The 140658-nt window shown below is 44.0% G+C and overlaps 9 protein-coding genes, 2 long non-coding RNA genes and 1 other non-coding gene across 19 annotated transcripts; 6 read left to right on the top strand and 6 right to left on the bottom strand.

Moving 5' to 3' along the window:
* Positions 1-27042: 27042 nt before the first annotated feature.
* On the bottom strand, positions 27043-30616 carry LOC147231793 (inositol monophosphatase 1-like). 2 transcript variants are annotated; one of them, XM_086150890.1, is made up of 9 exons: positions 30427-30616; positions 29592-29678; positions 29379-29515; positions 29180-29284; positions 28458-28503; positions 28266-28374; positions 28084-28192; positions 27403-27554; positions 27043-27236 (listed from the first exon to the last, which is right to left on the bottom strand). In XM_086150890.1, the coding sequence occupies exons 2-9, from the start codon at positions 29652-29654 to the stop codon at positions 27109-27111; spliced, it is 849 nt and encodes a 282-aa protein (XP_086007016.1). In that variant the 5' UTR covers positions 29655-29678; positions 30427-30616; the 3' UTR covers positions 27043-27108. The 2 variants fall into 2 exon arrangements, with proteins under 2 accessions (XP_086007016.1, XP_086007017.1); XM_086150891.1 differs by having other exon boundaries at positions 30435-30572.
* Positions 30617-36253: 5637 nt separating this feature from the next.
* Positions 36254-42529, bottom strand: LOC147231792 (inositol monophosphatase 1-like). Of its 3 annotated transcripts, none has more exons than XM_086150889.1 (9): positions 42409-42529; positions 41338-41437; positions 40412-40545; positions 39717-39821; positions 39423-39468; positions 39090-39198; positions 38852-38960; positions 38608-38759; positions 36254-36923 (listed from the first exon to the last, which is right to left on the bottom strand). In XM_086150889.1, exons 2-9 carry the CDS (start codon positions 41398-41400, stop codon positions 36802-36804), a joined length of 840 nt encoding a protein of 279 aa, XP_086007015.1. In that variant the 5' UTR covers positions 41401-41437; positions 42409-42529; the 3' UTR covers positions 36254-36801. The 3 variants fall into 3 exon arrangements, with proteins under 3 accessions (XP_086007015.1, XP_086007014.1, XP_086007013.1); XM_086150888.1 differs by lacking the exon at positions 42409-42529 and adding an exon at positions 41977-42017; XM_086150887.1 differs by lacking the exon at positions 42409-42529 and adding an exon at positions 41886-42001.
* LOC147231790 (ADP-ribosyl cyclase/cyclic ADP-ribose hydrolase 1-like) lies at positions 42138-52646 on the top strand. 2 transcript variants are annotated; one of them, XM_086150884.1, is made up of 12 exons: positions 42138-42321; positions 42443-42578; positions 47973-48110; positions 48394-48536; positions 48664-48787; positions 49849-49975; positions 50073-50208; positions 51188-51270; positions 51353-51426; positions 51508-51600; positions 51799-51885; positions 52001-52646. In XM_086150884.1, the coding sequence occupies exons 4-12, from the start codon at positions 48485-48487 to the stop codon at positions 52077-52079; spliced, it is 855 nt and encodes a 284-aa protein (XP_086007010.1). In that variant the 5' UTR covers positions 42138-42321; positions 42443-42578; positions 47973-48110; positions 48394-48484; the 3' UTR covers positions 52080-52646. The 2 variants fall into 2 exon arrangements, with proteins under 2 accessions (XP_086007010.1, XP_086007012.1); XM_086150886.1 differs by having other exon boundaries at positions 47954-48110.
* On the bottom strand, positions 45540-47170 carry LOC147231791 (uncharacterized). The gene is made up of 3 exons (XR_015106454.1): positions 46885-47170; positions 46707-46795; positions 45540-45973 (listed from the first exon to the last, which is right to left on the bottom strand). It is a non-coding gene; the product is annotated as an uncharacterized LOC147231791 (long non-coding RNA).
* A 3078-nt stretch (positions 52647-55724) lies between the features above and the next one.
* Positions 55725-62533, top strand: LOC147231789 (ADP-ribosyl cyclase/cyclic ADP-ribose hydrolase 1-like). The gene is made up of 8 exons (XM_086150316.1): positions 55725-56074; positions 57186-57312; positions 57410-57545; positions 58711-58784; positions 59508-59581; positions 60244-60330; positions 60415-60498; positions 61345-62533. The coding sequence occupies exons 1-8, from the start codon at positions 55896-55898 to the stop codon at positions 61397-61399; spliced, it is 816 nt and encodes a 271-aa protein (XP_086006442.1). The 5' UTR covers positions 55725-55895; the 3' UTR covers positions 61400-62533.
* A 1819-nt stretch (positions 62534-64352) lies between these two features.
* LOC147231788 (U6atac minor spliceosomal RNA) lies at positions 64353-64480 on the bottom strand. Its single transcript, XR_015106549.1, has one exon. It is a non-coding gene; the product is annotated as a U6atac minor spliceosomal RNA (small nuclear RNA).
* A 1442-nt stretch (positions 64481-65922) lies between these two features.
* LOC147231787 (TNFAIP3-interacting protein 3-like) lies at positions 65923-75557 on the top strand. 3 transcript variants are annotated; one of them, XM_086150882.1, is made up of 10 exons: positions 65923-66030; positions 72062-72189; positions 72346-72400; positions 72672-72746; positions 72826-72891; positions 73403-73483; positions 73582-73710; positions 73795-73872; positions 73955-74080; positions 74820-75557. In XM_086150882.1, the coding sequence occupies exons 1-10, from the start codon at positions 66028-66030 to the stop codon at positions 74904-74906; spliced, it is 828 nt and encodes a 275-aa protein (XP_086007008.1). In that variant the 5' UTR covers positions 65923-66027; the 3' UTR covers positions 74907-75557. The 3 variants fall into 3 exon arrangements, with proteins under 3 accessions (XP_086007008.1, XP_086007009.1, XP_086007007.1); XM_086150883.1 differs by having other exon boundaries at positions 72676-72746; positions 73582-73872; XM_086150881.1 differs by having other exon boundaries at positions 73582-73872.
* A 2217-nt stretch (positions 75558-77774) lies between these two features.
* On the bottom strand, positions 77775-103832 carry LOC147231786 (F-box/LRR-repeat protein 7). The gene is made up of 4 exons (XM_086150876.1): positions 103228-103832; positions 98232-98321; positions 80438-81055; positions 77775-79157 (listed from the first exon to the last, which is right to left on the bottom strand). The coding sequence occupies exons 1-4, from the start codon at positions 103262-103264 to the stop codon at positions 78421-78423; spliced, it is 1482 nt and encodes a 493-aa protein (XP_086007002.1). The 5' UTR covers positions 103265-103832; the 3' UTR covers positions 77775-78420.
* An 895-nt stretch (positions 103833-104727) lies between these two features.
* Positions 104728-109634, bottom strand: med1l (mediator complex subunit 1-like). Of its 2 annotated transcripts, XM_086150877.1 has the most exons (16): positions 109551-109634; positions 109224-109315; positions 108281-108356; positions 108136-108190; positions 107860-107986; positions 107747-107775; positions 107380-107454; positions 106899-106975; positions 106612-106674; positions 106437-106536; positions 106213-106337; positions 105986-106107; positions 105683-105872; positions 105477-105572; positions 105243-105342; positions 104728-105002 (listed from the first exon to the last, which is right to left on the bottom strand). In XM_086150877.1, the coding sequence occupies exons 2-16, from the start codon at positions 109302-109304 to the stop codon at positions 104849-104851; spliced, it is 1470 nt and encodes a 489-aa protein (XP_086007003.1). In that variant the 5' UTR covers positions 109305-109315; positions 109551-109634; the 3' UTR covers positions 104728-104848. The 2 variants fall into 2 exon arrangements, with proteins under 2 accessions (XP_086007003.1, XP_086007004.1); XM_086150878.1 differs by lacking the exons at positions 105243-105342; positions 105477-105572 and having other exon boundaries at positions 104854-105002.
* Positions 109635-109668: 34 nt separating this feature from the next.
* ralaa (RAS like proto-oncogene Aa) lies at positions 109669-116855 on the top strand. The gene is made up of 5 exons (XM_086150879.1): positions 109669-109817; positions 111821-112052; positions 112170-112378; positions 112614-112788; positions 113537-116855. The coding sequence occupies exons 2-5, from the start codon at positions 111939-111941 to the stop codon at positions 113657-113659; spliced, it is 621 nt and encodes a 206-aa protein (XP_086007005.1). The 5' UTR covers positions 109669-109817; positions 111821-111938; the 3' UTR covers positions 113660-116855.
* A 4661-nt stretch (positions 116856-121516) lies between these two features.
* On the top strand, positions 121517-122210 carry LOC147231783 (uncharacterized). Its single transcript, XR_015106453.1, has 3 exons — positions 121517-121561; positions 121743-121816; positions 121948-122210. It is a non-coding gene; the product is annotated as an uncharacterized LOC147231783 (long non-coding RNA).
* A 2368-nt stretch (positions 122211-124578) lies between these two features.
* cdk13 (cyclin dependent kinase 13) lies at positions 124579-133019 on the top strand. The gene is made up of 14 exons (XM_086150874.1): positions 124579-125883; positions 126605-127180; positions 127259-127417; positions 127513-127652; positions 127816-127986; positions 128067-128256; positions 128374-128430; positions 128646-128747; positions 128840-128917; positions 129271-129387; positions 129480-129611; positions 130281-130477; positions 130888-131379; positions 131530-133019. The coding sequence occupies exons 1-14, from the start codon at positions 124730-124732 to the stop codon at positions 132228-132230; spliced, it is 4266 nt and encodes a 1421-aa protein (XP_086007000.1). The 5' UTR covers positions 124579-124729; the 3' UTR covers positions 132231-133019.
* Positions 133020-140658: the final 7639 nt, after the last annotated feature.

The raw sequence follows: 140658 nt of genomic DNA, 5'->3' as shown, positions 1-140658 counted from the left end.
AGAGCGTGGAGGTTTCCAGAGTTCACTCTTTCCCTGCCTTGTAGGCAAAAATCAATTGTTTCGAACAAAAGAGAACGGAATTTGCCTGTAATCGTCCCACAGTGGGGAAATTTCAATTTGCACAGCAGAGAGTGGACAGTGCAGTCGAGGTAGAAAATAATGGTTTACAATATTATCACAGACAGTATAAACAAAAAGAATATAAAGACTGTTGTGCAAAAATGGAAAAATAAGCAGCAGACAACAACTGCTCACAGCAGTGTGGGTGTACAGGGGAAATGTATGTGTAAATGAATGAATGTTCCTTCACCATCCTATAGATTAGGTTTAATTTTTTTGGGCATCAGTTATCTCTGGTCCCTGGTTGGATTCCCACAGGAGGCCTTTCTGTTGTTAAATCTCTGTGTTCCGGATTTAGAAAAGAAAAACACATGCACATCCGCTGCCCAGTTAGAGATGGGTGGAGGTTCAGAAAAGGTTCGACTTAATAGAGTTTTGAAAAAATCCGCACATCAAAAACTACTCCAAAAAGAAGCCTCGGGACGAAAGGTTAACACATATCTCTGGTAAGCATCTGAGGGAGAGCCTATTTTTTTTGCTCAAAAACCTTGTGCACGCGAAAATAAGTGTCTTGTGTTATATGTTAAATAAATCATATTTTCTTTTTGGAGCATTTTTTGGAATGCGGATATTTTCAAAACTCTTCTGAGTCTCCATGCTCTCCCCATGTGTGCGTAGGGTTCCTCAGGGTTCTCCAGGTTGCTTCCACCGTCCAAAACCATGCAGGAGGTTCATTTGAGACCCTAAGTTGGCCCATGAATGAACGGTTGTATGTCTCTCTATCACACGTTTATGACAGAGCAAATGACTACAGTAGAACCTCGGTTTAAAAAATTTATTGTATTCCTTGATTCCGTTTGAGATCAGAAATGTTCGAGAACTGAATAATTTTTCCCCGTTTAAATCAGGAAGATGAATTATTTCTGTGTTTCTGGTGTTCTTTCTCTTCTTACCGGCTCTTTTACTCAGCGTTTCCTTCACTAAATCAGCAAAAGTCAAGCCTTCTGGCATATGAGACCCTCGCTAATGCTAATGCTATCTCCAGCAAGCTGTCTTTCATTCATCCAAACTAACAATAACTTTCATTCTTTAATGTAATCACCCTTTTAGCCACATCAGCCATCCTGAGCGCATCTTTGTCCTTCAGGATCGTACAGACGGTTGTCTTAGCCGTGTTGTAGTGCTTGGTGAGATCTGTAACACCAACACCGCCCTCACATTTAGTTATAATTTCATTCATCATTGACTGTATTTCTCAACTTCTTCCTAAACCACTAGACCTTTAACCTTTTTTTGGACCCATAATGAGGCTAACCTCAGGGTGGGCAAACTTTTTGGACGTCTAAAATATGACAGACGGGCCGGGTCACCACAAGATACGATGCATATGAAAACTAAAAACGCATTTGTAAACAGCACATATCAGACTTGGCTGACATTTGTCTGAACGTTGTCTGACATCTGTTTTGAAAATAAAAACCAGCTTGGTTTTGAAGGCTCTGACGTCTGCTTGCATTTCATGCACAAATCATTTTTCCCTTGTAGCTTCACATCCAGCTCATTCATGTGTGTCAGTATGTCCACAGTAAACGCTAAATCAAAAAACCAATCTGTCATTCAGCTCAGGAAAATTCTCAAGTGTTCTCAAGTAGCTCAAAACATGAAATAATCTCCTTTTTGAGCTCCCACATTCATTGATCCAATCATTCAATCATTCACATCAAGTATGAATTCTGTACTAATCTTGAGCGGGCCGGATTAAAAAGACCAACGGGCCAGATGCGGCCCGCGGGCTGTAGTTTGCCCCACCCCTGGGCTAAACTAATTAAAAAAATCACAAATAGCGTTACAACAGATCACAACCGCGATTGATGTAAACAGGGCATAGTAGCAGAGTTTGTTGGTTTGCGCATTGTTCCTCAGGGTTCTCTGGGTTCCTCCCACATTCCAAACACAAAGAAGAGTTTCACTGGAGCCCCTTGATCGCCAGGATATGTGAATGAGAGGGTGAACGGTTGTACATCTCAATATGTGTGCCAGCGATCGCCTGGTCCAGGATGAATCCGCCTCTCAGCAAACGTCAGCTGGAACGGCTGCAGCCGTGCAGGTGATGAATGAATGAATGAATGCAAGTCAAAAGCAGCAGGTCAGTCTGAGAGCACAGATGTCTGCAGAGCTTGCAGTCCTTTTCTCCCCCGAGCGCTGTCATACATCTGAAATCTGAATGAGCCATTTTGAGAATGACCACTAAAGTAAACACTTAATTACAATGTTTAGATGTTTACATTTGAAAGCTATTCAATGGGTCTCGTGTAACGTCAAGTTCTGTTCCGTCTTCCATCTGCTAGATTTGAGCAACTCTTTCTCACAGACAAATGTCGAAATGCTTGTCTTACATCCATCCTCTGAATCACCCATTGGATAACGTAGGGTCTCCAACGAACCTCCTGCACGTGTTTGGACTGTGGGAGGAACCCGAAGAATCCTGAGGAACCCCGCGTAGATACGGGAGAACATGGAGACACCACACAGAAAGGCCCCCTGTGGGAATCCAACCGGGAACCCTCTGGCTGGGGAGGCGGCCGCCAACGTGCAGCATACTTACCAAACAGTAAAAAGGAAAAAAAAAAAAGAAAAAGAGTGCTCTCACTGAGATTAAAAAAAACAAAATAGAAATAATTTCACACAAGGTCGTTATTTATGATAATTTTTTTGAAGTGAATTAGCTGCAGCCGCTGGTCAAGGTGCCTGTTTTTTACAACACAAAACTGTGTGTGTGTGTGTGTGTGTGTGTGTGTGTGTGTGTGTGGTGATGGTGAATATGAAAATGATGTTCCCTCAAGGGAGAGGAGACAGCAGGCTGACTTTGGCTTCCACGCTCCGTTTCCGTAGTTATGTCGAACCGTAGAGCTACTCACGCGCAAAAACTCGGCTGCCCGAGTCACTTTGGGCCTCGCCGGCTCAACTTAATATGATATAATATTAATTCAACATGAATATTAAAATCCACAATAAACCGCATCAACCAGGACGTCACTTTGGGCCTCGGCGGTGGAGTCAGAGTACGTCCTGCTCGACCGGCTCTCCTCCGCCGTCACCACCGGACGCGAATGCAGCGCCGTCAATCATCGCGACCGGCGCGGTGCAAACACCGGAGCGGGTGCAAAGGGCTTCACCGGAAAACGAGCACCCTCCTGAGGAGGATTGCCTGGGTAGATTTAAATAATTCACGGGCACAGATAGACCAGGTGAAGCGCAGAATAGTGTGTGTGCTCTGAGGTGAGAGGGAGGCGACTCTTCATGTTTCCCCAATTAAAGAAAAAGCATCTGTTTGCCGAAACCGCAGCCTCTCCAAGCTCAAGCTTGCAGCAATTACTTCCCTTCATCCAGACGGGCAGATGAAGGGCCATGGGACGTCTAAAGATCTGATCAGAAGTGGCCTGACGGAGACAAAACAGCATCTGGATGCTGTTTAATGTCACAGGTTTAATGGAAACTCACCAGGCGGTTGGGCAGAAGGCAGAAGGTCCCTGGTTGGATACCCGAAAGGGAGTTTTTCTGTGTGGAGTCTCCACGTTCCCCCCCACGTCTGCATGGGGTTCCTCTGGGTTCTCCGGGTTCCTCCCACAGTCCAAATACACGCAGGACGTTCGTAGGTGACTGAATTGTCAGAGTAAATGAGAGGTTGAATGGTCATGTGACTCCATCACCACCGCGGTTTGGATAAGGAATGAATGAATGAATGTTTAAAGACCGTGATGTTCATACTGTCACGTTATCTTCAATAAAATCATAATTACAATGGCTATATATGACAAAGACACACCAGGCGCCTTTTCTGATACCACCAGGTATGGATCGATGGCTTTGTGCGAAACGGACGTTTGCCGCGGATTTTACCTCCTGGATTGCCTCGTGAGGAGATTCAGTGGATTTCCAGGACAATGACACGGAGGACGAGCCCCGGATCCCCCATCCCATGGGATTTGTGGGCCGAGGTAGAGACGGAAAACCACCCCGAAAGCGCAAGGGGGCTTTTCTGTTTTTGTTAAAACTCCGAGCGGCGGCGGTTCCACGTTTGCAGTTAACACCCCAGAGATTGTAATTACCGAGGAACGGGCGTACTTAATCACGTCGAGGAGTTCACAGTGCACCCCGTGCTTCGTTTATTAAAAGTATTATGATTTTAAATAAAGACATCATTCACTGTCAGCTTCCACCCAGACACGCGCGGAGGTGCCGGGAAACGCCGAGGCCAGAGGAACGACTCGGGACAGAAAGTAAACACAAGAGTGTATTTCCTCCTCTATAATGCCCAGGTATTTGTACCTCAGCGCAGCACATTTAGAAAATATCTTATTTTTCACACCGCTGCATCCTGGTCGCCACTTTCTGTGGAGATTAAAATTTTACTCGTCGGCAAATAAAACACAAGGCACCGTTAAAAGATTTAACTTCTCAGGCTGCCCAACTGTCGTGTCTCAGATGCCCGGAGAAGCGTCTCCAAAGATATCATTTGCAAGAAAGCGGAAAGGCCCAAAATGCGTGTCAATATTTTATGAAAACCCCAAATCTATTTTAAAATAAAGAAGAAGAGCTCCGTGGTGACCCTCCGAATGCGTCCAGTCTTGCACTGACAAACTGCAGAAATTACAAGCCCGCGCGTAAAATCGCAGGTTATAAGAGCCGAGCAGCTGTTTCAGCATGAACATACGACCGCGTCTGCCTGCAAACACATTTCAGAACATTACAACATTCAACCCAAACCTGCGAGAGAGTTATTAAAAAAACACCCAGCTGCAGATGGCAGAGCCACAACAAGAGCGTGAAGAACTGAAATTATGCTGGAACACAATGCGATGCTAGCCGCCGCTCCTCTCCAGGTGTCTATCAAACACAAGCTGGAGTTCACGACCACGGGAAACATCACGTCAGAGGCTGGGCCGCGGCGGTCCGGGCCCCCTGCTTCCCTCACCTGCAGGCGGAGGAGTTTGCGCAGGTGTTCTGCTGCTTTTGCTGCACACCTGGTGGATTTAAAAACCCCCAGATCGTGCTCAGCACATAGTCTGGGTTTGTCTCCTCAGCACGCTCTGCCACATGATCACAGAAGATTCAGACTCCTTGAACTACATTGTCTATGACCTTCCAGTCCCCGACCCCCTAATGCTTATATACCCCTTCTACAGGAGGATGTCAGAAGATCTTGACCCCACTGCTATGTTGTCAACGTCCTGCCTGTTCCGACCTCCCTGTTACATTACTTTACAATACATTACAGTCATTTGGCAGACGCTTTTATCCAAAGCGTGGATAAAAGCCTTATCCACACCGCGGTAAGGTCAGCCACAACTGCGAGAAACCGTGGTGTGGTCCTAGACAACTAGACTACTGTCATTCTCAGCCAACGTTGCAGCGGTCCTGCAGATTCCTCCTCTACAACATCAGGAAGATTTGCAGATTCCTCACAGAGGATAAAGCGCAGATTCTCGTCCGGGCTCCAGTCATCTTTCGTTTGGACTTGCGCAACTCCCTCCTTGCCGGTGCCCCGGCGGTGACCATCAGGCCTCTGGAGCTTATTCAGAAAGCGGCAGCCCGCCTGGTGTTCAATCGTCCCAAATTCTCCCACACAACTCCCCTTCTTATGTCCCTACAGTGGCTCCCGGTAGCTGCCCGCATCAAGTTCAAGACCCATGTGCTCACCTACCAGGCGGTGAATGGGACAGCCCCGTCTTATCTCCAGGTTGTGGTCAAGCCACATGTCCTTACCCGTCCCCTCTGTTCTGCCACCTCCGGGCGACCGTCCACCCCGTCACCCAGAGCCCCCGGCTGCCGATCCAACCGGTCTCGGCTTGTTTTCGGTCTCGGCTCCTCAGTGGTGGAACGAACACCCGAAAAAGGTCCAAACAGCAAGGTCGCTGCCCATCTTTCGCCGTGAGCTGAAAATATACCTTTTCACCCAGCACTACCCTACTAATCTCACTTAGCCCCCCCCCCGAAAAAAAAGAGCGATGAAATGAATGTATGTATGTATATGATTCTAAGATGGCTATTTGGTTGAGTGGTCACTTTTGACTTCTGACTACCCGTACTTCGGATCTTCGGTGACTGAATTGCACTTCTTGTAAGTCGCTTTGGATGAAAGCGTCTGTCAAATGACCGTAATGCAATGTAATGTAATGGACAGAGGAGGCATGATGAAGTTTTAATTAGCAGGATGCTGAGGCTGGAGCTGCAAGGCAGGAGGTCTAGAGGAAGACCAGAGAGGATGTTTATGGATAGAGAACAGGAAGTTAGATGGTGTGAGAGAAGAGGGTTAGATGAGCGGCTGTGGAGATCTCAGCCCGAAGGAGAAGAAGAAGAGTCAGATTTCCATCTCTTCTCACATGAAGTCTTTTCTCACCAATTAATTTGACGGAGTGTTTTTTTCACCTCAAGAATTCCCTGGTGAGGAGGGTCGGGCGAGCGACGGGACATCTGCTTCTCCACCTCATTCTTCACATCCGTCCGCGATCGGTTTATTTAACTGCACCGACTTTCATTTTCAATTTCCTTCTCATAGTTTTCACGAGTTTGTTTTCGCTCCCCCGAAAGGGATCATTTTACTCCCCCGGCAAGAAACCTCTGAAAATATCCGATCCGGCGATGCTGTAGGAAAACATTGTGAATATTTTAAAGTACGCTGGGAGAAGCTGCTGTTGATACCTCGGCCTGTCTGGGGAAACTTTACTCTCTGACACAAAGTGTGAATCCAGGAGGAAACCTTTGGGCGAATAGCGGGTCGTGAGCCGAGGTTAACCCCGGTCAGCCTGAGCTGTTTTTTTTTTTTTTTCTAAGTGCTCCTGTAGGCGGAGGTCGATCGCGTCTGAGCAAAGCTAACCCAACACCGCCACCCGACTTTGCATCTCCGAGGCGCTAGGTGCTGGATTTCAGAATATCTCGGTGCATCCTCTCACCCGAGCCACCTGGCTAATGCGTCCGGACGTCTAACACCCTGCAACTAAAATAACCTCTGATGAACACGGCCCTCAACTCAACGTTTGCTAGTAGAAAAGCATCAATAGCTTGATGGTATGAGTAGTCGTTGCATCGTAGCGCCTACATAGCGAGGGATAAACGCAGGTGTCATTTATCAAATGAACCACAGCAGGCCAGATCGCCTAATAGGTCCGTAATTACTCTTATTAATTACCGCCGCGTGTTTACTTGCAATTTCACGTCAAACTAACGGCTGTGAAAATATACATATTTTTCATGTGGACGTTCACCTTCTATCATGTTTTTGCTCCAAGTACTTTACAATACCAAGCTTTCGCTTAAAAAATTGATTGTTTTCTTATTTTTGATGGCAGCTATTAATTTTTGTTGATGCACAAACTCCCTTTCCCTCTTTCTCTATCCAAAATATAAATATATATATATATAACATGTGGCGCACTATGACACCCCCTATGGAATGCAACTCACAGCAAAGTGAAGTAAATCTATGTTGCTCGTCTTTGGTCGTTCATAATATCCACCAGAATGCATGTGTGATTACATTTGATTAGTCAAGGAGGCTGCTGATTTATTCTCTCCAGTATGTACCAGATGTTTAATAATCATAATTATATCGCTTGCATGGGCGCGGTGATATAGCCGACAACCGTTGCAAGCATCTTCTACGTGGCCCGTGCATGATTCGCTTAAGGAATTAGTCTAATCGGGACACAGCTGAGTCAAACCTAGTCCAGATCGCCGGCGTGCAGGTACTTATGGATCTGTGTAATTCCCGGAGATTTCATAATCTGATTAAAAAACGTAAAAACTTCACGGGTGTCAAACGTGATGTGAGACGTTTCCCCCGGAAAAGGGCGAAATGAAGGCGAGCCCTTGGAATAAACGCACGCGGTCAGTTTGCGACTTGTAATTTTGGCGGGCGAGGAGCCGCACGCTACTGAAGCATGTATGATTAATGGAATACACATACACTTATCTTCATTTGTTCCGTTTAAAGCTGTGCACGTGTAAAACAAACAAGAGTGTTTTGCTTTCTGATTCTCTAAATGCTTCCTCAGACAAAAAAAAAAAAAAAAGTAATCAGAATAAATGCCAGACATTAGTTACGAGTGCCCCGGTCTTGGCGGGCATGACGGATGCTACAGCCCATTGGCTTCCTCATTTACATGATGAAGAAGAGAAAACACAAGCGGTGGAGGAAAAACGGCGAAGCGGCCCAGGTTACGGGGTTTGTACGTCTCCAAGAGACGGACGACATTTCCGTCAAATCGGTCTTTCAATAGAATCGTCCACGCTTTCTTCATATAAGGCGTTAACCAACAACAATAACCCGGCAGACACCGTAAATATTGCACAAACGGAGCGTGGGCGGCGAGGCTTTACCGCAAGGAACCCGCTGAAAGCGGTCTTCAGGTAACGCGGCGTATTTTTAAACATTTCTCCGGGTAAGCGATTTATTGACTTTCAGCCCTTCTTACTTTAATCACTTTAAAAATGAAGCTGATTAACATTTGTGGTAGGAGGCACATGGTGCGGCGTATCGCTCTCCCCGCGCAGCCTATTCTTTGATGTTGTTGTTTTGCTGTGTTGCACCGCCCCATCATTTGAATATCACACAGAGAGGGGGCTCCGGCTCGGCCACTCGCTGCGCCTTTGTTGCCGTGATTAAAGCAGGTGTCGCGCAGGGTTGTGTTTGTTAATGACAGTTTGCATTTAAATAGCTGTCACTCGCCTGTCAAGGGGAGGGGAGGAGGAGAAAATGTTTGTTTCCGGGGCCTCCGACGTACTCGGAATGCATCTCTTTTACATAAGCTTAACCCAGCTTTGCAAATGAGCGAGCAAAGTTTTTGCAAGAGTGTACCTGTGTAGACTCTCCACCGCCGCCGCCGCCGCCGCCGCCACCGCCGCCGCCGCCGCCGCTGCTGCTGCTAGCAAGTCAGGCCAAACTTTGAAGAGAGAGAGGAAGTGCAATGTAACCCAGTTGGAAGAGTTGAGATTTAAATATGCGATCACTGAATATATATTTATTAATGCATATTTCTTTTTCACGTTGCAGAGAGGCTGCAACAAGGGGGAAATACGGCGGAGAGGCCGCTCGGTGTTGTGATTCGCTACGGTTTGCATCCAGGTGGCACGTCCTTCGATAAGAGTATCTCAAAACCGAAAGATAGAATATGCCACTGCCCTTTCAATGATAACCCAAGAACGAACGATACAAACGACAATTACAGAAATGAGTGATGACCTTTCCCTGATCTGCCGCCGCTGATGTCGCGGCCTCCAGTTACAAAGAGGAAATGGATTAAATTTGAAAATGAGTGCGTGTTGGTCGAGGACAGAGAGCAACGGCCGTCACGTCCAACCCCTCGGCTTCAAATCAAATCATCTCCCCTCCCGCGTCCTCCTCCGCAGGGAGTCTCCGCGGTGCTAATTCAACTTCTGTAAGACACCGCAGGTGGAAGTGTGAGCGCAAGGGCAGCAAATACACCTCTGACAAATCCTTTTATTCATTCATTCATTATCTATCATGCCTATCTGGCGCTTGGGGTCGTGGGGGGCGGAGCCTATCACGGCTGTCGTTGGGAGAGATATAAGTAATGACGTGCTGTCAGTAGAGGCAGGGGAGGCCTGCCTCAAAAAATGCTATTTTTTTCCACGTAGCTTCACCATTTTTTTTCAAAATTGATAAAAATTCACATTTGCCGTTCAAATATGAGGCAGACGTGGGGTAATGACGTCAGTGCCACACCAGCCATCAACCTCACCGCACGTCACTGGATATAAGCAATATAGATTGTGAATAAATGAATGAACAGCAATGGAGGGAAGACATGCACACAATTATACATCTAATTTCAAAGCACAGTTTTAAAGAATAGAGCGATCCAAACAAAAACGGGCTAAAAATGTTGGCGAAGGCCGGATATGTTCTTTACCTGTTGCCGCTGCTTCATGCCGACCCCCGCGGCCCCAACGGACACCGTCTTACACCGAATATGACCTCGGAACGTCCGGCGTGAGAGGCCACGACATCGAAGGACGGTAGAAATGATGTGACAAGTACCGGGCGGACTTCGATGAAGGGGGTAAACCCTTCTTCACCTTTTGAGTTCTCCTTTGAATGTCTCATCTCTTGCGTTCAATCACAACATTTCATTACAGCAGCTATTACGCCTAAATCCTTCCATCCCAAAGCGCTACAGACTTTCCTCCAAAAGGTTTCCGAGCCCGGTACGGTCATCGCCGCTCCAATATCCTCCCGGGTTCAGGTAAGGTACCGGCTCCTGCTGCCTGCATTGATTAAAGGAGAATTACCAACCCCCATTATCTTGCCGCTTAATGGCAGAGAGACTATTTCCTGATCACTTAACATTTGTATAATGTCAATCACCGGCTCGATGAGCCCATCCAGTCGCGATCATGATAGAATGATTCAATTCATTTATGGGATGGTGATTATTGTACCGAGCCTGCGCTAATATCTGCCCACCGCGTGATCGGCCGTGGTCCTGAGCCGCTACCTCAGTGATCCGATCCTTCACAACGGACAACAAATTCATGCTACATTGGATGATTTAGTCTCCCACTGGAGGCCTTGTTGTGCAGAGTCTCCATGTTCTCCCCGTATCTGTGTGGGCTTCCTTCGGGTTCTCTGGGTTCCTCTCACAGTCCAAACATGTGCAGGAGGTTCGTTGGAGACCCTGAGTTGCCCAGAATGGGAGGGTGGATAGCTGTATGTCTCCATATGATGTGTGAATGAGAGGGTGAATAGTTAAAGGTCCTGATACAGTATGAGGTGCAATTGAAAGGGTGCAAACCAGGTGTGTCCGATATGTCGATCGCGATCTACCGGTCGATCGCAAAGGTAGTGCAAGTAGATCGCGTGGCATTAAAACGTAGACGTCACCCTATCCTCCTCACTATGAAATTTCGGGTCGGTCTGTCCAATCTGACCTTTTCTGACACAGGCGTCACTGCACATGTGTACATAACGGCGTGTACTAGCAAGCTGGCGAGTTAGCCTCCAATTTATGTCTTCTAAACTTATGGGTATAACAATGAGTTGGGGGAGCTGGACCAAGTAAAGATTAAAATGTATCAATTCCATATGGAATGGGAGGTGGACTTTTTTTTACTATGTCATTTTCAAAGTGCGTTTGCCTCATCCGCTAGTCTGCCATTGCCAAACCGAAAAAGGGAAATGTGGAGCGGCATTTGCAGACCGTTCACAAAAACGACAGCACCGATTTCCCTTCAAAAAGAGACCCAAGAAGGAGAAAGGTGAAGAAACTAAAACCCCAACTGTCAGGACAGCGGTCATTTTTCTCACAGCTAAATCTAACTATGCTGCTGAGTCCATTCAAGTCATCAGAATAACATATTTACCAAAAAAGTACTCTGTTGTAGTGTGCCATAAGGGACCATGCAGTTATGCAAGGTCCACAAACATTGATTGTGGTAAGTATACTCAGTAGACATACAAATAAATATGTATTCAGCATTTTTAGCGGAGGTAGATCATTTTCACATGGTCATTTGAAAAGTAGCTCAAAAGGCGAAAAAGTGTGGGCACCCCTGGTGTAGACAGTTATAGGCTCCTCTGGGTTCCTCCTGCAGTCCAAACACATGCATGAGTTTCATTGGAGACCCAACATTGTCCAATGGGTGATTCTGAGGATTAATGCATGATAAGCATTTACAACAAGAAAGTAAATTAAGCTATGTTTGTGAGAAGGTGTCACGGGTCGCAGGGGCGGACTCGGGCAGGGAACCACACCTCAGAGCAGAATCTGGGGTGAAAGCGCTTTATTATGTGGAATGGCAGGTAGGGTGTCGCGAGTAAGCCCCGAGACAGAGTTGCACAGGGCTGGGTCTCACCAGGACGGGTTGCAGGCAGGATGGGCCCCAGGCAGGGTGAAAGCAAGACGGGCCCCCAGGCAAGAAGGGTCACGGCAGGATCTCAGGAAGAGTCAGGGTCCAATGTTACACCGGCCGGCCGGGTCAGGTCGTAACAGGGTAAGGAAGGGTCAGGGTCCAATGTTACACCGGCCGGCCGGGTCCGGTCGTAACGGGGTAAGGAAGGGTCACAGAAGGGTCACGGCAGGGTCACGGCAGGGTCACGGCAGGGTCACGGCAGGGTCCGGTCAGGGTCTGTGGGAGCCACAATCCTCCAACGCCAGGCAGAGCTTGCCGCTGCCCTTTATAGGGATCTTGATTAGCGGCATCTGCTGCAGCTGGCGCCGATTACAAATTGGGATCAGGTGTGATACCCTGACAGAAGGTATTGCACTCATCTAGCAAAGGTACCAAACATGTGGTTGATTGGAGAGCAGGAGCTGCCCAGAGCTGTTTGGATCCATATCATGTGTGAATTGTTTGTCTCTAAATGAATGTGAATGAGAGGGTGAAAAGTTGTATGTCTTAATATGAGGTGCAAACAAGACACATACAGGAGGTTCATTGGAGACTCTAAATTGTCCAGGGTGAACCCCGCCTCTCGTCCAATCACAGCTGGGATTGGCTCCGCCCCTGAGTGCAGGATAACCAGCACGGATAATGAATGAGCGAATATGAACAAGCATTTTGGGATCTCCTCAAAGCTCCAAAGGCTGTACGGGTGTTCCTCGCAAAAAGAATCTCCCAAGAGCTTCACGAATCGGTGTGTGTGCCGGTCAGAGATGACACCGAGGCTCACAACGTCGAATCAAAGGTGGTATCGTCTCGGCTCTGTCACGTTTCCCCGGTCATGTTACGCCAAGGTACTGAATGTAATTAAAGCAAGAATGGCGCAGGAAATGTCTATTGAATGGTCAGTGCTGAATAGTCCTTCTAAGTGCTTTCCTCTCTACAACAACAGCCAATAGATGTTTCTAATTGTCCATCAAACACCCTCATTCATTCACCCGTTCACCAGCCCGTGTTCACATAATGAGTTGAAAAGCAGATGAAATTGAATTGCCTTCTGGAAATAATTAGACATAATGGCGCCGCGCCTGCCGGCTCACCTTTGTTTATGTGAGCCAAAGACTCAGAAACAAATAAAAAGCACGGGACGGCGACTTTGCAGAGGATCAAGGAACACGGAGCGGAATTAATAGAAAAACATTCCCGCATCATAACGGGCTGCAAAATGGATTTTGCTCCTCCGTAGAACTGATTAGCCTTTTCACGAGCCCACATTGCTAACGCGGCCTGTCGTGTACAGCTAAGTAATGACACAAGCATACAGCGAATTATTCAAAAAAAAATGTAGCAGGCTAAATGTAATTCTGCTTTTTTAGCGCCCAGGTTGCTCATTACACCCGACTATTGATCGGCCTCATCCTGCGAGAAGGGAGATTAGCGTCACCTTAATCAATAATCATCTCCTTAATTGGGTATTAGCAACAAGAAAACGCGCTCGCTTATCACATAAACAAGGCCAGAGCGTCGGAAAAATTCCAGAATTTCAACACAGCTAGTTTTGACTGTGGATAGGCCACGCCTTGCACCTATTTGAGATTTGGAAGCGCAGGATGGCGTGCCTTTTGGTTTTGAAATATCATAAACCCAGATTTAGAGCATTATTCTGCAAATCCGATGGAACGAGAGCTTGGATTGTCATTAATATGCAGATTTCCACGCGGCGATACCAGATCCGGAGCCACGCCGGATGGTAAGGTTGGTAAAAGCTCCATGTACGACCCGAGGGAAGCTCATAGTGAATTCTGTTAACAGAAGTTCTCCCTTTCCAAGGTCGAGCCCCTCAGACCGAGTGGGAAAATTACTGAATAGCCTTTGCATTCTTTTGACGCACGTGGCATTTACCTGGAATTGATCGGTCTCACCCAGCGGGAGCTCCGCGCCGCTCTGTTTGCAATCCCCACCCCTTCCCGCCATTCGGCCTGAGCACGTCCCAGGAAAGCGCGGCGCCGAGCGGCAGCGATTCCAACAGACGCCGGTTTGGAACCGGCGGGTCTTAATTCACAGATGGCCCGACTGAGAGGCTTTTTTTGGAGGGCGAACCGCCATCGGTGTGTTTCACGTCGACGTATTAACAGGAAACTGTCGGAGTCCATGAGCTTTAATCTGAGTCTCAAAAAACCAATTTGCGGCCAACAAGAGAATCGCCTCCAAATTGCATTCATGGACTTCAGGGAGCCGGAAAAGGCATTTTCACTGAAGCTAATGGACACCTGACGGAAGCTGAATGTAACATCGCTGGAGATCAATCCTTCCCACACTGAACACACACCGCCTCAACTGGAGTTTAGAGTCTAATGCAGGGGTCGGGAACCTTTTTGACTAGGAGAGCCATAAAAGACAAATATTTCTAAATATATTTAATTGAGAGCCATATAGTATTTTTGTTGTATAATAAACTAAATATGTCTTACTTTTAATGCGACTTCTGGTGCTGCATGGATTCGTTCGAAGTGCCGCTTCATATTTGACCGTTTCATCGATGCAATTTTATCATAGCTTATTAGACATACCGCAGATCCAAATGCAAATCCCTCCGTCCACGCAGCCTGGAATGCACGGTAATCATCTTCTTTTTTTTCTTTTCACCATCTTTTCTGTTACGAGGGTTGACACGGATAAACTAGTCGGCTATCTGTGAAAATTAATTTCTTCACCTTTACAATGACTCGGACGTGCTCGGAAACCAGTGGTTCCCGACCCCACCCACGGCTGACCGGTGAGCTTTATCTTCAAAACTAATTTCTGTTTACTTTAAAACGACACAGTATTGTGAAGAAATATCACAAGTATTTCAAAATCAGTTCCGAACTGATATTTTCTTTTTCAACTCAAAAATTGTCTGGGAGCCACATGCCGTCACCGGAAGAGCCATACATGGCTTGCGAGCCATATGTTCTCGACCGTTGATCTAAGGAAAAACGTGGGTATGATGGGTTGTCGGTTTTTCTATAACGGATGAATGAGCGAGTGCAGACACACACTCATTCACCCTCTCATTCCAGCATCTGGACAATATAGAGCCTCGAATGAACCCCTTGCCTGTGTTTGTGCTGCAGGAGGATCCTGGAGAACCCTGAATAATAATAACAAGAACAACAACAACAACAACAACAACAACAATAATAATAATAATAATAATGATAATAATAATAATAATAATAATATCCATTAATCTTCTGCCGCTTATCCTGCATTCAGGGTCGCGAGGGATGCCTATTTCCAGCTGTCATCGGCCTGGACTGGTCGCAAGTCAATCATAGGGCCATATGCAAAGGTAGACAACATTCACTCACTCCGATTTGGGGCAATTTTCCCAATTTTTTTTTCCAATCAAGCTGCTGCATGTTTTTGGACTGTGGGAGGAAACTGGAGAACCCGGAAGAAACCCGCACAGACACGGGGAGAACATGCAAACTCCAAACCGAAAGGTCTCCTCGTCGGAATCGCACCAGGATCCTTCGTGCTGTGAGGCTGAAGTGCAAACCCCCGCGCCACCTGTGTATATGTAATAATGATAATAATAATAACAATAATAATAATGACAATATTGCATTTCCACAATGTGTTTTAAATGTCCAAATGACGAATGTGAGTCACCACACAATCGTTAATGTCAATTCAAAGTAGCAAAGTTGGCCTGAATTCAAAGGAGCATAAAGACAACATGAATAAGAGAACCCATGAGCACAGCGCACGCGCCTGCACTCACACACACACACACACACGCACTCATACTCTCAAAGGACATGTTGATGCCGCATCTCCGACAACACACACACACACACACACACACCTTGTACCTTGGATCCTTGCATTACACCTTTTCAAATCTGAGTATTGAAGTTCATAGAATGCAGCGTGTCAGAAGCAACAGAACAAAGACAACGCTGTGTGTGTGTGTGTCTGTGTGTGTGTGTGTGTGTGTGTGCCTACATGCGTGCGCGCACCTGCAGATTTGCAGCTCCCCGGATCGTCGGTCGTGACTCTGGGTGTTCAAACGTTTGGAAACAGCGAGGTCTGCCATCCCGCTAGCAGGACCCTGCTAATGAAAGGCCTCCTGCTTTCCTCCAGCCTCCATGCAAATGTCTTGCAGTCCTCCCTCGTAACGTATCACAGCTTTCCCACTTTGAAGTGAAGACACACGAGGCTGTGAAACTGATTTTTGCTTATTTGCCTGCCTTTCCTTTGGTCTGGTCTGCTCTGTTCCGCTCGCCTGACCTCGGAATAATTCTGTAGTTTATCTCCAGGCTAAAGACTGGGTCGGGACGAGACCCTGCAGGGGACGGTAATAAGGAGTAGCGGTCCGTGCCGTGAGCTGGCACTGATGGCGAGGCGGCCGCCGTGCTCTCTTCCTTCTCCTGGTTCATCCCGCTCCCCGAGGGTCGCCGGTAAACACTGCGCATCAACCCAGAGGCCAATTAGTCTGCAGGATCGGCCTGGCGAGGGGCTCGCTCCGAGGGAGAGGGCGACTTAATTCAAAGAGCAGCCTCTGTGAGGGCTCGGCTATCCTAATCACTGGAAGAGCCCGCGTCCCGGGGGCACCATTCCAGCTTTCGGGAAATAAAAAGTTTTTTTTTTTGGTGTGCGTGTGTGTGGAAATTGTTGAAAAAAATAACAACAAAAATATGCGTTAAAGCCGTGTGCTGATATGGTGATGATGCATGAAAAATAACATCTAGTAGAATCCATAGTAATGGGTAATATAACAGTATGAGAACCCTGAAGGCGCCTCCACCCACACGTCCGGCTTCTGTCAACAAGACGGGATGTTCGCCGCGGATGATCCTGCCAGACACACTTAAAGCGCCAAATTAAACACAATTACACCACGACCGGAGATGTTGCGTTGTCAATATGCAAACAATATGCAACCGCTAACGGCACAGGAAACGGGGACGGAGGGGGAGCTTGAAGAAACGAATCAGTTTTTCTTTTCTTTCTTATCCATTTGTGCCACACTAGCGGACATTTATTTTCCTTTTTTTTTTATTTCTTTCTTTTATAAAACATCATGGGTGTTTCTACAACACAATGTATGAGTTTATAGAACAGTGCACCAGAGATCAGTTAACGAAAAACAAATACGCCGTATTTTTCTTCTTTCGCCTGCTCTCTTCAGGGGTCGCCTCAGCCAATTATCTGCCTCCATACAACCCTCTCCTCCCACACCAACCCAATTCCTGTCCTCCTCCCCTCCATCCATAAACTCCCTCTCTGGTCTTCCTCCAGATCTCCTGCTCGGAAGCTCCAACCTCAGCATCCTTCTACCCAGATCTTCACCACGCCTCCTCTGTCCATGTCCGAACTATCTCTGTGTGACTTTATCTCCAGAAAAATCTAACATGCGCCGTCCTTCTTATGGACTCCTCCCTGATCCTCTCATCCTCCCCACTCCCAAAGAAGAACCTCCACACCTTCATCTCTGCTGCTCGGCGCCTCCGAACCAGCAGCATCATGCTTCCGGGTTATTATTTCCCGCTTTGCTGATGCTCCGGTAGCTGAATTTGAGCGATAATCCCAGCAGCCTGGTCTTGCAGTTTTTGTCGGAAAAAAAAACAATGTTCTAGGTCTCTAGAACAGTGTTGAAAACTTTCAATAATTACCTGTTTAAGGTCAGCGGATGAGATGAATAAAACAGCTGTAAACTGTATATGTGTGTTGAAAAATGTTTGAATTGAGTTCGTTCACTTCGTAATTACAATTCAATGTTCCACCAACCTCTCGTGGGAAATCACTACGGCTGCCGATGAAGAGAGGATGAAGGGGCGGGCGTTGGAAAGAAAAGGGGTCCGGTCTGTCGGGCTCACAATTCATACCGGAGGAGCAGACGGAGGCATCATCAGACTGTCAGGACGGGAAAAAAACCTTCAAACCTGACATCTGTTCCTTGAACGCAAGGTAGAAAAAATACCGCCGGTGCACGGCGAGTAGAAGGAAAACAAACAAATCTAAATGATTCACTCATTATCAACGCCTCATCCTAGCCGCCATCGGGCGAGAGCAGGAGTTCACCTTGGATCGATCGCGGGGCCACAAACAGAGGCGACAACCGTTCGCCCTCTTATTCGCAAGTAGTTTATAGTCAAATGGGAGGCATGTATGTGACGGTGGACTGCAGTGAACCTCCTGCATGTGATTGGACAGCGGGAGGAACCCGGAGAACCCTGACGAATCCCATGCAGACTCCGCACGTTAAATTTGCGCATTTTGCATAAACGCCACTCTGTATCGCGGACGTTCTGCAGAGCTTCCTGGTCGCCGTGGAGATGAGACGCATCATTTGTTCTACACATCGGGACTCTTGCACAGATTTTGGAAAACTGAAATCCATGGGGTTGTTCTATATAACATCGTTGACCCTGAGCTTGAATGTAGCGTCAAGTACGACGCTTGTTTTCATCGGACCGAATCCACAGCGAGACCCCGGGGCCTTTCGCTCGGAAACGGCGCCACAACTCTCGGATCACAAATATAACACCCATTTTTCTCCTTTTTTTCGTTGTTGTTGTAATCCTCTGCGTCATCATGGTTGATTGTGGACTTTCTGTTCGACACAGACCATAAACCTCCACAGACGCCGGCGGCCTAACAAGACTTAAGCTCGTCTGCTCCAAGAAACTGAACCGGATGCGCCTCGTCCCTCCTCCTCCTCCCTCTCTCCTCGCCTCCGTCTCCCCGTCTGCCTCGGAAAATGAGAGGAGCTCCTCAAAAAGAAAAAAAAAAAATGTGACTGTGCGAGAGTAGCCGGCGTGTCCCGCAGGACGCCGAGCCAACACGCTCCGTCAGGCTATCACACAGAAGCACACTGCTTTTGTGACAAACTGGCAGACTAACATCTCTCGTTCCTGCAGCTCCTCCGCGCTCGCCTTCCCCCGGACTCGAAACCCGTCGGTGTGATCGCGCCGCGCAGCCCCCACGGCTTTTCCCGCCGTCCCACGTTCTCGTGCTAACCGCGCGCTGAAGGCCGGGATTTAATTCCCGCTCCCATTCCGGGGGAATAACAGCACAAACGCTAACCTTCTCCATCATTTCCCCAAGTCTGCAGCCGGGCGGACGTGTGCACAAGCTCTATTTTAACAGGTGAGCGGCTCGGTCATCCCGAAATCCTTGAGAGGGTGTATCTATTACGGCATTCATGAAAGGCAGGGTGCGAGGCGGCGGGCGTGCAGGGGCCGCTTCGTTGCACACACACACCGCGGCTGCTCCTCACACTCTAACTGGCAATTGTTAAATTCACACTTGTCTCGGTTCTTCTCCACAATTTAGAACCCTGTCAGGTATCTCCTCGTGGACGAGACTCCCCGGCACTCACTGATGTCTGGGAATGAAATAGCAAAGTAATTCTGCTGTCTGAGGTTTTTTTTTTTTTTTTTCTTTTCCTCCCTATTACACGGCAGCCTTAAAGATTCATGAGGGAGCTCGCATTCAAACAGGCCTAATATCCATCATGTTTTACACAAGTGACAACACTTTCTGGCACTAGGAGGTGAATCATGGCGCCCCGGTGACTTAGAAGTACGCAGATATGCAAATGTGTGCTTTGCAGTGGATTATTCAAATGCACGGATGGACGCCCGCCGCCTCCGGGGTCGCCCCGCCGCTCAGTCGTGGTCATTCCCCGTGCGTAATGATGCCTCTCCTCGCCGCCTCTCCAGTCCTGGTTTGCGGACGGGAGCGTCGACGCGAGTTGACATGGTGGTCGCCGGCGGGCTCGGAGGGACTCCGTCACCACGGGTGGCCTCCCGGTCGAGTTTCTGAAAGACGTCTGGACCGGTTTTAGGTAAGATGGATTTACAAATGGGTGCCATCAGTTAAAGTATGTCTGCAGAATCAGAAACAGCTATAAGGTCTCCGCCATGGAGAAGGATGTCTAAGGTTCTCGGTTCTTCAGGAACTTAAGGTTTCGCTCCATGGAGATGCTCTATCCTCCGAAGGGGTTCTTCGGTTCCAACGGGTCCATCCGTTGTAAGCATCAACAACCGCATTCTTCCACTGTGTGCTTTTTGTTGCAGTTGTTGTTACACATAATGTCCACTAGAGGGCGCAGTGGAGTTCACTTCCTGTCTGCGATTGCTCTGCCTTGTCATACCGGCACCACGTTGTCTTTTTCTTCTTTGCTGGTTGCACTTGAGCTACCCGTGGGATGCTGCTCCCCTAGGACGTCCGGTGGTATTGCTCCTCAAGAATTATGCAGGAAACGCGGACGGAAAGGCTCCGTCCGATGGAGGGATTAAGTTTGAGCATGAACCCGTCTTGGGCTGAGAGGGTTGTGTTGCATTACAGTAAGGGACTCATCTGAGCTGGAATCCCAGCAGGTAATTGCTAGACTAATGGGAAAAACAAAAGACTAATGGGAAAAACAAAAAAAAGTCCATTACCTGGGTTGAGTGCAGACGGATCTGCAGAAACTTCAGAGGTAGAAAGCGCAACGGGTCAGCTGTTCATCTCTGCCTCTCATATGTCCATGTAGATCCATCAGCCCGTTGCGAGAGTCGACCCTCGGAGGGGTTTGGAGATCTTATGAATTAGCAGATATCGCAAACCCTGGCCCGGGTCCATTTTTGACCATCTGTCGCGGGTCGAAGCCCGGGATTTCTAATTGCTAACGTCTCCATTAGCACCGCGAGGTCGCATCGATCCCGCTTCCTGACATCTCCGACACCTTGAGCGACGCTGAAAAACCGGCACAAGGACATGAAGGCGTCGAAAGGAGGGTAATTTAGCCACGGCGTACTAACGCTAACATGCCAGGGCTGTTAACGCCTCGCGGGCCGAGTGACAGGTCCTCGGCGAAAAAGGTGATTACGCAGCATGGCGCCCTAAAACCTACGGCGTTAGCCGACGTGATTAAATCTGGAGTTTTTATAAAGCAAGAGATTAAGTGCGTGTTTAACAGATCAATAACTACGGACGGACGAGACAAAGGAGATTAATCAGGTGCTCAGAAATGAGAGTGCTCACAGGCGAGCAATTAACATGTCAAGGAAATCTGGCAGGGACCAAAAAATATCAGATAATATAAATGTAAGCTCGGCTTCGAGGGCTATTACTTTGGATTACGATCATCGATTTTTGTCTAAATCTGCGTGTGAGCACGATGTTAATATCCTTATTGATTCACCATTTTCTTAGCGGTTTCTGATAGACATCGCTCACTCACTTCACCTCATCAAAAAAAAAAAAAAAAAAAAAAAAAGATTGTTTTTTTTTCTTCTTCAGATTCCATTACAAAAATGTCAAGGAGGTCCCGCCAGCATCGACCCTCACCGCAGAGAAAACGCGGCACGTGCTCAGATAAAAACGTGTCCCGACGTTTTTTTCCATTAGCATAATAGTTCATCAAAAACAACTGGGACCGGGAGCCCCAGTCAATATGGCCGCCGGCCAGGACCGGCTAATTTCTTTGGCTCTCCCTCAGACATTTTGCATAACAAGACTTAAAGTGACTGACAAACAGTCGAGGGAAGGCGCGCAGACAGAACAGAGGAACCGAAGTTTGACAAAAAAAATCACAGAACAAGGTGTTGATACAGCGCCTTGCCGTGGTGTTGTTTATTCCTTTAAGCGTAAGCTAAAGGGCCTCCATCTTTCCTGCCTTCAGCCGCGTGTGTTGTCGTCCGCTGTGGTTTGAAACGCCGCACCCCAGAGGACCTGCAGACTCAATCTCCTGCAGCCGGCTTTGTTTCGAGCTCTACTGAACCAGAAAAGGTGGACTCTTAGTGGATATCTGGGGGGGCTCTTTCGCTTGCCGTGGCGGCGGCGTTCGATTCCACCTCACTCCCTGATACACTTAGAGGACTCAGCGCAGGTACCCTGATGTCAACTATTGGATTGCTCTTTTTAACCCACAACGCTAATTGTGGGTCTATAGTTGTCGAGTGTGTCTGCCGGAGTCCTACCATGTTTGTTAAGACCAGATCATTCCTGCAACTTTGAGTCCTATTTTGGACGATCCCTTGCCCCTGTAGCCGCAACTTTCAACCGGACTTCACTCGGATCATCCTTGAACCGCGCGGATACACCAAGGGTTGAATCCCTCATCCACTTAATCCACTCATTTGAAGCTAAATTATAGCATCATCCACCGCTGTCACGTCTGAAGCCTGCGCGCTCCTCATCTCAAGACAACCTGGACGTCTCGGTCAAAGTACATTTATGATGTACGGCGATGAATTCACACACCGTTTTTCCTCGTATTCACCGTCCCGGCGTCCCGGAGAACATGAGAAGTGCGATCGAAATCGGTGTTCTCATTCTGTGACATCTTCTGCTTCTCTGCCGGTTCGTACATGCCGTAGCCACGTCTTAAGTAAACCAGGATATTTGCACTCCTGCCGATAATTGAGACCCGTGAAAGAGTGAACCTCTCACATCCTCTCCGGCTTCCTGTTTGGGCAAGTACCTAACAGATCACTGCAGGTCACTTGTCCTGACATGTACACTATACGGCGTTCATCCGCTCACCCGGCGAAGGAGGCAGAGCCGCCATGCAAGGCGCGAATCATACCATCGGGAGCAACACGAAGTTCAGTGCCTTGCTCAAGGACACTTCTGCATGCAGATGGGATCAAATTTCGGATTGTAGTGACGCCAACTGTATCAATGCAGACCCACCGCCCCAAAACGCACACGCACAAAGCAACCACCCAAAACTTGCGATACTATCAGTCTTCATGATGGAGGTGAAATCAAGTCCATCGATTTTGTCAAGGATCACTGCGTTCCTCCTGATGCGGAGGTCTGTGGAACAGAGCCGTCCCAGAGCCTTAGCAAGAACGTGCAACATTTCCATGGGATGCCGCAACACCCGGGTTCTCGTGGAATCACCTGGAATCCAGAGCGGAACGTATTGCATCTTCACCCACGCCTGTCAAAGTCTACCAGGCTTTGCGGCGAGAAGACAAGCTGGATCCCTCTTTTTTTTTTTTTTTTTTTTCGCGAACCAACCCCCAGGACATCTCTGAAGAAGAAGAAGGCATAAAGGTCTGCAGGATGTGAGTTTTTTTTAAAGGGTGGATCGCAATTCTTCTTAATTAAAGCTCTTCATTGATTTGGTATCAGTAGAACGACAGCAGGCGAGTGTTTTATCCGCGGTGAGTTTCCTGATCCCTCTCGCTTCTTCTCGGTGTCTCCTGAAGAGGATCTCCACCTTTAATCTCGGACCTGCGTCTTGTGATGGATCCTTTCACTTTCACCTGCCGTACATTTGTTTCTATCTAGAAATCCATGACCTGCAGCAAGTCTCGCTGGAAGGACTCCTCCAGAACATATGGAATATGAAGCTTCAAATTTATTAAAGTGTTGGGTCGGGCAGCGCAGGGAAGGCAAGAAGGTCTCTGGTTGGATTCCCACAGGAGGCCATTCTGTGCAAAGTCTCCATGTTCCCCCCCGTGTCTACGTGGGGTTCCTCAGGGTTCTCCGGGTTCCTCCCACAGTCCAAACACATGCAGTAGTGTCGATATTTGTATGTCTATATGTGACCGACAGGTCCGGGATGAGTCCCGCCTCTCGTCCAATCACATTCTAAATAAGTTCCAGCAACCCCTGCAGCCTGGAGAGCAGGAGACGTGCTTTAGATAATGAATGAATGAATGAATGAATGAACAACGGATGAACGAATGAATGAATGAATGAATGAATGAATGAATGAACAAATTGATGAATGGATGAATGAATGAATGAATGAAGATGTATTGCCCAGCTTCTCATTAAACCGCCGATGACAACAAATACACAACCCACAGGTTTTAAATAGGTCAGGATGACAGGATGCAAATCAAACACACACACACACACAGACACACAGTCTTTTCCATGCTCCTGTCAGATGGAGTGTTGGAATCACACACGAGCCGGCGGCGCAGGAAGGCTTAGGATTCGGACACCACACCCCCCGATTCATCATGTTAATCTTTAATACTCTAAATTAGCATTTACGAACCATTTGTTCATCTGGGGCAGCTTGATGAGGCGTCACCAAAGAACCAGTCGTGTGTGTTTGGACCCAAACTGGGTTGTCGGGGGCTATTTTGTACAACATGAATGAGGGGAGGAATTCCATAAATATGAATAATAAATTTGATTTCCTGTGTTTTCATAGATTTAGCTTATACTGAAGCCTAAGTCAAACCCTTTAGCTTTCTGCTCAGGACAGTCAATTAAACCTCACCTCTCTGCAGCTGCTGTTGTTGTCGTTGTGACCTTTGTATCATCTTGTGCGACCCCAGGCCCTTGAGAGATGTCCGAGTCCAGAACCAGAGAAAGAACTTTCTACAAACATTCAACAACATCTGAGGAGAAACAAATGTGTTTTAACAATATTTTCTAGAATTAAATTTACCTGTTTGGAGTCAATCTGAGCTGTCGGGGTTCAACCCTCAACCATTTACCTTCTCATTCACACGTCTGGACCTTTTCAGTGTCTCCAGTGAACCTCCTGCATGTTTTTGCACTGTGGGAGGAACTCTGAGGAACCCCAGAGAGACAGTGACATGGAGGCGCCACAACTCCTGTGGGAATCCAACCAGAAACCCCTGCTCCTTCTTGCCGCTCCACCTCTTAAATCATACCTCTCAAGTCATTTTGGATTTGAATTCCCTGCAGCAGTTGTTTCATCCAACACTCCACGGTGACTTTATAACCAGACCTGGTGTTTCTGTTTCTGCTGCTGTCACGCTGAGGCCGGTTCCCCTGCCGCCGCCAGGGAGAAGCTTATTGGTTTAACATTATTTGAATTGGATCAGGTCGCTCGTTGTTTGCAGGCAAACAGCGTACAGGTTTATTGCTTTCTCATACCACATCATGGGTTACAGATCCACTTGACCACTACTACTACGACTACTGCAACCAGTACTTCTTCTTCCGCATGACCACCAGAGGATCTCCAGCCTTGCATTGTATAGAAGTTCTGAACAATAAAAAGAAGGGTTGTCTTTGTTTTGAAAATTCTGTTCAAGTCTTCAGAGCATCGCTGATTGTATTTATGGATGTGTCTCTCTGTGCATCCAGGAAGCATCTGTCTGACAGGAATGTCTCACAAACGTGGATATCCATCGCCCGACGGATCCTTTTTGGGCGGATTGTAGATAAACCAATCCACAGGTCAGATCTCACACCTTTTGTGCAAAAAACTGGGGGTTCTTTGGTAAGGTAGTAGTAACTTCATCCTGCTAATGTTCTAGTGAGGGTCACTGCAGGTATGGGCTCCTGACGGTTGGTCACCTGTGTTCATCTCCCATGTGTCTGTGCACACCAACAGGCCCTTTGGATGTTTTGGAGGAGCTCCTTTGGATTTTTTTTTTTTCTTTGTTCTCCACTTCCAGTATTACATCGTCCCACTGAGCTCAGTGCCAAGAGGTAATGAGACGCTCCAAATTATGTACAAATCAGTCGCGGCGGCAACAAACTCGCTGCTTTCGGCGTCACATGTGGTTTCAGACGACTGTTTGCTATACAGGCGGTTTGTGCAGCCGGGAGGAGAGAGGAGCCAGTAACCATAGCTACATCTTGGACGTTTGCCGTCTCACGGTTACATCGCTATCTCCCGAAAATTCATCGGGAGTCTAATTTATCATTCCGGCGTACGCCGTTCGTGACGTTAAAACATATCTAGCACAGGAAATAGTTATGGGATACAGAATTCGTTGACACGAGGAAGGTTGTAAGCCATCTTGGATCGAGCTACATTCGCTTTTATTCGTTTGTGTTTCATTTTTAGAAACTTCATTTTGGCTCCCTCGACTACGTCAGACTCCTCTGATGGCAAAACTTCCAAAAATCGTGCTATGTTGCACATTAGGAGTGGAATTCCGACGTAAGCAAGAATATTGGCTCCCGAGATGAACATCGACGGAAGTGCGATCACTCGGAGGACGAGTAGCACCCTGGACTGGACTAAACTTACCCAAAAACTATTCCAGCCAGAGATCTCAAACATCTCGTCCTCACGGGCAAAGGTGTATTTTCTAAGTCTCCCTCAATGCCGACCTATGTTTCTCACCATTTACTAATAAACTATGTGTTGTTAACTGGAAAAACAAGACCCTTCTGATCTGGCTTCTAACACCTCATTGTACGCAACCTGTGCGGCTGCAGTATAATTACCCGCCGAAGCTGCAGCCGTTCCAAAAAGGAACGCTTAGAATCGCCCTGTCACTCAGCCCCCTGCCTGTGTCGCTGTTTGTGTTGTGGCTCCTGTTCTTTTCTTTGCACGGTTACTTTTTATTCGTAGCTCGTTTCTCCGCTCTCTAAACAGCACTCAAGACCCCACTAGCTACCGCCGCCGCCGCCGCCACTCCCCGCAGGCCCCTACCACCACCACCACCACCACCCCCATTCCTGCCAAATGTGCTCCTTATAAGTAATTAATTTACAGACCAGAATGAAGTATATGAGCCCAGAAATGAAAAATGACCTCCTTCCACGGATGGCGTGATGTCCCTCCACGCCGGAGCAGGGAAGGTGTTGCTGGAAACTAAAGGGACTTCAGAGCTTTCTGTCAATCATAAATATGCAATAAAATACAGGTTTATCTATATATATTTATAAGTTCACCAATCAGTACACAGAGACTCTTAAAGTTTCCATGTAAATGGTGATCCATTACTGACCTCTAGTGGCCAGCAGTGGCATGGCCGCGATAAATCGTGCAAATATGAAGAATGCCCAAATAGGTGCTATCAGGCGATACGTCACTGTAAACCGGGAGCAGATGAAACGACACTTGACGGGCCCGTGTTTATGGAGCTACTGCGAGCGCCACGGCTTCTAATGAGTGTAATCACCCCAGCAGAAATTCATCGGCGTCAGATAATTGCACATTAGCGTCTTTCGAGACGGGAGAAGATGAGCTGTTTGGAAATGCGGCGAAAATAATGACGGCGGCGAAAGGCGTGGCACGCCGGAGGAGTCGATGTTTCTGAGGGACAAACCTCACATGTGACCTTCAGGTCGCTAAAATCTGAGCGACTGCAAAACACATTGATCACAATACGAAGGCTAATCGGGAAATATCAGCAGTGACTGGATATGAGCAGTTTTATTCAGGTAAAATACAGAAATGGCTTCTCTTCCTCTTGGATCGTCTCATCACTGCTTCTTGGGCGGAGCGTCGTCCCTCTCCGCGGGGAAAACTTCGATTTCCTTAATGATCCGATTAGCGATAACCTCGTTATTGGCGGAGACCATCCTCCGAGACATCAAATCAAACGGGCCCCCTGAATTTTCACAAAGACCTGTTATTAGAGCAAGTTTCACCCGCAGTGAGTGTTTTCAAACAACAAATCTTGCTTTTGTTCCCCGCCGTTCACCCTCTCCTTCTATCAGGTGAGGACACGCCGACGCTAACGCTGCCTCTGCAGCTGCAGCCCGTCGCATACGCACCGTTGACGTCCAGCAGCACTCCGCCGGCCTCCTGGACGATGACAGCTCCAGCGGCGATGTCCCAGCAGTGGATGCCGATCTCGAAGAAGGCCTCCACCGCCCCGCACGCCACCAGACACATGTTGGTGGCGGCGGTCCCGGACCCTCGGAGCCTGCGGCCAGAGGGATTAGTTCATTAGAAAAGATACACCGCTAAGGCGACTGGATGAAGGAGGTGCTTGCAAAGGCAACTAACTTTTTAATTCCTCTACCCTCAGCCGAAGGGAATGTTCAAATCTTTGTAGTTAACAGTTAAGACATTTTATATTTCATTGTATTTCTTATTCTTCCTCCTTCCTACTATTATCTATTATTGTTATGTTTTTACTTGAAACTCTGGCACAACAATTTCCTTCGGGATAAATAAAGTTGTTCTCATCTCATCTCATCTCATAACTACTTCCAGTCAGTAAAACCTCTAGAAACTTCGTTATCTATAACGCCGAGCGCATCCCTGCTGTGATTGGTCGATCACAGGGCCGCTGAGACAAACATTCACCCTCTCGTTCATATTTTATGGACATTCACCCCGTTATTCACACATCTGGACAGCCCAGTCTCCACTGAACCTCCTCCGTTGCTCCCGGACCTCCACGTTAGGATCCCCTCAAATAAAAGAAACGGGTCTGCGTGTCCACTGACCCGTGCACTGGGATGCAGAGGATCTTCTGCATGGTGGAGAAGATCTTGCTCACTTTTTCCGGGGACCTGTCGGTGCCATGCTCCGATATGATGATGGATTTCTTGATATCTGCGGAGTACCAGGGGTGTTAGAGTGTCGGCGGGGCGAAACCGGACCTCCCTGCCGAACGTGGCGGCATTACCTTTCACATCGGACACCTGGATCTGCTCGTCGTCGCAAAACGCTCCTTTCCCCCTCCTGGCTCGGTACATCTTGTCCTCCAGGCAGCTGTACACCACGCCGAACTCCAGCTGGAAACCAAAAAATAAATTTAAAATTCTCCGGTTTTCACATTGTGACGGTCAGAGATCTGCTCCGGCGAGCTTTTCCGTACCTCCTTGTTTACGGCGAAGGCGATGGACACCGCCACGAACGGGAAGCTGCGGACACAAAGTGTAAACTTGACAATTCAACATTCAGCTCTTCTGCTTATAAGAATTAAAAACAATTCCAAAGTGTTACGGTATTGAAATGTAATGGAAGAATTGTGAAACGGCTGCGGGCTGCCCCGAGCGGCTCGTCAGATTTTAATATCAATCTGGAAAAAGGTCAGGGGTTTTATTCCGACTCCCTCCTAGGTTTGAGCGCACGTCTTTTCAAAGTTCACGTGTCTGACTTTCTACCCACACTCACACAAACAGGGTTCAGCAGTAGTTCATTTTCTTTTTAAATAAAACTAAACAAGAAACCGTTTTGAAACTTTCCAAAAAGTATCGATTTGTTCCAACACTTTCGGGCGGGTCGTATCCCCGCGAGAGGCTGAGCCCAGGATCCCCCGGACGGGATGCTTTCACCGAGTCTCCGATTTGGATTTATCGCTTTTGAATTCGTTCGCGTTTGAATGCCAGATCCAGACACTGGCTAGACGTCTGCTCGTGGCGGCGTCCACAGCCTGAGGGTGGACAACCACTCCACCCGCAGCGTGTCCGTGCAGCTTCAGACCGCCGCAGGTCGGCGCCCGTTTACCGAGAGGGAGTTTGAGACGACCGATCACCGTCCAGCTCCGCGGGGAAGATTTAAGAGAAAATGTTTTTTTCACGGGAACGGCAGCTTCACCCGTGGACGAAGTTGGTGGTGCCGTCCACAGGGTCGATGATCCACGTGGGTTTTTCAGTCAGGATGCACGCCTCGCCTTTGGCCACCGACTCCTCGCCGATAAAGCTGCAGAAGAAAAGAGGCGGTGACACCGTGACACACACACACACACACACATATATATAGCCGCATATCGTGCCGATGTCAACATCCGCCTCACTTGTGCGCATCTCCGAACTCGGCCTTGAGAGACCCGATGATGATTTTCTCCACCCGTTCGTCGGTCTTAGTGACGAGGTCCACAGTGGAGCTCTTGGTCATGACCCTGATTTCGCTTTCCCCGGCTTTCCGTACCTCCTAAAACGGAGAAAAAGGTATTGTTGAAATGTGCGCCGTCTCTCCGCAGCGCTCTGAAAGGACTCAACGGACGCACCGCTCCGGCCTTTCTGGCCACTTCAACAGCGACGTCATACGCTTTCTGCCAGGGGTCGCCCATCTCTGCTGCTCCTCGCGTCCTTTCCTGCACGCGCACACACACACACACACACACACAACGTTAAAGGGCAGCCTTGGCAAGGCTTTTCAAAAGCCGCATCTCCTAGCGACAGCAACCAGACATCTGTAATGTTGTGCTGAGCTGAAGAAAGGTGTGTGCCAACAGGCAAGTATGTAACCTGCACGCGAGCACGCCTCGCTTGCAACACAGGCCCTTATGTAACATCCTCTGCAGCTGGAAGCAGGGCTTACTTGATTCCAAGCAATAAAAAAACAGCTCCACATGCCACTGTTTGTTTTGTTTTTTTGTGGTAAAATGGTTTCAATTATTAAAAGTATGCGTGGTTGAGAGTTCACTGATTTGCAAAGCCGGCGTTGAACGAAACAGAAAATCTCAGGCCGCCCTTAAAAAAAAAACACGCCTCGTTTCAGAAAACCTAAACCTGTTTTTTTGTTTTGTTTCTTTACGACAGACAAAATGTCATCGTTCGGAAATTCACTCGCGACACCCTCCTCCTCGTCTCACCCTCCTTCCATACATTCACATTTTAACCCTCTTTATCACAGGAAAAGCACAGATTTCATCCCAGAAAGTTAATCTGAAGAATGTTTTCATTCTCTATAAAGCCTATTCCTAATATAAAACTTGAATATTTTGTAAAAAAAAATGAAAAATAGAAGGTGAACCCACTGCTACACATTTTCTCACACAAACGCACACACACACACACACACACACAGTCCCTGCGTGCAGAGCGGCGGTTCGGCGTTACCGTGTGACCTCGGGTGGGCTGTCGCAGGTCGCCGCTGGGTTCAAGTACACCTTACTTTGGAGAAGATAAAACTTTAAGCTGTGTTGCTGGAGAGCCCCTCGCCCTGGAGTAGGAAAAACACTAGCACCGCCCTGGATGGTTTCCTCACTGCACGCCGGGATATGAAAAAAAAAAAAAAAAAAAAAGGAAACAGAATTCTTTCATCATGATACCTTGACACCCTTTACCACTTCTTCTACTGCTTCACCCTTTAGCGATCATTTCATTTTGGCACCAAGACTGCTGAGCACACGTGGACAACCTATAATCATTGCAATATTCATGTTTTGATGTAAAACAGCTGTAAAACACACAAAAACTCTCTCCACATTTAGTATTCATACTCATACCCACACAGATTTCTTACACATGAAAGTTCATATAAATGAAATGAGCAAAAGAATCCCAGTTCCTGACTCTGTTTTGCACCATAAACTGAGCTCCAGTTAGTTTTTTATGTTTCCCGTAATTTTGCTACCCATCAAGCTCCTCCTTTGTATCCTATTATTGTGTTCTGCTAGTGGGAAACACACAGTGCCCCTTTCCTCCCACCAGTCCCTTCCCCCGGGGCAACATGGGTAATGTGTGCCTGCATGCCCATTGAAAGTTGTGTGTGTGTGTGTGTGTGTGTGTGTGTGTGTGTGTGTGTGTGTGTGTGTGTGTGTGTGTGTGTATACACACTGGCATACGCCTGTGCCTGAAACAACTGCTTTAAGTATTGCTATTACATAGAGAACATACACGTGCTAATTTTTAGCTCACACACAACTCAGTGATTGTCCAAAACAAATCCATATCATCATTATGCAGTGAACTGAATATGCAATTATGCATTGCAAAGTTAATGCTTTGAGTAGTCGGGTTTTCCTTTTTTTTTTCCAGGTGTACGTCCAGATTTGCATAAGGAATAGAATATAATGTGCCTTTAATCGTCCCACACTGGGGGTAATTTCAATTTCAATATATCTAATTGCTTATTCCTTCTTAACATATCTTTCAGTGATTACATCCAAGTTGTGTTTGTCGATCTTCCAGTGCTTCACAATGTAGCACTCTTTATTATAAGATGAAGATTCACCAGGTTCTCCCCTTTTTGGAGCGCTGTTATATATCTAGAAGCTGCAGCGGAGGGAAAACACTTGTTTGAAACCTTCAGCTGTCCTTGCTGCTCAATGGATTTTCCAATTAGTGAGATAATGGTTGGACAGACGCTCTCACAGATACCATAGGGTACGTATTAGGCGGCGCATTGTCTAAATCCCTCCAGCGCGGGGGCAGATAGCGGGAGCACGGCTGCCGGGGCTTGTTGAGACACGAAACTCGGCCACACCTCTCACGACTGGCTCGTATGTGCGCGAAGGTGTGGACCTCCGGCGCAGCTACTCTCGATTGGACAAGATGTGACAGGCCGAGCACCAGGAGGGTGAACATTCAGGGGGAGGGCGGGGGCTTTGTTTCACTCCGAGCGGCGTCTTGAGCAACCGACGGGAGACCGTCATCGTGCCACTTTCTAATCTTGCCATCTGACCGCGCCACGCAGCCGAGATAACGTATATCCATTTCAGCGGATCACTGTGGGGCTCCGTGATGGGAGGGTTCGCTGAATTATTATTTGAATGAGAGCAGCATGGGAGATGTTTCCCCCGTTGCTCCCGTCGTGCACTAAACATAATCAGATGCTCTCTAGAATATTGTGAGACAGACTGAGAGAAGTGATAGGACGGGCAAAACAAATACATCAGTCTTGCTGTCTTTCTAGCAGAACCAGAATGAATAATTTATCCTGAGTGATGGATGTTTTGGGTGTTTGCTTACCTGGATTGGCGGGGGGATGTTTCCCAAGGTCAGCAGTGCGCCCCGAGGACGACGGGCGGCTTCATTTAACTCGTGTCCTTGCGTTAAAACCTTTTTTTTTAAAGCAGATCAGAGAGGCCGGCCGCGAGAATTCCGAGCTGCACGTCTGAACGCTCTCATAAGGGGCCGTTGATTTGAAACATACCTAATTGAATCATAGGAGTCAAACCAGGATATAGACGAATGTAAACATTGAGCTGATGATAGCAGGGAAATGTACGGCTATCAATGTTGTTGAATGGCAAACAGTTTTGTGGGATGATGGAAAGAATATGTTAAATTCAGTCATTTATTCGTTATCTATACAGCTTAGCGGGGGTTCAAAACACCCTGGACCAGTCAATCACAGGGCCACGTAAAGAGACATCCAACATTTTCACCCTCTCATTCACATGTCAGCAAGACTTGCAGTCTTATATAAACATCCAACCATTCACCCTCTCTTTCATGCATCTGGACAATATAGGCCACATGTGTCAAACTCAAGGCCCGCGGGCCGAATGTGGCTCGTGAGAATGTCTTAGAAGGTCTGATTCTGTTAAAATAAATAAGTCTAACGCCTGCATTGACCTTAAACTACACAATTCATTAGATTGCAGTGTATCCACATCAATGGGAGGCTGTTTCAAGAAAGGTGGAAATTCATATGTAACATTTTGGAATGAATGAGTAATAAATTCAGAGTTATTTCACACTAAGTTATTTAACATTTTATTTTACATTTGGTTATATTTAGTTAAATTTATACTGTTACCGCTACATGTGTCCCTTTGAGGGCAACCATTATGCCAGTCCTTCTCAAATAGTGGGGCGATGCCAGGGGGGCGCATGTGATCCTGGGGAACATGTTTTTTTTTTTTTTTTTTGCCGTACTAGAATAAAGTTTAATTGCACATCCACAACAGTAGTTGGCGGTGGCGCTCTCATTGTCAGAGTGCGACAATTATTTGTAAGTGAATGTCTTGGATTCAAAAGTGTGCACACCTACAGAAGCAACCCTGCCTCTTCATCAGGAGCAAGAGGGACAACTCTGAAGTCCAGTAACCTTTTGCCTTCTATCCAAATGGATGCAAACATAGAGACGACAGGTTCAGACAGCCAATGAGATGTCTGAGTACTCATGCACGACACCATGGGGTTCGACAGCAAGCGTAAACTGATCAGGAACCGGCAGATGAACTTTGGTCAAAGTTCCTAGAAGTCTTCTTCCACGGCGGCGGGGCCGGCACGTCTGATGGCAGGAGGAGGGCTCGCTCTCCGTCTACCGTCATTTCATTACATCGTCGCCTCGCACAGCAGCACACTGACATTAAAGTTTCATGTGTCTTACGGCTGGCGTCTGACAAAAGGTCAGAAAGCTACTGCGCCGACTCACTGATGTGTGGTATTATCGGATGGAATCAACCGACAGCGGCCTCCTTTTTCTCTCTAAAAAATAAACCTGAAAAAACGGGTTATCAACCTTGACTGATTGACTTCAGTTTCGCTTCGCCCTTGAATTTTCTAAATATGACCTTGTGCACGCCGGCGGTTGTGGCGTTGCGGCTGACAGGACCAGGAGCACGCCTGCCCAGGCTGGACAGCTTTGACAGTTATCTGAGGTGATCATCTTCAGGAGCTCTGCACCGTCTCCGCCATTTCTCCGTACAGACAGAAATTAAACTAAATCAAGGACATGTTCTAAATATACAACCCACTCGCTGTCAAGTTATTTACTGGCTCTCCGGCTGACGAGATGAAAAATACAGCGGCGCTTTGAAAGAGGCTCACGTGGGCATGAGCGGGAAAGCAGGGGACGGATTCTGCACCTACAACAAAAGCAAACATGGAAGGATTTCCTGGATTTTTGAAATTAAATAAGCGAACAGACCAATGAAAGTTTAGATCAGATGCTAATCAGTGTAGCTACACCTTATTTGTCACCTGCATTGGATCCAATGTGTCTCTGTATCCTTCTTTTTTATGCAATATATAGAAAGATATCTTTTTGGCTTCAAATTTCACCTGAAAGTTAACTTGACTTGTCAATAAATCGGGCAGATGTATTCAGTTCGAGGCACAATAACTTCTAAAAAACTCAATTTTCCGTTCTCCGGAGCAACCAGAGGGGAAGCCAACGTAAGGGCAGTGTCATGGTTCTTCCTGTGCGGCAGGGAGTCTTTCTGATGGGGCTGAAAGCTAACAAGAGCCTTCTTTCACGGGAGGAGCTGAGTTTTGAGCGACTCCTTTTTACCAGACGTTCAGGGCTGGAGACTAGCAAGAATAGAACGGCACACAAAGAAACGTGACCTTCTTTCTGAGGTATCGGTAAGGGGAAGGCCTATGTCATGAGAGGACAACTCCTGAGTTACAAGTGAGGAAATGTGAAGGGGGGAAGTGGCCCAAATCGATCCCACAGCGAGTTGACGGCTGACTGCAACCCGCCGAGAGCGAGATGATTGGTTCATTAGGAAAGTTAAGAAGAGTCTTAAACAGTTGAGGTAGCCGCTTCCTTGCCTTGCTGCGTGAGTTAGAGCCAGACAATGAGAAAGTCTTGTTTAAAGGGAGCACGTCTGTGCAGGAAATTCATCTCCTCAGTTTCTCAGAAATAATGGTTCGGAGTTCCTGACTGGCAACGAGGACACTCAGTTAGGGTTAATACGTCTGTGTCTGCACAGGTTTAGCAGGAGATGAGAAACCCGAGGATATCGGTGAGGAAGCTTGCTTTGAGATGGTCTGCTGACAAATAGAAACCTTTTTTTCCAAAAAAGTGAACTGCCTCTCACTCCCTGCATTCATTAGAGCGTAGATTACAATCATTAGCATTGGACCGATAAATAACTACCTATGATTGAATGGTGGGAAATTTTAATGGCGCGCTTCACGATTTAAGATTAATTCAACTGACAAATTAATTTGCTCTTTAATGCTGGAGGTAAACGTTTGTGTCTCAGAGCCTTATTTCCAACACCCGTGATTAGGACAGAAATCCCTGCTGCAGACGGATATGGACGATTGATTCTAGGAAGCGGAGGGTGGTGGCAAGGGGGGCATAAAAAAGTACAAGTCTTGGGGTGTGCTCAAATAATGTGCTCGAAAACTATTTGTTAGTCATCAGCACGCAGAGGCCCTGGAAACAGCCTGTGGAGAGACGAGGTCCGTTCGCTTCACAGAGCACGTGGGCCTCGGTCCAGTCTACTGCGTGGCACGGCCGGCCACCAAAAAAGGCCGGCACGTAGCTCTACGCGGCTGCCCAGGCTTTTATCTCTCACGGCGGCGGCAATCGATGTCTGCTTTTATGGTGCCACTTCTCTTTATTCAATGTGCCATTTTCCACGGGAGACACTTCCCTGTGTATGTTTAAACTTTATGGACGTACGCCTGTAGGCGCTCAGCAGCCGTGTCAGGTTTAATAGCCTGTCGTGCTGTGCACCAGTTGCAGGTATGATATTTAACAACTCACGGTGGGCTGGCCCCGGCTGCGGCGAGTTGTGATTGAGGCGCTCTGAAGAGGAGCAGCAAGACAGCATTACTGCCTACGTATCTATTAGTCAAAATTATTTTAGGGTTTCAGAGTATGACTGAGCGAGTGGTCTTCAAAACAGAGAAATGTGAGAATTTCAAAACTCAATAACATCCAAAGTGCATTCCTGTGGTGCAAATATTACTATTTTATGGGAGGTATTTACCCTCAGCGGATCATTGGAACCCATATGGTGGGTTTTCACCTTCCTTGTTGGAACAAAACCGGTCTTCGGTGGGTTCCTTCCCATCCTCAAACACTTGCCGTTGTGAAATAAGATTCCAGCAGAATTACGTTATGATTTCATGTTCTCTTAACTAGCAGAAATGTATTTACGTAGTTGACAGTACGTCTAAGAACCTTTCCTGCACCCTGCTCCGTGCCCCGACACACATGGTGTGTGTACTTGAAATAATGGTGTGCAAGAAAGAATACAGTTTACAGAGTGTTTATTATCAGGTATTGTCATAGCAGAACAAAAAGACAAATGGAGAGATGACAGAGAGAAAGTATTTGAAAACAGTTGCAGTCACTGTGAGGGTAAATGTGTGCACAGCAGAAAAGAAAATGGAAAATAAATATAACTATGGACAATCGTCAACAATAAAACATTAAATTCTATATTGTACAAGCTCATTTGTCAAACCAGATTCTAAAAATTTTAAAATCATCATGTGCTGAGGTCTTTCAGCCGTGACACCCCTTTGACTGAATAAATAAAAAAACATGACACAAATAATATCAGCAAGAAAAAATGCGATCTGTGGACGGCCGAGTGCACGAATACAAGTGAGTGCCAGGGCACAGCATGGTGAGCACCAAATATTTACCAAAACGGACTCTTCAGAGGTAGTCTACGTTTGTTATGATTTTTTTTTTTAAAGCACAGACGGAATCCTGATTTTGATATATACTAAAGAATTGCATGTATATGAATAACCAGCGAGCTGAGCGAGAGAGAGAGGAGAGATGATGGAAGTTTACTCGCCGTCTGTGTCATCCCTGCCGACATGAAACTCTCTTATCTCCTTGGCAATGCGTTCAGCTATTGCTCCGCTGCTGGCCGCGATCAGCCTTCGAGACATCAGATCAAACGGTCCACCTGGATGAAAGAGGAAGTGCTGAGGGAGCGCTGGAATAAAATTGAGCATTACATTTTCATGTTGCTGAGAGACTTAAGGAGTGTCATTTGGCCTCATGAATTGCATGCTTTAAGCCACTGAAAATTACTTTGTGCTTCATGTTCCTTGACTTGGATGTTTGGCCTTCACTGCGGAGAATGATGTACGCACAGAGCCCGATAGAACGGGCGCCGCTTTAAAAATTCGCCAGCCGAAAATTCACCTAGAAAGTTTCTCGGCACTACAAATATGATGTACGACAACGTAATTAATCCGGAAAGCGGTACCGACACACCGACAAGTCATTGACTGAGGAAGTGATGAAATGTTGGGCTCGCAGTGACTCATCGGCACTGGACTTCTTCGGGAGATGTGCATTTTTTTTCAAAGTTGTTTTTGCAACGGATAAAGCCGCCCGACATAATTTCTTCCTGCATCTAAACCTGCGTCATCATCAAGCATTATGTTGATACATTAATGGCAATTAAAGCGCACCATCTAAGCGCCGACACTGTTTCTAGAAATGGCTGCAAAACTCACTGTGAGGCTCATATCGTCTGCACAGCTGCTCACATTCAATCAATGCATGGCGCCATCAGTGTCACCGTTTTAACTGCCTCTGGTGAGGTTTACTTTTCCAGTGGGGATTCAGGCAGTGCAACTACACATATTTCCATCGCGGTGCATTGCAGAAAAAGATGAAAATGCAGAAAAGGAATATGTGACAACAAAGTGACGAAGACCTGCACTTATTCTATTCTCCTCGGTCTCCGATGAGGTGGGCAAATGATTGAGGAACCAGAAACCAATCGTGACTACTTGCAATAATGAATTTGTTAAATTATCCCATGAATCATGATGAGATAGACTCAAGATAAAATGGAAAAATTAGACTAGTAATGAAAGAAATAAGCAAACCTCTTCTTTGAACGTGTTTGTTGGCAGTAAGATATTGATCACTTTAAAAATAATAAAGTTATTACAATTTCTTCGGGAGTCGACTAAGCAGGCAAACATAGCGCAAGTGTTCCTTTTCACATAACAGGCTAGTTGCGCCGCCCCACTGATGAAAACGTGTTTGTCGTGAAATGGAAAATAGTACAAAGCTTGTCAAGGGGCAACAGATGGGGAAAGACTGGTTGATGAATTTGCAAAAGCATGACTGTTTTCTCATGGGAGTGTGACCTTGATAATTATCACAGTTGATGCTAGCTTTTCCCCCTGTGACGTAAAGGCATTCTGTGACTTTTTAGACAAGTAAGGGCAAAGGAAGGGCTTTGGCAGAAAGTCAGAGCGTGCTTGCTGTTTTTACAACCTTCTTAGTCAAGCTAGCACTGATGCCAATGGCAGCTGAGATCAAGTTACAAGAGCCCCGATACTTCCTACTCCTGGTGCGCAGGAAAGAGCCGGCAAGCACCTCCTCTCAATATATTTCACACCCTTGATGAGCACAGGATAGTTATAAAGCAATAGCGACAAAACTTGCGACTATAATTCATTCACGTGATAATATTCTGTCCATTTTTTCCTCACTGCTTTCTTGCATGTTCTTTGACGGATCATACATCTTGTCGCCCGCTTCCCTCCGTTACTTAAGAGCCTCAGCGGCCTTTCAAAGGTCTGCAGACGATGCCTTGAGTAGCTCTCATTGTCTCCGTGACTCACCTGAGACATCGACGACGACTCCTCCGGCTTCGGTAACAATCGCTGCCCCCCCAGCCATGTCCCAGCAGTGAATCCCCATGTGGTAGTAGGCGTCCGCCGATCCACACGCTACCAAGCACATGTTGACAGCCGCGCTGCCCGGGGAGCGAACACTGCCAACAGAAATTAGATATTCACTTTGGGTCTGGCTGCAGGTGACGTGCAGTCGATCTGTGACCGCTGCAAATGCTCAGGGATAATTTACCCGTGTACGGGGATAGTCAGGATTGTCCTGATATTGTCCAGCATTGTTTTGAACTGCTCGGGATCTTGTTTGAAGCCGACTTCTGTCAAAACTAGAGACTGGCTAATATCTATCACAAAAGAAAACGAAAATAAAGGCAGGACAGAGTGGAGTAGAGCGGTGAGGTGATTTTGCTGTAATGTTGCCACCATCTGGTGGACTTGTGTAGAACTGCAAACCCAAAGTGGTCATCACTCACCTTTCTGCCCTGACACCTGAATGGGCGTGCCGTTGCAGAAGGCACCTTTCCCCTTCCGTGCTGTGTACATCTTATCCTCGATGCAGCTGTAGACAATTCCAAACTCAATCTACGCTCGAGATGCAACACGAGAGATCAAGGTGATTAGTGGGTTGGGGGAGGAAGGCCAAGAATAGAACAGGAGCTGCGTGAGCATTGAAAACTGGGACTAATCAAAACATTCACAGAGTGATTGGGGGCAATTATCACGATAATGATTTAGGTAATTAAGGCATTTAAGCAGCGTTTACCTGAGAAACATTACAAAAGATGTAAATAAACAATAACATCTACCTGTTTCTTCACCGTGAATCCAATTGATACAGACACAAACGGGAACCTGTGCAAAAGAGTTACAATATGAAGCGCTCGTTTAATGAACTCCCCTTAGGTTCAATCTCACAGGAATCCACTTCTATTATCAGTTCAGTTTCATCGAAGTAATCTAATTATCCTTGACAGAGAAGACGTTCCACGAGGGAACCTAATTAAAAGATAAAAATAGTTGTGGGGCGTCAAAGATTAGACAAATCAAGCGCTGAATCTGGTTTTTAAATTGTTCTTACACGATTTCAGCACAAAGGATACCTGTGGACAAAGTTGGTGGTACCATCAATCGGGTCAATGATCCAAGTGGGATTGTCAGTCAGTATACTGGGGGCTCCTGCTGCTACTGATTCTTCACCTATGAAGCTAAAAAGAAAAGGAATGGAAACACCCCAGAGATGAATTATCATATACGCTCATGATATAAGGACTACAGCGCGAATAACATTATTTGCAAAGCCTGCTCCTTTTGCTTTGTCGGCAATGTACGTTATGATAATGTCTACGCCCTCAGAGATGATGTTTTGTGATTTGCATATTAAAAAAATATTTTCCATTCAGCGATGGCATTTATCATTACTCTTTCCAGGGTCACAAACGTTTAATGGCCATTTCACTCTGCAGGCAGAAGATGGCTATCTACTGTTGAAAAATGTATTCAATACAATGATCCAAAAATGTACCTTAGTTTCTGTTCGTATACAGATATTACTTTGAATAAATTAAAGACAATTTGAAAAAGAGGGGCTCAAATGGTTGAAAACCTTCACAAAACTTTTTGCGATAATTTTCATTATCCTTACTTCCATACATTTTAATACTTCTAGTCCAGGGATGGTTTTGCCGAGTGTCAAACAGGAATTAAAAGTAGAATAACTAATTGCCCCTGTGAATACAGGTTTCCTTTCACATTTTTCTAAATCAGGCTCTGTGGTCCAGATCCATTTGTAAAGTACCTGTGTGTGGGGTACTTTTCCTTGATGGAAGATATAATTAGCTGTTCCACCTTCTGGTCCGTCTCAGTCACCAGATCAACCGGTGAGCTCTTGTGCATGACGGAGATGTCCTTCTGGAGGGCCTCACGGATCATCTGGCAGGGAGAGAACAATAACAGACCCCAGCGAGAGTATTTTTGTGGATGACTGACTACATCTGTTACTTTAATTAGCCTTACACATGTATTATGATGACATTGTTGGCAATGATGGGTCAGATTATTGAATCTGGGCTCTACAGCCCAAATATATTTTTCAGTACGCTCCATCAATTTTATTACACATCACTGCATCTGTCTCTGAAAATTGGAACCAATACAATTTCTCTTTAAATCACAATAAAATGGTCAGTTAAATACATCTTCATTAATGTATATAAAGATAAAGATAGATGACAAAAAAAATTCCCCTTAACAATTCAACAATTGTACAGGTGAATTTAAAACCCAGAATAGCATTTCTGCAGCAGGTCTGATAAGATTCTAAGAGGATGATCACATACACATCACTGAATTTTGCATGCACACATTTTGACAACAGTGGATTTTTATATATGAAAACATTCAAACCCTTCGTCAGGGAAACTTTTAAAAAAGTCCACGTCTCTCTTATAGATATATATCTTTGTGCTTTATGCTCTATTCTGATAGCCTATGTTGACATAGCAAATATATGTTATGAGATTTAAGGGATTACAAATCAAAGAGACCTTTCTTTCATTAAAAGATCATAGTGAGGAGGTAAGTAGGGTCAAGGAGTGGAAAGCATGGCTTAGTGCACCACTGCTCTGCACTAAAGTGGAGACAAAGCTGAAGTTGTAATTAATATCCTGCAGGTATCTATTCAAACAGGGCACAACACAGTACTTCCTTCTCTTTAACAATTACCTTCCCCGCCCGTTTGGTGACCTCCACACAGTGGTCCATGCACTCCTGCCAGGGGTCGCTCATGGTGAGTGGGATGTGGACAAATACAGCCTCTGCTCACCTGGAAACCACAAACGCAGCTTCAGTCATATTGCATAGGTTTTATACTAACACTGTAAAAAAATTTAAAAAAAGGAGCTAAACCATACACTGCATCTATATATAAGAAATTAGTTATTTCATTGGGGTTACCTTCCTACAATACTGTGAATGTTGACATGAAACATGCAAGTACGTCAAATGTAGTTAGTCGAGGGGTTGATATCTGGCCGTTGAATTTACAAGAAGTTAAGAAATGTAGTGTTTCGTCTTGAAAGCACATTTCTGAAGTGCATGAATAGCTTGTTTTTAACGTTATCGGTATTTTTCTCTCGTCGGAGCTGTACATTGACATGACAGACGTGTATTAGCTTCCACTTAAGCACCGTGTGCTAAAGGAAAGAGGCGGTTGCAAGTGCGGTACGGCGAGCGACGAGCTTAGTGACGACTACAGCTATCAGAATAAGGACCTGTATTCTGTTCACCAGCCTTTTGACGACTTTTAAAGATTCCGTGGAGGAAAGTTGGTGGTACGATGCCAAAGAGCTACGGCTAACTCACCGCCCCTGATAGCGCTTGAAGACTCCCAACAGAACGGGGTGTTTTCTCGCTCTCTGATTGGTCAAAGCAAAGCAACCTGACTTCAAGGTCCGCTTTCATTGGACATAATCTGTCCAAAGCGATCTGTCAGACAGATCGCTTTCTTGAAGAAAACCCTTGCTCTGGACGCATCCCTAACGTCTGTACTCTGACTACTCGATGAGCGCGATATAAGTGACGAGCCGGGGAAGTTTCCATTCTGGCATTAATAGATACGTGTTGTTTAAAACTAAGTTGCGACGTATGTCATACGTGTGTCAGCCTTTCAAACTGAAGTCAGAGCGCCGGCCAAACCTCGTTAAACCGGTAAGCTAGCAAGCTAACTCAATCACGCTAGCTAAACACTCACAACACGATAGCAACTTAGCAAAGGCATGACTGGAAAACACTTACCGCTTAAAATTCCTCTTTAAATTGACTGTTGCAGTCCCCTTGGTCGGTATCCAGCACATCCAACGCTCCTCGCCTCATTTACATAGCCCACCTCTTGGCCAATGACATTCCGCTGCCCCCTTCTCCGACAGTACCCTCTTCAACTCTGTTGCAGAGCCCACGCAGACCTGGTGAGTCACTAGAGGCACAAACTATGTTCATTGAAAAAAATAACAATAAATGTTATGTAAAACATAAATGTGGAAACATCTGCAAACGTCCATCCTAGACAACCTGAAGCAAGCAGCCAACCAGCTCAAATAAAACTACCCCAAAGGCCTTGCAACAGTCATTGACGAGAGTGATAACAAATAAAATGAAACAGGGACCCTGTCTGAGCTTCAAAACTGCGTCCGCATTTTGGAGATGACTTCTACAAACTAAATGAATGTAAATGTGCATAAAACTGAATGCATAATATTTTTCAGGAATAGTTGTTACCATAAATGCTGAAAACATAATTGTAACAAGAATCCATATCACCCAGAGCTAAATTGTGCTCTGGATTTGTGCAGGGTTTTCAGTGCTGGTCCAACACTATCTTACTGTCACCTTCTTTTTGAATCCTTAATGTATATATTTTTTTTCATCCCACCCAGGTGTCTGTTCACCTCAGAGAACATGTATGCGTGACACAAGAAATTATTTTAGAAATTCAACAAATAATTCAATGCAACCACCATGAAAGCCAGTCCAGAGAAATAAATCATAGTCACAGCTTCTTAGGAATCAATATGTAAATCTGATTGATAACACAATTAACCATGACCAGTAAAATGGTGAATAATAGGAAATACGTTCAAAGTTGTAAATGGATTGTATAATATTACTATTGTGCAATATTAAGGCTATTGCTCCCGCAAAATAAAATGCACAACATGTGCAATTGAACTACTTGAATTTAAATCTGTTATGTTGGCATTGTTTCTGCCTTTGGGTTTTAACAGTGTCTGCAATAAGCTCTTGATCTACCAAGCTAACTAAGTCGTGAAGAAATGGGTTACTTGATAAAGGGCCAAATCTGGAGTAGAAGTTCAGAAAGATAAATTAAAAAGTAGATAAACGTACTGGAATATCCTTACCCTCTAATCACTTGAAACAATTCAATGTTATTAAACTAACATTGTTTACAATATACACTTTTCATAGTAACTGACAATGAGATGAGGCTACATATTATATGAACAGGACATGACCCATGATTTGTTATGAAAAAAGAAAAGGTTTCCAATTAAAAGGTGTTTGTCAGAGGTTCATATCCATAGTTCAAGTTCCTATTATAACACACATGGGGTTCATCATTTTGCTATCAGGTTAACGCTTATCACGCACTTTATCTTACGTCACACTGCCAGTTCATGCAAAAAAAAAAGCAAAACTTGAAAGAACCAAGACCACAAAGGCAGTAGTATTATCATATTGTTATATAGCTTTAATTGCACCTTATTTTTCCGCTGCAGCATCAGATCAAATTTCGATTAGATCTGAAGTATTTCTAGCTTCCATTTGCCCTTCCAGCACCGATGCCTATGTCACCCTTCGTTCTGGTCACCTAATCTTAACTGGATAAAGTCAACAAGTGGCCGAGCCTTGGTTCCTTTAACAACTGTTGCACAACCTGTTTAACAGCTGGTGAGCAGCATGAACTCTTACCTCCATTCAGTTTCTTGTTTCGATCTTACTCTATCAAATCCTGTAAAGGACAAACCATGGTTCTTCGCAGACACACCCACTCTGGAGACTGTCTGCAAGAGTGTGGGAACTACTGGATATTTGAACTGTGTAAGGAAACGCACGCAGACAAGGGAAGAACATGCAAACTCCACACATAAAAGTCAACTGTTAGAATCCAACCAAGAATCTTCTTGCTGTGATTGGAAGCGCTAACAACTGTGTCACCATTTCCATGAGCCTGGGGGAAAAATGGCTGCTAACATGGCTTGAAGAGACCATGATGCTCCATGGAGGTCTAACTAGTTGAGTTGAAGGCCTCAATCAGGCCCTTAGGCCCGTCTGTCACAGAGCAGACCCAAAACATCAAAATTGGGACTTTTTCTTCGCTTCATCGTCTTAAGTCTTTGCAATTCTGAGGAGTGTCCAGCAGTGTCCACTGGATCATGATGACAGTAATGTCTGCTCACTGTAGAGCTTCGTCTGGGAGCAAATTCTGTGCAAGTGTCAATCTCACATGCAGTTGTTGCAGCACATAGTTTGCAGTTCTAATGAGGGCAGATGAACTCCCCTGTGCTTACTTAAACACTTATATTACATTTTCACCTGCAAGCAATGGGTATTGAAGCGCAGAACATAGAATATCCACACTCAGCAGCTGATTTTACCATGTGTAAATAGAAAAATACTTCTAAGGAAGTGAGAGGCAAACCCTGGAGCTTCTATTCCTCTATCTCTTAACTTGTGCAATTGCAAAAATGCCCCGAGGGATATGCGCTGTCTCATGCATGGCTGTGCACAGACCAGCGTGTCAGAAATGGCATTGTCACCATTTCACAGGTCAACTGGCAGGTCCATCTTATGTATGCAGACCTTAGCCACTATGAAATTATACTTTATTATTATTTTTCCATTCTCAGTGTTTGACAAACCAGGAGTTTGCGTGTAGCCAATAAAATTCAAACCATCGATGAATTAAAGATCGCAAAACCGACAGAAGAAATAAAGTGCTCTTTGCAATTATTTTACCAAAATCTACTTTTGTCTGTTGCTTTTCTTTTCTATTGGTATCTATTTATTTTTTTCCTATCAAAAACAACAGAGCAGCTGGAAATTTCTATTATATGCTGATTGTTATTTTGTTTTGGGGTGAAAGATTATGACGATATTGCGAGTTACTCAGGATGGATCCTCTGAGATTCTGAAATGGGCTTCATGTCCATGACAAGGAAATATTCAGAATTAAAATCAGCTTGAATGACCAAAACTTTGCACACACACAGGGATTTTTGCTCCCGTTTTCAGTTCAGTTGATAGAAACGGAAACGAGCTAGACAACAGGATGTTATACACAATCCAAAAAAAGCAAACCACAAAGTACATGGTAGCTCAGGCTCCCTTTCAGCTCGGTCAGGGAAGAGTTTATTGTGACACGGGCACGGAAACACCTGCAGTACTCAGGATTCAGAGACGGCAAAGTGTCTGGGGCCGGAATTGTGAGGACAGGGAGAAAGTGGAGGACAGCAGACGCAGTCCAGCAAGCGGAGACTCAGCTTAGGTACAGGGCGGAACTGTTCTTGGGAGCCCAACAGCAGGCGATGGAGCGGTGCACGACCTGGAGGGATATCTGGCAGTGGAACCCTCAGAGGATCAAATTCTTGATCCAAGGGGCTTATGATGTCCTCCCAAGCTCATCTAATCTGTGCGTCTGGGGCAAAATAGAGACACCTGCACGCCCCTTGTGTTCCAAGGTAGGGACACTGGAACACATCTTGAGCAGCTTCCCCAAGGCACTGAGTGAGGGTCGTTATCAATGGAGACACAACCAAGTCCTTAAGTCCATCGGCGAGGCAATCTGTGGGTGGGTAAAGGAAAGTTGACACACCCAAGTTACTGCCGAGGCCATCCAGTTCGTCAAGGGTGTACAGAGGCCAGAGAAAACACCAAAGAACTGCGCCGCTGGTTTGCTCTCCACAGCGCGAGACTGAGTGATGACAGTCAACCAGAAGCAACTGAAAATCCCAGCACACATCTCCCAGTCCTAGTTGAGACCGAACTTGGTCTCCGAAGCGACAAAGCGACTGGTCTTGCTGGAGCTGACAGTCCCCAGCTGTTGCACAACCTGTGTAGCAGCTGGTGAGTAGCATGAACTCTACCCTCCGTTCAGTTTCTATCTTACTCTATGAAACCCTGTCAAGAAGGACAAACCATGGTTTTCTGCAGACACACACACCCTGGCGACTGTCTGCAAGAGAGTGGGAACTACTGGATATTTAAACTGTGTAAGGAAACCCAAAAATGGCTGCTAACAAGGCTTGAAGAGACCGTGATGCTCCATTGAGGTCTAACTAGTTGAGTTGAAGGCCTCAATCAGGCCTCAGGCCCGTCTGTCACAGAGCAAACCCAAAACATCAAAATCTGGATTTTTCTTTGCTGCATCGTCTTAAATCTTTGCAATTCCTTGTCCGCTGGATCATGATGACAGTGAGTCTGCTCACTGTAGAGCTTTGTCTGGGTGCGACATTCAGGTGTTGCAGCACATAGATTGCACAGTTATAAAGAAGCGGGATCAACTCCCATGCACTTACTTAAAACACTTATATTACATTTTCGTCTGCAAGCAATGGGTATTGAAGTGCAAACATAGACTATCCACACTCAGCAGCTGATTTACCATCTGTAAATGGAAACATACAAAGAGTGAACCAGCAGATCAGTGGCCATTAGGTAGTAAGGTGCCTGAATGAAGTGGGAGCGGTGCATCACCTGGAAGGACATCTGGCAGTGGAACCCCCAGAGGATCAAGTTCTTGATCCAAGAGGTTTAAGATGTCCTGAGCTGACAGTTCCCTGGGAGGACAGGAAGGAGGAAGCACAAGAGAGAAAGAGGGAGAAGTACCAGGAGGACTTATGGAGGAATGGGGGGAGGACCAGATGCATGCCAGTGGAGGTTGGCAGTTGGGGATTTGCCAGCCGTTCCCTGGGCAAGGCCTACGGCACACTGGGCATAACAGGTGGGAGGCAACAGAGAGCCATGAATAACAATGCAGGGACTGTGGAGAACGTATCCAGATGGCTCTGGCAGTAGAATGCTTCTTGGACACAGGCCGCGGTCAGATCGGCCTCGGTTTGGTCGCTTGGATGAGAGTGTCTGGTGAGAGACCCGAAACACCCAGCGACTTCAGGAAACAACACTGATGCGAAAGTGGTCAATTAATAACCCAAATGATTAAAGTGGTCAGTTGGACAGTGCAAATAATTCAAATCTGGTTAACTTTGTCTATATATACACAGTATCTGCAGTATATTATTTACAACACTTATGTATGTGTATCACAGGATGACAAATGAGAGGCATATGGATTCCATATTGGTGATTAATATGAAAAATGACTTCTAATAACAGGCTAAAAGACAGAAAATGTCCCAAACTATACACATAAACGCTCTAAACCTCATCACGGTCATACTAATAATTCTAACATTATGTCTGCCACCGTTATATTTCCGATTGTTTCTAAAATGTTGTGAATGACCTGAATATCTTCATCTCACAATCCACAAACCCATATTTGAATGTTAAGTGTATTTGCAGCCCTCCGAGCTGAGTCGATAAAATAAAGCGGCGTGACCGCGGACATGAGCAGATCATATATTTCTCCCTCCAGCCCATGGCCCGGCTCATCTGAGAACAGCACACACTCTGTTGGAGAATTCTGAATGCCACCATAATAGGAGTCATGTGGATGCACTATTTACAACAGAAGTCTCGGGAGTCAAAAAAAAGGAGTGAGAAAAAGAATCTCTGCTTTAAGAATGTCCGTCTGCAATGGTAGATGTGTTTTCGAACCACAGAAGACCATCCCATAATAGGAGGGGACATTATCCCACCACCGGAGGACCTGAGCTGGGCAGATTTCTGATCCGGGCCGAGGACCAGGCATTACAACCTTGGGACAACCTCTCACAATCCTACACCGGTTCTGAAATACGGTGAGTGAATGTTTTCCATCTACATTATCATCCCACCCCATAAAGACGAAAGTCTCCGAGACCTTCTTCTTCTTGTTTTGAGAACAGACAATTTCCCAAAATGCCCCGTTGTCAACTATGTTCAGTATCATTCTCAGCTGTCGCTGAAATCCCCCAGAGGCTATTCGAGTGACTGAAAGGCTGTCAGATTTCACAGCTCTTGACATCATAGAAATACTATCAATGAGATTTCCTCGTTGACCGCAAACTCATCCACCACTCCTGCTGGATTTATGTTTTCCAGCTGATTTTCAGCGGTGTCTGTCGGAGCATGCAGCAGCGCGGGGCTTTCCTGTGGAGCTCCGAGGCCGTCCGGGGGACCCCCGCGAAGCGCCATGACCGATCATAAAAAACTTGCTGGGTTTGTTATGACCATGCTGGCAAAATGCAAGTCATTCCTCTCAATATTATTTATCTATGAAGCTCAAGTTTGTCCATGTTCGCTTCTCTGATCTCCCTTTATTTTGGCGTTTTTTTTGTTCACCTCCGCCGATCCTTTTTGTGTGTCTCAAAGGGTTCATTGTGGCTCTGCTCTGTCTGAGTCCACTGGGTATGCAGATCGGGACAACGCCTAACATTAAACAAATTGTGGTTGGAAGATGTTACAGTTACATAACCGTCATCAACCCCAGCACAAGGTAGGCTATTAAAACATGTATCTTCTTTATGTTCATGTTTTTTCCCATAACATCCATATTTAGACACAACAAATCAAAAGAATAAAGATGAATAAGAAAAGCTGGAACACGCGAAAAAAAAAAAAAAAGTAGACTTCAGAGTACAGATTGGCCCATGCGGAGACCAAAACAGTATCCATCATGTTCTGCCGCATTTGTGAGGATTTACCTTTATTTTCAGAGAAATACCTGCATGCACCGAACACGCATTTGCGTTCCTTTTCCTTTTGCATTGGCAGGGGTGTGCACAGGTCCTGAAGTATAAGGCCTGATATACAGAGAAAGGAAAACCTTTTGAATATGTAAACACGGGTGAAACATGAAATAAACACTTTATTTAATTGTAATGTAAACCAATCGGATTTATTGAGTTATTTATATTTCACTTTTTGCATCAGCTTGGAGAAATTCTTCTTCACTGCTTACCAAGGCCAGGTTAGTCAGTTGCTCCTGGGGCATAGGAGACCTCCGATACATTTTTCTTATTCTTAAATTGTGCAATTGACCTTTCACAACAGCATATGAAGTTGTAAGCAATAATTTGTGTGAAACATATGGCAATGTAATATTTAATTAAACATCACAGAAAAAAATTCTAAAAGATGCAGTTGCACCCGTTCCAGAGCCTCTCACTGACCTTAGAAGATATAATAATTCATCTAGATGCACAAAAAGCGTAACACAAACAGGTTACGACTCCAGGGACTCAGGGATGAAGAACAGCCACATGCATTGTGCCACGTATGTGAGGCTGTTTGGAGAAGAACCACAGAATATTGAGGGAAGGAAGGGCTGACAGCTGCCTCCGCAGGCCGCTGAGCCTCCTAAAATTGATTTATCACCGCTGAAATTTTAAAATTACTATCTGATTTCCTTCTGTCGGAATGCCCCTCTCCACGCACACCACTGTGCATTATTGTCTTTTATAAACACTGTCTTATTACACAGAGTACACATGGATACCCATAACGATATATAAGGATAAATAATGACAAAATGCATCAACATGATGTTGTACAAAGGTATGACTGCGAGGAGATCTGGAAGCACTTCGAGGAGGCGGTCATGCAGCAGTCTTTCTGTAACGTGACAGCGGAGGATTATCACCACATGTTTCACGCCATGCCGCAAACTTGGGCCTGCGACCGGGTGAGCGGCACCATCGGCTACTCCTTCATACGGAAGAAAAGCTGTGATTCGGGATTGACGTGTATGAGCGTTTGTTTTTGTCGTTTATCCCGTGTAGTTCCTCTTCTGGAGTAAAACCAGGGCTCTCATGCACAGTTACGCGGCAGTCGTGCGTGACTTGTGGACACTGGAGGACACATTGGTTGGCTACATGTTCAATGATCTCATCTGGTGTGGCCAAAGGCAAGAATCAGGTACAACGACTTGCCCGCACCGGTTAGGTTGTGTCACTAACTAGATCAGAGCTAGCGCTTCTCGCTGGCTTGGAACCACAAAGCTGCGGTGGTTAATGACACCGAGATGTAGAAAAGGTGAAACCTCATGGGGAGGGCTTGGGATACAAGCCAAACTGGTTTATATGACCATATTATCTAAAAACACTCCCAGCAGGAACATCATAACCCCCTTCATTGTTCCACTCACCTCAAAGATGAAACCCAAAAGCTATCAGGCGTGCCGTCCTTTCATTAGCTGTCCCGCCGCAGCCTCTTGTGTTTTTTTCCCAGTCCCGTCGATCTCATGTTCCGACAAAGCTCGGGACCTTTATCTCTGCCGCCTCCGCAGGAGGGGGAAAAGGGGGATCAGAATCATGTTACAACAGGTCTACCTATTTGCTTGTCATTATAAAAGGAATTTAATGTTAAATGATTTATAAGGCAATCATGTCATAGCATCCTGTTATCACAGAATACCATTTTTAATGAGACGGTCTGAAAAATCATGCAGAAATACAATTATTTGAAAATATTTGGTTCATATATACATGCTGTATATATATATAGATAGATATACACACACATATACATACATATATATACATATATATTGATTTGTATTTTTTGAGAGTGTAAAGAGTGGAAAAAGGCAGGGCAAGTACAGATATTTTAGCAAAGTTAATGAACTTGACAAATCTATGTTTCTTTTTGGCTTTGGCACAATTGGTCTTGCAATTCCAGTCCTGCAATTTCCAGTTTTGGATATTAAACCGCCAACTGCATTTTAAAAGGAGAAAGCATTCGATCCTTTCATCGCTCTTCATCTGGGCTTAGCTCCAGGGTGTTTTTGGTAATTCCACTGAAACCTGCTTTATACTGACTGATGTGAACTACACACACGCACACACATGTACACGCACACACACACACACACACACACACACACACACACACACAGGCTTTGATTTCAGCTCCTGTCCAGAGTGGTCGGCGTGCGTGCACCACCCAGTGTATTCCCTTTGGAAACAAGCCTCCCAAACTGTGAGCTGCTCTTGGTCCAAACCTCGTCATCCTCCATGGGAAAGGAAACGCCGCTCTCTGACCTTTTTCATATGTTTGCCAGTTTGCAGAGATGGCATGCGGCAACATCACCGTGTTATTAAACGGATCTATTGATGACGCCTTCAACGAAAAAAGGTTAAGAAAAGAAAAGCGCCGTCACAGTTGCAGATTACAGGGGTTGTTATGAAATAACCTTTCGTGTTTTGTGTGCCGCAGCATGTTTGGAAGCGTCGAACTGGACAGCCTTAATCCCACAAGGGTGAATTATGTCAACATAAAGGTGGTGACCAACCTGGAAGGACCCTTCATGTGGGAATCCAAACACTCATTCATTCATTCTAGATACCGCTTATCCTGCACTCAGGGTTATGGGGCTGCGGGAGCCTATCACACCCCGGACCGCTCAGTCACCCTCTCATTCCAACTAAATATGATAAACAATCCTCATCCTTTGATTTCTAAGAATTTTGATTAAATCGATTTTGTCTGCCTATCTCTCCTCCGCAGAGAATCGTGCAGTGAAGGATCCATTGTGAACCTGATTCGAATCCTCCAGTCCCGAGGTTTCCTCTGGACCTGCACAGATAATGAGCAGTAGGTTCTGTCCCATCACAGATGTAGACCTCGGCGACGGCAGGCATTGGAGGTTTTTAGTGGAATTAGAGTTGAAGCTCTCCGGGGCGACTGATCGGGATCATATCTCCTGCAGAAACCTGATGATCCTGCAGTGCGTCCACCAGCCCACACACCCTTCCTGCCAGAAGTTTGCAGACAGAGAGCTCGACTAAAGATGCTACGATTTTTACGCCAACGCTATTTTTTTTTCTGTCATTTGATCAAAGTGAATCTGAATTAAACAGTGGTACCGACGCAAACCCGATGTTTTAATAAAGAAAAGTCGTTTCCTCAAACAGGGTGCCACTTGTTTAGTGCCGGCAGGTTCTCTCATGAGCCCGGGGGGGAAGTTGACTGGAATGCTAAGTGGTTGTTTCATGCTGCCACTGAATTTTGCAAGAGAAAAAGTAGTTCCAGTGGGTTTACGCTAACAACAACGTTGCCTGGATCTTGTCCTCAAGCACTGAGTTGTTTTCACCAAAAAAAGGTCATGGTCGTCCTTCCTGCCTCACTTTGAAATCAAAAGTCAAGATCTTACTACCTCCCCAGACTTTTAACTTCCTTTCCTCCATTTTTGTAGCATATTTTGTGCATTATTTTGTTTTGTGTTTCCTCAGCCAGAACCCGTGGATAGCATGCGCAATCTGCTTGACTTTACCCCAGCAAATAAAGGTGTGAGCAGTTTGGAGCTTGTCAGCGAATATTGGTATTGAATTGATAACACATGTTCAAATAAACTAAATCAGTAAGCAAACGTCTCAGCATGTTCTCACCTGACGACTGCGGAAGGCTCCTCCGGGTTCCTTCCACAGCCCAAAAACATGCAGGAGGTTCATTCCAGAACCTAAACTGTCCAGACAGATGAATGAATGAGAGAATGATTGCATGGCTCAAAAAGACGTGGCTGAAAGTGAATGGCTTTATGTCTGTATGACCAGCGAATGAGAGGGTGAAAGGCTATGTTTCTATATGATGCATAAATAACAAAAACAAAAGTGTCATACATTCTGGATTCATTACAAATCAACTGAAATATTGCAAACCTTTTATTATTTTAATATTGCTGATTATGGCTTACATCTTAGGAAAACTCGAGAATCCTATCTCAAAATATTAGAATATCATGAAAAAGTATTTCTATTTATTTATTTATTTTTTTAAATATTTTTTAATATATATCTATCTATCTATACATAGATAGATAGATAGATTTTTTAATATATTTTTGATATACATATATATTTTTTTTTTTTTTTTTTTTGCATTACAGAAGATAAAGAACTTCATCACAATATTCAAATTTTCTGAGACAGTCCTGTATATGTCTCTCAGGAGTGAGTGAGAGGGAGAAGGGTTGTATGAATTAGACAAATAACGAAAGAATGTTTCCATTTTCTCTGTGTCATACGATTACCTCTTCGTGTTTGTACAACAATTCGATGAAAAGGGCTTTCAATTTTAGATATATATAGATATATATACTCATCCATCCATCTTCTGTTGCTTATCCTGCATTGAGGGTTGCGGTGGGATGCTGGAGCCCATCCCAGCTGTCATCGTGCAAGAGACGAGGTTCATCCTGGACTGGTCACCAGTCTATAGACAACATAGTCTGTATGTTCTGACCATGAAGTCCAAAAGGAATTAAACTGGAAACAGCAAAAACTTGAGCCTACCTGCTGGAACTGAATAACGTTACGATGGACCCGTTCAGCATCACCGAGATGTTGCCACAAGCCAGATCTGCATACTGCAGAAAATTAACGTGCACATCTCAATCAAAATATCACTGTGACTTGACGGAACAGAATGTGGACTCCGTATCTCCTTTGCGGAGGAACGGCTCCGGAATTTATCAAAAGCAGAACGATCTCACAAGGCTTGTCAGCCGTTTCTTGGCAAACTGTGTGTGAAGATAAACAAATTGACTGCTGCAAACCATAACAGAGTTATATTTTTGACACCCATAGTGGTAGATATCTATTTCTGGAAAAAATGTTATTTGCAAGTTACTTTAGCAAATGTAATCTGGATCACGACACCCTTCTTCATAGACACGGGGAATATCGTCTCTTAAAAGTAGCTAGACGAATGGTACTGCCTGTCCGTCGCTGGCATAGTAAGATCAGCGAGTAAGATCAGATTTTCTGGATCTTTCCTCCAAAGAGCGCGCTGAGTCTCCCCCTCTGCAGAGCTCAAAAGAATAGTCGCTTGTCTGAGTTATTTCTTATGACAACCTCAGTCTCCTCTTTACAGGCTTCAACTTAGACCAGCTTGAATTAGGAATCACTCTCCAACACTGCCCTTATACATCCTACACACACTTTTTGATAAAAAGCCAAGGCACTACCATCATTGCCATATCTTGGGAAAATATAAAATATTAAGTTTCGACAACTTGATCAGGTACTCTGATATCCGTCTGGTCCACAAAATTTTACATAATGCCGCCCCACCTCCTCTTAAGACCTACATCAAACCTCGCTCCCGACTCGAGTGCCAAGATCGGTGTCTAGAGGAGACTGCAATGTTCCTAAAAGTAAGCCTGCCTTTTCTCAATCTGCCTTTTCCTATAAAGCCATCAAAGAATGGAATGGGCTTCCAGACAATCTAAAGAACATGACTGATTTTCACACCTTTACACGAGCCGTTAAAAATTGGATTCTGGAGCACCAAACATGCTCACTCTAACATTGCCAGAGGGGTATTTTGCCATCAGATGTTACCAGAAGGGTAACATCTGATGGCCCCTAGATAACCAAAGTAATGATATCACAACAATAGCACTTTCAACTTGCAAAATACATATTTTATTGCTTGTTTATATATTGTATAGTTATTTTATTGCCCATCTGTATATTCTATATATATTGTCTATTTTGTACAGTTTTATATTTGTATTGTCTTCCCAGGACTACAGATGGAAATTAGCTATGAGCTACAATCTGGTACAAACATTACTGCCTCTGTGCTTAATGTAATTGTACACTGTCCTGATAAACGTCCAAACCAGTGGTTCTTAACCTGGGTTCGATCGAACCCCAGGGGTTTGGTGGGTCAGTCTCAGGGGTTCGGCGGAGGTCAAGACACACATTGGTGATGACATCACTTGCTGCAGGTGATCACGCTACATTGCTTGGCCTATCCGTGCTGCAGGGATTTTGGCGCGCTCAGTTGTAGTAACTTGTGACTGTCGTGATGGTACGTCATGTGATTTCTTTCTTAATATTTTAATCCCTTCATACTGATTATGTCGGGCAAAAAAAGAAAGCGGTCGGAAGAATACATACAATACGGATTCACATGTATGACGGAACGTGATTGGAATCGATGTCCTAACTGCATGATTTGCAGACAAGATGAGCAATTCTAGTCCAGCACCGGCAAAACTAAGGGAAGGCTTCCTTAAGCTGCATGGAGATGGGAACTACAAGAACATAGCGCTTGCTGAATTCAAGGTGAAGGGAGCCAGATTCGATGAAAAGGCTACTCCGCCTGTTCTTTGTACCCATCAACAAAATGATCCTCGATCCAATAAAGAAGGGTTCAGTGAATGCGCATGTAAAACAGGTGGGGTCCAGTACCTCCAACAAGGTTAAGAACCACTGGTCTAAACAAACAAACAAACACACACATATATATATATACAGTATATAGATGATCTAAATTGGACTGTGTCCTTCAGGAGAGCAGCAGAGGATTGCAAGGAGTATCCACAGCAAACCACACTGGCCAACAGGTGCTGATGAAGATGAGGGCTTCCAATCTTCACCCTGGACCGCCGCTGTTTGCTTTCCCACCTTCTCCTGCAGCTTTAGGAGCCTTAGCGGGTCTTCGCAGCGAGTAAGATCAGGGGCGGAAGCTGTCCCCAAGCGGGGCGGAGCCGTCGGCAGCCACACACTTCCATAAATAGATGCCCCGAGCCGACTTTTCGGCGGGTTTCTTCTCAGCGCCCCTAACTTCTCAGCCCAGTCCCGGGGAACCTGCGCATGGAGGCGGAGGAAGGTCGCTGCCGCCGCCGCCGACGCGGATGTCTGCTGGCGGTCGCCCTCGCATTCTGCAGTCTGCTCCTCCTGACCGTGGTGGTGGTGGTGTGTGTCACCACCGCTGCACGCCGGACGAGCATGATGTACGTCTTCCTGGCCCGCTGCGAGTTCAAGTTGCCGGGGTAAGGACGGCTGAGCCGGGGTAAGGAGGAGTGAGAACGGGGTGAGCCGAAGGGAGAAGGGGTGAGAAGGAGGTGAGACGGGGCTGTTGGCGCGGCTGCGCAGTGGCGCCACATAAACATATCTAATAATAATATAAATGTATAATAATAATAATAAAATAATTAAAATAATAATAATAATATAAATATATATTATTATTATTATTATATTATATTTATATTCATATATATATGTCATATTAATGTAAATAAAAATCTAATTTAAAAAATCTAATTCCGCATGACATCATGGCAGTAGGGAAAGGCTCTCGGTCACCTGCCCTCCCACCCCAGTTGCAGAGTGAAGGCCGGTGAACATGTGAGCGGGGACAATGGCGATGTGTTCGGGTCTTATGTTGTCTCTGAATATGCACTCATTCAGTCATGCAGTCCTCGGCTATACCGCTGCTCTTGCACTGGGCCGCAGTCTTTTCCCCAGGTGTTATCAGGGCGAGAGGGGTGGGTCGACCCTGGACCGCGCCTTCGCAGAGATACGACCATTCACCTTCTCGTTCACACAGCTGGGCAATCCGGGGTCTCCGATGACCCTCCTGCATGTTTTTTTTTTGACGCTTGAACATGAGGACTCCATAAAGTAAGGCTTCCCCTGTGGGAACCTAACCAGGGAGATTCTTTTTGCAAGGCGGAGGCAGTCACCGCTACGTCTCAGCCTCCCCCCCCCCAAAAAAAAGATTAAAATGAAACCTCCATATCAAACAACAATACCATTCAGATTAGTGCTTCCTGGAAGCAGCCAGCTGCTGCGTCCACATGGCTTTCACAAAGCTTCGAATCAAACCGCAGCCAGATTACCAGGACTTTATCTGCACAGCCTTCCTCTGCGTACATACGTGTGTTGTAGCACAGGGCGAAGTAAAAATATAACTAAATAAAATTCGGGAATAGCCATGAAGGCTGGAAGGGGTGGGAAGATAGAGTAGGGCGGGAAAAGATGTAGGATCTTTAGCCGTGCGTCCAAAGCAGGAGTTGTTCCCAAATGTTGCTGCAGCCGCTCGTTGCATTATTTTGCACGTCGCCTCGCGGTTGATCTGTCTTTCCTCTGTTCTCCCAGGCATGATTGTGAAAATCTGTGGAAAACATTCCAAAAAGCCTTCTTGGGCCGGGACCCCTGCACTGTGCAGCCGGACGACTACAGCCAACTCCTCGCCATGGCACCCGCCATTTCTCATTGCAACACAGTAAACACCACCAGACTCGGGGGTAGGGAGGGGGGGTCGTAGTCCGGGCCAGATCATGAACCATTATTTGCTTCACTGTGATGTTTTTTGGGGGTAGATGATATTCTGGAGCAAAACAAAGGCGGCCGTCCAAAGCTTCGCCAACAGAGGAGAATGTTTTTTCACTCTGGAAGACACCCCTCTGGGATACATCCTGGACGGTCTCTACTGGTGCGGAAAGATGGGGAGCCAAGGTAAGACGTTTCTCCTCGGGAAGAACCCTCAAGACGCACCACGGTGTGCCGAGCAGTGAGCCTCTGCAGGCCCTGGTTTGTTCTAGATTTGATTTTTTCCCAACTTGTGCGATGTTATTCTACACTGGTGTCTTTCCGTCAAAACTGGAGAGAAACCAGGCGGTAATGAGGCAGAAGAAACGCACACACACACGTGCATGCGCAGAAAGTTAATTATTTAACATTTCCGCACTCTAGATTTCTCACGTTTGCCCCGTTTCCTCAAACTTCATTTGGGCCTTTCATTTTATGTGAAATTCCATATTTACGTTTAAGCTCAAACTCTCAAGCGGCCTCCTCTGTCTGACATGATTTTTTTGTTGTTTTGCGTATTGGGGAAACTACCTGGCACAAATTTGTCACAAACCACAAAAATTTATAGAGCTAATGAGTGAAATCCTTCCTTTCAAGAGGATTTAAAACATATAACTTCAAATTTGCCAGCTGTAAGACACCAAATCAACTTCAATAAACATAAGACACATGTAATTCAAGCCTCGGTGAGAAAACATGTTACGATGTTTCATTTAAATGATCGAAACATTGCATGTGAAGAAGATAAATTGCAAAATTTAAGCAAGATCTCCACATGCATTGAACATTGATCAGGACCCATAAAACAATTTCACTTTTTTGCAGCCCTTTAGAGAATTTCTAAGGTAGTTTAACAGAGAAAAAACAAAAGACCACTCAAGGAAGCACTAAAACTTGGCAAATGACATATTCATTGTGTTGTAAGTGAGCACCCTAAAAGCCAGACCTGGGCATTTTACGGCCCGCGGGCCACATCTGGCCTGTTTTGCTTTTTTAGCCGGCCAGCCAAACTATTTTCAATCAATATTGGATTTAGAATCTCCTCATTTTTTTTCTATTGTTTAATTTTGTATGGATGATTACATACAAAATAATGTAGGTACATTCATATGATCATAAATGATTATAAAGTTGAAATAAAATGCCAAAAAATTGAAATTTTTAAATTAAAATTTTCATTTTGTTCAATTTATATGATCCCTAGTTGGCCCACGCATAAAAATTAAATAAGAAATGTAGCCCTCCAGCCAAAATAATTGCTCAAACCTGCTTTAAGCCGTGTATTTGCACTAAGTCTGTGTTTGTGTTGTAGAAATTTTCACCAGCCACTGTCCAGACTGTCAACCTAATCCTGTACACTCCTTCTGGATTAAAGCCTCAGAAGCCGTAAGTTCTCGACGTCAATTTTCAGTTTTTTGGCCGGTGGGACGCCAAAGTCCCGGTGTCGAGTGGGGATTCCAGACAGGCTACGAGAAACATGAGTTTAAGCGCTCGCCGTGTCCCCTGGACAAGATGGAAAAGATGTAGAGGAGAATGAGAAAGCTCTCTCTGCCCAGTTCCTCATCAATAAGGCTTTGTGTTGGTCTCAATGGAGCCACAGATGCAGCTGTCTCCTGAGCGGTGGCGACGGCCCACACTTTCAGAGGAGCTATCATATTTGAGGGCCAGTGCGTCTTCTGCTAACACCCACAGGGAAATGCAGAAGTATTCTAAACAGGTGTGGCCTTGACAGGAGTGGAATATGCCAGCGTCGGAAAGGCAGTTCCATTTGTCTAGCTACTTAAAAGAGACGATATTCCCCGTGTCTATGAAGAAAGGCGTCGTGATCCAGATTACTTTTGCTCAAGTAATCTGCAAATAACATTTTTTCCATAAATAGATATCTACCACTATGGGTGTCAAAAATACAACTCTGTTATGGTTTGCAACAGTCAGTTTGTTAATCTTCACACACAGTTTGCCAAGAAATGGCTGACATGCCTTGTGAGATCGTTCTGCTTTTGATAAATTCCGGAGCCGTTCCTCCGCAAAGAAGATAAGGAGTCCACATTCTTTTCCTTCAAGTCACAGTGATATTTTGATTGAGATGTGCATGTTAATTTCCTGCAGTATGCAGATCTGGCTTGTGGCAACATCTCGGTGATGCTGAACGGGTCCATCGAAACGCCATTCAGTTCCAGCAGGTAGGCTCAAGTTTTGGCTTTTTCCAGTTTAATTCCTTTTGGACTTCACAGTCAGAATATATAGACTATGTTTCTCTCCTCCTGGCATGGCTTATGCTTGTTCGGGACAATCTGTCAGAAACCCCTCTTTTGCTCATTCCTGTAATTTTTGTGATTTCATCGTGTCACCAAAGAGTATCGCAATGCTTTAGTCTTATCCAACAATCTCTCGAACCAGACAACTACATTCTTTTACCTTGTATGACACGTTACAAATTTCTGTTAAAAGTTTCTGGCATGTCGGAGGACCCACACGCGGACACGAGAAGAGAGACTCCAACTGAAGTTTTCTTATCGGTCATCATCAAAACCGCTTTGGCTTATCTTTTGACTTGGAAAAACTTTCAGGAAGACAAAATAAAAATGATATTACCGTGAAATTCTGTATCAACATAGCCAACAAATGTTTTGGTTTTTTTTTTATATCACTTCCTTTTTTGTGGACAGAGATGACTTTACACCATGTTGTAAATGCTGACTTGATGCTGTTCCTAAATGAATAGGTTTTTTTTTTGTTTTGTTCTTTTTCATGAAAATGAAGCAGTATATTGAGGGTTGCATGGAAACTCAAGCTGCTCAGATGTTCAACACGAGTACACGGCCTTTTTGATTTGTACCAACAGTGTTTTTGGGAGCACCGAAATCAAGAGGTTCCAGCCACCCAGGGTAGCCAGCTTGACCGCTGTCTTGGTCACTGAAGGACCAGCTCTGTAAGAAGCTCACGTATAAGTTGTCTCGAGAAAGCAGGTTAATATGATGACCCTGATGACATGCTGTACATTTCTCCTCTTTAGTGCAAGCTGTTCAAATCCGTCTATGAAACAACTTGAACGTGAGCTGGATAAAGGGATAAAATACAACTGCTTAGAGAAGTCTTTGTAAGTATTGTGTGTGCGTTCACACGTTCATTTCACTCATCACCATGCCTATTAAGTGAGTTTAAGTTTCACATTCATGAACCAAATGACGTGGTTGGTTCACGTTGAGCTTCATTGAAAAGGGGAAGAATGTTTTGTCAAGATCTGAGCCAACATTTATTTTCAAAATTACTTAACTATTAGCAGGAAGTGATCCGATTCTTTGAAAATTTGCTGAAAGTGATCTGCCCTTTGTCCAAAGGTTTACCGATCTGCGTTATTCTGCAAATAATCTGCAAATTCAAAATAACCCCTCCCCACCCCACCGACGTTATCTGTGCAATATATTCAATCATTTTTTTAACAGCTGTACAATATATTCTATGTGTGATATATTTGTACATTGTTAATTTAGATATTCACTACATTCTTGTACAAGTCCTCTTACTGTTTCACTTACTTGTTCACAGAGAAATGCCTCTTTCTTGACACTGCACTTGAGCCAGAGCAACAAAATGTCGATGTACTTTTTTTTTTTTCCAGAAAAAAGTAGAAGTTGAATGACAATAAAATTCAGTCCATGTTTCTAGTTAAGAGGAAACAAGGAAGATATTTCAAATCGTATTCTGCAAACAAAGTTGACAGAAGCAGGAGCTTCCCAGACTGTTACACTTACAGAGATGAACTGATAACTCATTGTCATTATGCGTGTCTGTATTCGTGTGTTTGTGTATATATATGTATATATACATATATATATATTTATAAAATATAAAGTGTGAACCTTTTATATAGTTTGTCAAACCAGAGTGCGATTTGACTACCTGGTCCCAGGTTGACTGTCATGTTCCTTTACTCCTGTTTCAGATCCAAGATCCAGGAGTGTTACGCTCAACCTGGAGCTTGCAGAAAATGCTGGTGAAGACTTGGGATTTCACATACGTTCTGTAAATTCAAACACATGTAATATATGTCCATTTTTACTGTGGATTTAGTCATGTCCTATCATGTGTGATGTGTGTCTGAATATGAAGAGACTAAATGTCTGTAAAAAAACCCCAAAAATTTAAAAAATTAACCATTCTTTTACAACAGCAAATTTAAATTGGCTGTAAGAAGAAATACCATATTTCCAGCACTATAAGGCGCACCTAAACGCCTTTAAACTTCTAAAAAACGGACAGTGCAGCTTATAAACTGGTGCGCCTTATACATGGATAAATATTGAGGTCTCGCAACTATGGGAAGCAGCCACCGACTCTATTTTCTCCTGTAGAAGTAGTGAACGGTGCATGCTGGGATGTATGATTGCGCGAACTGTGCATTTTAATTTCCATTCGTGTGTTTGTGTGTGTGTGTGTGTGTGTGTGTGTGTGTGTGTGTGTGTGACGTCAAAGTAGCAGCGGTAAAAAACGGTAAGGGGGAATTCTAGTCCCACACCACTTGTGTGTGTCTGAAGACCCCAAAATGCAACCTTTCAAGAGGCACGCTTACAACGCTAAGTTTAAACTAAAGGCTTCAGTCACGCAGTAGAACACGGAATAGAGCAGCAGCAAGAGAATTCAACATTAACGAATCAGTGGCACGGAAGGGGAGGAAGCTATAAGATGACCTGCGCCAAGTAAAGAAGACTAAACAGTTTCCGATGGAACAAAGCGAGACGGCCACAGTTTGGAGGACAAACTCAAACAGTGGGTTGCTGAACAGAGAGCAGCAGGTAGAAGCGATTCTAAAAGTCACTATTTGAATGACGGCAACAGCGCTAGCTAGTGACATAAACATCAATGAATTTAGAGGCGATCCTTCTTGGTGCTTTCGTTTAATGAAACGTTTTGAGCTTTGACAAATGGAGTTTGAAATACATTGTTTGAACAAAGGTGGCGCAAATACCTGTAAGAGCTACCGGTACGTACGGTACCATATTGTGAATGCACTAACTTGCTTTGGGAGTGAACTGAGTTGTCAGAAGGTTTGTTTGTATTCTATTAATAAAGTTTGACTGACTTATCTGACTGTTTTGTTGACATTCCCTTTAGCCCAGCTCCATTTAGTGGATGCATAACGCAACCCCAGCCACTACTGTAGCTTCTATTATATGCGCTTTATAATGCGGTGCGCCTTATATATGATTTTTTTTTTAAATACAGGCCATTCATTGAAGGTATGCCTTATAATCCGGTGCGCCTTGTAGTGCAGAAAATACGGTAGATAAAATATATTTGTCAAATTTTGGAGCCAGATCATGAATTGTCAGTGATTGGCCAAGAAAAATACCTCAACAAAATTACTTTTATGTTTTTCACATTCTAGGCGAGTCCACATTTGTATATTTTGAAAGTAGATCTTTTGCTTGCTTGGTTTAGTGAGACGAGTGTCTCATGTTTATTTTGTAAGCAATTCCCAACATTCATGACATCTACAGACATCAACACGTCTTTTCCTTTTACACCGTGTTCACATGGGTTCCTCACTGAACCCACCTTCTTTTTGGTTTCACTTTCCATAGCAACAAAACTGATAGGTAGGGTAAATATTTGACAACCAAGAGAAGAACCACAAAATATTTTCTCCACGTGTGAATGTACGGGCTGCGGTGACAGAAGGGGAGTTGTGAGATTCAGTGGGTGAGAGATAAAGTGCACCGGTAGGGATGAGGCCCATCAAGATCAGTAAGAACTTCTTTCATTTCTGGTGACTTGTCGCTGTGTCACATATACGGTAAAGCAGCTGCCTCAGTGCCGGGAAGAGACATCTGGGGTTCACAGTGCACAGATGTCACATGAAGAAGACCTGCCATCAAACCACAGCATGTTCTGTAATGATCTGTACGGTTATCTCCTGGAATAAGTCTCAGATCAAGAATGAGTACTTCTCCCACCTTCCAAGGTAATTTATCAAACATTACTACTCTGAAACTCTGCCCTACGGCAGGAAATCCATCAAGACCAAACGCCCACACCATAAGAGTATTCTTTCTGTCTGCGTCCCCACTGAGACTGCCCTCGAATCTTCTTTTACAGGTTAAATAAATAATTCATTTCTACTGGTTCTGCAAATATTTGATTCTTTGTGTGTATTTTCTGGATATTATGTTTATCGTTATGTGCCAAAAGGCCACAAAAAATACCTACTTGACAATAGAACCGTTTCTGACTGAAATCCATGGTGACAATCAGAAACCGTGGAGGGGATCTTCAGTTGTGGGTTAATCATGGGTTCTTCTGCATGGTTTACAAGCAAAGGGCAGAACACAGGTGGGATCAGTGACATTCACTGTGCCCATCGTTCATTAATTTCTTCATTATCTGTACCACTTATTCTGTACTCGGGGTCTTAGAGGGGTTTGGGGGGTTCACTTCAGACCGGTCACCAGTCCATCACACGGTCATCCTTTAAACAAAACCTCAAGACCCACCTCTTCCAAACCACTTACAACACCTACAGCCTTTCCCAATAATTATGTGTATGTCCTGTGTCTTCTGTCTTTCACTTGTAAAGCGTCTTTGAGTACCATGAAAAGCGCTATACAAATCTTATGTATCATTATTATTATTATATGTAGAGACGCACAACTATTCACGCTCTCTTTCACACATCATGTAGAGATACAAACATTTGCGCATTCATTCACACATCATGATAATGTAGTGTCTCCAATCAACTTCTTGCATGATTTTTAACAATAATAACAATAAAAATAATTTATCCTGTATTAATCCTCATGGGGACATTTGTTCTCTGCAATTAACCCATCATGAATGAACCATGAGCAGTAGGCATGCTGTCCACCAGCGCCAGGGGAACAATTATGGATTCAGTTTTCAAAATGTTCAGTTCCAAAGACGATTGCTTTCCCTCCTGGGCCACACCTCCCCAAAAAAACTTGGTTAGAGATGCCACGAAGTAGATGGCAATGCCTTAACCGTATATATGTTGCAGGCCACAAGAGCCAATTCCACCCTTGTCAAGGGGAAAGCTAACCTTCCCTCCTTTCATACAACAACTGTTGTATGTTGAATTGTCGAAGGAGCCCGGAGAAGCCTGAGGAACCCCAAGCAGAAACAGGGTGAACATGTAGACCCCATACAGAAAGGCTCCCTGTGGAATAACAACCACAGACCTTCTTGCTGCAAGGCAGGAGCAGCTGATACCACCACGCCACTAGCTCACATTGTATGAACCCTAAATAAATAATAATAATGCGCATAAGATAGTTCACTAACAAAGGATGACTCTGCTTTGACATCTGAAACAGGAAAACATTGAAGACGATTTTTGGAGGGGACAGTTTACCATGTTAGATGTCTTATTTAAGACCTTGAGAAGCAAAGCTAACAGTTACACAGCTGTTGCTGGAAATTAGCCAGCTAGCCAATACTGAATACATGAATAATTAACATCACATTTAATTTGAAATATACATATCTTCCATCTTACCGACGTTAGAGGCAGTAAGTCTCTTAACGAACCCGGAAGTGGATTTTTGAAGCTGCTTGAAAGAGCCTAGCAGAGACTCGCGCTCACATGTCCGACCGGAAGTGGACCTGTCGGCAGCAGATACGTGCGCGCGGACGGAAGCGCCCCCCTTTCGGCTTCCGGCTTCCTGCTACCTGCTTCCGGTTTCCTTTCTTGAAACAAACAGTCCGCTCCTCTGACTCATCCTCATCATCACCATCGTGCTGTCAGCGTGTTGTGCAAGAATTGTGTGTGTTAGTTTTTTCCCCGAGGGGCCCTCACGCTGACATGCCGGTAACTCAGGAAGTTGCACAAAGTGTTGCGCGGTTTATCGGAGTTAACTTAACTGTAAATGTTCATTGGGATTTTTTTTTTTATTCAACAGAGACTGCAGTCATTTACTTCCCCCATACACACACACACACACAAACACACACACACACACACACAGAGTACATTTCCTAGAGGAATATATTATCTACATATATTAATTTCTATAAAATCAATTTAATGGTATGTGTCAGAATCAGACATACTTAATTGGTGTCAGAGGAAATCGAGTAATATATTATTATATAAAAATGATTGAAATTAGAAATGAGCATTATTTCAGCAGCAATTAAATTAAATGTGGCCAAAATAGGAGGGCGAGGTGGGCTTAAAATGCTATAGTTGAATTACAGGAGAAAAAGGGAGGTTTGAGATGTTGTGTGCCACTTATGTGTGGACTTGTTTTGTGTTTATTGCATTTCATGTGTTTGAATGACATCACAGGTGATTTTACGACTATATATAATTCTATCCGAATGCACCGTGCCTGTGGTCGGATGGCATACTTGAACTCCGGTTTCAGGGTGAGGGTCCTGATGTTCTCTTTCCTCTTAGTCATTGTACTTTGATTTCTCAGCACAGTAAATGATCAGCTGGTTGTACTTTCCTGTACCGCCCTTGTGGCTCCACGGGCCAGGGAGGGACTCCCAGTGGGTGGCTGTGAGTTCTATGGCGTCACAAGGAATCCCCTATATATACACATAGATACAGTCGGCACTCATATTTCACCTGCTGTAGGAGCAGCGCACATCAGGGAACTACAACATGGTGAGAATTAAGATTATTCTTTTATGTACAGTACTAACAGTTTTCAGTACATTTGACACGTGTGACAAGCTATCCTTGCACTTCAGATCTAAATATTCTAGGACTGTCAAGGAGTAATTTCTGTAGTTGCCTATAAGGTGACTAGACATTAAATTTGTTCATGAGGGAGAAAAGGTTAGAACATTTAGGTTCAGGCACTATTGGTAGGTGGATCAATCCAAATAATGATAGAATTGATACCAAGGTCAGTATTGCATTGATACTGATTAGGTCAATGCTATCTTTTCTCCACTTGCATTGAACAAAAACCTTTGTTCTACAAAGGGGTTCTTAGCTTTTAAATTAAAGGCTCGGGAGGTTGTTTAGTTGTTTACACTTTATTTATTTGATTGTTACCACTTATTGTACCAGAAAAAGACCTGCACTGAAGGGGAGATTTTTGTTTTAATTTTTCATAGAATTACCCGAATACACAAAAAAGGGTTTTAAATGTTTTATAATATTTATGTTGAGAGACAGTTTTGACTAACTTGTTTATTTCAGGAAAAGATCCAGAAAATGATTTTTAACAATTTTTGTTTTATAGTTTCTGAATACGACCTGAAAAATTATTTTGTTACTTTTTTCTTGGTGAAAAAACTTATTCTGATAATAAAGTACTTTCTATTTACCTATAAACTTCAAATAGAATAGAAGGCAGCTGGTTAAATGTCAAACTTTATCCCAATTCTTTCCAGAGTTTTAAATGCTTAGTAACAAAAAAACTTAAAGATCATGAAAAATATGCAATTTGATGATGCATCCACCTTAACTATCTTAAAGAATTGGTATCTATAATACTAGCCCTGTATTTACTTTGTATCAGATAGATATCAACATATGCAGCAATGGCCTAGAAACAGTAGCCCTATAAACTTTAGAGGGCTTCTAGGCCAAACGGAAATACACTGAGGAGCAAAATTTTAAAAATTGGTCAAGTCAAGGGCCAGACTGGTTCAATAGTTATTGAAAATGGACTTTGTCTGACATATTGAACCTGGAACCAACAAAGCCTGTAAATTATTGCCTATATAAAACTATATTAAATCAGTCACATTCATTTATTATGCCATATCTGTAACTTTCCCACAAAATTTCAAGTCAAAAAGTTTCCTACAGCCAAAAAATTATTTCCTTCAAAGCAAAAACCAAATATTCATCTGACCAACAAAAATGAAACTGCATTAAAAAACAGTAGTCTTACAGGCACACTGTGTCCACACAGCTTTGGCCTTTACATCCGTGAACATACACCCTGCCTCAAAAAAAAACAGTTTTCACACAGTCCATTTTTTTTCCATATTTTCGCTGGAAGGTGATTAAAAGTTGACACAGGCGAGTAGCTCCATATGGCAGTGGTAAAATACACTGACAGGCCAGCGTTGATAGAATGAGATATTATCATGCAGGCCTGATTCCCGGACTGGATGTGGCCCGTGGGCCTGGGATTTGACGCATATACTATAAAGAGAGGATGTCAGGAGACTTTAGTGGTGTGGATGATGCTCCTCCGTAATATACCACTTATATGTGACTCCGTTGGCCGCATATCTGTCATAGAAGAGACAAGATATACCATCTGGCAAAGAGGAGCGGATATAAGTGAAATGGCCACTGCAATGGTAGGAACAATTACTGCTCTTAAAGGGAATACCCAAACTTGGGAGGAATACAACACAGTTCTGGATCATCATCTGCTAACGAAATCGGGGATGCAGCCAGGAAGGAAATTGGCGATATTCTCGAACAATGTGGGAAGTCGAACTTACAGTTCAGTGAGGAAGCCCTGACAAGCCCAGGGAGAAGTCCCTTGGTGACTTCATGGACTGGAGCAGCAAATGAAAGTGTAATGGAGTATGTCTCATTGTTATGAAATCCTGCTCAAAATTGCAACTTTGGGGAGTAGCTGCAGGAAATGCTTTCTGGGAAATTCTGTAGGTGAAACTGCATCACCAGTACCAGTCCATTACGGCAATGGGAATTCCGGCAATTTCACAAAGAGTTGTTTCTTTTGGCTCAGTTCCTGCTAACAAGTTGCTTCTCAGCATCATTATACATAAAAAAAATGATGTAAAAAATATGTATATACAAGGAACATACAAGTCTGTGTGCGTGTGCGTGCACGTGCGCAGTGGTGGCGCAGTGGTTGAGCGGCAGGATAATTGGTAGAAGATGTACATATATATAAATATATGTACATCTTCTGCCATATATATATATATATATATATATATATATATATATATATACATATGTAGACGTTGAAGGAGCAGCTACAGTTGCACACAAGTTGCCACCTTTATTAATAGCACGTTCACTTCGGGGAGCTCTTAGAACCGGTTTGTTCACGACTGACATGTCACTAATGGGAAATTCAATTATTTTTACTGACTCGAGTCACTCACCAAGGAGAAGTGTGTTTTTGAGTCATTTGAGTCACTGAGTCGGTCATCCATCGTGGGTGCATTTGCAGATACAACCTCCAACCCTTTCCAGTTCTTATGGATTCATTTCAACCAGGGAAGTAATCCATTTAGTTGTGAAAAAGCAACAATTCTTGGAGGAGAAAAATATTATTCTTGTCTAGATAATTTCAAATATGGTAAAATGGTAAAAAGAAATCTAAAGTCTAACAATGTTATGTTGAAGACCACAGTAATCGCATCACACCGCAGCACATGGTGGACAATCATATCCTTCAGTTGTAATCTATCTTCAGAAATTACAGTGGAACCGGCTAAAGATTTTATGATTCGTTCATTTCGTGAACATCACTCATCCATAATGTGAAGATGAATCCAAAGTGGCCAAACAAACCAGCGGCAGTGGCATGTTATAGACGTAGGGGTTGAACATATGACGAAAGACTGTAATTTTCTCAAGGAGAAGTTCAATTTCTGTGACAAGACAGGTCACTTCCAAAAAATTGTGTAGGACCTCACTCCCTGATCGGAAACATCGGAGAGGGAAGTACCGGCAGAAGATTGCTAGAAGTGGGAAAAAGCAGAGTGCTCATCGTATAAGGGAGACAAGAAGTGTTTTCCATACACAATCTAACGGAGCCAAAAATGGTTGAAGTCGACCCCATTACCACCCAGCTCAATAGAAATGAGAACATTGTTGACTTGAAGCGGACACTGGCTGTAGTGAAACAATTCTGTCGGAGAAGCAATACGGGAAAAGATGGACAGCAGTGAGCACACAGGAGCTGGACGATTGCTCAACCAGCAGCCGGAACGGACCTTGGAGGAGGTCTTATGGCAAAATGAAGGCTCACAAGTCAGGGATTTATCGAGCCGGTGAAGTTTTCGGAACAGGCGGTGCCTCTTGACCCCATGCTTAAGGCTGATAATTCAGTTCATACATGCAGAGACTCCAAGGTACTCAACCTGGTCTGAAAGCTTGAGCAGTACCCAATAGGGAACTTGGAAAACTTGTTTGAGAGATTGTCATGGGGAGAAAAATTAAGTAAGCTGCGAATGATTCATGTGTATTCCAAATGTGGCCATCTATTTGGATGATGTCCTGCTTGCTTGACTCACCGACCAAGCTCACGTGACATCGCTGAACGAAGGAACGGCAATTGAAGCGCAACAAATGTGCTCTCATAGAACCGGAAGCTGAGTTGCTAAGACGCAAGATGGACGCCTCTGGACTTCCCCCACTACCACATAAATTCAAAGCCATACAGGAAGCATCTGCGCCAATCATATCATAGAGCTACTACTACGATCGTTTCAAGGAATCAAACGACTCATGGAGTCATGTGCTAGAGGATCTATGACAGCCAGAAAGATCTGATCCTGTGCCGTGACGCTTTCACCTTATGTCAAGGACATCGACCGCAGCAGAATCTAGCTATTCACAGGGGGACAAGGAAGGTTTGGCCGTCACGTTTGGCAGTCGGCACTTTGATAAATACCTTTATGGATGGAGGATTGTCAAGTCTGAACCTGCTCCCTCTGCCTCATCTACCTGCGAAGAAAGAGCAGGATGAAAAACCGAGCTTAGTTTCCATGATCGCCGTGTACTTTGGGGCTCTCGAGTGGTGGCGTCGCCTCTGGGAAGCTACAGCTACACCCTGGTCACATCGGCAAAACCGGAATGAAAGCTTTAGGGCGAAGTTATTTCTGGTGGCCAAAGATAGATGCAGATATTGAAGCCATAGGCAAAATATGCGCCACATGCCAAGAACACTGTAGCTCACTGGCTCCATCACCACTCCATCCATGGGAGTCATCACGCTTGAATGTTTACAGAAGAGCTTTAGCCATGGTGGAAAACCGGAGATAATTGTGTCGCAGAATGGCTCATGTATCGTGAGTGCAGAAGTCAAAGAATTTATGTGAAGAGACGAAGTCAAACGCATTGCCTCGGCGCCCTGCCGTGCCTCAGTCAATGGCCGTGCTGTGCACGCAGTCCAGACATGTTGAGGACGATCTTGAGGCAAGGTAGTGGTGGCAATCCCCGGTTATAAGACGTTCAAGGCAATGATGAAGGAGGCGGGAGAGGGAAGCATCAACAATGACGTTTCCAAAATGCTGTTTAGTTATCGTATAACAGCGCAGTCCGGCACTGGCCGGTCACCTGCTGAAATGCCGCAAGGCAGGAAGTTAAGATCAGCACTTCACCAAATTTATCCCGATCGACAGACGTGGATGGAACGAAAACAAAACAACCGGAAGAAATATCATGACGAGCGAGTCACAGGAAGAGGGATCTGGCAGGGAGATGCCGTGATCACAAAGAACGTCAGTAATGGACCTAAGTGGATCCCCGGGTTCAAACCAAAACCACAGGCCCTTGTCTCTAACAAGGTCATGCTGGGAGAGTTCAACACTGTGCACAGACATGTGGACTGGAAACGCTTTGCTAAGAGAGGATGCTGTGAGGCATGGAGGGGGTGTTTCCAGGGTGCTGGATTTCACTGTTAAGCCTTCTTGAGGTGTTTTGGGCCTAACATAATGAAACGTCGGTGAAGGAAGGTGCTCTCTTGAAAACCCCAACGACATGCAGGGTATATAATTGGTGACTAGTGTATAGTTTGTTAGCTTGATAGCTTGGTGGGAGCTTGTTGTATTGTTTGTTAGCTTGTTTATAATCTAAATTGGGCTTCTAGATGTGTTTTACCTTGAAATTTTGGCACAAGGGGGGAGAAACATTTTGTCCTGTGTATTAATGAATTCACTAAAAAGCCCATCTACTGATTTTGTAGATCCCTCGAAGGTTTGGTGGACCTCTGAGCGTTTGAGTCTATAAATACCTGATGAGACAGCGTGAACTGCAGCAGGATATCTAATGTCAGTCATTTGATCTAAAATAGTTAAATCACCACCATGATTTTTATTCACATTTTATGATGTCTAAGAAAGGCTAAAGCTAATATGTTGATATTGAAATCACCAAACCAAAAAACTAAGCTAAAGCTGATATCTTGATATTGGAATCACCAGCATATGAAAATGTAACGTGTTTTAATACTGGCATCGTCTCAGATGGTTATTTAAATCTTGATTATTTATGTGTTAATTATCTCTATTATTTGTCGATCTGCGTTCCCACCCTCACCAATGGTCCCGGGCTGTGGGTAGTGACCGAAAGAAGGAGATCGCGGGTACGAACATCCAAAATGACTCTCCCTTAGAGATAGGGAGAGAAGTTCGGTCAATCCGGGAGGAGCTCGGAGTAGAGCCACCGCTCCTCTGCATAGAGAGGAGTCAGATGAGGTGGCTCGGGCATCTGGTCAGGATGCCTCCTGGACGCCAACCAGGGGGACGTATCCCGAGCATGGGTGGAGACAATGGGGAAGACCCAGGACAAGCTGGAGAGACTACCCCAACATCCAGTGCTTGAAATTATCCCATGCATATCCAGTAGACTCATTTTCCCCATTGCTAACATCTTCTGTCTTGCTGTAATACTTACTTGGTTAAAGCAGATGTCTCATTGATTCGCAAATGCTAATTCAAGTTCCATCTCTGTGTTTTGACAGACTCAACGTGAAGCTGCCATTGACATGCCGCCCGCGGAGCGTTCGCAGGCGGCCGCCGAAGCAAAGGGGGCAAACAGAGAGCGGGGATGGAGCCGCTGGCAGCAGCCAACGCTGAGAGACGTGAATGTGTGAGCCACATCAAAACCTTTTTTTTTCCTCTCTCTTGTCTTGATATGTAAGATTTATCCGGCACACTGATTATCTACTCCAGCGTGACGTGTTCAGTTAACTATCTCGCAGGTGTAAACTGGTGAAAACTCGTGATTTTTTCCTTCCTTCCACAGGCCTAAAGAAAACATCTGTTCTGCTGCAGACAAACATTTCCACAAAGGAACACAGGTGAGTTCAACAGATCCAGACACGGGGGAGATGCATCCGCAAGGGAAACGTTCACTCTCGGACGGTCACTTCATTAACCGCAAAGATATGACTTAGCCCCTTCAAGTTACTAGAAAAACGCTGCCTGAGAAAACTTCCAAGGGTTTGCAAAAGGAAGAGAAATACCTTCATATTTCACAAATGCTCATCAAATCCCAGACTCTGAGCAGCTAGCGAAGATGGCAATTTAAATACTTCCGCTTCTCTCTCTCTCTCCTTTTATTGGATTCAGCCAGAAGTGAAGATGTCTCACAGTGACGCAGACATGAAAACCCAAATACGCATCTTGGGGAGGCAGAGGCGTGAGGTGAATACATGCCAGGTCGGACATTTGCAGGTTCACGTTTTAGTGTACAAAACATTTACACCCTCCCTTTTTCACCCAGCTCCTGTCCATCAATGAGAAATGGGCAGAGGACTACCGAGCCATGGTGCAGTTCTACAAAAAGAAGGTACAACATTTTAAAAGGTGTATGACTTTCAAAGGATCGGACTCTGATATTTGTGTAATTTGATATTCCAACTTCAGACAACCAAGAGGGTCTTTGAAAGACCGTGACTGATATTTCTCGCCAATATTTGGGACCAAATGTATGATTAGAAGCGAAGGAATACGAACCAGTTGCAGGAATATTCAGGAAAATTCAGGTTGTCGAAAGAACCGGCCAACCTAATGTGTTCTGGGAAAGTGTAAAAAAAGCGCAACTCTGAAAACTCCGCCGTATCTTCTCACACATCTATTCAGCAAAGTCACAAGTCATTTATGGTGCTGTTGATTAAAAAAAAAAAAAAAAAAAAAAAAAAAAAAATCTCCCTTTCACAAAGCTTCCTCTGGAAATGTTGTCAAAGGGGGGTTCCCGCCGAGGAAACCGCAACCAGAATGCGCTCTGTGAAACGGCTTAATATAAAAGCTTCACAACTGTATCAGCTTTGTATAACTATTATATCAAATGTATTCAACAGGTTCAAGATTTACAAACGCAACAACAAAAACGGACACACTTGACAAAAGAAGGACATTCGAACACGGCCTGTAATTCATGGGTAAAGACCACATCTCTCTTCATGTCCCCCTCCCGGATACATTTTCAACCATTATAATGAATCCAGTGTGTGAAATCAACATCATCATTTCACTCCAGGCAGGAGATGCTGATGTCATTTCCCAGCTGCTCCAAGCCATGACGGAAACCGAGGAGATGCGAGTGCAGAACAGCGTGCTCGCCCGAAGAGGGCAGCATCAGCTCGAGGAGATCCAGCGCCTCAACAAGGTGAGTAGAAGGAAGGCGTGCAGCTCTTGGGGGACGGCGGCCTGCCTGTGCCCTCACCCTGCCTGCTTTACGATATTTCTGCAGGCTCTGGAGGAGGCACTCAAACCAATTCGGCCTCTCGAGGCGAGCGGGGAAACGCCGCACGACGTCTGGCAACATCAGGTAAACCTTCATCCCTCATTATGGCTCTCTTCCTAGAGTCCTCTGCCGGCGTTTCTCACGTGAGCTTGTTTTCCACCTCCAGGCAGAGACATACAAAGAGGATTTTCTGAAGGAGAGAAAAGACAGGCAGAAATTACAAGAGAGGTACAGTGAGCTGGTTAAGAGATACAGGCGAGTCCAAACCGAGCTACAGGCCCTGAAATCACAGGTATCTTTATGAGCCCGATATTGAAAGTATACAATGTTGACTCCACTGATGCATCGAATGAAATGACTTAATGAACATAATTCTGCTGTTGCATTACGATTTTGACCGCTCAGTCCAAGACCAGACAGGAAAGCCTGCCGGTCGAAGCCTTAGGTCTGAAAAGGAAACAGAATTTTCTCCAAAGTGAGCGAAATTTGAAAATCTGAAAGATGTTTAGGGAAACACGCTGGCTCCAGTGAAAGCTGTGAATCCGACTGGAGGATCCAAAACATTCTGACAGCGGTCTCTGGCTGCAAAGTCCAGTGCTTGTTTTACCCATCAGCTGGCCTAACCTGACCCGCAGCGCTGTCATTCTCTCTATATTTGGCTACTTAATTGCTATCTTTGCCCTTGACAGAAATATTTTGTTTCAGAAACATCACGATTATATTTGTGGTTTGTGGAGACACAGAAAGCCAAAATTATCTTCTGGCAAAAGGAATTGTTATGTTCCCATTTAGAGTAAAATGGATGAGCCACATCGTGCAACCGACACACAGAGAAGTAGCAGTGTGTCTCCGTGCACCCCGAGCTCTCCTTCCAGGAGGCCACAGCCGAAACGGCTCTGCTTGCCAACGAGTGACTCAAAGTTGCCGTGACAACTTAATATATAGTTTATGGTTGTTAGTAATATGCGTTAAGAGTTGTTTGGACAAAAAAGATTTCAACAAATGCCCTTTTTTTTTTTTTCCTTCTTCAGGACGTTTGGACCCAGCGCCCGCAACCTGTCCCAAACTGTACATGCAGACACTCAGCTGACCGCCACAAAAGCCAGTCTCAAAGATGATAACACATTTGAGCGAAAAAAAAAAAAACAAAAACATAAAAACAAACAAACTCCAGTCTGTGAATTTCTCCAGGGTTTATGTTTAACAGCCACTTACGACTGCCTCCACTAAGGACCGTAAGAGTGCCAGCAGCGGATCACAATGCTGGAAATGAGTTCTGTTCTCATACGACCATTTGTTGACGGCCTGGAGCAGGTAGCTTTTTGGTTCGATCACAGTTCCTCTGATATGATCTATTTATGTTCAAAAAATTATCTGTGAGACGTCAGTGAGAAGAGAATAGACGCATAACACTCTGTGTGTGAAAAGTTTGCTCCGTGTGACTCCTGTCCCTGGGAAAACATGAAAACCAGAACACTATTAACACAATGTATGAAGGATTGTCCTGTTGTCACAGCAACATGCGCGGCACAAAACGTGCCTTCAAGAAGTCGTGACATCTTGCATTATTTACCTCATTTGCGTGAAGCCACTTTGGGAGCAGGAAGAACATGTCGCCTTGTGCATCCACAACACCGTCCCATTTTTAAAGGCTGCTGTTCCGCTGCAGGTGTTGATTCTGTATTAGTTTATCGAGAGGGGATGAAAACTCCAGTCAGTGTATTTATTTAGATGGTATTTTTCTGTTTGAATGAACCACTTGCACCTTTTTTTGTTTCTCGTCTTATTTTGTGAAAATAAACCACTCGAAAGTGTTGATTCTCTTTGCAAAGTTGAGAGACGTCTTTTCATTGTGCAATGCCAACCAACAGGCACCTGGAACCTTTTCACAGAGAACAAACAGTAATATATAAATATACTGCTCAAAAAATAAAGGGAACATTTGAACAACACAATGTAACACCAAGTCAGTCACACTTCTGTGAAATCATAGTGTCCACTCAGGAAGCAACACAGATTCATTTTGACTTGTTTTAAGGACATTACATCAAAGTTGGATCAGCCTGGAGTTTGTTTTTACACTTTAATTTTGAGTGTGATTCCTAATCCAGACCTCCATGGTTGATACAATTGATTTCCATTGATAATTTTTGTGTGATTTTGTTGTCAGCACAATCAACTGTGTAAAGAGCAAAGTATTTCATAAGAATATTTCATTCATTTAGATCTAGGATGTGTTTTTTAAGTGTTCCCTTTATTTTTTTTGAGCAGTGTATATAGTGATACATGTTTCACTGGAGATCTCCTGTTCTTGCTCCCGATGAGTGAGAACATGATGGTTTAGTGCCGCAATATGAGATCATGCCAGGTTTTTGGGGTCCTGGTTATACTTGACTTTTACGATTTTTTTTTTGCCAAGTCATGTAGGGATCCAACAACCGTCACTGCAGTCGAGTATCTGGTCTGGTTTTAAACATTTTCTCGGCAAGACTCCAAAGCATGGGTCATGGTATTTTGCTTTCTTTTTCTTATCATCGCACACTCACAACTGTGTGTCTCATAAGGAACCAGGCCTGACCAGGAATACATGCACCGGTTACTGAACGGAATTTTCACGGGGATTTGAACCCGGATATTGCAGACCTATTGGTCGTAACCACCGTACGAAGACTACTAAATGGTCAAGGGATTGTCCGAGCGCTTATTTGAAAATAGAAACAACTTAGTGGCATAAAGGGATCCCCCCTTCCATATGGGGCATCTCAATTCTGCAAGGATTTGGTTTATCTGTGAATAAGGTGATATCTGCTCTTAGTCCCAGATGATTTCTATAACATCCTACAAAACCGTGAAAACACATGTATGAATTAATAGCGCTGCTGGAGGAAGGGGGAAACGCAAAAGATCTCTAGCGGCCTCTACTGTTCAATTTACATAGCAGCGTATGTCATCTTCAGGACTGGACTGCTGAGGTGAAAACTGTAGTGGATAATATTCAAAGCGTCCAACATGATAACATAAAACACAGAGATGTTAAAAAATGCAATAGTACATAATACATAGAAATTCCACAATGCTGGGTGACAATAAGTAGCAACCTAATGCTGGTGAAGCTGTGTCCTGGAGCGTCCATGCTGCTAAATTAACACCATCCTTGTTTGTGCTCTGAAGGGAAAAAGCTGGGGCTTATGATAAACATGGGGGTACATCCAAAGTGCACAGTGAAAAGAACATGACAAGCGGTACTCCACTAATGCTGCTCAGCATTTTTGGCGGTATCTCTCCAACCTCCCCCTGCGTAAGTGCCAGAGGAAGCAATGTGAAAGGGCCCTGTGAGGAAACGGGTGAATAGCCTGAGTTGCCGCACTATGTCCCTCAAGAGTTCTGCAAAAGCGTCGCATAACACCAGGATTATACCCAGGACTACCCCTGGGCCGATCTCCTCCGGTGCCCTGTCCTCCACCGTCCCTTTTAGATCAATTCAAATAACGCATTTCTAATCCAGTCTGAAGTCGATTTCATTACGTTTGGCAAAAACAGTCCAGAACTCCTCGAAGATGCCGAGCGTTTTTTCCCTCCGCGCAGCTGCACATTTTTCCGCTAACCACAACGGCCTCAGAAATTAAATCCATTCATTAGCAATTATTTCGGTTTTGCGAACATATACTTGCCCGCGTGAGCCAAGGAACATTGTGAAAAAAGGAAGAGGAACAATGAAGAACAGGTGGAAGTGAGCATACACCGCAGCTGACACATGCCTCCTTCTTGCCTCGGGACTCGAGATGCGATTCTCTAATAGAGAGACTAACCTCAAACTGTGAGCGGAACAATAGCGTATTAAACAAGACACGCTGTTGGACATGAACGCATGAATTTATATTTAGGTACATCATACATTTCCAAAAAGATCCTAACAAGAGACGTTATGCTGCTTTAGTAACTCACAAATGTGTAAAAATTGTAATGAAGAGTTGAGCTCAAGTTCATTTTTTTGGAAAGAAACAAAAAAAATTTATTGGCACAGTTATAGCAGCAGTGTGTTCTTCGCTAATTCTTATCAACAATCCCATACCTGTTAACATTTGGAGCTCAGTTGAAGTGATTGTCAGTACAATTGCATAAAGTGCATACGCACACAACACAACCAGGGTGAAAGTGAGTGTGTTTTAAATCGCCGCGTCTGCCTTGTTTGCTGCTGAGTTGCTTTTGTTCTCAGTGGTTTAGTCAGAAGACACTTGCTGTTTATAAATAGTTAAGGTAATGCATGATAAATGATTATGTTTCAGGTCCTTAAGGCACTGATGAACTTTAGAATATATTACAATGAATTTAAACGGTGATGTAGCGGTACCCAGTGCTCAGTGTGGCGGCATGTTGTTACACTGCAAATGGTGATCTTTAGAAAAGACGTAATATGCGGATATACTGTTCTCCTCTGCCACTTTACAGATAAATATGTTAAATACATTCTGTGGAAGTATTTTCAAAGGACAGCATTGACACAAATGACCGAGTTGATTTCAAAAGGCAAATTCTGGCCAATATTGCACACCAGTTTTCCACCAGTTCTGACACGTAGCAGGAATATTAGAACATCCGTTTGTCATGGGACCAATGCAAGAACTTCCTGTTTTAATAGAAGGCGGGGTTTGTGTGCTCTATCACGCAGCGCCGGCAGTGGCGTCGGACAAACCGCAGCGCCTCTGGCGACACCTCGCAGTCCTGCACGTTGAGAAGCTGCAGCTCACAGCAATTGGCGGCCAGAGCTTTGAGTCCTCTGCCGGTGACGCTCTCGCAGGCTCGGAGACTCACTCGCCTCAGGCCCTGGCAGTACATTGCCAGCTGCTCCAGACCGCTGTCTGAAACGAGTGGACATTTTCCCACATCCAGAGACTTGAGTTTGGGGCAACTCCTGGCTAAGTGACCCAGGCCGTGGTCTGTCAGCCCTTCGCAACCCCTCGCATTCAAGTAGCGTAGTCTAGGGCAGTAGCGGGCCACGTAGCGCATGCCTACATCTGTTATGCGGGTGCAGTGGGCGACGCTCAGGTAGCGCAAACAGCCCTCCAGCCTGGCGACCTCACGCAGGCCAAAGTCCCCCACCAGGCGGCAGTCGCTGAGACTAAGCTCTCGGATCGTCGGGCAGTGAAGAGCCAGATGGCGCAAAGCCTCGTCGGTGAGTCTGGTGCAGCGGCGCAAATACAGGTGGGTCAGACGAGGGCAGTGGGAAGCAATAGTTCGCAGCCCCTCGTCTTCCAGGGAAAAGCAGTCGGTCATGTCCAAGTAGTGAATGGAGATCTGCTGGCCGTGCAGCGGCGACAGCTGGAGCGATGCCTCCTGGGTCAGGCTGATGCACGTCACCTTGGTGCAGCCTACGGGAGGAGGACGTTGTTATTTCATTTGAACGCAATGTACACATTGGCAGCGGTGGACAGCGATGTGGAAAATAGAGGAAAAGAACAGGTTACACGGTTTAACCCATTTACACAAACAGAGACTTATTGAGAGAAAATGAATGAGAGACCAAATGTTTATGATCGGCTTTTCTTAGTTTTACTGGGACAAACTGGCAGGAATGAACGTCTGGAAGAAACGGGCTTGTTCACACGCACGCACACTCAACAACTGTTATTAGCATCATCAATGAGCCAAAGAGGTATTTAAAAAATGTTAATGGTTTTTGGCTCGAAGTCGATGAATCAGTTGCCCCCCGGTAGGTTTTGCCAAACACCGGACTACGCAGACACACGTTTTGAATTACGGAGGGCTGGCACACTAAAAACCCTTTCAAAGAGGAGTATGGTGAACTACTGTGAGCTGGAATGTGGCGATCCGGTGAACATTTTGACAAACATCGCCACATCCTTCACTTTTGGTGATTGATCGCAGTGTTTATGTCCTCTATTGTAAGTCGCTTGGGATAAAAGCGTCTGCCAAATGTAATGTAATCTGCCAAATGTAATGTAATGATCGTGTTACGTCGATAATCAATATCTGCATCGGTGTATGAGTTAAAAACCCGACATGCACCTTGAGCATGTACTTTATGCTAAAACCGTGCGTGTTTATTGTGGAATGTCATTCTCGACAGTTGAGCTAAAATATGAGCGTGTACCTCTAAAAAAAAACAACCTGCTGCGTTTGGCTACGATCCAGAATTGTGGGGAATTTAAATGTGCCAACAACCTGCAGAAAAACCAAAATTACGGTTGAGTTTCAGCGAAAATGCTGATATACTTACCAGTCATAAAAATATTTCTTTTTTTTTTTTTTTTTTCAGGGGGAAAGGTTTTACTTCTGGTGCTAATGATGCAGAGATTGCTCTGCCACAAGCCCCGTCCCACGCCCGTGTTATTTGTGTCATTTCCTTAATGAAAGAAGCAGACCCTTTCTCTTATTCACGTCGACGTGAGTCCTGCCTTCAGCTAAAGAAAGACTTTCTTCTCTCACATGGGAGCTTAGGGTTGGCAGCAAACCTCTTTCTCTTCTAATGATTTTACCAGCTATGGGAGAAATGAAGAAGAAATGTAGAGAGGAATTCTTCTATGATGTAAGGTAGCGGTCTCTCCTTTAGCAATCCTATTCAAATAGCCAGCCTTGAAGTCGCGGTTCAGTTCCATACAATATGACAAATAGGAGAAGTAGTATTTACCCGAGAGGTTTAGATGCTCCAGATTGGGGCAGCAGGACACCACCTCGAATACAGCCTCGTTGGAGATATTATAACAGCCCGCGACCTCCAGACGTCGTAGCTCGGGGCAGCACTGAGCCACCACGTGCAGCCCGCGGTCTGTGAGCCTCTTGCAGCCGTTGACAATCACCGTCTCGAGGGTCAGACAAACATTGGGGGTGTCTTGGCACAGACGATGGGTCAGGACCCTGATGGCGCGGTCGGCGTGAAGCAGTTCTCCATTTAACCGAATGGTGCTCCAAAGCCTCGGATCCCATGCCAGGTTGTACCAGCGACGGCACACGCGTGCGCAGCGGCACAGCTGATTGGTCGGAAGGTGGGAGAATATCTGCAGGATGGTGTTGTCGGGCAGGCGGTCTATGGGGGCGTGATGGTGGCTTTTCGTCTGGCGGGAGCGGGTGTGGTTGCCAGGCTGAGGGTGAATCACGGCGACCGTCTCCGCGGGGGCAGAGGACGAGGACGAGGAGTTGGTCTCGTGGCCGTTGCTGGAGAGAGCCGGTGAGGAGAGCGAGGAGGACTTGGATGGCAGAATCAGACCGGGGCTGGGGGTGCTCAGCGTCCTTGTGCTGGAGTCTAGACCTGGACGTAAGCACAGAGCAAGATAATTAGTGATGAAAACAAAAGAAGGGTCAGAGAAAACCCAAGACGGATGCAAAAACCTCTCTCGGGTTCACAGTTATGTAGTGGAAGAAGGAAGATATGGGGTTGCTATGTGTGTAAAATGATGATAAGGGACATAGAACAATTGGAACAATTGGCCCAGTCCTGGTCAGCTTTAATTAACTTTTTAATTCCTCTCCCTTCAGCCGCAGGGAATCTCAAAATCTTAAACCTCAAAAAAAAAAAAAAATAAATAAAATAAATAAATAAATAAATAAATAAATAAATAAATAAATAAATAAATAAATAAATAAATAAATCTCACCCACTTACTGTAAATTGTAATAATTTATTTGTATACACATTCATAACTGTGCAATATTTCATTTCATAACGGCTGCATGTGCAATATTTTTTTCATACTCTTGTGCACTCCTCATCTTTCACTTGGTACTAAAGACCTTAAGACACTTTATAGTCTTGACTTGTTACTTAGATACTTTATACTTTTTGTATTTCTTATTCTCCCCCTTTTTTTTTTTTTTTTTTTTTTTTTTTTTTTTACAATTTTCTACTATTATTTATTATTGTTATGTTTTTCTTGTAACTCTGGCACAACAATTTCCTTCGGGATAAATAAAGTTGTTCTTATTCTTATTTTTATTCTTAAGACGGTGAAACCCAAGGACATAATGTAATAGATTACACTCCAACCACTCTGTTGCTGCAAGTATTTTCACGTGTAGGAAAAGTAAGCAAAAGAAGGAAAAGACATGGTGGGGGTCGTGAGGAGCTCGAGTATAGAGAGTTTTGTGACTGGGTAGGACCCGGGTTCTGTGGGGGAACCTCGGCACCTGACCAGGGATGCGAGGTATCGATGCAAGATTTTAGAGGAAAGCAGAATTGGGAAAGAGAAGAAAAATCTTGCATGCTAAAGGAGGTGAGATGGACAGCAGAGCAGAAGGGGATCGTAGAGAAGGGAGTTATCCGGTACTTTGTAATGGACAACAGATGAATTTAACAAATGAGGAAAAGGGAGAGATATTTGGGAGCACTTTGTTAAGGTGCATGTACTGAAAGAAAGCAGGAGCCAGAGGATGACGTTAAAAAATAACTGGAAATATAGTTTTTATTTATAGTATCATTTAGCATGTGTGCTAAGAAAACAGCAGCAGGGAGTGATGAAATGAAGCAGAGGGTGTTACTTCTTTATTATAAACCCTAAGAGGGAAAAATGACAGGTTACTATAGGGAGGTAGTAATCATCCTGAAAAGCATGTCTGGAAAAGACACCGGCGAACCAGGCAGACAATTGAATGGCAATATGAATTAATTTTAAAGAAGGTCAATGCAAGATTGATATAGCAATACACAGAATAGAAGAATATATCATCATGATCCTTGGCGGCGACATCCAAAAGGGGATTTGGGTTGGTAAGAAACAGTTTGGACGCAGACGCTTGTCTTGAGGATTACGTAGTAAAGAGCTCGACAAAAAAAAAAAAAAAGAAAGAGTCTGTGGTTGCAGTGTCTGTAGCATTTAAAAGCTTACATGACAAGCTTCTATTCTATAATGTTTACCACTGGAACCGAAGGCCATGTGCTAATTTGTGCCATGTATATTTTAAGAGGAGGAACAGTGACTCAGATGTTAAAGCGGGGTGAAAACCATACATAAAAAGGGAACTCTGGCAGTTCCAAGCAATGAGGAGGAATATAAATGGGGGTTGCAAATACGTAGAAGCAAAAGGCCAGAGATGTTACAGAAGAAGTAGCCTTAGATATTTGAATTGTGGCCAAAAACATGTTTCCAACATCACTGTGCCCTTGGACACAAACAAGCAAAATCCAATTGGCTCATTGTTGAATTCAAGGGGATGTTTGTACAAATCTCATAAAATCCCCCTCAGGCGCTCCTGCTGGATGGGCAGACAGATCCATCCACAGATGGACAACCTCAGAAGTACTTCTGCTGAGATGCATCCCCTTTTGTTTCCAAAGGGTCTTTAATCAGATCATCAGACTTTCTTGGTTAAAAGCCACATCACTCCACAGCTTTCCTTTGTAATGCAGGCCTTCGATAGTAAACTTGTAGTCTACGCCCATGGAGTGATGAGATCATCAGGCTGGTTTTTGACAGACTCTAGAAATCTCATGCTGGCTGAATATTACTCAAAAAAAACGGATACAAATCTGCATGTGTGTATGTATGCGTGTGTGTGGGCAACCCTTATTCAGTGAAGATGATTTTCTGCATTTAACTTCAACATATCACTGCTATTCCGAGCATTATGATCATGTCACTGCAAAAAATGACAAAAGGTGACATCGTCAGATTTCATGAAACCGAGCGTTTAACTTCGACGGTTAACGGTTATCTAGTTGTTTGTAAAAAAAATATATATATATCATATTTATCTTGCAGGTGCTTGAGTAGCAGTCACAGGGTCTCTTCATCAAATGAACTCTAGCTTCAAAGGGAACAGCTGAGTAGTTGCTGGGGCCGACTACATGCAGTTATCCTTGTATAAACACACAGGCCCTCTGAACAGATATCGACGGACTGCTGCCACATCCAAACACACAGCTGTGTGAGGTGGAATCATCTTTCCAAATATAATACACTCATATGGCACTGGCGGTTACTTGTGAGATTGAGCTAATCTCTTGGGTTCTTCCTGTTTCCGTGGTTATTCTCCAGCAAGCATGTGCAGCGTATGCAAAATCGTGAATATCTGTTTTGTTTTTCTTATCTGGATTTTTTTGGAGGGTTTTTCCCACCCACGCGATTTGTCCTTGTTACTGACTCTTTCACTGTTTATAAAAACAAATAGATTAAACATTGTGATATAAGTCTGTTATACACGTGTGGGCAGGAGAACATAGATACATTTGGCCACGACAACAAACGTGAGCGTTTAGTTTCCAAATAATTCACTGCAAATGTAAATGATGAGAGAGAATGAACTGCGAATACGACAATAATAGAGCAGCTGACGGTATTTTCATCATGAGTTGTTGGACACGAAGGCTCATATAGAAGAAAAATCAGTCTGCTTCATTCTGCCACTCATTCCATACATTAGCAAAGCCGGTCAAGTAGATAGGATGCTCAAACAAAGTGGATGCATCTGTTTGATAGTTGAGTACAACTACCAGACCGTATATCAACTTGTTCTACATAGTATGTCAGCATCTCTATGACTAATGGACAGCATCCTGTCTGTCATGTGGAATTGTGTGCTGTGACTGACGGCGAGACATCAACATCCTCCATTTTTTCCCCCCATTGATCTGTATTCCAGACATCGGTTTAGTCTGCTTCCATGGTTTCGCTGATGACATCAACAGACTTGTCCTCTCAGGAACACGTCCTGTGATTCATGGCTAACTTAAAAGTCCCACTTGTGTATGTTAAAACTTAAATCCAAATTCAGGCAGAATGAGGGTGAGTGTGCACCATCAAATATGCATTCATTGTATCTTGCCATATGTCACAACTGGCTCTCAGCTTTGGAAATTGAGATTGAATCCTTTTTGTGGGATGTGGTTGACCACAGTTTGGATTTGGTTGGTGGTCTGCATTATTTGTCCAACTTGTAGCATTATTTCCTTGAGGTCATCTCACTTATTTTGCCCTGTGATTTCCTGAAAGGGGCTTTATTTTGGGTTTTCCATTCCTTTTTTTAAACATCTTTCATGGACTATTATCGCCACTTTGTACAATTTCAACTTTAAATCAGTATAAACATGTCCAGACAGTAGTGATGTTGAGATGATTTGTCAAGTTACAGTTGTAACTGTATTATCTGAAGTTTTACTCGGACAAGCACTCAGAAGAGCAGTATTTGCGACGTTATCCAGCCTTACGGGAACCACAGACTAAGCCTGATAAACAAACAATCTCATTACATACCGACGCCTGACAGGAGGCTCGCTGTCAAAACATACCACCGCTGAAACCCTTCAAATGTCAGTCTTGATATATGTTGTGTTTCCAAAAGAGGGGGGCTCATGTAGCGATGGAAAGAAAACCCTTCTTGGGAGCACAGACTGATTAGGGAGTGGGAAAAGTCACACATTTCTTCTGAATGCTTAATATCTGCATTTTGTTGGCAGCGCTCTTTGTCTATTGCAGCTACAAGTTGGCACTTTTGGACAAGACTGGCTCTTGATTGGAGTGAGGGGAGCAAGACTACCTAAAATATCCTTGAGAAATGATGCTCCATTGTTCTTATACATCAATGGTTTCAGACAGTTGGCCTCTTCAGTGTGATGTGATGTTTCATTTAGAAATGATGGTCCACCATAGAGTAAGATACACATCTTCCCATATGGTGGACTGCCATTTCTAAATGTAACATCACATCGCATTGAAGAAGGCAAGTCTTTGAAACCATCCATGTATAAGAGCAATGTTCATAATCACCTTGACCCTACTGACATCACCCAATCAGGGAGGAGTAGAGTCATATTTGCAAACACTGAAGTGTCCTTCCTGCTGACCACTGGAATAGACGTTGCTTTAAAAGGTACCTGCAAATTCATAAGGCAACCTATCACGTATCACTGTAAAATGGGTTGGAAAGTAACTCAAATCAGTTGGGGAAAAAAAACAACATTTTCTTATTAAATAATTGGACAATTACAGATATTTTGTTGAATATTTATGGATATGCATGGGATCAGTCCGGCTTAGTGCAATAAAAAGAACTGCATGAGTCGTGCAATGGCAAATTAATGACATCCAGAAGCAGATGGAGACATTCCACAGGGCCATGTGCAGGCATGACAAAGGCACATTTATTGAGCCATTAGATTTGATGGATGAATGAGGCGCTGCTTTAATATCCCAGCCCGAGATAATGCAATAGATTCTGCACACAGGAAACAAATTCATCGCCCACTGGCTTAGAAGTTGCATAATTACTTGTCACTGCTCCGAAGACTCTTCCAAGACTGGGGAGACACATTGCTGCAAATTAGAGACATCCATTCTCCGCTTTGACACACACTTCCACACCGCCAGTGACAAAAGCTGAATGAACGCGTCTCCTCGGTCGCGCCACATCATGGACGGGCGATTGTTTTTTACTTGAGGGATCATCTGATTTTTGAATCACTGATAACTCAGCCCCAACACACCCCACCGACGTCCAATCTTCGTCAGCATTAGCACAACTAGTAACTGGATCTGGACGTCAGATCTGAATAGCCTCTTTCTTTTTAATTTTTTTTTTTTCTTTTTTTTCCCCGATCACTGCACAGAGCTTTCTGGGACGAATCAGACACTCCATTTGTAAAACACATTTTCCTGTACCCGCAAAAAGCGCGTTTTCCTGCAACAAGATAGAATCCAAGCAATTACACCATTGGTCTTTAAGAGTTGGACAAACATGCTGTTGCTTTTAATACAGGTACTGCTATACGATCATGGACCTATGTGGAAAATTACAGCAAAAGAAAAATGGCTCATCCAGCAGAAAACATCTGTTTTTAAGGCCGGCAGTAGTTGTAAATGTTCACATTGCAGACCAAATATTACCCTAAAAAGGCTCTGCCTTTGAGATACAATCTTGACACACATCCTGGCATAGCCTGCACCAAGTCAAGACTGTTCATCCATCAAGCCGATATTTTTTTCTTAGGCTTTCCACAAAATAAAGTCCGAATGGATTTCAATAAAATTCTAAAAAGTACACCCCGGTTTACTTTACGCCGACAGAGATTACTGTGACTACACCGTACTAAAATTTAATTTCAAACCTGCTACCGTATTTTCAAAGCAACACAGCGGTGAAACTCCATCTGCTGACAAAGATCATATGAAATGAGAAAAATTGTCATTGGACCAGGAGCTGGAATTGTTTTGTCATTTATCCACTGATGTTTTTATGAGTTGTGGACAAGCGAGATTTATTATTTTCAGGTCTCAAAGATCAAAGAATGAATGTGCTTCAAACCTCAGTTACTGCTGGAGTTTCATATTTCTCTATCACTTGCAAACCCATCATTAAAAGAACAAAGAGCTGTGAACGCAGATGCTGGAAGACTCAGTTTGGTTTCGGAAATCAGAGGAGAAACAGTGGAACATCTGGTCTTTACCCTGGACACAGAACAACGAGGCAGTGGTGAAATGAAAGAGAAACTCATACTTTCTGAATGTGCGTATAGCCACAGTAAGGCATAGTTGGCTGAAATCATTTGCCACTAATACTCAAACCTATGATGATCCAGAACAGTGCGGCAGCAGGATCCCATTAACATCAACTTAGCCCTACTTCTGGGACACATCTGGATTGTGCTTTGATACCAGAAGTTTAATGTAAATCAATTGGAATGATCACTGAAGGGACAAGATGCTTGGATGATGAAGCGACACAGCTGGATGTCGGGAGTGATGTCTGAATAACAAGAACCTGATGAAGTAAAAATGAGCGCTGCTCAAAACCAGATCTAATGGAATCACGAGTCCGCCTCAAAAAGTAAATAGGGACAAGAAGGAAAGAAAGAATGAAGATAAATTGGCAGAAGACCCAGCAGAGTTTACCAGAGATGGAGACAAGTGCAAAGGCAGGGTCCTCGCTTAGGCGCGCCCCGGTTATAAACCAAAGCTATAGTAACTCTCTAAGGATTGTGCGGCGCTGTGAGGTTCTGCTCTGACTCCGTCTGGATCTCGCAGGTTTATTATTGCTGCATCTGGCAGGGCAGACCAATCCATTACCTCAATACCATTAGCTCTGTGACATGCTCATGCTCCGCTGTCTTCGCTGGCTCCTCCCCGCCTGCCAAGACCATGACAGGGTGCGGTGTGGAGCACGAGAGGAATCAGCGATACTTAGTTTCTACTCGTGAGACAAGAAAGCACATTTAAATGAATTAGTTAAAAACAGAAGGTACTGTTTAGTTCAAATCAAGCAGGGAGCGAGGATACGACTGAAAAATAATTCAGAACTCAATCAATTCGTTTGCGCTATATGATTACGTTGACCACTTTTTCGGTTTCAAAAGGCAACGTCCGACTGAATGAGAGAACTCCCAGGATGAAAAACATCTGGGTCTGTCCTGGGTTTTATTGAATACATGGAAGTTGATATTACCGTCTAGTGTGGCGGCTGGGCTATCAGCAAAGCCTTCACTACAGGAAGGCCTTACGTCACTGGGCAACCCGATAGACAATAGGGCCTGTTGGTGCCTTACAATGTGAACACTCGGGCAGGAAACGTGCTCCTCGGCTCCGAGCAACTCCAAAAAACTCCACTTCATCTGGGCTGAAGTTATTCTCACATTCGCTCTGCCTCCCCTTTTACTTCTGAGCTTGTGTATGATCCACACACCGGGGACTATGACGCGCTTTCCAAACAACACGTCTAATTTCCTTAGGAGGATTTTTTCTGTCTCTTAAAGCAACACTATCCATTTCACAAATGTCTCTACACTACAGTCAGCACTTCATAAATCCCGAGCTAAGGAGGACAGCAGACACTCACCTATCTAAAAGCGAAATTTAAAGGCAAACCTGCACCTTCAGAAATAAGCTTGTGTCGTCAATTCATCATGGGACAACATTTCCCGTAATAAAGATGACAGAACTTCAGAAGCATTCGAGCATCACGCAAAACCAATCCGACCTCCGGCCAATCTCTCGATATTCCGAGATGATGTCACATTTCGCAGGTTGTTAACCCGAGGAGTGGAAGATGAGGTGACAGAGTTTGAACATTTTTCACAGACTCAAAAGCAAGAGGCTCTCTGTACAGTTTATCCATGTTGGCAGTGGTGTGCGAGCGGAGTTGGAGGGGAGAACGACTTTCATGTCAAACAACGGTGGAGCAACACTGGCTACATGCGGCAACAAGAGCTGCACATCAGGAAGGAATGGAAAAGCTTGTGTTAGCCAGTTGGTTTGGTTCTTATGATGAGCAAATATCATGATCTAATGTGGTTGAGGCAACCGGGCATATGCTGGGACTTTGGTAGCTATACGCTCTGCGGTTAGAGACTTTTTTTGTCAGGGAAAGAAAAAAGGGAGAAAGACTCTTCGAATTGAGTTTTTCGGTCACTAGGATTAATCGCGTTGAGTTATACGTTGCTTCAGATTTATTTTTAAATGTAGAATGAGCGTCACATTTCTGGACAGCTGCCTGTCCATATTTTAGACAATGGAAAACAGTCCCAGCAGATGGAAATAAAGACTCAAATAGCAGCAATGTTTTTAGCTGCACTTAAATGTAAAGGAATAATCGTGACATTAAGAAATCTTCAATTTTATATGATTTAGGGAGGTTCTTGCATCATCGCAAACTTTTTCATGACAGATCTGAAGCCTGTCTAGATATAGGAAACGGGTCAGGGGATGGTCATCTTCACATAGCATGTCTGAAAACAACTGTTAAATCATGTGAATTGGTTAATCCTTCTTGGATCCTGGAATGATCATGTCCATATCACAGCTCTGATACTAATCTGCTGATCTCACTTTCAATTTCATCTGTTGACTTTGTCCGCCCTCCTCCCATTCCGTCTGATTTTCAGCAGCCTCATCTTGCTAGCATTACACTGAGTGGGACATTATCATTTATGCTTGTGGACGTATGAATACATTTCATTAAGTGTCACAGGGAATCGCTAAATTTATTTCCAAAAAAATTCAACTTATTTATTCATGATGCAAAAATAACCCATCAGTGGACATCAGGGGGATTATCTGGGATCCTGCACAGCAAGCAATCTACTGGATTCTGCCAATGGCATCCAGTGTGACCCTTCCATGCCTGAATCGAATTAAAATCATCTACCGTAACATTGCGGCTCTTTTTGATGGTCAAATAACTCTTTTTTTTTTTTTTTACTTAAAATTTGACCCACATAAATTTTTTGTCAATGTAAGACTTTCTTGCTTTCAAGAGGTTTCTTGGTATAGTCGTGGTTCATTGTCAAACCTGCCCATTTATATGAGATGGCACCAATTATATCTTACCATTATTTTATTACTAAAACAAAGATACAGTGGGAGCTTTCCATGCCATTTAAAAAGGCTTATCTTGAGATGTTCAAACCGAACGCAAATGAATTTGCAGTGTTTTTTGCAGTGTTGAATAAGCAACTATACTCCATTCTTTAAAACACAATTTTTAGAACAGTTATTTAAAAAAAGGGGCAATGAATTCATATCATTTCCAAACTGCAAACTCAAAGAGAAATTTCTTAAATTGAATTTCCTTTTTTCATAGATGGTTCAAGCACCGTTTTTTTTTGTTGTTTGTTTTTTAATTCAAGAACCAGTTTGACAAATAAATCCCGATAGGCGTGGAAAGGAAAATAAACAGTGTTGTAACTTTTGTCCGAATGTCACTGAAAGCAGTGATTTCTGTCTCATAAAATGCAAAGAAATGAAACTGGGTGAGTCGTCGGTTCAAAGCAACACTTTCCCAAATTACAGCCTCACAAAGAAGTTTGCAAGAGTGCAAAATCCATTACAATCTGCGTGAACAGCATGTCATTAGGCAATTGCTACTTGGACTAAGACAAATGTTAGCACTTTAAATGAGCCATCCATGTGCTGATAAAGAAAACTTTCCTATAAGTACGAAGCTAAGCTATTCGTTAAAGCAAGCCGTTTGAGAGAGTGCAATTGACCATTTTTCTTGTGGACTGGCAGGGGTACAGAAACACCCTTCTAAACATTCACTGAAGTGCCATGGAGCAAAGTATTTAACTTCCAACTGCTCAGCTCACGTTGGTACGACTGTAGAGTGAAATTTCCCCTCTGAGATTCACAAAATATCTAAAAAGAGACACAGAGAGAGAGAGAGAGCTCTGTCTAGACAGACTTTTTCCTCTCATTTTTTGTCGTATTGTATCTAAAGCCACAACTGACACTTCCTTGTTTTACATAATGAAGCAACCGTGGGCTGGAAGTGTGTGTGTGTGTGAGAAGATGGCCCACAAAAAAAGCCCAAAGACCCAGGTATATCACAGCTAAACTATTATCGGTGAGACAAAATCTTACAGGAAGCAAGCATGGTCTTTCCAGTGGCACCTTTCCCAACTTCTGTCAAACAGACTCCTGTAATAGAACTGAAAAATGTGGTCCTGTTAAAGAAAATGGCAAACACATTCAAAACACAAGGCCCGCTGCTTCCTCCCTGAGACTGAGGACGAGAAGAGCCAGCGGGGAAGAGTTATGAGATGGTGTGCTCGGCTAACTCAACTGCTTTTCCCTCCTCCTTCACTAGAATGCTTTCACTTGTTTTCTTTTTCCTCAATGTATTCTTACTTGCCTGGCTTAAGGAGCGATAGAAAAAGAAGCAGGAGGAGCAAGGGCGACGGATGGAGAAATAAGGAGAAAAGAATGCTGGCGTTTTCTCTTTTTCTTTACGTTTCCAATGGGGCAAACCTCTTATAATAGCTGCTATAAATCTATTGAAACTGCGATAATATGGCAATGCAGCGTTTTTGTGAGTTAAAATAGACAAAAATGAAATTTCAGGCGCTTTTGCTCATAAATGAAGCAATCTACAACGGTATCACGTCCGATCCTTGAAATGTAAGCAATCAGTCAAAGGCGGTCACCTGCCAAGCATTTTCCTTCTGTAACAGATGCTTCATCTAAACAAACTTCTCTGTCTGTTTGAGAACTTCCCGCACAGCTGTGGAACTGCAGAACAAATGCGGCATTAAGTTTCACGGGGACTTCAAAAAGGTACATTGGACACGCCAGCTTGAACTTAGCAGAGGCATTAGTTGACAAAAGAAGATAGAGTGTGGTAGTACAGTATACACAGGTAGATGATATATATATAAATGTAGCCTTTTAATGTGGAGAATAACATTTTTTTTTTCCCCTTCCACCAGCAATGGCTTACACCAACACCTCATTGCAGCCTCATTCCCATTTGGCACAGAAAACATCAACAGTGAAAAGCTATATACTGTATCTGAAAGAATAAACAGGACTCAGTGGGTCATCATAGTTTGCAGTTGGTTTACAGACCAAGAGTCAGGTATTTCTTGAAGCTTATGGAAGCAAAATTATTAACACACTGAAGCCAGGGGATTTCTGGATGCAGTCATAAGACTGCACAACAAAGCCTCACACTGCCTCCCAAACAATGAGGAATACTGTGTGACAGATCAGTATCTAAGTGTTTTGCTGCAGTATTATGATATGAGAGTCTGTTATTCCAATGCCAAACATAAACTTACACAGATATTAGATACAATACAAATAAACTATTAAATTATTTCCTCACATTGTTTATAATGGTCATTCAGATAAGTCCCACATCCTCAGCTTTCAAGAAGTTAATCCCAAAGATGAGGAATTCTCTCTGGCTTGCTAATTTCAATGGGCAGACTGTGCAAGTCTTGCTAGAAAAATATATTCCGAGAACCTCTCTTTTTCCCACTCCCCCTGATTGCACAGTCTTAGTCTTCAACTGCAACAACCCCCCTTTCCTTGAGTAGTCCAAACTCCTCAAAAGTCTTACATATTATGAGGCGTGTGTAAAGTCCTTCAGGCATGGTGCAGTATGTCTAAATTGATCGATGGATAGTCGATTGGGAATGAGCAGATCAACCTGCAAGAATTCTGATTGAATTTTAAACTTGGCCCAAAGAAATTAATAAAGGGGGGCTTATGATGATGCTTTTTCTTTATAATTTTCTTACCATGTTCCTACAATCACTGTAGTATGCCTTGAATACAAAGAATGGTGGCAACATTTAATGTAAAATTTCAATTTCTTAGAAACATTTAAAAACCTGAATATCCACATACGATGATTCACTTTTTGGATGAACAAGTTTTGAGGTTTATGGGTTTAGAACGTCTATAATTCAATGAATGACACTTGATGAAAATGATTTTTGGCCGAACCCCACTGGTTGAACAGTCTTCTTGCTATTGGGACTTATAAATTCTCTCCAGGACTGAACTGGGCTTGAGACTTTCACTGGATCTGAACTTTCTATCCTGAAAATCAAGGGATGCATTTAGAGGCAGCTGAGAAATGATTATTCACCTAACGGTGAAGACATGCCATGCTGTTACTGTTCTGAGAACTTTCTTGTGATTAAATACCTACAAAACTTAACAGTTTACCTTGGAAAACTAAGTTGTTGACGCTATGACTGAAAGAGTTTGTTCTCTCTGAGTCTTGAACGGGATCAAAGGTACTGCGAGGTTGAACTCGACTAGAGTTATTACGACTATTCTATTACGACTAGATACGACGTAATGGAATAGTTATAAAATACAATTAGAATTGAAAATGCGAGCCGAGCAATCACCAATTGACCGCAGTTAAAGTAGCTTTCAGCAGTGGCCAACACAAGACCATCTTTAGACATTTTAACAGTACAAACATACTCGGTACTGTAAAACTAAAAACGTTGTGACAATTTCAACTGTCTAATAAAAAAACGTACCTGAGTTTTCATCAAGATTCTGCTTAGGAATATCATATAGAACCACAATATGTTTACGGTGTAAGCGATGCAAAAGTGGTGCAAAAGGGAAGTCACCATATTCATTATTCCCACCACTTGCTGTGTATCAACTACCATTTCGGTGCCATATCCTAATATGTGAGCAGCACGACTCTCGGTGCACGGTCGATTTGACAAGACCAACACCCCAGTGAGTCTGTGCTGCATCATTGCCTACACGCATCGTATCCAGCTGATATAGCATAAGCAAAGTGACCCAAGAGTTGCAACACAAAAGCCAAATGTGTCAGGGTGCTGTCAGTGTAGTTCCTGTCCTGTCTGAGCCACATTCCTATGGTGCCCCTGAGTTCTAGTGTGCCAAAGCAAACCCTTGAGGCCCAGACAGGGTCACAGTTCCACCCCTGCTGAGATATACTGAATTTCATCCCACAGGAAGGATTTACTGTTGCCTTTTAGTCTGCAGCTAATAACAAACTCAACTGGGTCAGGCCACCACGAGCTTCTCTAAATAATAAATGAAAACAGAGACTCGTTGCAAAAACTTGCCAAATGACTGCAAGACTTGGGTTTGTTGTGGGGAGGAGAATGAGATCAACTTACTAATATTGATTTAGTGGGAACACGGGGTGGACCAGCGAAAGAGGACGGGAACTCTACTTTCCATCAGATCAGTCATTTCCATTCCTAGTGTCTCTAATTTGGACTTAAGGTTTGAAGAATGGCTGTGCCATTAGAAAAAAAGAAATACAAAATGAAAGTTGAGCCTCTTTTTTTGTTCATTAGCAGCACATGATTGCATTCGATTGAACATGATGGTTAATATGTGTATAACTGTAAATGCATAGGCTAATAGCTCACAGAATGAAAGTGGTGCGGCTACACCGTTATCTTAAAACAGGCTTTTACAAAGACGGGCATTGTAATTATCATTTTTCAACTAGTGGGTACCTGTTGTGTTTGTGATAAGAGTCTGTGTGTGTAAGCTACTACATCCATGACTTGGGGGAGTTTGGAAGAAAATTATCCTGTAAATTACTTTCTCTTATTATTCAAAGTGAAGTATAAAGTAAGAATGTCAGCATTACTTACTGTATTAGATTTGATATAATCATATTATTTCTCAGATAGCGTTGCCCATATCTGCGTGTGTTTTGGCTTCATCTATCACTGCCAACACTTCTTGTCTTGGCGTGAAACTAGAAATCTGTATTTCATACTGATACTGTGTCAAATTAAACTGACTAAATGATAAATAATACTGTGTGTGTTTTACTGCGCCCTGTATTATACCCCTGACTCTAATCGTCCACTTCCCCACCCCACTGCCAACGGCGTGAATGAGGGTTTTGACAGTGCCAATGACATAACTGTTACTGTTAAAATAAAACACAGAGGCTTGGAATGCAAACAAAATGTACTTTCCTGAGAAAGGCAGTGGATGAGACAAGACACGAGCCATCACTGAGTCATCACTGAGTATTTAATGAGGGCTACAACAGAGATTTATAGCCGCTGTGTTTGTTCTATTTCGTATCGTTTTTTAATTCATTTTCAGCTTTGGGGTTTTCATTTGTATTTTATATTTACTTTGACTATGATTAGACAGACAAGTAGTAATATCATATACTGACTATTACCTTAGTCAGCGGTCGGGAACCTATGGCTCACGAGGCAATTATGGCTCTTCCGGTGACGGTATATGGCTCCCAGACAATTTTGAGTTGGAAAAAAAAAATCAGTTTTGAACTGATTTTAAAACACATGTGATATTTCTTCATAATACTGTGTCATTTTAAAGTAAACAAAAATTAGTTTTGAAGATAAATTTCACGGGTCACCCGTTGGTCGGGTCAGGAACCAATGGCTTTCGAGCATGTCGGGTCATTGTGAAGGTGATGAAATCAATTTTATCAGATAGACAACTAGTTTATCCGCTTCCCTTATAACTGAAAAGATGGCGAAAAGAAAAAAAAAAACAATGATTACCGTGCATTCCAGGCTGCGTGGACAGAGGGATTTGCATTTGGATCTGCGGTATGACTAATATGCAATGATAAAATTGTGATGAAACGGTCAAATATGAAGCGACACTTCAAACAAATCCATGCAGCACCAGAGGTCGCATTAAAAGTAAGACATATTTAATTTATTATTGGTTAAAAATACTATATGGCTCTCAATGAAATATATTTAGGAATATTTGGCTTTTATGGCTCTCCTAGTCAAAAAGGTTCCTGACCCCTGGTCTACAGTTTAAACACACAAGTCTTTTTAGTTTTAGTGTGAAAAAGCAAACGCTATTACTAGTTAGCCATTTACAATTTGAACATACTCAAGGATCTTTGAAACTTTTCTTTACTCTGCTACCCTGTTCATAACCTACTTAAATAGTGTCACAAAAGCAGATCATGACATGATTTAATAATGAATTATCCTGATATTGAACATTGTGCTGCATGGCTATTTTAGGATGGGTCAAATTGCAATGAGCCTGGTATGAAATCTTCCTAAGCAGCAATTTAAGTAATCATATAAATACAAGGTCATCATCACTGGAGCTTGGGGACACTTGTATGGGAGGCGAATATGAATCCTTCCAGTGCGGGATGAGGAAACATCCAGACTTCCTGATGAGTCTCAGCTACCAGGTGGCCTATGGCTGCGATAAGCCTGTTTGTTCTGTGTGTGTGTGTATATATACATACATATATATACATACATATATACACACACAGACACACATACACACATATATATATATATATATATATATATATATATATATGTGTGTGTGTGTGTCTGTGTGTGTGTTTCCTTTTTAAGGAGGGGGGATTTGACTGTGGCCATGGTGGTTCGCGACCATGTAATTACTGCCACTTAGCATGGAGAACAAAATAACACTTTCAGTCATAAGACAGGAGGGAAATTATGGTCAGGAAGCAACCAGCCACAGTCTATATACTGATAAATTCCGATCTGTGCAGGTTGGAGTCCCAGCCGTTATATCGGAAAGCAGTATAGAGGAAGAATGGTAGCTTCAACAGTAAGTCAACTATCAATGAACATGAATAAGTATTGTTCAGTAGATAATCTCCTTAATCTACAATATCTCCTGCCTTACAGGGGGTCCAAATGACAAGTGGTATCTTGCAGGAATGATAGAATGGAAATATAGTCTGTCTATTGAAAACCAATACATTTGATTTTTTTGGGAGGTGCAAATACAAACTATGCACTTACTGTGCCGCCTTTCTGGCACACGAACAGAAACAGGCATGGATCTCGGTGCAATCATCTTTGACATGGGCGCATTTTGACAAACAATCTTTGTACTGAACAAGAGGATTCGACAAGCCATTCAGTCTGTGATTGACTGATCGAGCACAGAAGTGGTGCGCACAGCAAAGACTTGAATCACAGGTCAGCTAAGTATTTGAGCATAATAACAATGATGATATACACAGACAAAAAACTGTAAACAGACAATAACTTGTGGATTAAAACCAGTCTGATTCATCTGTTTCTCTGTTTGTTGATTCGTTCATTTGTTTCCATTTGCCTACTTATGCCTGACTTCTCGCGAGCGGTTAAATTAAAAACTGGAGTGAGGAGGCTTCTTTATAAGGATGGTTTTGTGCCTGCAGATATGGTTCTGTGCAGTTATATTATAAGCACGTGTTTTGAGACTAATTAAATGATTCACTTAGAGGGAAATTCACAGACTGTTGTCTGTGTGTTTGTGAGAAACCAAAAGACACCGAGAGCACGGAGGAAGTGCTGAACACATCCATCCTCTGTTTTTGAAATTGTGAAACGTATAGAAGATTAGTATGCGGTCGTCACACTTGACTTTGTGGCAACTCAACACAAGTAAATCAATGTGTGAGGAACACTGAAGCGTATATTTAAATTCACAGCTACACAGCTTTCTGTCAAATCCTTGGAAACACAATATTTAAAGAATGCCTTAAGCGTATATCTTCAAAAGGTCACTGTGACTGCCAAAAACTATTTTTTTTGGCTATAACTCAAGAATTCCTACCCTGATTTGAACAGAACTCCAAACAAATATCAAATAGGATAGAATGGTGAAAAAGGCCAGGGGCTTCACCTCCCCATGAAAGCAGAATGCTCTTTAAAAACATTTTCCTGGCTGTTATTGCACACCAAGATTCGGGATAAGAAGGGGCTAGAGTGATGGTATTTGACATTTGGTTGGATACTAAAGTCAATAATCTCATATAAAGTGGCCACTTTGAAACGGTGTCTGTAGACACCGGGAAATAATCCAGTCAAGCCTGGCAAAATGGTGCAAACTATAATTTTCCCCGCAATATACCATTCATCCATTTCTACAAATAAAGCCCCCGGTATACACATTGATGAACAGTGGAGGCATAAAGCTCTTGTTGTTGTTGTTGATGTTGATGTTGATGTTGATGTTGATGTTGCTGTTGTTGTTGTTGTTGTTGTCGTTGTTGTTGTTGTTGCTGCTGCTGTTCTTTTTATCAGACTATGCAATGCCTCTGCTTTCTGGTGGGAGCTGAAAGTTTGTTTTCAATTTGGGGTAATCCTCTGAACATGCAGGTTTCTCTCCAAAAATAGGCAGTACAGAAAGTGGATAAGGAGGGGAGAAGTGGGAGGAGAAGGGAAAAGGGAGAGAAGGGAGGGGAGTTTGGTTAATGAGCACCAGATGCTTTACCTTCGTTGGTAGCCGCATTCTTTGGAGCTTTGGTTGGTGTGTGATCTGTGCTCGAACTTATGTCAGAGGAGATGCTTGAGCTGCCTTTACCTGCAGGCAAAAAGGGAAGGAAAGCAGAGTTGCTGCAACACAGTTTGACACGTTTAAGACAAGAAAACAAATCTGACGCTTCTATATTATTATTATATCAATCCCAAATAAATACATTTGGCTTAAAGTCTTTTGATTTTGATTTCACTCCTGTGTTTTTTCTTGGTTAAGCTGACGATTTGCCTCCGAAAATGAGTCTAATATTTAGCCAGAATCATGCTCGCATAACAAGGTCACTTTGAATCCCCCACATCCTGCTCTTCCAGGGAGGATGGTTGAGAAAGGCCTCCTGTGCCAGATACAACCACTTCTTTTTTTACACGTGCTTGTAGCGGAATACTTTTGGGGTCAGCTACATGTAAAAGTGTTGTAACAAATTTTCATGTACTTGTGCTTATTACTATATTTACTTGTCCTGTAAGGTCACATAGAAGTGCATTTTTCAAAGAAATACCAAAATGTGTGCCTCTGCTGCTGGTGAACGACAGGCTTGTCATGGTGATTGCAAGCTGTCTACAGAGAAGTTGTTTATGGGATTTCATTCCTTTGTCAGATCATAAATGCAGCTTTGTGGCTTTCCTGGGACTTAGTATGTGACATTCTACCAGCACAGAGACTGTAGAGGTATTCCCGGTCACACTCAAATGCAAATCGAGCACAATGTTCTAAATAGACGATACAGTTCCTGAAGTGTTTAGTAAATATGAAGGGAGGGAGCAGGACGGTTAGAAAATACAACCTTTTTGCCGAGAAAGTCAGAAACATAGAGGAAACAGAGACCCGACGGCCCAATTGTTTCAAAACCTCACAGCTAACACCGTATGGATGTGCATGAATAACATTTTGCGGTGACTAACTAAGCAGGCACATCTGCTCTGGTTAAAACCTCAGTCCCCAGGAATGACTTAACTCATGAGAAGCTTTAAAATGTCAAAATGTTATTTCCTAATATCAAAGTCGAACAATAACACGGCTGCGTCAAAAAGAGCCAAACTATTTTGATATTATGGTCAAAACAGGGTTGCTTCCAGCACGGAGAGCTCCGCGGAGCCTTCAGCTTGACGTGTGTGGCTCCTTGCTCGGCCAATTGTTTTCTGTCCTTCATGAAAAAACAACTTTCAGAAAAGCTCCTGCTTCCTGACTTCTGCTTATATAACGTGTCGGTGAAGGGTTCCTGCATAGTTGTGACCAGAATGTGATTAATTGCGGAGTCACACATGAAAGCAGATGTGGACAGACTGACTGCAGAATTCAGCGCTTGGAACAAAAACTAAATGGAGACACAATGGAGATAATGATAACATAAAACAGCAAGATTTTCTTTTGTGGAGAAATGTAACCATGTTTCTAATAAATGGGACGCACGACAGCATTTGCATTTAGGTCTTCCTCTGTTTTGGATAGAGGAATCTTTCAACCATCTGGCTAATGTCTTTTTCTTTCCTTTCACGTTACGAGTACGGCTGCAGTTGTTTAATATTATCATAATGTAATTACGCAAAGTTATGACAGAGAATATTTTAATTTAAGCTGGCCTTTTACTCTGTATCATTTCTCGGTGAGGGTTGTACTGGTAGGTGATAATCAATATTCCATTGTTGGATGTAACAGAGTAAAATCCCTGACTAAGAAGTATAAATTCAGCATGGCCGAATCCCATCAAGGAGCTGTGAACCAACGAAAACGAAGGAAGAATATGCATTTCTGATAATTGAACCCATACCAAGCAACAGCCTTTCAATGTGCTACTCCCAAAAGCTTCAGTTCCTGGAGTGGCCAGCAGAGGCGAGCTCCAAAAATGAGCTGCGTGACACAAACCACTGTCAAATTCCCAAATTCATCAAAGAAGTAAACATGTCAACATCTGGTGCTCAGCGACATGGCTGGAGAGGAAAGTCCCACTGGCCTTACTCAAAATAACGGCGCAGAACAAGCAATTATTTGCATTTGAAATAACACCCCCAATCTCATCACTTCCTATTTGAAACAGTATATAATTAATTCTCGCTGATTTTTATCGGGTGTTTAAAGGGTTTGCAGCACCTCGTGCTGCTTAGCTGTGTCTCACACTTTCCCTCTTTTAACTGCATGCCGTTGAGATGCTGGAATAAATTAGTCATGCTTAAAGTTGCCATTGACGCTAGAAAAACCTCACAATGGACAGTAGTTTGCTTCAACGCAAGATTCTACCAAACTGGATCAATTTAATACGGGTGACGGGATGGTGGGGGATTTTGAACTAACCTCTGACTATTAGCTTGTGCTGTTATTTCCCTGTATATCAGGAAAACCCTGAGGGGAAAGGGTGTTACCCAGACTAAAGAGTTTTTGATTAAACTAATTCATCAACATGGTATTGTTTGGCAACTGAATAAGTGGTGAAACCTCGCACAAATCATATAACACCATATCTGCAAGTGTTTTCCATAGAAGCTGATAGTGGACACAAGGTCAGGAGAATGAGGATCGGTATAAACGTTATTTATCCCCGAGGGGCAACTGGGGGGCACACGGAGCTAGCAGCATCAAATTATGAACACCAAAATAAAGTATAATAAATTTCTGCACAGTAATTGTGCATATTGTGCCACTGGTGAGAGATGTGATATATAATGATGCATATAAGCGAGATGCCATTGGTAAGAAGGTATGACTGAACCTTAACAGTCTTCAGTACCTGCATGTTTGTCCATGTTGTATTTGTTATTGGTAAATTGTGCCCCGCTTTGGGCCCACCTGCACTCTTCTGGTACAGGGTCAAGTATTGGTCAAAGCAGACCTCCCGGCTCAAACCCAAACCCCTGGCGATGATGGAGAAAGGATTAAGAGAGGGGAGTCTTTGAGCGATAGGTGGGAATGTCATCACTAATTGATAGTCCGGCTGGGATTCTGCTTAGTCTCCTCGTCAGTTCTAACATCTCCTCCAAATATGGTCGCCTCTAGTTGCAAAAAGCAAAGATGGCTTTGGCACCAAACTTGATGCTTCAAAACATGAGTCAACAGTCCGACTGGTGATGTCACAGTACCTCCGTCTTCCTCTTGTACACTTTAAAATCCAATCAGTAACAAAACAGGCTTTCTGGAAAGACTCGGACATCGGGTCAACAAAATGTCTTGGCAATTCTTCATTTCAGGAGCTTTTAAGATGAGACGTTAAAAGCCTCTGGGACTGTCAGCAGAGTTCTCGTGTTTTCATATAACACTCGGATAAAACTTTGGCAGTTCTTGTGCCCTAACAGACGTGATTTCTGAACACTCTTGGGTGGAGCAAGTCCACATGTTATTTTTAACATCACAAATTCCAATCTTTTCTTTGCCGATATTGACTTAGGAAGGGATCACGTTGGAATGTTATTTATACAAACATTTCTCCTCTGGAGACAGGAATATTGCTGTAAACCAGGGCCACAGTTTTTCTGAAAAAGTGATGTGGGAGATTAGTCCTCAGATTACTAAGTGAAGGTGAGGTTGACTTGCCTGTTGAGCTGACATTCCAGTATTACTAATGCTGCGGTTGGAGATTTTTATCAATATAGTGGAATAAGAAACTTGGATTTTGATTATCAAAATATGACTAAAAAAAAAGTAAGTTTCAAGTTGCCTCTTTCTGGATTTAAGCCACATTCCAGCTGGGTGAAACAATATTCTGAGTTCATCTGCAAGCTGAGTGAAATGGACAGTGAGCGCTTCTGCCTGTTTGGTCATCAGGTCCACATTACTGATGACTTATCTTGTCTCAAAGGTGAAAAAGGCACATTGGGATGCAGAGATGGTGTTGCTATTTGTCAAATTGGACATCTTTATCAAAATGTACTGATTAATAGAGAAGAAAAATATATATATATGTGTGTGTGTATGTGTGTACAACGATGTGACTATTTGCTTTTTGATAACATGTTCCCTGCCAAACTCTGAACTCTAAGATGTGTGTTTAAACTTTAGCAAGACACATTCTGTCTGGAAAGAATACATATAATGATCAACTAGTAATATTAAAAACAAAAACACCAGATCACACATGCGGCAGTAGTTGCATGAAAGTACTCCACTTATGTAGCCCTTTCACATCATGCAGTTCCCCAAGGGCACTTCGGAATGCAAGAAAATGCATACCTAGTAAAAATATTCAGACTCCATATTCTATTTATTTGTTATTGTTTTGCTTGTGATGGGGGTTAATATCTCTGGTGCCAATTTTGTAACTCAGTCAAGCGTCATATGGCTTGAGATGATAAAACGCCACATCTAACAGCAAAGGGGGGGACAAACACCTCCGCAATTGGTCCTTATCGTGATGGGAATGACTCGAAGTCCACATGTTCTTTTGACCTCCTCTAAAACCGCACACACTGAGTCATACACGACCCTTCTTCGAGTCGTCTGATGAACTTGCTGGCCCCTGAAAACTCCTTTGCAGATGCCCGAATAAACTCCGTGCAAACCCCCGGAGTCCCGTTAGGGAGGAGGCCCCCTTCAACCCGGGGCTGTCTGGGCATCATGACCGCCCCTGTCCTATAGGATGTACAACCAACATATCTTCATAAAAGTATGAAGAGCACGCAATTTACGGATAAATATAGCTCTCGACGGGTTTTACGCGTGTGTAACAATTAACGTCAAACGGTCTGGATGAGAAAATAACACTTCAAAAGAACAAAGATGAACAACGTTAATGATAAAGATGTAAAAGTTACCGTTATGGAGCTAAAGTTGGATTTATGCTAGCTAATGCGCACGGGAGTTTTGAAACATTTAATTTCGTTAGCGAACCGCACCGAAAAGGCGTGAAGTTGTTATTTTATCGAATACAGAAGAGAATTGTGTAATTAATGTGAATAAAAAAGGGGTGTAAAGCCCCTTTTGGAGGTGAAGCTGGGAATAAAAGGCGTGTGTTTGCGCCGCTCACCTTCGCTCCCGTAGTGTTTCCCGTTGTTGGCACCCATTTCAGCCCGAACATAATCTGCGCGCAAAACTCGGCCAAACAAAAGGGGCTCCGATTCCGGGCTACAAAATCAGGCTTTCCATCCGCGTCCGGCGGCCAGGCCGGGCCCGCTAGCTCGGAAGTCCAGATAGTTAATCCAGATGTTGAGCGGAGGGCGCCTGAGCATTACGCAGAGCTACAATCCGCGCCGGAGCGTCCGTCCGGCCGGGCGGGATCCCAGGCCGAGCATCCTGTCCCCGGCGCAGCCGCACGCAGAGAGCCGGACCGGGGAGGACCGGGAGCACCGCGGGCTGCTGCTGCTGCTCACAGCCGAGTGCGGGTGAAGCATAGCGGCCGGACGGCTGGGTGAAGACGCGCAGCTTCTCCTCTGGATGGTTCGGATTTAAAGAGACCGCAGTCCAGCGCTGGAGAGCTTCCCATCCAGGGAGGAGGAGGAGAGGCCGGGCCTCTGCAGCTTTCATCCAACAATACCAAGCATTCACTCATAAGAAAGTCCATCTCTTGGAAGAAGCCACCACCCCACCGATGTTCTCTTCACCATTGTGCCATTTGCCCAAGTCACACTCCAGAGGCCGAAACACAATCCGTTTCGTGCAAACAGAGGGTCGCCTGAAAGGTGAGAATGGTCCAACCAGCATTGTGGAATGTGTCTATGTATAGCAGACGTGCACGCCATCGGATATCTTAAGACTCAGCAGAAGCAGTTGTCCAGTGTTGACAGTCCAGTGTTCAAATGCACACAAACCCCGGGCCGTTTCAGCGGACACTGTCATTTGTAAAGACGCACAGATTACATCTCCTAATCCAGCCTGCAGCCAATGGCTGTATTTAGAAGGACAAACAACTGTTGCATTAAAAGGTATTTCTGCAAATACGAAAGAATTTCAGATATTCGTCACATTTCTGCTGCATCACCAGCTGCTTTGTCTGGCACCGCTAAAAATGATCACTGGGCATCCTGTACATCTCTTGAAAGAAAGCGATCAGTTTTGAAGACCAGATGAATTGTATTGCGAGACTTGTTTTTATCTTCCGCATAACAAAATAGCTTTTCCTTCCAAATAAGTAGTGCATGTGTCTGTCAATGTGAACAGCTTGGCTTTCACAGGGCAAATCCACAGTTCGCCTGAGAGGTCAAATGCAAAATGTCTAACCTTTACACCCAGAAATCCCTTCCCGTGTGGATCGCATTGCCGGAAAACCCTCAGCGGTCTGAACATGATGGATGAGATAATCACAGAACACCATTAAATTCAGACAAGCGCACATCAGCAGCTTCCCTGGCTGATGACAGCTTGAAAATGACCATATTTAGGCCACACTGCTTTATTTGATGAGTTAATATTCAATATCAAGAGACTCTAAAAAAGGCCGAAGAGATATAACGCTCACAGAACTAGATCTAGTCTGACAGTTGGCTGATATTGGTGTTCCAGTGTGAAAATAGACACAAGAGGAAAGGGATAAGGGCTGACAGTCGCACTTGCATTTATTTCAGGAGGAGGGTCGGATCTGGCTGCAGGCACGGCTGAACCAGAACCAGCCAGGCTGTGCACGGGCGCAGCTGCACGCCAAGGCCGCGTGGTCAAGGCGCTGCTGGTGTCACAGCGGTGCACGAGGGAGTGAAGCGGTCATTTTCAGTCTCGGCGGGAGACGAGCAGGAAGAAGAAAGTGGGGCAGAGGTGATAGGCTGTAGCTTACTGTACAGTGCATGCAGGGTCAGAGGAATGGACATGCACCTGAGAAAAACACACAGAAACAGAGTATCGGCTGGGATCAATTTGAGAATAAGAAACAATGTGAGCATAATGCACATTTCTATCAAACCACGAGACATGATAATCCAAAACACATACATGTATCTGTCATATTATGGCTGAAATCCTATTTCAAAATCCATTTTCATTTGTTTCATTTGCCCCCCTGCACTGAGACAGGCACACTTAGAAGTGGAGTGCAAACAGGCGATAAAACCGTACCTCTTCAAAATACTGGCAATGTAGTCATCCAAAGAGCAATCTAGTCCTTTCCCAAACAAAATGCAGGTAATCTTTCGGTGGTCAGATACATTCACATTCACTTCGGAGGGAAAAAAGGCACAGATAAACTTGAATAGGTCTCATTAACAATTTACCAGGAAAAACCGCAATTGAACATTTTTCCATGTGTCGAGGCTTTAAGCCATCAAGAATTGTTTAACTTATTCTGCTCACAGACACAAAGGGACTCTATGTCCGGCTGCTGGAAGGTAACTGAAAAGCTGGTGTCAGACTCCAGGTGGACTTCGAAGTGCTGGTCACAAGCCGAACCTAACAGGAGCAGTAAGTAATGCATGATTGTAAATCTGTGTTGTTCTTTAAGGAGAGTACTGATGACCTTCTCCATGCAAATTTGATTGTTTGAAAAAAATAAAAATCACCTGAACTCTCATTCATACAGCTCCTCAGTAATGCATTAAAAGCACACTGATGACGCAGCAGCTCCACCAGGGCAGGGACATGGACCGGGTGGGTAAAGGGAATGCTGCTCAACAGAGTCCCTCTCTTGGCAGGAACCTCCCACGCAGCTCCAGGAAATATGTAACTGTGCATCTCATCACCAGGAAGAAGCTGGGCAGAAACAGCATTGATCCCTTATGGCCAGTATAAATGCTAACTTGAAACAAATATCTGTGCAACACAGAAGGGTAGAGAATCCCACGAAGAAAACGCTTACTACATACCACAGTAAAAAGGTTATCTAGCTCATCAGATGCCTTTTGGAGGCCTTTTGCATCGACTGAACTTTTCTTCAGAAGCTTGGGAATGGGTGCCCACTGCAGGTCAACAACTGGAATAGCTACATCTAATAAGTAAAAACAGATTTATTCTCCGAGGCTTCAAATTGTCTGTGAATAGTCAGCATTTGCGGATGTTCTACAGCACAAATATTTGTGATGCATTAACACACCTGTAATTTGGTTAATCTTTTCGATAAAAGACAACATCACTGGTATTGGTGGTTGCAGTTTGAGTAGAAAGTGGGCCGAAAACATCTCACATGGCAACTCATTGAGCGGAATGAATGCAACATAACTGCATAAGCACACAAGTGTATTTTTAAACAAGAACCACAGCATGTTTGGCACCGAAACATAGGTTGACTGTGGGAGTAAAATAGTCCATATGCATTACCCCTTGGGATCTGGCTGTGGAGGCAGTTGGATTGCAGATGCCACCTGAAGCTTGTGACTCACATTGCTTGGCCCGACAGCCACCTGGGCAACCTGTACAACTGGTTCAGTATCTGTTAGTCAAAACATTGTCCAAAGGCTTAAACAGAGATGTGTATGATTTTCAGGTGTCTTACATGAAACAGAGGGGTGAGGTCCATCATTTGGATTCATATAGAACTGGAGTGTCAATGGGCAATCTGGAATAAAAATAAAAACACTTTTAAAAATCCAAAATTAAAAAAAAAGGAAAAATGTGTAGTTCACAAGTCTAGAAATTCTCATTATTTAGATCATTGAGCACAGTGAATATCTGGTAACAGTAACAGGATCCGCTCTCGGATATGATGAGAGACATCCAAGTCCATGAAAGTCCAGTTGCCATGAAAATATTGCTAAAGTTTATACATTTGAATGGATTTACCTTGTTTATCAGCTATTACGCAGCCAATCCATCCATCGTTAATCGTTTCCATTTTGGAGTCTGTGTTCATTATTTGCCTAAATATTGGAAAAAAAAAAAAAAAAGTTCCAGTATTTCAATGTTAATCATGTTGCAGACATGTGGGTGGTGAAAGTAGGTCAGAAAAGGAAAAGGTGAAGTCAGTTTGTAAGACTACATCTCGTCACCTTCTTAAAATAATCGCCAAGGTAATTTTTTTTTTTAAAGTTTTTCAGAAAATGCAAAAAACTTAGCCACATGTTGAGTAAGGAGTTGATTCAGGCAAAATAAATCTTTTTTGTCAAAAGATGACATAGGCAATTAATTTAAGAAGGTGATGATATACTTTTTTTGCAAGTAACTACTTTTTAATGTGGATGTGCAAGATATTCCGCAATTACTTCCATCATCAGCTCTAGAAAAAAAAACATTAGATACTGAAGAAATTCTTAAACTCTCTTACCTTGGCCAGCATGACATTTCTTGCAAGTCTTTTCCGAGGTGTTGCAGACATGAATACAGCTTGAACTTTATTTCACTGGAATACAATACAAGGAAAGTTACATTTCCAAAAGAAATGCTTTGACCATCTACTATCTTGAGCACATACTTGTCCCCAGGGACATTGTACTGGGTGTACAGGCCTTCCAATTGCTTTGTGAATTCAGCAAAATGCTTTGACCTGTATAGACAAGCGTGACAGCGGATGCGTCTGGAGTGGTTTCTTCCACTGTGTCCATATAATAATCCCAGCTTTGTACTTTATTGCAGCATTTGTTGGATGGAAGCAACATATCTCTTTTCTTATTTACCATTACTCTACCTCTTACCTCAACAGCTGACAGAGAGAGACACTGGACTGAAAGACAATTTGAATTTTGATGAGTAAACCCACTCAAACAAAAGCGATAGGATCGGCTTTCTGGAAATTGAATGCACCTACAACAGGGGAGGCCCCGTGAGGCGCCACCTTTAACTCCTCCACCCTACCGCAGGGCAGCAGCACTACTTCCACATAGAACAAATCGGCAGTCAAGTAGCAGGTTGTATCGGTGAGGTGGAAGCCCATCCTGAAAGGGAAGGACAATGTGCACAAAAGCCATGACTCATGGTATTATCTCTGTTTTGGGGGGAGGCAAATAAAAAAGGTAAAGTTCACATGAATAGAGAAAAACTCACAGAACAGCAAAAATGAAAAAGAAAAAAAAAAATTTTTTACCCTCGTTGCTCGGCGATAACTTCCAGACGAGACTTCATGGCATTCAAAGAGGACACTGAAACAAAAGAGACCAATTTATTCAAAGCCAAGGTACACTAGCAATACTAGTCAATAATAATAATCACACATATGGTTTTTATTTTACCATTAAACACCTCTTGGAGCCTCTCCAGGGTTCTAACCAGTGGCTGACAGGGTTTGGATTCATCTCTGGATTTGTCCTGTTGCAAGGGAGGGGAAGGGGGCAACAATAACAACAATGGACCAGTTGTGGGACAATGTCATCCTTGTATAAACAGTTGTTGATCTTCTGCCAGTCCCAGCATGCAACACAAAAAACTGTAACGCCATGGTACAGGGAAATCTTGAGCCTTTGGATGTTTGGGAGTTGTTTGCAGAAGCAGTTATCTTAATACACACGGGTGTGTTAAAATGCTTTGTGCATTGCAAGTGAGCCGCGACCTCAATCCTGATTGTTGGCACTGTGGAGGTCCTTTAGAGTGTGGCCTTTTGCAGATAGAGCTCGCCACAACAGGGACATCCCTTCAGATAACACAGCATTTCAGACCAAGTTAGCAAGTTTCTAGACCAGACCCCAGGGATCGACCACAGCCAAGCACAACTTCACATAAATCCAATGTCATACTGTCCTGCTGCTCCACCCTGAATTAAAAAAAACAAAAAAATCTCTAACTCCAGAGCCCTAGCATTGGAATTAGCATAACATCTATCAAAGAATGGAGTCATTCAGTGTATATGTTGTTAATAAGAAAATGAAGACAATACGAATCAGTGAAATGGTGAATAGAAAGTTAATAGAATAATGGAACACTTACTAATAAGCAGCATTTAAAAAAACCTACAAAATGCCATTCACTTTCACATTGACTTGAACGCTGGATGATCTCATTCTGAGTCCACAGCTGCAGCCCCTGGTTAGCTTACCAATACAAAAAAACGGTCGCGTAATTGTGCACCTATCTGCAATGTTGGCGAGACATATAGTACCAAAATAAAGCCTAGTTGCTTCTGAGTTATTCCCTTCACATCTTTCCAGAGGGTGAGAAAGTATGAAGGCCATTCCTCACCATGCACCGGCGGACCAGCTGGAAGGTCTCACTCCAGCCCCTGTCTGCGTACTTCAGGTGCAGACCAGGTAGCAATGACATCGACCCGCTCACTTTAGGCACGAAAAAGGAAAAGAAATAGAAACCATTTACTCAGTTTCCAGAATTGTTTTAAAAGAATGACTTTTAACCCCCCATAGCCTATTTGGGATCTCGCCGGTTGAACAAACGTGCAAAGCATTTATGTAGATTAGCAGGTAAATTGATTGGGCTCGCGTCGTTCATTATATCCGCGGCTTTTTTATACAAGTATAAACTTGAAATATATGAAAGAAAAATGTGATTTACATTAACGTGGATGGGGAAGGAGGGGGTAGTGATGAGAACCAAGCACGTAATGCGGGGTTGCCCTCCCAGCGGGCGGACAGGCGGGCGTTGTCAGACGGAGCCGAGCCCATCGCCAGTCTGCTGCTAGCCACCGGCCGTGTCCCCACCGCTAGCTAGGGCGCTAGCCATGAGCTAACAGGCAGCTAGCTGGTCTCCTCATCCTTCCGCCGCCACCCAGTCTCCCGTCGGACGCCTTTTTTTTCTGGCGAACGCTGCTCGAACCGCCGGGTAGGTGGACGTCGGTCGCTCTTGCGAATTCACCGCTGGTTACAAATGCGTCTCCTTTCACGTTAACCCGTTTAGTGAGTGTTAGCCGGTGGGTCATCGTTTGCTAGCCCTCTGGCTGTGTGACCATCCGAGCTGGGGATCCAGGAAGCCGCCGGGTTCGGGAGGATCAACACCATATCTGCTGGCGAATATCGAATTTTGACGTTTTATCTGTGGTATTTTCCTATCTGTGTTATTTTCTTCTTTTAGCCGGTAAGCTAGGATGCTCGTTTCGGTTGCTGATCACATCCCACTCCAGTCAAACTGCTAGCCAGTTAAATGTTCCTCGCCGGTGATATGTCACCTGCTAACTTGCTAATAAGTTAATTCGATTATTTTGACATCAATAACTCGCATTATTGCGCCCTCTGACACAGGCAAGTTATCTGAAATGTATAACCGATCTGCTAATGCGTTCATTGCTCCTTAATGTGCTGTGCTGACTGTCCATTTCATGGTCTGCTGATTATTTAGCTTAGTAGGTTTGATAGCCAGAGTCCAAGTGAGGTGGCTTTGTGCACACATTGGTCAACACTTCTCTCTTCTGTTTTAATCCTGAAATCTAATCTCGAATTCTTCTGGATTGGAAATGTATTTGTTTGTTGTGTTACCTATTTCTGTTGACCATGCAAGTGGCTTTTAGTCCAAGTAAACATAATGTTTACTTGCCATGAACGCAGAGTTTACTTTGACCATATATATCTTTAAATTTGTGTTTTGTGTAAGGACTGTTTTTTCCATTGTAACTTGTCTGTATGATTCACAACTAAATGTTCGGAAGCATCATTAATCATTTAGTGTTTAGTCACAAATGTAACCGTGTGAGTGCTCTACATTTCTTTAGATGGACCATATATCATTCACAGTTGATGATGCTCTGCAGGACAGCTATTGAGATTTCATTGCATTTCTGAAGTTCTAAGTGGACAAACACTTGGTGTCCAAAAAGAGCATGACTACAGCTTGACTTAAACAGGCATGTTTGTGTGCTGTACAAATTAAAAAAAGAATGATGAAAAGAGCACAGACACTTTGGGAGTTGTGGTGAGAACCTCCTGCTCCCATCCACATTATCCTTTATTAGCAGTCATTAATCTTTTCGTTATAATCAAGGGAACTGATCGCGAGCCAGTTTCAAACACAAGGACTGTCAGTCAAGCCTTATAGTTGCAGCTGTTGAGAGGCGGGTCCTTTCCTGGAATGGAAAGAAATTATACATTCTTGGAGAAAAGTAATGTAACGTCTCAAGCACTTCAATATCTCCTCAACCATCTTCCTCGTCCCTCCCAAAACAAGGTGGCTGGAGTATGCACCCAGTTTTATAGCCTTGATTGTTGACCACAAAATCTTGAAAAAACAAGTTTGAATATACAGCGGTTTCACTTACTGCCAGTATTATGGTCAGCTAAACCCACTGACCCTTGGTCCCCCTACTCATCCCCCACTCATCAAAATTGTGATACTCAAGGGTACGACTGCAGCATATATTTTGACAAAAACAATACCACTTATTTCCAAGAAATTACAGCAATTTGTCTTCCAAATTAATTTCCATTGTGTATACAGGGTATAGTCCCATTTTATGGCTCTTAACACATGAACAAAACATTAGCAAATATGACACCATCATTTCTATCGAGGTGTTTTTTTTTTGGGTGTGCTCTGTTGGTGGACAACTGTTAATATTTAAAGTTTGCAAATGTCAATTTAATTCATTTGTATACTTAACATACTGGCTGTATTCCTGTCTCTGTCTGGGATCCTGTGTGAGCCTGGACAAGCTGTTTATAAGCCCCCAATTACTGATAGTATTTTGATGGTTTTCTTGGACAGTCCAATGTGAGGAAATGGCTTTCGCATGTGTCAGATTGCATCCAGTTCTTTCAAAGCTTGGAAACCACACCTGAATGTTTCAATCCTTGCCTAATAATTTCCTTTTTCCCCCCTTCCCTCATCCTTCTCAGGAATTAATTAACCCCTTGTTGCTGCTGGAGTTTTTCGTTTGATTTCTTACGCAAGCCTTCCTTCTACCTTGGACTATTTATTTCCTCTTTACATCCGGATCTATTGGCGCACGGAGCCATGGCAGCTGCAAAACCGAAAGGGCAGAACTCTCTTGCCCTTCACAAAGTGATCATGGTGGGCAGTGGAGGAGTTGGGAAATCAGCTCTGACTCTCCAGTTCATGTACGATGAGGTGAGTGCGTGTTTGCATCACAGCGGTGTAGTGAAATCACAGGGCTGTTTGTCTCCTGTTGATTTTGCAGAAAAGATTGTCGACAAGTTTACCATTTCCTTATTTATCTCCCGGTAGTTTGTCGAGGACTACGAGCCCACTAAAGCAGACAGCTACAGGAAGAAAGTGGTGCTGGATGGAGAGGAGGTGCAGATTGATATCCTTGACACAGCCGGACAGGAGGACTATGCAGCTATCCGGGATAACTACTTCCGCAGTGGCGAGGGTTTCCTCTGTGTTTTTTCCATTACAGAGCTGGAATCATTCGCGGCAACAGTAGACTTCAGGTGGAGTGGCATGCATTACTTTAATGAAATGTGTTACGACTATTATAATTTAAAAGGTAGTGACCTGTTGATGTTCCCCCTCAGCCAAACCCCGTTATATGACTTTTGAAACACCGTCGTATTTTCTCGGGCTGTTTGACATGATTTACAGTGATGTATATAGCATGAAGTTTGCTTCAGCGAGCGGTAGTTTATTCCTGAGAAATTTAATAGCTGACTTACTTCTCTTCTTCAGAGAGCAGATTTTGCGGGTGAAGGAGGATGAGAACGTGCCCTTCCTGCTGGTTGGTAACAAATCAGACTTGGACGACCGACGGCAGGTCAGCGCAGACGAGGCAAAAGCCCGGGCAGAGCAGTGGGGGGTCTGCTACGTGGAGACCTCTGCTAAAACCCGTGCAAATGTTGACAAGGTTGGTCCTACATTTGAAGACTAATATGAATCATTCTCAGAAGGCTACGTTGATGACTTATTTAAGGTTATTTTGAATTCCTACTCAGTGGATCTGCAGAGATCTCTCTGTGTGGACTTGGAAACCCAGAAAGAGGTCAATGCTAACTATATCAGAAAACACCCAAGTTTACATTTTTTAAAAGTGACTTAGGGCAGCGGTCGGGAACCTATGGCTCTTCCGGTGACGGCGTATGGCTATCAGATAGCCAACTAGTTTATCCACGTCAAACCCTCATAACGGAAAAGATGGCGAAAAGAAAAAAAAGACGATGATTACCGTGCACTCCAGGCCGCGTGGTCAGAGGAATTTGCATTTGGATCTGCGCTATGGCTTTTATGGCTCTCCCAGTCAAAAAGGTTCCCGACCCCTGACTTAGGGTAACCCAACGGGAACTTATTCTCTACTTAGCTCTTTCTGTTTTATAAGTTGTCATTTAAATTGTAGAACATTAGTATAAAATTCAACATGATTTTTTTTATTTGGAAACCTTTACTTACCACACTTTGATGGAAACGTGTACATAGGATGTAGAGTTACTGTTCCTGTGTTCCTTCTATTGACTTATGGCTGCATCCCCCTCCTACTCCGCCAACCACGGTCTTCTTCCTAAAAATACCTTTAGTTGCCGTCATAAAAAAAACAACCTTTACCTTCTAGAGTCCTGGAGAAATGTGATTTAATATCCACGTCTGTTTCTTTTGGACAGGTGTTCTTCGACCTGATGAGAGAGATCCGGGCGAGGAAAATGGAGGACAGCAAAGAAAAGAATGGGAAGAAGAAAAGTAAAAGTTTGGCCAAGAGAATTCGAGAAAGATGTTGTATTTTATAGTGGTGACAGACAGCAGGGTAGCTGCTTGTGTACATATGCATTTCTCAGACTTTTGCATTTATTTTGTGCCCATACCGTTCCTGGTTTACAGGATGTCTTGACTGTGTGTCAGAGAGTAGTAAGGTGGCACTCCATACACCATTTATAGCTCTAACTTTTTATGTGCTGACACTCCAAATAATTGATGTACTCTCTCCGACAACATTACAGAGTGTAATACATGGACAGTGTTTTAATTTAGGCCTAAGCTTAACCAGAGGCAAAGCCCTGAAATGTTATGAATATTGTCATTGTAAAGTTTGATGTATTTAATATTTTCAGTGCAGTGCGAGTTCATGATGGGAAAGAGTGTCAGAGGTTTCAAGGGGAAGATATAACTAAAACTTAATACTGGAATTTATATCAGCCCACTGTCGAGGTAAAAAAAAAAAAAAGAAGCCAAGAGGAAGCAGTGTAATGTTCAAGTGCCACCAAGAAAATATACACTGCACTGGTAAAACAATAACCCCATTCACATGTGGACAATTCAGTATGCAGCCAATGATGTGGCCTGTACCCTAGTTGCCCTTTCACACATGCTTGTTTGATTTCCAACCGCCATGCTGTAAATCGTCATAAACCAAGTCTGTAGGTAACCATTTACTGACGGACTGACTCGCCACATCATTCCTCAGCGACCATGCCTGCAGATCTTGTCTCGGTATTTTCAGTCGCGCTTCACTAGCGTCTGGTGTACATGACTTCAGTACGTCACAACATAGTTTGCTCAAGGTAGCTGGTTCATTGAAATTGTTTTTCTATCCCAGACGATTGTGGATGTGTGCTTTGACATATTCCAGCCCCTCGGGGTGCAGCCAACTTCGCTTAGGTGGTGCATGTGTGAAAGGGCCCAATGAAGCATTTAAATGCTGTCATGTTTTTTCTTTGCCACAGCCTAAATTCCCATTGACTTTTTCACACCTCCGTTGTAATCCACGGTTTACGAGCACACACTTTCTGAAGTCAAACTCCGCTTCCGTTTTCAGTGGCCACACTAACCATTTTAAGAAATGTGCACTAATTTACCCGCGTTCACTCCCCTCCTTGTCACTTTGTCGAGTCGTCTCAGATGCACAAATACTAATCCTTACTCTTTAATTTTGTGAGGGATATTACAACACTTGAATTTTCTCCAATTCTAACTTTTCAGAAGTTTTACCTCACTCTGTTAATGACTGTACTTGCCTTTTTTGCGATGAAGGAATCCCTGGTGCTCCGATTAAAATGTGATTCCAGTAACACTACATATTTTACATATTGTGTTTAACACATCTTCGATCTGCTCAATCATTGTCAGACACGTAAAATTTATTTTGACGTCTTTACTCGTGCACACTTTTAATAATGCATTTCTGAATTGGACTTTATCAATGGGTAGTTGAAGACGTAAAAAAAAAAAAAAAAAAGGAAAGAATTGCAGGCTGATGATGTCTGTCCAAAAAGGTTGTCCTCAGTCACCAAAGAGAAAAATGCTAGCTAGTACAAACAAGTGCCCACAGAAGAAGTAAATCACAACCTGCAGTGCTTCTTGTCACCAAACAGGATAAAACTGTGGACAGTGTTTGTGCAGAAAAGCATCCCTACATCCAGTCCAGGTTACGGTTGAAAGGATGTTAAGGGAATAAATAAAATGAGATTGCCTCGGAGAGAGAAGCAGGATTGCGAGCGCTTTAATAATTCATATACAGTGCACACCGTTGCCTAACTGTCCACGCTGAATGTGAATAACCCTGTCGGTCCATCCCGTTTGCCTGTAAGCTTAGGATGCCAATGATGTGCATAGCGTAGAAGACATTTACCTAGTTTACAGTATATTACCATTTTTGTAAGGCTGTCGTGTGTCGCAACATCTAAACAAAATACATGGGCCTTTTTTTTTAAAAGAAGTTTTTTATTTTATCTTGCTCATATAGTTGAGTATCTAAACTGATGAGAAAAGATGAAAGAAGTGTAAAGTGAAATTTTAATATATGGATATTTGTTTGATAGACCAAATCATCCTCTGGAATCAGCCCCCTCTGCTTTGTTTGTTTGCCTATGACTGAGCCAGGTTTTTTTTTCCAGCATTAAATGTATTTTAAAATTGGTTATTTTTTATATGTTTTTAATCCCATCAGCCATCTGCAACTTTTTTGTCATTTTTTTTAATGTTCTAACACTAACCAGGTGCATTTATGCCAAGAACATCAGATCATTAGTTTTCCTCAATAAACAGGAAGCCCAACACTGGAGTCTATGCAAAGGTTTGCAGTAAAGGCAAACAAACTGAACAACAATGGAATTAGTGTCTTGACTGTGGTTTGGGATCTGACCGCAGTTGTAAAAACAATCATTCATAGATTCTGAAAAGTCTCATTGATTCCCTGGTTTATACGGTTTCATGTGGAAAACAGCAAAGACAGCAGAATGTTGGGGTATGATTTTCTTACGAAAAAGCACACGGTGGAGTGAGAGGCGGGGTTGGGGAAGTAATATGTGACAGGTTGTGAGTCAAACTTGGAACCAAGGCAGTTGAGCCATAAGTTTGGAAAAGGATTTGGTTGAAAAAATTTTGTAAGGGCTAACTTCGAGTGCACCACACTATAGGTGAGTCGAGACACCCCTGGAGTTGAGGACAGAACAAATCTTATGGAGTAAAGCTGCTGGCCGTTGTCCTGAGTGCTGTGTCTTCAGTTTAAGAATTTCTGAAGCTCTAATCCTGACAGTGACCACCATAATGGCTCGCTTGATCCAACATCTCAGCACACACTCCTTGTTTTCACTGTGTCCAGAATCATGTCTCCTTTTCATCTGGTGTTATTAATAGACTCAATGGTCCAAATATTTCCGCCATGATTTTGGAAGTGACTTTAAAAGAGATGCTTAAGTGAAACTGTCCTACTGGATATTCAAATGAATAATTTTATGGATTTATTTCTTTTGTTTGTTTGTTTGTTTTGTGTTTTTTTAAAACACCCTGGAATTTAAAAAAATATATATAGATATCTATGTCTTTGGTTGGATGCTTGGTTGGATGTATGCCATCAATTGTTTCCTTCATGTTTACTTATTTTAAACATAACCACTAATGTAGCCTATCTGTTTGTGAATGCAAGAGGTGAAGCTTTCAATCCATTTTTGTGAGTTATTTTGAAATTGCAAATAAAGTGGATATTACTAATAATAGTTTTCAAACGCATGAAGGTGGTCTTTGTGTGATGTCTCTTGTCTAAAACCATTGGTTGGGAAAAGAGCGGTTCCCTGCTGTTCCCAGGAACACCTGCTTTCTTTATGCTTCTGTTCCTTTTCTGTAAAATGACCAGTGTGAGCGCATTCATTTTATACGATTGTTCATGAAATCATTTTGCAATTTAAATGTGTATTTGAAAAAATACATTTACCCCTGATGTGCTGGATATTGCTCCTGTCACAATCTAAAACGCTGCCTGTTGTGGTTTCCTGTGCCAGAAACAAAACTACACATTTGTGTGCTTATTCTCTTTTCCACATGCACGAATGTTAAATATCTTTAAAAAAAAAGAAAAAAACTAAACAGGTGGAAATTTCCATACAATTTCCTTAATGTGTTTAGTTGTTTTTCAGCTTTGATCAGTCCATACCACCGCATTATCACGCACTGTATAAAAGCAGCTGTGCTTCTTGAACCGAGGTAATAACTATCTTAAGAGCTGTGTATGTAAAACAGTTCCAGATGGTTTACTTCCTTGGCACTGCCAGTTAAAATAGAAGGAGCCTTTGAGATGACAAGAAGAAGTAAATGCTGGTTCAGCTAATTGCATACAGAGGAAATGATACGGAATATCACAGCTGCCCTTATTAACCCCCCTTATTAACATAGAAGATATTTTAAAAACAAAAACAATTGCAACTATTGGAGCATCATCATTTATTAAAAGTGGGAGGATATTTATCAAAATATATAATGTAAAGTTCAATGTAAATGCAAATGGCTTAATCGAACAAGAATGATGTGGGGATGATGTTTGTCGTCTATTGTAATACATTACCAAGACATTCTGTATATAAAACGCAAAATATGTGAAGCACTGGCCTCTCTGTGAAGGTATCATTTGTAGTTCTTTGTTATATTGTCCTATATCTTATTTTTAAGCTGAAAAGTACTATGATGGTTATATAAGAGGAAGGTGGTTCTGTCAAGGAGCCAATTAAATATTGTGTCAGACACTTTTTCTACATAATTCGTGGTTTCAGACATGCAGTCTATTAAATCAGTGTCATACAATATGCAACATGATGTGATTTGCAGAAGTACTTTGCGTGCATGTGTGTGTTGCTGCCTGGTGTTATCTTGCATACAAGGCCATCACCGTTGACAACTGCGAAAGTCGCAAACCGAAACAAACTAGATTACTAATATACTTGTTTTTCTCTGCAGCCTGTTTCTCCTTGGCCCCGTGATGTTTAGGAAGTAATGCTTTGTGGGTGATATATGCCATGTCTGCGTCATCTGATAACTACCAGCCTGAAGGTGGATTTGAGGATTTAAGGTCAGCACATTCATTCATTTGCAGGACTTTCTGGTCCCATTTTGAATTTAAATCTAAAATGTACAAGGATTTTCAACATTATGAAGGTAGTATATGGTTGCAATTACTCTTTGACTCATGCCTACTTTGACTCATTTCTTAAACCTTCAGAAACAGTTGGGGGTATTTTTATTGTCAGCGGGTTACAGCTTCTTGCACGGAAATCCTGAAAACACACATATTTGTTTTCTACCTAAGAAAGGCCATCATGTACCCTCCGAATGCCTCGGGACCTTTGTGTTTATACGTTTTCATAACACTGATTACAAGTCACAACAACAATTCATTCAAATGAGTGAGGTCACTTTCTAAACACGAATCCCTTTGTACTCCCTGAGTCTCAGATTTCCAAGTATATACAATTTGTATGCAACTCCAAGAGTGTTTGTAAACTTTTCAATGCAGAAATGTTCAAATTCGCTGTCTTGGAATTAATTTCAGTTTATTGGTCATAGTTGGGCTCCTTTAATATGATGCCCTGGTTTCTGAGAGAATGACACAGACGTATTCTAGCTGAAGAACATCATTGAACCTTCCCCTCAAGTTTACAAGGCACGACTGATATCAGTGGATGGCTCGGACATGCTCGTCATGAGATACTAACTTCAAAATCCAGTTCCTCATATTATATGAAAGCCGTCTATCTGAGGGTTCTGATGGTTGTGCATAGTTCACACACTGCCGAGGAGGGGCCTACTTGGAGGACAGATGAGGGTAGACAAGGCTGAGTGGTGCTTTCACATAGTGAGAAAACACTTTTTATAGATAGGGACCTGATTTTTTGGCAGGTAGAAAATCTTCTGCTCCTTCAGACCCAACCACCGAGGTTAGATTCCAACCTCAGATCCCGTTCTGTGCGACATTTACATTCACTTCCTCCACGCAAGGGGCGGGTGGGGGCTAAAATCTGAGACTGAGGTATCATGACCACGCTGGAGTAGATCACGGGAGATGATCGGGGGCCGCAGTGCCCCCCCCCCCGCCAAGGTCACCAGGAGAAAGAGGCAGGACGGGGGATTTGGAAAGGACGGTGTTGCAAATGTAACCAGAGGACATGTTTATGGAAGCGTGTCAAAAACACAACGTCAAGGTTGGTGGCAAACTGGACGTCAGAGATACTGCCATCGCTTAGCGGAGGTGTTTCAACAAAATGCAATCTGCTGACTTTGTTCACCGAGCAGCAAAGTGGACCCCCTCTTAATGTCGTGACACCAAAGACACAATTTCCTGTTAAGCCTGAAATGAAAGCACCAGAAAAACCCACCATTTTAAGGATTCTGGGATGCAGACACCTTTATTCAATAATACATTTGGAGCCAACTCTAGACCAAACAATATATTTCCCTGGTCGCCACTCTTGGATCCGCTTGAATTGGATACTTGTTTGGCTTCTCGAGCTCTAGAGTTTTCTACAGGAACTTGGTAAAAAGAGAAAGGCATTGACAGACAAACCCGGACGAGGAATAGCTAGAGGTATAACAACAGGACGAAATGCACAACGCCGTATTTGTAGGTTTTGTAATCAGCTGCTGTATGTGCTCAACAGCGCCCTTTTTTAAAATAATATGGAAACTAATTTCCTCTGCAGCAGTCCTCTCCACTGGATAAAGTCACAATGCTTCCAGGGAATCTGACTGTCCTACTGGAATATGGCGTCTGTCCGGGATCACTCAGCAAAGACCAGAATGCTATCCGTCCACTGGTGCTGCGATGACGAGACAATAACGCTGTTGTTATATGTAATGTAATGTAACTGTGAGGCGGCACATGCATTTCAAAAACCCAAACCAGTTTTTCAGGCCCGACGATTCACTGAGCTCTTTCCTGGGAACACCCAAATGATGATGATCTGCCCTGTCCAAATTTAGCACTCCTAATCTGTGATTTTATGTCCTTATACATAAGGAATTATTCACAACAGTCCTATTTTGCAGTCTGACTTTAATAAATGTATTTATTGCTTGTCTACATGATATTACCATCAGTGCAAATGATTTAACTCCAGGCCTTTTCCATTATAAATCCAATCAGAAGTCCAGTCGCTGCTTAGATCAGGTGGGACATCCTGGAAGGATTCTGAAATTCTATCTTGCTGGCAAAATTGACAAAAGCTCCAATATTTTAATTTGAATGCTATGACTCATCTGTTAGCAACTGCTAGTCACAAAGCCACGTTCATGACACCGTCCTGATCGCTGGGTTTGGTCTATTTTTACATTTTGATCGACTGTGGCAAACAGAGCCGCTTCATTTGAAGTGATAAACTGACTGCATGTCACTGGATCTTTGGAAATGTTTTGATGGGGTCGATGCACTGCTCCGGTTCAAAACTATCAAGAGAAATGCGCTTGTTAAAATCACTGTCAGACTACTTCATCAAATTTTTACACAAATGCCGAATGCAAATAATGCCAACATCCAAGTAAGTCCGTGCCTGTAAGCCACACTGTGTACTTGTGTAGTCTATTCCCCGATGATTAAAACCGCGTGATTGGACTTCAAATAAGCAACTTTGGGGTTGTTGTCCCATCCAGACAGACATCTAATGATATTTGTATGAATATATATTTACAATTTCAGTTTTCCAAACTTCCCATTCACGGTGCAAGTCTGACTGGCTGTAAAGAAGAATAATCTGTGTCTTCTTTGCCAGATGTTTGTCGAAGGAAATATCCTCATACTTTACTGCTGCTAATACTACAGTATTTTCCTTCCACATTTTTGGCCTCCACCCTGGTTACGTTCCCTTTGTCTTTTTCTATAATCCCCAAACACCTGTGTGAGCTTGTGACACGGAAGGATGTTGGCACGTGTATCTGAACACAGTGCGACTGTATTTCCAAGGTCCCGGTCGGTCCGCTGTGAGCAAATGGACACGAAATAGCTTTTGCATGTGTCAGATTTCATGCACTCCTTTCCGAGTTTGGAAACTATGCCCTAATGTTACCCAGAGGGTCTTTCATTCCTTGCTCAATGGTGTTCTCCATTTTCAAGCTGTCGTGGCATCGCTGTCTTCGCGATCCTCAGGTGAAGCAGATGGAAAATCTTTCTACAACTGGTTGTTTTTTAACTAAATCTTTTTTCTTGGTTTCATTTGCATTGGCTTAAATCAGGAGGCACGATGGCGTCTCAAAGCAAGAAGATCCCCTGCAGAAGGCCTTTGTGTGTGGAGTCTCCATGTTCTGCGTGGGATTCTTCAGCATTCCTCCCACAGTCAAAACACATGTGTGAATGAGAGGGTGAATGTTTGGATGTCTCTATCTGGGACCCTGTGTGAACAGCTGGGATTGGCTCCTGCACCACTGTGACCCTGAGGGTAAGATTAGCCGTGGAGAAAATGAACGAATGAATGACCGAAATTAGATTTAATACTGAAATGGAATTCCAATAGATAGATTGAAAGATGAGAGAAACTCTCATTCAATCAATTGTTCCAGGACACATTACTGATCCGATCTACTTCTTTCCACCCGGTACTTTCCCCTTTTCATGTCCAGACCTCCTGGAATGTGGAACTGTAGCGGCTGATGGACCCGAGCGGCAAGGCTCTGTAGACCTTCACAAAGCGACTGTAGCTTGTGGAGGAGTGGGGAGAGTCAGCTCTCACTCTTCAGTTTCCGCACGACACATACTGAGGGGAGCAAGTGTTTACAGCCACACAAAATGTTAAATTCAATGCATTTTTTATGTATTTCTTTGTAGTTTGTTGAGCACAATGAGCCCACTAAAGCAGGCGGTTACAGGAAGAAAGTGATACTTGATGGAGAGGAGCCGGACAGGAGGACTGTGCAGCCATCCGGGATGACCGCTACCGCAGTGGCGAGGGTTCTCTCTGTGGTTTTCCATTACAGAACTGGAATCATTTGCAGCAACAATAGACTTCAGATGAAGTGGCATGCTGAAGAACCCTCCCGGATGAGAGGTGAAATGTCTTCAAGGGAAGAAAATCAAGTTCAGCTGACATGGGAAAATTTTGACTTGAATTAACCATAACCTGGATGACTGCACACCTCCATAGACATCTTGCAGAAATGTGAAATGAAATGTGTTGCAACTGTTATAATTAAAAATACAGTGACCTGTTGTTATAGAGAGAAGATTTTGCTGGTCAAGAACAATGAGAATGTCCCCTTCCTGTTGGTCGGGAACAAATCGAGCGGCCGTGACCCCTTTGCAGGTCGGTGCAGGTGAAGTCTGCTCTCCAAAGAGGTCTCGAGAAACTTGAAAAAATACTAATGAGATTTTTTCCTTTTTTCAGTAAGAAGCCGAGGGTACGTCCCATCGTACATCCTACAATCTGATGAAAGAGATGCAGGTGAGGGAAAATGGAGTCGAAACGTATAGAAAGTGTGAGGGAAAAATGGGGTGTTATTTTATGGTGCTGAAAGAGAGAAGATTGCTGCTTATGTACTTACATATACTTTCTCTGATGTTTGCATTTATAGTGTTCACATATGATGTCTTTCATATTCTGTTTGCTGGACGTGAGCGCTCCATGCTGATAGCCCTGTTCTCTGTCACAAACCTACAGACCATCGTTCTCTCCTGGTTTGGTCTAAAATACACACTTAGAAACATCTGCCTTATAACTGAGCTGCTTGCAACATAGTAAAATCACAACCAGTGACCTGATCATCTACTAGATGGTAACACTGCCAGCATACACATACATTTGCCAAGGAAAATAAGCATAGTGTATCTACATACATATTGCATATGACGTATATGCCTGTGTGTATAACACTTACCATCGCTCGGGAATATTTTGTTGTAAAGTTCTTTTACTTTAATTAGACGTTTGTCTGCTGCTTATTTTCCATTTTTTTGGAAAGTGTTTGTATTTTTATATTCTACATTTTCCAAAACTTTGTATGTTAGTGTGCTGCACCGTCCCTTTTCTGCTGTGCAACTTCAAATGTCCCCATTGTGGGATGATTAAAGGTGCACACTATTGTTTTAATTGTGCCTATAATGCACAGGGTCTGCTATAAAAATGAAGTTTATTTTATAATGCAACTGAAACAAATATTGTAATCCCTTTAATGTCATGAAAACATGAAGTAAGCCCAGTGTTGTGGTGTCTAACAATCCCAATCCTTGGTTGTAACATTATCACTAGGCAATCTAGTTTTTCTTTTATTTCATGAGCATGAAGAGGAAGAAACTTCAGCACTTTCATCACGGCAGCGAAATTGCAGAATTTCTCCTTCCACTGATCCAGAAAGAAAGCAAAATATCCCACACACAAATGAGCCCATTTCAATCCACATGATGCGTTGTGACAAGGACAGACAGAGTTTAGTGATCGATGCATGAAATCATCCCCAGATTCACGCAAATCCTGAGCAAAGGTTCTATGTTGATGTTTCCACGCATGCTTTCATGTGTGCTTCCATTGTTGCGCGTCTTTTATCTCCTCTCCACAGGCCCCACGCCGTGCCCTTGTTATTCCACGCGAGCGGTTACACGGCGGAGGTAAGGGTTTCCCTCGGTGGTGACGTCACCCCTCCCTCTGATGACGTATCCTACTGCGATTGGTCGACGCCGACGCACAAGGCCTGTAGTTTGAAAGCTGTCTGGGCCCTTGCGAGGAGCACCGTTAGCCGCCGCACGAACAAAGTTACAGAATTTCTAATTCATTTTGAGGAATCGTCGAGCTGTCCCCTGGTTTTTTGCCGACGACGAGACGCATGGACGAGGCGGCTGTTCACGGACAGAACGGCGCGGCAGCGTGCCGGGGAACCAGACGCGCTTCTCGAACGGCATTGTTTACTGCATCTTGACTGAGTTGCCTCGAACTCCACGCAGGGGAGAAAGAAAGCCAGCTGGTTAGCAGGAGCGGCTATCCGGCCAACTCGTGTGCTAATCCACTTCCTTGTTGCACATCGGAGTGTGATGGGAAGCGAGAAGTTTGCGAGAAGAGGACGGAGTTTCTCGCTTACACTTTAGCGCTGTCCGGCTAATGGATACAAACCCCCGCACTGACCTCGGCGTGCCAACGGAACCCGGTTTTTAGAAGATTGGAGGGCCTCGGGCCTGTACTTTGACTATGATATGGAATGCGACAGTCGAGCGGAACGCTGTTAGCTGGCGGAGGCTAGCTAGCGCACTCGACTAGCTCAAGCTAGCAAATCTGGGATATGTCCGTCCTGCGGTGTAACGTTTGAGGTTCGACTGGCTCTTCAACCGAACGACCAAACCGTGGATGTGTGCGTCCTAATCGGCTACTTTCCAGTGTCATGAATCCGGGGTAACCGACCTCAAAACAAGCTAGCGTGGACATGCTAATGTTAAGCCTGTGATTTAGCTAGCTAGCTAGCTGGCCGGCTGTCTAAATGTGAATTTGGTTAACATTAGCTAACTAGCCTGTTATACAGCTAGCCCAATGATTTGTTACACATCACAGCGAGTGACTTAGTTTAGGCAAAGTAGTTATTTAAAGATTGTTCTCTTAACGTGGGTGTAGCGTATATTTTGTAGACAAATGCCGAATTCAGAAGTGCTCCGCGAGGGTCGGGGACGAAGCCCCCGACCCTCGCAGAGGAGTTCTAACAGGCAAGATCGGCGTAACGTTAGTAAACCGGGGAGCGGTGCCGCTCCACGGGACCGACACCGGGAGAAGAGACGGTCGTCGGCTTCCCGGAGGAAGAAACGCAGGCAGGCCAAGGAAAGAGACCTGTGGCATACCGGTACAGCAGAGGAATCTGTCAATGACCGAAAAGGCACTTTTGACAAAGAGGTTGAACTTCGGACATTGGTTGAGTATGATGACGTGAGCTCCCAGTCGGAGCGGTTCTCTGGAAGCCCCTCTCCTAAACTTGACGCCCATGCTGACCGGTTCTCCGTGGACAGACTCAGTGATGTCGACTTTGGCGACTATAATGGACCAGCATCTCCAAACAGAGGTCATCCAAGAGACCGGGTGACGGTGTTGCCCACCAAGGACGGGCAAATGAGAGGACCATCGGACAGGGGCAAGCAAGACAGGGATGCGAGCAGGAAGAAGGAGCGCCAGAGTCGTGAGAGAGATTCTTCCAAAGCTCGGAGCGGAGTTAGCCAAAGTGGCTCTAAAAACCACAGGGACACCACAAGGAGTAACGACAAGAATGGCAAAAGGACATCTTCGACCCAGTCCTCGCAATCTGCAGATAAAAAGGATTCCAAAAGGCACAGGAGCAAAACGAGATCGGACAAAGAGCCTCCATCCGCATATAGAGACACGCCTCAGTCATACAGAGATGACCGAGAAGACCTCAGGGCGTACAGGAGAAGTCCAGGTTTCAAAGCAGAAAGTCCCTATGGGACATCTTTCCCTTACAGCTACCAGTCCCCCGGCAGTTATAACCAGCTAATATCCAGAAGAAGTCCGACTTACGGAAGCAAAAGACTGTCTCCCAGTTCCACGTATTACAGCCGAGATGCCGACGCATACTCGTACGGCGTGCCAAAGTCACCCAGCTCGTACTCCAGCAACAAGAGGAAGCGATCCCCCACGAGCCCGGCCGCCTGGCGAAGGTCCCCGAGCTACGGCCGACACAGTCCCTACGAGCAAGGAGAATTTGGTTCAAGTCCGTACGGAAACCGCAGAAGGTCTCGCAGTCCATACAGAAAGTCCTTGAGTCCAAGTCCAGATGTCAGGTGAGATCTTTGGGTATGCACATTCACTTTGTGTGCGTTTGTCTGTTGGATGCACAAATATTTTGTGGCGTGTGTGTGTCCTACACCCACACCGCACATTTTCTTCTATGAGCTGTGCCAAATTCAAAATGGACTGAACAAATAAAATTTTGCCTTCACATTTTCCCACAGTAAATAATTCAAAACATTTTAAATAATTTAAAAAATTCAAGTGGTAAGACCTCAACAAACAAGCACAGCTTACACATTTACAACTTTTGATTTTATTTATTTATTTTTATTTTATTTTGTACACATGATTGCCAAAAAGCCTTAAGATATGTCTGACATAATATTGGAAACCTCTTTATTTTTTTGTAATATGTTTCCTCTTATCGATCCAATTAGTGACGAATGAAGGAAAACTCTCAAATGGTGATATTTCCAAATAGATCAGGGACTCACTTAAAGCCTCCAGTGTAAAATTAATGCAAATCATGGTCTGCGGTTTTCACAGCAACCAGAAATATCTTTGCATCACTTCTGCATCGGGCCTGATCCTTGTTGATTTTGTCACAATTCAGTGAAGCTGTTCTACAATGTTGGTGGTAGATACAAGGGTGTGCTACTTGTTTTGATTCTTCTCAATGTTACCCATTTGTCATGTGTATGACAGACAACTTAAAGGTCGTCTTCCAATGCAAATCTGACCATTTGAAGCCATTTTTTATGTTTCTTCCAGGCGATCTGCCAGGTCACGCAGCAGAAGCCCGTATTCTTCCTCGAGGCATTCACGTTCACGCAGTCGCCACCGCCACTCTCGCTCCCGTAGCCGGCCCTCTAGCCTTTCGCCAAGCACACTCACCTTCAAAACCAGCCTCGCCGCTGAGCTTAGTAAACAGAAAAAAGCTAAAGCCGCTGAAGCAGCTGCCAAGGCCAAAACCTCCAGCAACACATCTACTCCAACCAAGGGTCCTTCATCTGCTCACCAACCGAGTCCAAAGTCCAATAACACGTTGAGAAAGGGCCGCCCTCCCTCTCCACCGCAGCCACCCGAGAAAGGTCCAAGAACCCCCACCTCCAGCCAGCCTCAGTCCCCCTCTGACAAGTCGTCGAAGAGGACCATTGACCACCAGACCGTCAGAGAACGGGACGCGAAGGGCAAAGATGAGTCTGTGCATCGGGATAATAGGAAGACACCAGCACCAGCATCCGCACCGATCAAGGACAAAGAACGAGCCGCCGCACCAGCCGTCTCCAGCCTACCATCCTTACCGTTGCCCCAAGCTGTTGTTGAGAATACGGACAAAGGAGAAAGGTATGGGTGGGTCGGGCATCACGGTTGTCAGCATTTGCATTCTGTAGTCTCACATTTGCTTTGTTTATCTTTCATCAGCGTGAAGGACAGCTCTCTCTCAGGGAAGAAGAAAATAGAGCGAAAGGCCCGTCCACTCCTCGCTGACTTGCCCCTCCCCCCCGAACTTCCTGGTCGCACTTCTTCTCCGCACAGCCCACCCGAGGACAAAAAGTCCCAAACGCAGCGCAAAAGGCCAAAGTATGTCCTGCCGTGCTCGTTCAATGCATTCTCCCCTGTTGTCCTTGTGGCGCGTTCACTTTGACGCTCTTAACAATCTTTCTCGATAATCCCAGAATGTGCGGGCCGAGATATGGCGAGATAAAGGAAACCGAGATAGATTGGGGGAAACGATGTGTGGACAAATTCGAGATCATCGGGATCACAGGGGAAGGAACGTACGGTCAGGTCTACAAAGCTAAAGACAAAGACACAGGTTTGTTCTTTGAAGATATACATAAAATGTCATCACACCATTGTCGTTTAAATGACTTATATCCTTATTTAGGTGTGTTCTTTAACCAGAAATGGACATTCTTGAATTTGAGACGATCTCATGATGTGCTTTCAAATGTGGCCTCCTTCGTTTTGTCCTCCAGCTGAAATGGTGGCTCTGAAGAAGGTGCGACTGGACAACGAGAAGGAGGGCTTCCCGATCACGGCCATAAGAGAGATTAAAATTTTGCGACAACTCAACCACAAAAGCATCATTAACATGAAGGAGATTGTCACAGACAAGGAGGACGCCCTTGACTTCAAGAATGATAAAGGTATACGACATCCAACGTTTAATTTTTGTCAACAGTTAAATCTGGGTGAAGTGAGAAAATATATTGTTCTTGCATCCCAGGTGCTTTCTATCTTGTTTTTGAGTACATGGACCATGACCTGATGGGCCTGCTGGAGTCTGGCCTTGTGCATTTCAATGAGAGCCATATAAAGTCTTTCATGCGACAGCTGCTCGAGGGCCTGGATTACTGCCACAAGAAGAACTTTCTGCACAGAGACATCAAATGCTCCAATATTCTGCTTAATAATAAGTGAGTCCCCTGATTATTATTAATATTTTTCTTTTTTCCCCTCACAGTCTGAAAACAAAAAGTCGTTAAACATGTTTTCCCAGTCTGACTTTTTTTTTTTTTTTTTCTTCTAATCAGGGGTCAAATAAAGCTTGCAGACTTTGGTCTCGCTCGGCTTTACAACTCCGAAGAGAGGTGAGCTTTAGAAAACATAGTGACAGCCACAACTACTGTGTTGCCGTGTATGTTTTAGTGAGTTGAGTTTCTTCCAAATCGTCCAATATTATTGTGACAACTGGACTTTTAGTTCCCCTTTTTGAGTCGCCATGACAAAATCTTACAATTGATTGACCGTAAGCCTTGGCAGACAAGAGTTCTCACTAACTTCACCTCTGGGGTTTAATTTCCAGTCGCCCATACACCAATAAAGTCATTACACTATGGTACCGGCCCCCCGAGCTGCTCCTTGGCGAGGAGAGGTACACTCCGGCTATCGACGTGTGGAGCTGCGGGTAAGAGCAGAACTCAGATTGACGCGTGGCCTCTGCTGTCGAGCCTCTCTCAATGTTCCTCAACGCTGACATGGATTCGGCACCGTTCACAGATGCATCCTCGGCGAGCTTTTCAACAAGAAACCAATCTTTCAAGCAAACCAGGAGCTTGCCCAGTTGGAGCTCATCAGGTACGTATGTGCATCCTGGGATGGAAACGTCCTTTTAGATTGTTTACAGATCCGGTCTGTTTTTTTCCCCCCGACTCACTTGAAATGGTAAGACAAGAATTTCAGCTATAAGCTGATAATTTGACAGTTTATTATTTTGGTTTCTCTTCAAATGGACTGTGACGTCTAGCATTTAATGATTTTCTGTACTATCTGAGAAAGAAGAATGCAAACATTTCTTTTTCTTTCCCCTTTCATTCAGATCATATAGACACTCTGAGAAACAACTGTATTCCTTTTTATTGTACGTTTTTTTTTTTAACTTTAGTCAGTGCGTTGCATCTCCCTGTATAACAATGTGTCTCCTTATGCAGTCGGATATGTGGTAGTCCCTGCCCTGCTGTCTGGCCAGATGTGATCAAGCTACCTTTCTTCAACACTATGAAACCAAAGAAGCAGTACAGGAGACGGCTACGAGAGGAATATGCATTGTAAGTACATTCAGGCTGCTTGTAGTTACATGGTCAAGGCATTGGACCTTCCAGCACAGTAGCAAACTCCGATTCTTGTCGTTTTTGTTCAGTATCCCTCCATCAGCCTTGGACCTCTTTGATCACATGCTGAACCTGGATCCCAGCAAACGCTGCACAGCTGAACAAGCTCTAGGCAGTGAATTTCTCAAGGACGTGGATCCAGACAAGATGCCCCCTCCAGAGTATGTTTACTTCACATGGCCCACGGAGCATCATAATTTCACCCATTTCAACTCAATACGTTTTTATAAAAGTCAATTTTCGTCCAACTGGGGCAATTGGAACGGCATTTTTATCCTTTTGCTAGGTTTAGTGGCATTCTGTGGTCCGTCTAATAATCTTGCAACTCAAAGTTCTGTCTAAACAACTAAAAACTGTCAATTTGCTCGCGCACATGAATAGTGTAGAATTTATTCCTCCTCACAAGCTTGTCAGAAATTGTCTTTGTTGATTTTTCTTTTCGGGCAAGTAAACTGCACAATCAGGCTGCTCTGAAGTCTTTCGTAAGGCGACCGCTTTATTCCATCATGTCAGAAAGAGACACACGGAATGGTAAAAAAAAAAAAAAAAAGTGTTCGGCATCCTGAGCACCTCAAGCTGTGGTTGACTCTCAAAATGGAGACCGAAATGGCAGAACATGGCTTAATGGCTTTCTCACTGTGTTGCATAGAAACCTCTCTTGAACAAAGCATGTAGGTGAAGTGGCATTTTGCACTGGAAAAGTAATTGTTCAAAAAAAAAAAAATCAATATTGTGGGAACATTAGACTTAGGCTACATTGATCATTTCCACTGTGTTTATCTTCTTCTCCATATACTTACCTTGCGTGATCCCTTGTCTCCTGTTTGCAGTCTTCCCCTTTGGCAAGACTGTCACGAGTTGTGGAGTAAGAAACGCCGCCGCCAGAAGCAGATACCGGAGGAGCTGGCTGCCCCGAAGGCTCCCCGTAAAGAGCTGGGCCTTGACGACAGCCGTAGTAACACTCCCCAGGGCTTTCCTGCGCCTGGAAGTATCAAAGCCCAAAACGCAGCAGCTTCTGCACTGCTCGGTAAGGATTCTCTTTTTTTTTTTTTTTCCCCCCAAGTTGTCAGTCACCTGTAAAGATCTAAGTACCACCGTGGCAGCAAACCGGCAGCTTATTTCCATCTGTTGTAGAAGTACGGCATGTAAGATGCGCGAGTACGTGGGAGTCATATTGCAAGATGCTTCTTGAATTATTAATGTACGCACTACACTAGTTAAACTGTATTGTTTTATGGGTGGACATAAAGGTTTGGACAGATGATATTCCCGACACAGATGTTCAGTTTTCTGCTCCATCTTGGGCCAGCAGTAATGAGTCGGTGTGTTCAATGACACTTGCAGTTTTAATTCTTAAATGACACTTTATACACACAAAAAAACAGGTAGTGCACCCTTGTGTTGTATTTTAATTGATAGCATGCTTTTGTTCGGCAGACCCCAAGGGTCCAAACTCCCAGTTGACCCAGGAGCAGCTGGCGGTCCTCCTGAACTTTCTTGGCCAGTCCAAGAGCGCTGTCAACACGGCCCAGTTTTTCCAGACCATGAGCACAAAGATAAACCAGGAGACATTGCAGCAGCTTTCCAAAGTCCTGGCTCCGGCCGAGACACCTGAACCTCCTCCACAGCCTGCACCCACCAAACCGCCTCCGCCCGTCGTACCTGCCGGTGTTCCCCGTACGCCCCCGATGCCCAAACCTCCTTCACCCCCCATGTCTGCTCCATCAAGCATCCCGGAGGGCGAGGCTGCAGCTGCCACGCAGACTGCCATGACTATGCTGTTGGCTCAGTTACTGCAGGCTCAGAGACCGGAGCCGGCTGATAGTGCAGAAGCCGTGGAGATGACCAATGCTGCAGCGGGAGTGTCTGGGGTGATTCTCCCGCCCCCTGATGTCAAACAGCCTTCAGAGCCCAGTCCAGTCTCCCCAGGTAAGCGTGAGAAGCAGATCTCAATGTGCAACTTACTGAAGGATGTGGAAGCATCAATGGTTTTGCACCATTTGCTACGTGAAAGTAACTGAATTAGACGTTAAAAAATGTAAGAAATATTTGATCCTTCACAATTCTTTTGTGTTCTAGTGTCCGATATAGGCGGGGTGTCCATCTTGCCCCCAGACCAGAGACCACCCGAGCCTCCGGAGCCGCCTCCGCATGCTGACCTGGACTATCGGCAGCCGCCTCCCGAGCCCAAAACGGGCCACGCTCCCCCCATCGCATCTGCAGGTGGAGGTGATGGAGGAAGACCTCCGGAGCCTGAATACCCCCCTCTCCCTACTGCTGAGGGCTCCGGATATGGCGGTGACTATAGCCATCCACCTCCTCCACCTTTCACTCCTGCAGGGTTTGGGGACAGCTACATGGGCCACATGTTAGGCGGGGGTCTTCCACCTCACACTCTGAGAGAAGTCTTCAGCGGGCCGAGCCAGGCACCGGGCTCCTCCTCCGCTGTAGGGGTTTTAGCCCCGGCCCATCCGGAGCCCTTCCCTCAGGGAGCAGCAGCCGCCGGCCCCGCCAGCATGGTGTTCACCGGGGACAAGGATCACCGCTTTGAGTACAATCACAGTCCCTTACCTGTGGAGGGTCAACCTAACCCCAGTGCTATCCACCTGTACAACCACGGTATGGCCAGGAAGGACGGCGTACCTCCGCCCCCGCCCATCCCGGCACCTGGCCAACCTTGGGGCTCCCCGTCGCAAGTCGGGCCTCCACCACTACCCCTTGGCTTTGTCCCACACGTGAACTCGACGGCAACAATCAGAGGACGGGGCTTGCCGTTCTGAGAAACTGGAAACATTCAAATGGCAGTTTGTGACTTTGGACAGAAAAGGCGGTGGCCGGGGGCCTCGGATTTTTTTGAGCTTGAAGCCTCCTCGGCCCGAAGCGAGGGATCTAAAGATGCACAGTCAATTTGTGATAACTTCCTGTGTCATGCATAGTATTCCTCCCATCTAGAATGTGGAGTACGTCGTGGAAGGACAGCTGCGTAACAGCGGAGGAGCTTTTCTTGCTCATACCATTCATATTTTTTTGTAATCTATTCTGCTGTCTTTTAAATTAAACTTTTACTGTTTTTTGAGTGTACAATTATCGGGCCGGGTACATTTTAAACCTCTACCCAAGCCTTCCTGTAATTGCTCCAGGGCTGAGTAGTATTAATGTTTTGCACTACTGACTGAAGTAGGCGGAAACTATTTTAGCTATGAAAGGAAATGGATGACGTGCTTTATCTGCACGATTAGGAACATGACCAGTAATTTAGTCTCCTTTTTTTTTTTATTGCAATGATCACATCGAGGCAGGAATCGGCACAGCGGGCTATTTTAGGAGAGGAGTTGTTGGTTTCAAAACGGACTGGTAGCACTTGGACAACTGCATTAATCCGATGTGACGAAGGGGAAAGGCTGTTTTCACTTTGAATTCCACACGCCTTTTCACCGGTATTGCAAAATTAAAAGCAAAACAGACACATAACCTGAGTTCAAAAAGGAACCCCCCCTTTTTTGTACTAAAATGATTTTGTTCCTCGGCCTCCTCCTTTGGCAAAGGTTTATTAAAGAAATGTCACAATCTGTTGTCTTTTGTCAACTAAATACTTTATTCAATGGAAGCCCTGATTTGCTGTGCTGGCATGATAGCGCATAGAAGTGCGTGAATGGTTTCAATTCTTCTAGCTCACTAGATGTTCTTCAGGAACCGCGAAGCTTGAGACGGGGGAGGGACAGACAAATCAGAGGCCTGGATCAGGTGCTGCCAATCCATCCCAGATTCTGCCGCCTGGTGATCGGAAGCAGAGGACGTTCTCGCACCTTCCGACGAACTTTATCTCCGGTTCAGAACTTTATGGAAAAACAACTTTTCCGAGACCAAAGCCCGAACCTATTGAGCGCAGCCTCTTCTGTCCTCCAAGCCCCCTGTAGAGCAGGGAGCCGCTGCAAAGGAACAAAGCTGCTTCTGTTTTTGTTTTCCTTGTTGTGCTGCATTGTTGAACTCCAGCTTTTCCGTATATTTTTCCTCCATGCTTGTCAAGTGTTATCCGTGTATCAGTGGAACGCTAAGATTCAAACGTCATCAGCCATGTTTACCATCGTCGGGATCAAAGCACTGATCCCTGTCAAGGAAATCTATGATGCGATGCCACATTAAAGAAACTATTTTTAATTTTATGAAAAGCTGCCGCACCGTCCGGAGGCGGAGCCACGCTGTCTGTTACCCCGAGGGGGGTCAGGGGTCGAGGGCAGCAGTGGATTTATTACACCCTCCCGTCACTACGATCAACATGTCCTCACATCTATATCCTCGGGGAGCAGCCGGAGATGTAGATGACAAACCAAAGCACCCTCTCGACATCAGAACACAAACCTTACAAAAAGAACTTATGAACCTAATCTATTAGCCGTCAGCCTGTTTTTTAATTTCACCCCAGTTATAAAAAGCCATGTGTTTTTTTGCTTCACTTACAGTTTGTGAGAGTAACTATTCCCACTGGACAACCTGCCAGCACTAGCAGAGGTGGCGATGTATCTCAGGATCGTTCTCCTAGAATGAAGGTAAGACAGCACGGTGCAGACGTGTTGCCCTCCCGCAGTCTTGTGATCGTTGCCCGGCTGCAAAGCGCCACAGAAGGAGGCGATAACCCGCTTTGTGTTGTGGCTACGCTAGAAAGGGAGAGCTCTGAATGACTACATCATGATCAGAAACCTTTTAAAACTGCTCCATTCAAGGTGGTCGAGATGCAATGTATAGGAATTCAAGTAACCAGTGCCCTGGATATGTTAAACCATTAGGGGGCAGCATTTTATCATCAAATTTAAGCGGCCTCAGCTATTTTTTTTTTTTTTTCCCAAAATGTGCACTCAAACTGTTTGGGTTCCCCAGAGTGGCAGGAAGGTCTACAGAGCCTCGCTATCGCTGCATGAAGAATTGGACCTCAAGATATAACCCATGTTTTCCCCTCCAGGATTGACTCCTTTACATTCTGAGACAAAGTGTTACAAGACTGGAGGGTTTCTCATTGAAAGCCCTTAGAGCACTCAAAAAAACAAGGTTTAGTTTGAAATGCAACAACAAAATAACCTATTAATGCACACAATAGCGGAAACTGGCCTTTGAATGATCTCGAAGCTAAATGATAAAAGCTTTTCCATGCACATCTACGCAGCGTTTTACCCATTACATCCACATCATAAGACGTCAGTTAACATTGCAGGCAATGAAAAGGGGATTATCTCGGAGGGGTTCCATTCTGCAAAGCTAACTGCACACGGATGGCAGCTCGTCTGTGATTAATACAGCGTAAATGATGGATTGCGAGCAAGACTGGCATCATCATGTGCTCTTTTTTTTGTGTGAGTGATATTAACGACAGATGGTGAATGGAGGATGTACAGTGAGGTGAAGGTAAAGCCCAGACTAATGATTTGCAACATAGATTCACGGATCAAGATATTTTAACCCGCTAAAATATGGCTACCGGGTCTGAACTTGGGCTTCGATAAATCTCGGGGATCAGATGATGATCGGATGGTTCAAGCTCCCGACCCCCTCACAATCAGTGCCGTGTCAGCCGAGTTTCGCACGAAGGAAGACGATCACCATCGGTCATCTTGGTTGAGGTGGGACAAGCCAATAACCAGGAAGAAATTATTAAAATAAGGGGCTCTGTGAATGGCCAAAGTGTCATCGTGCATTCACAGAGGCGTCCCTACCGGAGCGGTCGAATGGCTCCAGAAACCCCCGTTTTTGGTCGGTTATCTGTTTACACGCACTGAACAACGTTACTTGCTACCTTGTCACATCAAAATGTGACTGTATAGCGCGCATTTACATTCCATTACAATTTGGTTGCCGTGGAGATGAACTACATAGACCAAAATGACTTATCAAATATGGTTACCGCATATACGGCCCCCTTTTTCGGGTGTTTTTTTTTTTTTTTCTGCCTGTATGGCGCTCAGTTGCATTCGATTTCAATTTGGTTGCCGTGGAGATGAACTACATAGACCGAAATGACTTATCAAATATGGTTACTGCGTATATGGCCTCCTTTTTCGTTTTTTTTTTTTTTTTCTGCACCCACCACGACACAAACACACGCCGTTTACCTTTGCATCGAATACACCCACACACACACACACACACACACACACACACACACACACACACACAGACGCTGTACTGCTGGTTTGAGGCACAGCGTGGTGCTAAAGGCCCGGGACGTTGAACAGAGAACCTGAAGCGTTCCAGTCCATCAGCTAGATTTCAAAACCTTGCAAAAACTGAAACATTTCAAATGAGATATGTCTTTATCATCCCTTTGACCAAAGGTGGTAAATCTGGGCCGACGTTCATTAATACTGAAGCCTAGAAAAAAAGAGCTGAGATGTAAATTTGCTGTTAATTCAATTAATTCAACGCACAAGGAAACTGTTAGAGGATAGCGAATATTCTTTAACGTCCTTGGCTCCCCACTCTCATTGGAAATGGAATATGGCCAATTTCATGATGAAGTGAAAGCTTATCGCATTTGGTTAATCAAAGACCGACGGCGACCTGAGCTTGTTAACCCTTTAGTCCTCCGTGACGTTCCAATGAAGTTCGGAGACAGGGAGAGGTGCTACCTGCGCTAATTGTTGACAGCTGAATGGAGACGGCGAATAATTAGGAGGGGAGGATGATTTATTGAAGGGTTAACTCACCGACCTTGAATTAAACTTGGAGAGTTTGCAGCAACTTGACAATAATGTGACCCAAAATGCATTACTGTATCCGGGGGCCACAGAGCTCCTTGGAGAGGTGAGTCAGCTTAACTAATGGCTGCTTAATAGCCACTAGTGAAAACTTGCTTCATGTTTATGTACATAAATATATATATATATATATATATATATATATATATATATATATGCATACTTTATATGGGGTAGACACAGTGAGAAAATTAATGTAGCTGACATTTCAAGATAATTTATGTTAGTAATTTGGCAGCTTTGTTTCCAGCTAACCCCCCTCATGGGAATGTGTTCTTAATAAAAAAAAGTGAAATCTAAAATGAGTGGCAGTGACACAACAATTTTATCCCCTCCGCCCCCCCGGAAGGCAGGCACTCAAGAACACTCACTGTTTCAGTAATTACACTTCCTGCACACAGTTTGAGCTTAGGTAGTAAAATACAACTAGATTACAGCGAGGCTGCGGCAACAAATGATTGCTATATTTTAGAAAGTTCATGCATCATCTGTTTATTTCAGGAAATGGGACTTGCAGAAGGGCTAGTGTGTAGAATTTAAACCTCGTAGTGCGTCAACAGTAGTGCAGTATGGACAAATCCGGTGGGTTTGTGAACCGGTTGGTCTCTATCTATAGTATGAAGTGTTGCTTACAGGACAGGAAGATAAAAACAGCCCAGAATCAGAAGCGGTGTACAATAGAGTAGTCGCCGAATACAATGTGAATTCGTACCAGTAGCATCTTTTCCGTTTCCAGATTTTCACCATCGCCTTCTGCTCATGGCCAGACCATCTCAGTCTGACATTATCTCCAGAACATCTAACGTGTTGAGGACATTCTGCCACCGCATTCTCCCTAATTCACCGGCTAGACGCTTTGCAGTCGCCTATCTGTTGATATTTGGACACGAAGGATTTGACAGCAGGAAATATTAATCATACGATCTGATCAAGGCTGTCCAGTTGTGAATACTTTACTTTTTAACATTTTTGACAACTCATGCCAACATTTTCAACGACTCATGCCTAATTTCTCATTTTAAGCGTTCACTGGTGACATACGCACACTCTTAAAGCCTTTGGTTTACAAAACAACTCTACTTTTATGCGGTGAAATAATAATTTGGTCCTGTCGTAAAATACAACGTCATCAGCATATTTGATCATGTTCATATATTTAAAAGTGATGCGAAATTAGGTTGTCTTAGAAATACCTCATTTTATTTTCCCCCAAAGTTGTAACATCATCATACTTTATATCCCCTTAAAGCCAGATGGCAGTAGATCCTGCGAATGTGTCCTAAATTATTCACCTGAATGGAGAGTAAAGCCGTCAGAATAGATCAACCATGATGGAGTGTTAAAGGGCAGCTATTCCGTCCCGGTGCTCGGTGTGTGTCCTGTCCGTCCGGCGTGGTGCGCGGCGTCACACCAGCTTGACCTTTATTATGCCGCTCTCACACATGGTGGCAGACAGGGCCGCTGGTTAGCGAAACCATCACATTAACAAAAGGTCACGTATTTGATCCCCGCCGCTGTCGATGGGACCATCGACGCGGCCGCCTGTGCCGAAAAACCGCTGATGCGCTGTCTTCCTGTGAGCTGTTTTAAAGGATGAACACCAGAGCACGGCGCAGATGATTTTAGGAGATTCATGCGCTTTTTGCAACACGTATGACATTGTGTGTTTTGTAATATTTCAGGGTGCTAACGCCCTGAAATACGCACAAATCAGGCAAATGACAGAGTTTTCGAACACACAAACAAACGCACGGACTTTCTGCGTTGTAGCGTAGCAGCAGTTGTGCACACTACTTCACATTGTTTACATCATTTACTGTTGTGTTTTCTTTTTTTTGAACATTTATTAGAACAGGTTCCTTAACAGAGTCACACACATTCTTACAAAACCTCATAACAAGATACACATTATACAATATTCTTTATAGGTCACTTATTTCCTCACTAGCAAGGGAAAAATAAAATAAAAAAAAACAAAATAAAAAAAAACATCTAACTCAGTCAAATAGAGATAATATCTTCAACTCTCCCAATATTTTTTAATGGGTGCCCATTTGTCAAGATATAGGTCTGTCTGAAGTCGTAAGTTTGCTGTGTTGATGCTGTACCCATAATAAATTGCTGTGGATCAATTGGTTTGTTTAATTTTAAAATCTCACTTATTTGTTTTTTTACCTCTTCCCAGAATTTCATCAGTTTAGGGCAGTCCCAAAAAATGTGGGAGAAGTCCCCCGTTATGCCACAGCCCCTCCAACACAAGGGAGAACAGTTATTATCATAAGAAGCTATTATCAAGGGAGTTTTAGAATACCTTATTCTTAACTTCCAGCTGAACTCCCTCCATGTTGGGCTGCTTAAACATTTTTGCCAGGGCAACCAAGAACTCTCCCATTCTCCATCAGCAATCACGGCATTAGATTGCAACTGTTGTGTTTTCCTGCTAGAATATGCTTTTTTTCAGTAAGTTAGCTTCATTATGGCCCCCAAAAAGACTGAAAGTGCAAATGCTAGCGGGGTTAAGAAGTTAAGAAGGAAATAATAGCTAAAAGAGAGAGTGGCATTGGCGTTACAGATCTAACCAAGTGCTACGACATGGCTAAGTCAACCATTTATATGATCCTGGAGAACAAAGATGCGTTAAAGGCTGATGATCTGGCTAAAAGAGAGCAAAAGTCTCGAGTCTTAGAATGAAAGAAGAATTGATTGTTAGGTTGGATTAATAATGCAGCTTGCTGGAGACAGCGTTAGGATTAGCGAGGGTTTCGTATGTGAGAAATCTTCTGCTGATTTAGTGAAGGAAATGCCGAGTACAAGAGCCGGCAAGAAGAGAAAGAACAGCAGAAACTCAGTAATTACTCAGGTATTTTTAATTCCTCTCTTTAATTTTGCCACATAGTTTCAATGAGTTGCAGCATGTCTTCTGGTCTGGAGAACGGATCAGTGGGTTTGACAATGAGTTTGACGGGAAAAAATTATCCGGTTTGCAAACATTCTGATTTCGTAAGCCGTGTACTGTACTGTATAAATGCAATATTTTTTAAGGTATTAGCTTTTTAGCGATGTGGGAGTGCTTAGAGCTTCCACCTCACAGCAGGAAGGTCTCTGGTTTGATACAGGAGGTTCATTGGAGACCTTAAATGGCCCAGATGTGTGAATAACAGGGTGAATAGTTGTTTGTCTATATAACTGGAGTATAGAGAATGACTGAATGACCGATGTGTTGTGTACAAACAGCAAATTCAACTTCATCCGGTGGCACATTTTTCTCAGCCCAATTTTATGAATTTGCCCTTTAGTCCCCCCGGGCAGTTCTTGGGTTTGCTCTCCGGTGTCGGCCCCGGTGGTGCCGCTCACGCGTCGGCGCCCACAGCAGAGGCCCCTCAGCCTTTCCCTCTTCTGGTAGCGCTGAGAAAAACGACAAAACGGAAAACAAACGGAACCCTTGAGGCTCTCTGGAAGATTATTTATTCACACAAACAATCGGTTTATGGAGTCTTTTCTTGCGTATTCATTTTCACAAAAAAGAAAGGGCATGGTTATTGTCATCAGTGGATCAACTGGCAACCCGTCAAAGACCTGGAATTGCAAACATCACCGTGCATTGAATTAGATAAAATTCTTAATTTAACACCTGCTGTGAGAGATGCATTCACATGCAGCTTTTCCATGGGTTCGGCCAATCACAGGATGGAATAATTGGTAAATTCATTAGAATTTTAACACACCCGTGATGTCTTTCTCGTTTGTTAATCTGCCGTCTTCACATCATCCCATTCCCGGCGGAATTATTGATGGCTATAAGTTATTGGAGGTGTTCGGCCGTGACCGGGAGAGCCGCGGTTTTACACTCCTGCTTACAAATGTTCAATAAAGTTATCTTTAGAATCTAATGGAGCAGGACAACTCCACAAGCTTTTCTCTTCAGAACGGTTCTGCATGATTATGTTAAATATGTAAAGGATATATTGAGGGAACAGTGGAATAGTGTTTTTTCAGTTAAATCCCCTTTCTTTATGTCAGACTAAATCTCCCGGGTGAAACAAAGCTCGATGATCTGTGTCAGCGGGGACAACAGCTTTTTTTTTTTTCCCCTCCCTCCGCCGCAAAGCAACATAGCAGATATTATGGCTGTTGAAGCCGCAGCAAAACAATCCTAGAATCCATTAATGCAGATTGTGTGAGCTAACAGAACCACTTTCCCGCAAATATGGCGGGAAATAGGAAATGAAGCGTGAAATGTGGGAGTTTGAATCCTGAGAAATATCGCGGCCCAAATTGAAATAGCCTGGAGGGAGGAGGATACAAAGCGGACGGACACTTTCACGCGTCCAAAGGTCAACGAGTCAATCAGACATCTTGTTTATCATTCCTCGCCGGTGCCGTAAATTAAGCCTTACCACATCCAGCTCGGCGCTGTTTAGCATTTCTGTTCGCCCTAATGCAACAGCTTTGATGGTAGAAC

This window comes from Fistularia commersonii, chromosome 8 (genome assembly GCF_037954325.1).
Source record: "Fistularia commersonii isolate RoL2024-O1a breed Wild chromosome 8, RoL_Fcom_v1.0, whole genome shotgun sequence".
Lineage (NCBI taxonomy): Eukaryota > Metazoa > Chordata > Actinopteri > Syngnathiformes > Fistulariidae > Fistularia > Fistularia commersonii.
The sequence above is the reverse complement of the archived record's forward strand: the minus strand, read 5'-3'. Positions and strand labels throughout refer to the sequence as shown.

What these genes read in the sequence shown, in the direction of transcription:
- med1l (XM_086150877.1), bottom strand. Translation starts at nt 109,304, where the DNA reads ATGTCATTGCTACCTGGTCTGCACCTGAAGTACGCAGACAGGGGCTGG. An exon ending in AGCTGGTCCGCCGGTGCATG is followed by an intron (nt 108,357 to 109,223) that starts GTGAGGAATGGC and finishes CCCTTGCAACAG; the next exon opens with GACAAATCCAGAGATGAATC. An exon ending in CTGTATGAATGAGAGTTCAG is followed by an intron (nt 105,573 to 105,682) that starts GTGATTTTTATT and finishes TGCTCCTGTTAG; the next exon opens with GTTCGGCTTGTGACCAGCAC.
- LOC147231786 (XM_086150876.1), bottom strand. Translation starts at nt 103,264, where the DNA reads ATGGGTGCCAACAACGGGAAACACTACGGGAGCGAAG. An exon ending in GAAACACTACGGGAGCGAAG is followed by an intron (nt 98,322 to 103,227) that starts GTGAGCGGCGCA and finishes TTTTGCCTGCAG; the next exon opens with GTAAAGGCAGCTCAAGCATC. An exon ending in GGAGCATCTAAACCTCTCGG is followed by an intron (nt 79,158 to 80,437) that starts GTAAATACTACT and finishes CTCCTCCCGTAG; the next exon opens with GCTGCACCAAGGTGACGTGC.
- cdk13 (XM_086150874.1), top strand. Translation starts at nt 124,730, where the DNA reads ATGCCGAATTCAGAAGTGCTCCGCGAGGGTCGGGGACGAAGCCCCCGA. An exon ending in ACGCAGCGCAAAAGGCCAAA is followed by an intron (nt 127,418 to 127,512) that starts GTATGTCCTGCC and finishes CGATAATCCCAG; the next exon opens with AATGTGCGGGCCGAGATATG. An exon ending in GCCCAGTTGGAGCTCATCAG is followed by an intron (nt 128,918 to 129,270) that starts GTACGTATGTGC and finishes CTCCTTATGCAG; the next exon opens with TCGGATATGTGGTAGTCCCT.
- LOC147231793 (XM_086150890.1), bottom strand. Translation starts at nt 29,654, where the DNA reads ATGGGCGACCCCTGGCAGAAAGCGTATGACGTCGCTGTTGAAGTGGCC. An exon ending in TGGCCAGAAAGGCCGGAGCG is followed by an intron (nt 29,516 to 29,591) that starts GTGCGTCCGTTG and finishes TCTCCGTTTTAG; the next exon opens with GAGGTACGGAAAGCCGGGGA. An exon ending in CCTTCGCCGTAAACAAGGAG is followed by an intron (nt 28,375 to 28,457) that starts GTACGGAAAAGC and finishes TTTGGTTTCCAG; the next exon opens with CTGGAGTTCGGCGTGGTGTA.
- LOC147231789 (XM_086150316.1), top strand. Translation starts at nt 55,896, where the DNA reads ATGGAGGCGGAGGAAGGTCGCTGCCGCCGCCGCCGACGCGGATGTCTG. An exon ending in CGGAAAGATGGGGAGCCAAG is followed by an intron (nt 57,546 to 58,710) that starts GTAAGACGTTTC and finishes TTTGTGTTGTAG; the next exon opens with AAATTTTCACCAGCCACTGT. An exon ending in ACGCCATTCAGTTCCAGCAG is followed by an intron (nt 59,582 to 60,243) that starts GTAGGCTCAAGT and finishes TTGTACCAACAG; the next exon opens with TGTTTTTGGGAGCACCGAAA.
- ralaa (XM_086150879.1), top strand. Translation starts at nt 111,939, where the DNA reads ATGGCAGCTGCAAAACCGAAAGGGCAGAACTCTCTTGCCCTTCACAAA. An exon ending in TCCAGTTCATGTACGATGAG is followed by an intron (nt 112,053 to 112,169) that starts GTGAGTGCGTGT and finishes ATCTCCCGGTAG; the next exon opens with TTTGTCGAGGACTACGAGCC. An exon ending in CCCGTGCAAATGTTGACAAG is followed by an intron (nt 112,789 to 113,536) that starts GTTGGTCCTACA and finishes TCTTTTGGACAG; the next exon opens with GTGTTCTTCGACCTGATGAG.
- LOC147231792 (XM_086150889.1), bottom strand. Translation starts at nt 41,400, where the DNA reads ATGAGCGACCCCTGGCAGGAGTGCATGGACCACTGTGTGGAGGTCACC. An exon ending in TCACCAAACGGGCGGGGAAG is followed by an intron (nt 40,546 to 41,337) that starts GTAATTGTTAAA and finishes TCTCCCTGCCAG; the next exon opens with ATGATCCGTGAGGCCCTCCA. An exon ending in AGTCGTCGTCGATGTCTCAG is followed by an intron (nt 36,924 to 38,607) that starts GTGAGTCACGGA and finishes TCTTTCATCCAG; the next exon opens with GTGGACCGTTTGATCTGATG.
- LOC147231787 (XM_086150881.1), top strand. An exon ending in ACGCTGAGAGACGTGAATGT is followed by an intron (nt 72,190 to 72,345) that starts GTGAGCCACATC and finishes TTCCTTCCACAG; the next exon opens with GCCTAAAGAAAACATCTGTT. An exon ending in ACACGGCCTGTAATTCATGG is followed by an intron (nt 73,484 to 73,581) that starts GTAAAGACCACA and finishes ATTTCACTCCAG; the next exon opens with GCAGGAGATGCTGATGTCAT.
- LOC147231790 (XM_086150884.1), top strand. Translation starts at nt 48,485, where the DNA reads ATGACCGATCATAAAAAACTTGCTGGGTTTGTTATGACCATGCTGGCA. An exon ending in GACGCCTTCAACGAAAAAAG is followed by an intron (nt 51,427 to 51,507) that starts GTTAAGAAAAGA and finishes TGTGTGCCGCAG; the next exon opens with CATGTTTGGAAGCGTCGAAC. An exon ending in AACCTGGAAGGACCCTTCAT is followed by an intron (nt 51,601 to 51,798) that starts GTGGGAATCCAA and finishes TCTCCTCCGCAG; the next exon opens with AGAATCGTGCAGTGAAGGAT.